The sequence below is a fragment of the Alosa sapidissima genome, chromosome 6, assembly GCF_018492685.1.
Source record: "Alosa sapidissima isolate fAloSap1 chromosome 6, fAloSap1.pri, whole genome shotgun sequence".
NCBI lineage: Eukaryota > Metazoa > Chordata > Actinopteri > Clupeiformes > Clupeidae > Alosa > Alosa sapidissima.
The window spans coordinates 33,167,577-33,311,755 of NC_055962.1; the positions used below are offsets into that span (position 1 = coordinate 33,167,577).

The window sequence follows — 144,179 nt, forward strand, 5'->3', positions numbered from 1 at the left end:
TGCATACACATTGATTGGCTTTAACCCTAGCAACCATGTCATTTAGCATAGCAACCACCAATACCCTAGCAACACCCTAGCAACCATCTTAATTTCCTTAGCAATAACCTAGCAACCACCTCTATAATGTCAACCTAGCAACCACCATAGCAACCAACATGATTACCCTAGCAACTGTGTTATTTTGCATAGCAACCACCATATGTACCCTAGCAACGCCCTAGCAACCATCTTAATTACCCTAGCAACAACCTAGCAACCACCTCTATAATGTCAACCTGGCAACCACCATAACAACCAAAATGATTACCCTAGTAACCACCATAGCAACCACATTATTTTGCTTAGCAACCACCATTTTTATCCTAGCAATGCCCTAGCAACCATCCTAATTACCCTAGCAACACCCTAGCAACCATCCTAATGAACCTAACAACAACCTAGTAACCACCACTATAATGTGACCCTAACACCATAGCAACCAGCATGATTACCCTAGCAACCAGCATAGCAACTGCATTATTTATGCGTTTTGGCTTATTGGATGTTGCGTTAATGCAGATAACTTTTGATCCATGCGCCCGATAAAAAAAAAAATGAGGTACTGTTGCAATCCTTTTGGCAAACTGCACCTGATCAAACCCACTCTTGAAGTTCCTCGGAAATGCAATTCTAGTTTACGAACTGTCACTTGTTTATTACATAGTGGACAGGAATTTTTTGCTGCACTTTTATCAGAAATGGTTCTATCAGAGGAGGCTCTGTTCCCCTCAGGTATTGTGACTCGGTGCCCACTGATGCTGAGGTTGAGGAAGGTCATGGGATTGTCAGAGTGGAAGGGCACCGTCTCCTACAAAAATGAGACTAAAGACATCAAAGACCCCGCTAAGGTTGGGGATTATGTCGTCAAAGGTAAGGTGAAAAGTTGAAGAGTAACATTGGGGCCCTCTTAACATGGCTGGGGACACTTGTAGACAAGATGTTTTGCTTGATGTGTCCATCAGCCCAGAATGAGCTGGCTGGAAATGGTGTTGGGATTTGTGACGAGCTGATCAGTCTGGAGATCATGTCTCCTGAGGTGTGTGACCTCACTTTGATTGATTTACCCGGTATTGCCCGGGTGCCTGTTAAAGGACAACCTCATGACATTGGAGACCAGGTGAGGAGTAACAATTAATTTCCATATATTTTATGTCTTGTCATGTCTTTATAAAATGTTAAATATTTTCTGAAATCTGATTTTTGTTGTTAAATCTGTGAATGTAGATGTTGGTATCATGTGGTTACAGAAGACTAGGATATAGAAGTCAAATATGTATATGAATATCATGTATGTTGTTTTTGCTGGAAAGTTTAGTGTGTTACGATACAGCATTTTGCAGCACTTATCTTAAAGGCATAGTCAGGGATTTTGCAGGACGTCGCTTGTTTGTGTTTGTTTATATTTACATTTATTAGCAGACGTTTGTGAAAAAAAAACATACATTATATTTTAACCAAATGAAACATATCAGAAATGTAGCTCACCCCTACCTTCAGTATTCCCAGAGAAATTGTATGCACATTGTATGTTTTGTTTTTGTTTGGGGGCAGGCTGCCCCCCACTTTGTTTCTTTCCAGTTTTCGGAGCCTGGGCTGCCTACAGACAGTTTACGACAGTGTTTGTAAAATATGACTGATCATGCAGAAAACCTTACTTATTTAGGTAGTGGTAATTTCTTATCATATGGTAGATAAGAGTATAGAATAGATAGAATTTGCCCTTTTTCAATAATACTGATAAATCACACAGAAGGCCCTGATCTATATCCTTGCATGTTTGGCCTGATATTGTATTTGTCTCTATGAATTGAACCATAAATGAAATAATATTAACCCCTCTTAATTTTGTTTGTTTAAGATTAAAAGGCTCATTCACAGGTTCATTGCAAATGAAGAAACCATCAACTTGGTGGTGGTCCCATGCAATGTTGACATAGCAACAACTGAAGCTCTAAGAATGGCTCAGGAAGTTGATCCAGATGGGAAAAGAACTTTGGGTAATACATTTCTACATTGGTTATTAATATTCCGTTCAAATGAATGCATCCTATAATGTGAATGTTTTCATTGATGTGTGTTTACAGCTATTTTGACTAAGCCAGACCTTGTAGATTGTGGCACAGAAAAGAACATTTTGGATATTGTTGATAATCGGGTCATTCCGCTGAGCAAAGGCTACATAGTTGTGAAATGCCGTGGTCAGCAACAAATTCAGGATGGGATTCCTCTAGCCGAGGCCACCAGGATGGAGAGAGATTTCTTCAGCCAACACAAGTACTTCAGGTAAATGGTGACCTCGGGCCTACACTTCAAATATTCACACCATGTCCTTCCCATGGACTGCATCATGTTGGACCAATGGGATTGAATCAGATTGTACTTGTCGATGTGCCTGTCGAAGATGCAAGCTGATGCTAAATCTTGAATTTCCCCTTGGGGATCAATAAAGTATCTATCTATCTATCTATCTATGTAGAATAAATAATATAATGATGGGTATACAGTCCATCAGGTCTGCTTGCCAGTAAAAGTATTTCTGTTGCATTTTTTGTAAAATTATTTTTGCATGACTGCCTCATAGGCGTCTTCTTGATGAAGGAAAAGCCACAACCCAGTGCCTTACCATCAAACTGACCCAAGACCTGGTGGGCTGCATCAAAGTAAGTCTGTCTATCTGAATGGTTGAGCCGTTTTCAACTTCAGACTGTAACACTCTTTTATGCAGTTTTATGTAGGTCATCAGAATAGTTCTATGACTTTTTACAAAACAAATGCAGCCACACGGTTTTGTTTTAACTGAGTGCAGCCCATAGCCTGCGCTTCATGTCAATAGGAAATTACATGGTCGCAATGTCGAGAATAGAGTGGGCTTGTCAACCGGACACTATCAGTCTATATTTCAGTTCAGTGCTAACATGAGAGCTTTAGTTTAGAACCACTGCACCTTAAAGGAGAGATCCGGCCGATTTTTAAAATGGATCTTGATCGCTAGACGTTGCCAAGTACTGTCGTTAGGGAAAACGACCAAAATCGGTGCTACCGAACTGGAGTAGCTGCAGCTAATGGCCAGTACTCCCAGTCAGCTACAATGCTAGGTCTGGGGCATCATCTAAACATTCCCTTTGTGCCTCTTACCAGACTCAAAATATCATTAAAAGGTCTGTACTATATGAACAGAGTCCTTACGTGACAAAACAATGCATTTTCTACTCATTAGCTGTGAAGAAACTGTCTAAATTCAAAGTTTGTACTGTCACATCTGCACACTACTCTGTTTGCCTTTTCCTGCAACAACTGAATTCCCACGATACTTCAGCGGGAAAATAGAGCTAGCTTTCAGTAACGTGCAGGCTTAGGCGTAATTTGGACCGTTTCTATGTAGTTACATAGTCATTATATGGTCATAACCATTAATTGCTCAATTAAGTTTTCATTGCGAAGCCGGCATAGCTCGACAACAGACTTTCTTGGGCTTTCCTGGAAGCGACTGATGGAAACTGAGGTATGTGACAGTACAAACTTTGACTTCAAACTGTTTCTTCACAATTAATGAGTTGAAAACGCATCGTTTGTCACACAAGGGCCCTGTTCATGTTGCACAGAACTTTTAATGACATTTTGAGTCTGTTAAGAGGTAAAAAATGCACGTTAAGATGATGCCCCCAGACCTAGCATTGTAGCTGACTGGGAGTATTGGCCAATAGCTGCAGCTACTCCAGTTCAGTAGCACCAATTTTAGTCATTGTTTTTCCTATCGACAGTACTCGGTGACATCTAGCAATCAAGATCCATGTAAAATCAGCCTGATTTCTCCTTTAACAACACTTCTAATGCCATCTAGTGGTTATGAGATGGTAAAGAGGAGATGGCCTGTGATGTGAAATGCTTTTATTCAACAAAAGCTATAGCTATAGATTACTGTATAGCTACATTACTTATCTCAAGTTTTTACTGAATTTAATTATTTTTCATTAGCCTCACGAGCCAGACCCACATCAAGATGTAGGGTCTGGGGACTCACCATTCACAGTACTCAGTCCGAGGGGGGGGATATACTGTTGACTTTCAAATTCCCTCTGCACGCAATAGGATAGCGCTACAACTCATGAGTCCCATGCATTTTCCCACCAGCGGAGCTAGTTGGCTAAAAGTTAAAACTTTTGCCAACTTAAAAAAAAAGCTTAACTTGTGTCACGCTGTTCGCCAACAGCAACATCCATCTTCTTTGTTTTCAAGTAGCAGGGAATTCACGCCGAACCGTCGCAACTCTGCCATCATTATGTTAAGCCCGCCTACCGACTATACACGATGTGATTGGCCTGATCGAAGTTTAATTTTTACAGCTCACAAGCCAACGGAGAGTTGCTATACTACCCTGGCAGCAAATTACATTTGCTGCCGCTAGGGTGCGTCTAGATTTCTAGGCTAGTTCTAGCTAGGCGAGTTTTAATTGAATTAGATTCTGTTCTTTTGTGTGTGTATGGGGGGGTTGTGTCTGTGTGTGTGTTGTGTATGTGTGTTTTGTAGAACTTTCTGCCAACACTGTCGGAGCAAATTAAAAAGGAGCTGTGCAACTTAAGGGAACTGTTGAGTCAGTATCCAGTGGGTCCTCCCATTGATGCCCAAAAAAGAAGACTCTTCCTTACTCGTGTGAGTTTAACACCTAACAGTAGGCACATAACTTGTGATAGTATATGAGATAACCTCTCCATAGCAAGATTATGACTGTTAATGCATGATTTTTAAAACTATCCTCCCAAATGGCATTGATTTGCCTCAAACAACAGAAGTTAATGTCTCTTCACAGCTGCTGATTGAGTTCAACAACAAGATCAACCGATTAATAGAGGGTAAAGTTGTCACTAAGGAAAACCTTTTTGCGCTTCTTCGGAAGCATTATCAGAAATGGAAACATGAACTTGAGCGCAGTAAAACTCCATGTGAGTGCTACTAGCAAAAGAATATCAAACAAAGACACATCTACATTTACATCTACTAATTTGTTAGCATTGTACTGTACTTCTGTTTATTGTGGTACTTCTCATATCATGAAGTATTGTTTTTATGCTATGCATGAATGCTACTTTGGTCTGCTTTACAAAAAACAGTTTGTGAAAAGGTACAGAATGTGGTGAAGGAATATGACCTGAAGCACAGGGGAAAAGAGCTGCCTGGTTTCAGTAACTATGATGTGTTTGAAACGGTCACACAGGATGCGGTGGCGAAACTACAGAATGATGCACTACAAACTTTGAGAGAAATCAGAGGTGTGCATTTTTATCTAAATGATCCACAATGCCTTTTGAATAGTCTTCAACTACAGTATGAGTGACAAAGGGCAATTCCATGGAAAATTATGTTTTTTGTAACATCCATAACGCCAATAAAATGTGATGGTATGGTATGATTTGAATGATTACATGAAATTTGAGCATTTGCTATTTTTGGCTGAAGAATGTACATGAGAAAAAATGCACAAAAAATGAATTATCATTCACATCATACAAATGCCAAGGCATTTCACTGGCGTGGATGTGACAAAAAGTCAATTTTCTGTGGAATTGCCCCAAACAAACCAGTTTAATTGGTCAGTGTATTAGAGGAGTGTTGACATAGCTCATATGACAGGTATCATGCTTTCTTCAGGAATAGTTGAGAAGCAATTCAATGAGGTCTCCAAATCCTGCTTCAGAAACTACCCTTTCCTGGAGTGTATCACAACAGTAAGTTTGGAATCAAAATGAAATAATGAAATTATATTTTGTCACTCTTACTAAATAATTTCATCCTTATCATATAGTTTTACTATATCATTGGCATGAATTTATTTTATTCCCTACTGTTATTTTTTAAATATGTTCAAGTCTATGAAATAAATAATTTCACTGGATTTTGTGTGCATTCTCAGAACAAAATAAACAAAATCCAGTCGAAACAGGAGGCCAAAATGGAGAAAAGAATCCAGGAGCAGTTTGAGATGGAGAAACTGATCTATACTCAGGATGGCAACTTCTTCAAGACCATCAAGACTATAGATGATTTTGTACCGCCACCTTCACCTCAACAGAATGTTAGTGTTGAAGAAAATCTCAGCAAAACACCACAAACTCCATCCAAAAGAGGCAGATCCCCGTGCCGCAAGTCTGCTAAGCGCCCTCGACACTCTGACCAGGACAAGCCAGTGGTGGATCTACCAAGCATGACTGACATGGATGCTAACCCAATTAGCCTGGTGAGCAGCAATCCAGAAATGTTGATGATCCTGTAGTTTAGCTCTTACAGATGGTTACACATACCCACTTTCTGGTGGCAAGGTAGTCTAATTGTACTCATTCCAGCTGTCCTTGACTGGCATCCCACTTACAATACTGTTCTAACACAGTTTATTTGTATATAGTAGGGCTTTTTTTTTTTTAATTTCATCCTTATTGATTATACCTCTGGCTGGTGGGTGTGCATAGTCCCTGAGGGGCACATAAAAACTCTAATTGGTGAGCTTTACAGTCGGCCGTGGGTGCCGTACTTCTTGTGCACTGGCCGTGCACACCAATCAGGTGTGGCAGAAGAGACATTTGGAATATTTAAATGAATCAATTCATTGACATTTAAATATTATCAAGCACAAAGAAGAGAAGTGGCACCATAAACTGGGTGGAATAAAGAAATACAGAAGAAAAAACTTTTGTTGTTGTCTTTTAACCTCTGTTTATATGTTATCTCTACTGTTATATATATATATATATGTAAGGGATAATGTATAGAACGCCGGTCATTACTGTGAAAATAAGTCCCGACAGGGCGAACCGGACCCCGACGCGCAGCGGAGGGGTCTTGTTCCGCCCTGAAGGGACTTATTTTCACAGTAATGACCGGCGTTCTATACATTATCCCGCTTATTATACGGCTACTTGCCAAAACGAAATAATAAACTCCCCACGATATGACTTTAGCCTACATAACCTAGCCTATTTGTTACCGTTCATCGTGGCATTTGCTGAGAAACAAATAGTTCGCAACAACACACGCTGCTGAACTTGAATCAAACATTCTTTAGAACACAGCTGATCAATCGTCTGCTTTAAAATGAACGAAGTTCCAGTCCTTGCGTAGTGATATGAAAGACGTATCAGAAGCACAAAACCCGTACCCATTGACAGTGGTAATTACATGTTTGCAGCGGTAATTACATGAATTTATTTACCGCTAGAACTTTGGGAAATCCCATTCAAGTCAAGTGAACGTTCTACTAGCATTGTGAAGAGCCGTATAATAAATATATATATATATATATATATATAGAACATTTTAATTAGTGTTGCCATGTTATGCATCAGTTGTATTTTTTTATCAAATATTAGGTTACACTTTATCTGAAGGTATCTACTGTACATAAGAGTGACATGACACTCTCACGAACGTGTCATGAACATTATAAACAAGTCATGAATGTTTATGACATAACGCTTCTGTCATTAAGTGTCATTCGGTTTTTGTCCTGACAAGTTAGGGTTAGAGGTTAGGGTTCATGTGTCATGACAGTGTCATGTCACTCTTAGGTCGATACCTTCAAGTAAAGTGTTACTAAATATCATTATTATATTAAATTTGAAGCACATTGAGGTTGTATGAAATGTACTATACATAAATTTCACTTGACCTTTTTTGACCTTGCCTTGACTGTGATTATGTTTCCCTGAAGCAGGCCACAATCTCTCTGGAGGCATCTGCTATTAGTTCTGAAGCCATGAGCATGTACCCTAAAATGTTACATTCATACTATGAGGTACAAGATGCACTTGAATACTTGAAGTGGAACTTTTTAAATATTACATTGCATAACAATATGGTATTTTAATATTATGTTTATCTGCTATGTGAAAACAGCTGTGGAAGATAGGCACCTCAACTAACCTTACTTGGTACTACTCTCTCTCTATCTCCCAATCAGATAATGATTCAGCGTCAGGCGGACCAGATCCCCATGCTGATCCAGTACTTCCTTTTGAAGAAGTCAGCGGAGATGTTGTGCACTGAGATGTTAAGTCTCACTGATGGGGTGGACGTGGACAAAGCCTTGTCCGAGGTCTCGGACAGCAGCCGCCGCCGCAGCGACTTGCAGGGCCGCGTTGAACGTCTCAGCGAGGCGCAGGACAAACTCAGCCATTTCCTCTAACCCCTCATTTCCACTGAACCCGTCTTCTTTATCGTGTTCCATCAGCTTCATGTTTTTGTCCTAAAAATACAGCTAGCTTATTTTGATACTCACTGCCAGCTGAAAACTGATACAGCAGTCATATAAAGCTCCTCTTCGAGATTGTTATGTTGAAACAAGTGGTGATTGACTGTCATGGTGCCACTTGAAAATAGATCAGTGTAACCATGTTCGGTTACACTTTACTTGACAGTATCAACATGAGTGACATGACACTGTCACGAATGTGTCATAAACAAGTCATAAACGTTTATGACATAACGCTTCTGTTATTAAGTGACATTCAGTTTTTGCCATAACAAGTTAGGGTTAAGATTAGGGTTAGGGTTCATGTGTCATGACAGTGTCATATGTTCATGACAGTGTCATGTCACTCTTATGTCGATACTGTCAAGTAAAGTGTAACCCTATATTATGAATATCAGCCATTGTAACTGTATTTAAATGTACTATCTACCTAAATATACTATTTAGTACTGTTTTTAAGTACAGTTACTCATATTTTGTATTTTAAAATATGTCATCCCGTTACATGTATTCTGTCACTTCCCAACACTGTTGGCCATCGAGTTGTTAACAGTGGCATCTGTAGAAAATAGACTTTGGGCTCTATTTTGCACACCAGCGCAATTGACTTTGTATACTAGCGCTTTTGTCTTATTTTGCAGTCAGCGCATATTGGAATTTTCCCTCCACAACCCACGGGGGCGTTTCAGCGAAAAGAGGGGGCGTGTTCCGGCGCAAACAGTCCCTGTTGATATTTTGCAGTTTCAGAAAACAATTCCACCACAGACCAGGAACCTCCTGGTCTAAAGTCAGTGGCGCGAATTCAGATGCTATTTTAAGGGCGCATGCATGGCCACAGGCCTGCAGAAATTAATGCTATGCACACCGATCTACAGACACCCTGTGCACAGATGGAAACATTCATATTATCAAGCCTTGATAATATTTGTCAGTTTCCCGGCTTTGTTGGTGCATTGGCCAACTAAAAGTGTAGTAGCCTATATAGTACATCTACATGCAATATCTTTACAACAACAATGCCTAATTACGACCTATTAATTTGGAAAACCTTATACAGCCCTATAAAGGCTAAAGTTACCTTTAGTTTTGTTCCAATTTACCGTTGTGTATGGCTTTAAACAACGTGTGCACTTTAACATCAGCCTATAAGCATTACTCCAGCTGCGCTAAGGTTTTGACAAGCACCACAAATTTGCCTACCTTTTAGCCCATCTGAAATAACTCCAAAACTTTGCTATGTTCCCTCCATCCTTTCGTTGTCTTCAAAAAACGTTTTATATCCATGATGGCCTTGAAGTCTTGAGTTTGTGAATTCGCTTAAATAAGCTTATTATGTGCTGTTAACCAGCAACCATAGACAGTAAAAGAAAGCAGCAAGTAGCCTTCGCTACAATTTCTGTAGTTGCTACATCCATTCATTGTTATTCTCTCTCCTGCTCAAACAAAAGTTGTGCGTGCATTAAGTTGATGATAATGTGTTTACAAACTCTACTTTACATAAAATAAATATTGTAAATAGCCCACTGTCATGCAGTTAATGGGATACTGTGCAGAGTTGGAAAGTTAGGTCAACTTGGAAAGTGTTTCTAGTTGCCTGTTGGTAAGGTACAGCCGTAGCTTACACCTGCAGGAGCGCTTGCTTGGGCGCCTGTGTTGCGAACACATTTCCACGAATCACGGATGTGTTGATGACATAAATTAGGAAATATTAGAGGACTTAATGAGACGAACTGCATGTCGATTCCATTTAACCCAAATGCCCCAGCAGCAGCTCGGGAGAGGAGAGCTTATCTGACAGATCTGCATTGTCTACAGTGAGCTAATGTTAGATTACATTGCAAAAATATCACCATGCATTCATAAGCTCGTGATTCAGTGAGAGTGATCCCAAAACATCGGAAAGTGACATTTCTGTGTTACATTTTGTCAAGAGGAAAAATCAATAGCAAACTGTTCACAACTGACTATAGCACTGTGAACCGTTCCTGGTTGCGCCTGCAAATCTGCCATCATAATAGCAATCCGCTATGGAACAAGCATGCCTGTTGTTAAAGGGAATGTGAGATGACGCTCTGATTGGTTTATTGCACGTTACGCCCAAACCACACCCATGAATAATGTAGCTGCTACAGACCACCCCATTTTAGATTTGCGTCGGGCGCAACAGTCAATATTCCGCAGGTAAAATAGAGACAACCCCCAAGATCCGCCCACAAATTTGCGCAAAGTCAATTTAAAGTGTTAAAGTGCGTGTGTGTGCAAGATAAAGCCCATGGTGTGTATTTGAAGGGTGTATTAGATACTCTCTTAGATTGTTGTTTTACTTTTCTCTCTTTTTCCAATATTTTGGTTATAGTCCTTAGATAGTTACATTCGTTTAGACTGCCTCTCCTTTAGGCCTATATTATGGAAACTATATGACATATTAGGCCTAAAGTGTGTTAACTTGTGCGCATTTACGTGATAGTCTATGATGTCATGTGCAGGTGCGGTGGATCGCGTACAAACCAGGTTGTCGGAATGGTATATGTTTATACTTCTCATCCAACCACAATCAAATTCACTCTATCCGGATGGCATGATTTATCTTTATCTAGTTTTTTTTTTTTGCTGAAATGAAATAGGAATAACGAGGCTATTTTTAAATATAAATTTGAGCTGGCTAGGATAATCTATACCTGGAGCAGATTTGTTTGCATTGATGGTATATTCCAACAATAAGTCACCCTCTGTCAGTGTCAGGATACACATAGACTCAGGTCAACAGGATCCGTTCAAAGCATCAAAGTTATCTTTATTAGCAGAATTAGAGTCTCAGTCAAACTCACCGAAGATCACTCCAAAATGAACAGGGTATAAATGAGAGGCATCCAAAACACACAGAAGATCCAGAAGCAGCATAAAAGGAAATCCAAGAGTCCTTAACGTGAGTTCAAAAGCACAGAGGATACTGACTTAACTGAAGGAGCAAGAAAGTCCAGGATCAAGGGCAGAGTGTACTGGTGTGGCAGCCAAGGGCACCGAACTGAGTCTCTGGTGCAACAGCGACGAGGACAGACAGGCAGCACAGGTCTCAGCTGCTTAAAAGAGTTTGAGTAATCAGTATTCAGGGGAGAATGATACGACACAACTTTATTTGTCAGTTTGTGCTGAAATTCTTTTTGTATCTCTGGGCACCTCATTTAAGTATAGGAGGACAGCATACAAAGGACAGAAACAATACATGCATGTAGATATACATGTAGGACATAAAGCATCAACAGACAAACATGAAACAAAGGCACAAACGATAGTATCAAGCATGACAGAAGACAATATATTACAAAGATGCTACATCAATACATCCAAACTTTCAACATTGCATCCATGGATAGATCTTAATGTTGCTGGTTTAACAAAAGGATTGATTAATGTATAAGAGTATCTGAGTCTGTTGCGCTTGAAAGAAGTAACTCTAAAGCCCCCGCTCCAGACTCTCCACCCTGGGTGGCAGGTCCTTCAGTGTCTTGGCCCCCAAACTCTGGAACTCCCTCCCCCAACCTCTTTGTGCCTGTCGTCCTCTTCCTTTCTTCAAAGCACATCTCAAGACCTTTCTGTTTAATGATCACTTCTCCACACCCAACACATAGTTCCATACAGATAACTTGTCTTTGTTGTATTGTTTTGTTTGTTTGTTATTGTGTTTCCCTGCCTTTGTCTCTGTTGTATTGTTTTGTTTGTTTGCTATTGTGTTTCCCTGCCTTCCTACTATGTAAAGCGACCTTGGGTTTGAGAAAGGCGCTAAATAAAATAAACATATTATTATTATTATTATTATTATAAAGCGCCTGTTTGAGGGCAGTAGCTGATATTCTCTGTGTAGAACATGTGAAGTGTCCGTGGAAATATATCTAGCCAGCCTGAGCATGCTCTTGTTGTGGGCTTCCTGGAAGAGGTGTGCTACAGATAGCCCAATGATCTTTGAACAGATTTTAATTTGATGGTATAGTGTTGCTTTATCTTTGACTAAAAGGCTACTCAGCCAAACTGTGCTACAACTAGATGTACCACAGAGCGGTACAAAATATGACCGCCGCCCAGCACATTTTTTCCACAAAAATAAGTCACGCTTGTCAAATTGTGTTCATTTCCTACTTTATTCGTTTTATGTGTGTTTGTAATTGAGTGTGTGCAGAGTGTGTGGTTGTTTTTGTGTACATTTGTTGTGTGTGTGTGTTTTTTTTTGTGTGTGTGTACGTGTGTATGTGTGTTTGTGTATGTAGGTGTGTTTGTACTGTATGTGTGGGTGCATGTGTGTGAGGGTGTGTGTGTATGTGTGTTTATGTGTTTGTGCGTGTCGTGTGTGTGCGTTTCGGTCCCTAAATTCACCTAAAAATCCAAACTAAACTAAACTAAGGCTGAAGTCTTGATAATAATCTTAGCCTACTGTATATGAGAATTTGTATTTTGAAGTGTGCTCGTTTTGATGCAGAGCAGAGGTTTATCTTGAGGTAGGGTAGGCATACTGAGACATATGCCACTTCCTTACCTTGTGGACTACGATATTATCAACAAATAATAGGCACCTTGGATCGGAAGTCGAGCGTGAATCGGGCTAAAAACCCAGGCTACTAGCTTTCATGCCAGCAGCACATCGGGGAGTGCCAAAACCCAGGCTACTAGCTTTCATGCCAGCAGCACATCGGGGAGTGCCAAAACCCAGGCTACTAGCTTTCATGCCAGCAGCACATCGGGGGTTTACCAACATTCCACATACAACTAACTTGACATCAAGCTAAACTGGCATCCATTACACTCACCCTCCTAAACCTCACTCCCAATCCAGGTCACTGCCCCAATGTAACCTGCATTGTGTTGAACCTGCGCGGTTCAGCCCTGCACACGCCCGGAATCAAACCTGCGACAGCAGCAAACAGCAGCACCTCGGATCGAGCGCGCTGACAATGGAGCTAAAAGCCCACGTTAGCTTTCACACCAGCAGTACTCTTGAGTGTCTCTTGAGGCGTCTGGGAGTGAGGTCTACAATCCCCCCCCCCCCCCCCCACACACACAGTTCTTTATTTTTTATTTACCGTAGTATGTGCAGGACTGAGTGGTGGTCATATTTTGTACATCTCATGTAATGGTGTTGCAAAACAATGGAATGGTACTTCCTGCATCCCATTGCCACACGCACACAAGAGAAACCACAGTGCAGAACTGACAACCAAAACATGAGAACTAGAACAGCTGAAAAAGGAAGTGGGCGAAATGGAGGCGAATAGTGAGAGGAGCAAGGGGGGCTGGTATCGCCATCTCACCTTACATTGTTCATTTGAGTGATTTTTCTCACTCGGCGCTGCCCATTCTAGAGGATGCATTTTGTGAAAATCTGGAAACTACCTCAGAACTGGAAACGGGAAGACATGATTCCTTTGACAGGAGTTCTGAAATGAAAAGGCAGTTAATTTGACGTGATCTGACATGTGAAATATGACATTAGGAAAAACCAAGCAAGTCAGAAGTGAATATCAGAGGAAGGGTCAGAGTAAATCAGCTAAGCCGACCACGTGGGTTACACAGGTGACTTCTGTTCTGGGAACTATCGAAGCTCACAGTGGGATAGAATGGTAAGCATCATAGTAACACCAAAAAAAATGGACCTTTCACAAATTCCACTCAATTTGATTCTATGTTATAGATCAGTGGTCGCCAACCCGTCGATCGACCGGTAGATCTTGAAGACTTGCCCTGTAGATCCCGAGAATAACAGGTGAACAGGCGATCAGGAACTGTCAGGAATTTGTTCTCCATTTGAAGAATGCAATGGATTATGTACGTGCACAGACAGCTACAGACACGGAGCGCATTTTAGGCCTTAGCCACATTACGGTTACTTTCACTTCCTAGAGTGCGCATGCATTACGTGAAAGATGCTTCATACCAAAACATTATCAAACATTATCAAATTTATCATGACGTGTTGTCACAAACACTTACTCCAATTAGAAAATCAAAACTAAAATCATATAAATAAAGACTATATTAAGTGTTGTTATCTCATTGATGCCTATAAGGGGGTGGAGGATGTGATAAGCTATTTTTGACCTGATACATTTGCCTAAATGAAAGGCCTTACATTGGAAGTATTTTAGCTTTGATTCTCTTTTGATGCTTCATGATAGATCTTGTCTTTGTTCAGGGCGAGGTCAGGGATCTTGACCACTGTGTGTTCTCTGCGTGCTGAGTGTTTCGCTAATTAACAGATTGGGATAAAAGCAGAGACCACAAAATGGTCGAGGTTCGAACCGGCAACCCTCCGGTTACAAGTACGAAGCGCTAACCAGTAGGCCACGGCTGGCCCCCCAAAAAATCAATCCATACAGTAAAGTATACACATAAAGTATTTTCCATAATTCTGAAATCAAAACATATTTTGGAATCCACAGTGACACACCTACACAGGCCAAAATCCCTTCTGAGAGAAAGTTTCTTCCAGTAGCAGCAACTGGAATCCATGCATTTCCACTGAATTATTTTTGGAATCTGATCCCTTATCATACCTGTTCATTCTTACTCGTTGCTCGTCTTATCTTGACTAAATTCAAAATGGCTGCAAACGCTAAACTTCGTGAAGGTACTGTCTGTATAAATCGTCTTGTAAGTAAACTACCAGTGCTTTTTCAAAGTTCTCAATGTCTCGTTTTAAATGTCAGGGCCCTCGGAAGTCTACCAATGAAGTGTGGAGATACATTGAGCCTCGTAAATGGGTGTAAAACAGTGATTTATTTGCATGGCTAGCCCGATGCCGAAGCACCACTATTGAAAAAGCTGTTGGTAGCATCGGCTAACTAGCGCCAGATTTTGGAGTGCAGGGGACACTTTAGGTCAATATCACACCGGAATTCTCCTTTAACATGGATGCCAGTTGCAATGTACAGTATTTAGTCGGCTCTTCCACGTGACAGAACAACTATATCGGTTAGGGATGTCACGCATGAAACAATGCTGCAGAAACACGAAAATACGACTTTGAGTTAGGCTATCATTTCAGTTCCTGTTTATCTATTGCACGATGGGTAATAATTTAAAGGAATCTAGTTGCAGTCTTGTAAATAGGGACTCTGCAAGATCCCTAGTCATTGCAAAATCATAGTCAGTGACTTAAAACTCTACTACTTGTCTTTAGATGTGAGAGGGTCTGAGACTGTAGTCTTTCAAAAATCTTTTCCAAATCTTTCCAAAGTCTGTCAGTGTAAGGAGGGCTTAAGGCAAATCAATCTTACTTTCCCACGACAGTTTAGAACCTTCTAGAAGATGCAGGAACATTCCCACGATGCAGGGATATTAAGGTTTTGCACCTACGTCATAATGTCATGTAACCGTTTGTTTACAACTAGAGTGGTAGGCAAGAATGGTAGGCAAGGCACTGCAGAGAGTGGTAGGCAAGTCGGGTTGCATAGGCTACACATAGTTACAAATAGCTTCAAAATTGAAATTTTAATATCAAATATTGACCGGGATGCCGACCACTTGTGTAGGCCCTTACAGTTGGTTTTACAATAAGAAGCAAAAAGGCGACGAACGACCGTTTAGCCTACCTATCCTCCTGGTTGTGGAGGATGATCGTTAGCAGCTGTGAAGTCTTTTATTCTCAAGATAGCCTAATGGTGTAGCCTACTGTCTACGAAGACGTAGGCTAAAATACAACTATCTACAGTCATCCAAAAATGAATTGCCAGAGACAGGCTATGAAGGGAAAAAGTGCAGCATTTTAAACATGGCAAGATTATTTTTACCGGAACAGTTTGTTCTAATTTGTCTCGTGAAATTCATGCTTGTGGACATCAATCACCTATCTTCTGTCCTTCTATTTCAAGTTATCATGTGTGTCATTTGATTATATAATCACAACAAATGCTAATAAATGAAAACAGAATAGGCTTTTGTGCTATAGGCTAACGTTACAGGTCACTTAGGCTAACTCCCGTATGTCAAAATAAACTGATTTGATCCTAATAGTTTAGCGATCACACACAACAACTTAACACAGCAACCTCAAACACCACTGTTGAACCTAGGCTACTGCTTCAGTCATGTAAGAAATAAGCAGTTTATGAATTATCTTTACCCGTTTAATCAAGTCCACATGACCAAAATAACAACATATTTAAAGGCTGAGCTAGCATAACAGCCTAATATAGGCGATGCTGCAATGGATAACTAATAAAAAGTTTCACACAATTAATGAACTTTATCACTCACATTCTGAGTTTTTCTGGGTGGTTATATATCCATGCAGATCGTCTTGGAATAAGCCATCGCTGTTATATGATATAATATGTTACAGGATTCATGACTAACGCCATTAATGTTATGATGCTGACTGACGCTGGCTATAACAGTAGCTTCTAGGCTACCGTTTTAAAGTCTGCTGAGTCTACTACCTACCAAAACCTGTCGCTGTTCAGTTGAAGTTAAATGATCAAATATTGTTTGATTTTGTGTCAGCTTTCAGAAGGAAGACATGTTCCTTTCTGGTCAAATTTCACAGCTTCTAAGAAAGGCTATCGTCTTCGTGTAAACCGAGTTTTGAACAGAGAAAAAAAGTTAGGCTACCATTAGGCTACATGCAGGTTCTCCGATACAGATCAATGCACCAAATCAGGGCGATTTTAGCGAAACAACGTTCCTGTGACAGGCTATCAAATATTGAACAATGGGATAACGTTTCATCATCACCTTTATTGATGCCTGAAATGTTGACATTGCTGAAATACAGAGATGTAGCCTACTGAGAGGCAGCTGCAGACAACGATGTTCAATGGGTTCAACTTGTCCCTTGCCTACCAGCTGGATGTAAACAAAGCTATAGAACCTAGAATACACATGAAAAACGTTAATTCCCAGATAGATAATAGTCTACATTCTAGAAGTCACAGATCTTAACCAACAATTTGAAAAGACACACGTTACTTCTCCGGGTTACATTTCGAAGATGCTAACATTACATTCAGCACTGTAGGTTTACAGAATAGTTTCAGAAGTTACACAAACAGTTTACATTTAACAACAATTATAACAATTATAATTAATTAATTACAGGGTAGGAATTTCACGACGGCCATGGCCGTCGTAGCCCCTTGCGTTGGCCGTGATGCCCCTTTGAAAATCAGAGGTTTACAGGCCACGGTGGCCTTGGTGCCCCCTTCTTTCAATATTCTGTTTTGCGTCCTACTAATAGCGATATCAGCTTTTAAAAGATGTTAGCCGATAATTGCTGTGTTGAACGGTTCGCGAGAAAAGTAAATAATATAATTCAATTTAATCATACATTCTACTGAAGGTTTTGCGTCCATGATCTCCCTACCCATTCATCTCTTATACTTCATGAACCCTTCTTTTAACACATGACAAACACTATCTCAGAATAAACAGCAGACCTTACCAAACACAAAGGTGTAAAGCAGTCCCCTGTACAGTTAGCCGTTCCAGAGTAATCCAGTTTTGAATTTGCAGTAAATTTCGACATGCATGGATGTCTCCAAATTTGGGATTTAAGTTTTACAATGTGGTTAAATTGTTCCACATGATTTCATAACGGGCCAAATACAAAATAAATGTTACAAATATCTCCTAGATATTGGTAAATCAGAGGACAGCTGACTAAAGGCCTATTCACACCAAGAACGATAACTATAACCATAACGATAAAAGCGTTCACACTGAACAACGATAAACAAAGTCTCTCCTTGTGTTAATAAATGTGACGGTTAAAATTCAATGGGTTCTGATTGGCTATTAGTTTTTTATCGCTCTGAAAGTGATTCCCAACGATATCGTTCTTCATGTCGTTATCGTTATAGTTTATGTGTGAACGTCGTCATTCATATTAACGAGAACGATATTTATTTATAGCTATCATTATCGTTATCGTTCTTGGTGTAAAGGCCTATTCACACCAAGAACGATAACGATAACTATAACTATAACCATAACGATAAAAGCGTTCACACTGAACAACGATAAACAAAGTCTCTCATTGTGTTAATAAATGTGAGGGCTAAAATTCGATGGGTTCTGATTGGCTATTAGCATTTTATCGTTGTGAAAATCGCTCTGAAAGTGATCCCCAGCGATATCGTTCTTCATGTCGTTATCTTTATAGTTTATGTGTGAACGTTGTCATTCATATTAACGAGAACGATATTTATTTATAGTTATCGTTATCGTTTTTGGTGTGAATGGGCCTTAAATGGGCCTTTAGAGTTTGTGAAAGTATCCTTAATGATCACAGCATCTAGGCTATTTGAGTTTCTTAAAGCTGAGCTGTGCTTAAATTGTTCAATACATGATTTCATAGCAGGCCAAATATAAAATAAATGTTATATAGCCTAGATATCTGTAATTATTAGATGATCAGATGATTACATTACATTACATTACATTTAGCAGACACTTCTTGACCAAAGTGACTTACATATGTCAGCTATATTACAAGGGATCACATTGTCCCCGGAGCAACTTGGGGTTAAGTGCCTTGCTCAAGGGCACAACGGTGGAAGCCGGGAATTGAACTGACAACTTTCAGGCTACTGCACGCTAGCCCAGCTCCTTAACCACTACACTACCACCGCCCCAGATGATTTACAGTTCTATGTAATGTCATGTTTCATGTTTTTGTAATGTTTCATACAGTGATGCAGGTCTACTGCAGTGAATAGGCTAAATACAACTTTGATCATTTTTATATGCTACTACTGTATAGTTAACTTTGGCCTTGGTGCCCTGACATGTGGCCTTTGTGCCCCCCACCAAATATGCCCAACTGAAGGCCAAGTGGCCTTGCCCCCAGAATGGTGAAATTCCAAGCCTGAATGTGAGACATTACATTTAACAACGCACACTTTTACAGTCATCAAGAGAGATCGGTTGCATTTTAACAGGTTACAAACATTTATTACATTAACCCTTATCTCACAATGTAATATGGATACAATCATTTAAACAGTTTAAGGCACCTTACACATTTCACAGAATTAAGACATAGGCTACAGTTAAGTCTACATAATTCCCTAAACTTTACCAAGTTACTACTAAAGTACTTGATACATTTCATTCATCACACATTACTATTTGTTATAAGGTCATTGTTTGCAGTTATGGCTCATTTTCCATTCTTTTATTCACATTCAATAATCATCAAGTATTTCTGAGGTCAGGGCCCTGCAATCTGGCCAAGTAATCCAGCACATTGTTCATCATCTGTTACAGCACATTCATCCACTTCCACACTTTCAGGTGAACTTAATTCAAGAGTAGGTTGCAAGGCCACTGGTTTAACATTACGATTCAATTCCTGATCAGTTTCTTTCCTAATTTGTCTAGTCATATTTTCTAGGTCAAACAGATTACCTTGATAGCTAGCGCTGAATCTAGCCTTTCTGCGTTTTCGCCTTGTAAGACGTATCGGTTTTGTGCTACCGCTCTGTGGTCCATACGGATGGTGTTCAGGCCAGAGTGCGAATTACCCCACCATAATTGGGGGGTACTGCTCCTTCACTTCTTCTATGACCATCATGGTCCACTACCATATCAATCCCCATCATGATCGCCAAGTGCAACATGTGTTGTGCAACACACAAACAAGGTCTAAACATGCGACAAACTGACAATTAGTAGGCTACAGAATATCTCATTGTTACTATCCAAAAGAGAACTGTTTTGATCCACTCTCAGAAGCTAGAAGTTAAGTGCACTGAAATACCATTCTAATTACTAGTAAAAGTAATACCTTTACAAGAAGCCTATTGCCTATTTCATGAAATATTGATTTGGTTTATTTTTAGATTTCATAAGACCTGGAGGTAAGACCCAACCCTCTTGTATAAACATAACCAAGTTTCCATTATAGTCTATGGTAGTCAGTGTCAAATCAACACAATTGCTTAGAGATATGTGAAACCTGAGCAATCGAGCATACTATGAAAAAACATACTACCACAGAAGAACTACAGAGCGGTAACCTACCAGAACAAGCTAGGTATCATCAACACTACAGTAGGCCTGTACAAATGAGTCACATGCACACATACACTTTTCCTCATAGTGTCTCAAATCCTAGTTTCATTAAGATAGTATCAGGGTTCTCAGATGAAACTACATTTATTGAACTAAAAATATGAAATAATAGAATGTAAAAACAATACTAACCAATTAAAAACAAATTCAAATACTAGCCTAGGCTATTGGCTCTTTTTATGTTTCCACAGGTTTCACCAATGTTAGGCCATCCTTAAAAATATTTTTGTTTGCAGTAACAGCCAAAAAAAATTAAAAATGGGTCGGTAGGTAGGTCAATATTTTTTTTTTCAAGATTCAAAGTAAAAAAAAAAGTACAATTTTGGTCATGGTGATTACGTAGGAATGAATTTACACAAATGTGCATATCGTGACGTAACTGACTGGGTCTTCAACCCGTGCCTTCAGGCGCACCATTGCAAACCTCATTCTGATGCAGGTTATATAGACCAGCCTTTCTCAAACTTCTTTGACCTGAGGCCCGGTCATGGCAGACTTTTGGGTCATAGGGCTCATCTACATGTACCCAGAAAGAAGGCTACAATAGATCTTGGCCACGTTATATTGAAATTTGACTATACAATACTCAATGCTATACAGTGTATTATACAGTCTCTGTTCTGTTTCTAAGGAAGTTCCAAAAAACAACGTCGTTCTATTAAGTTTCGTTAAATAAATAAATAGCCTTCCAACAGGTTTAAGCGGAGCTTTGATACCAACGTTATCGATTAGTTTCAGTTTCTCTCGCGCAGACGCGCATTGAATGAATGCTCATACCACCACTTAATTGTAGGGCTCCATGTTTAATGACATCGATAGCAGAAACGTTTGTTTTCTTTTTTCGTCGATCCGCGGTTTCTTGATCAACTGCGCAGCAAATTATCAGATGAAGCACCGGGCCTAATTTCACTCCACGACTCCGCGGACCAGCAGTCTCCATGTTGCGGACCCATATTTTGAGAAATGCTGAATAGACCACAACCAATTTCAATACTCCGACACGGTCACCGTTAGACTAGGGCGAGAAGGGATGAGAAAAGATCTGGCCACAGTTCTTCCAGAACTTCGTGCCAAGTAAAAGCGTCATCAGTTTGTGTGAATGAAACGAAGCGTAGGCCATGTGACATGCGTAAAACCAATGGTGTAGAGATGACGCCACAGGTTTTTTTTTTTAAGTGAGCCACGTTTGCATGTAGGCAATTTATATTCACAATACTTGGGCCTACTAAAAGAAATATTATTTTATTGCATTTGTATTGGTTGTTTAGAGTAAAAAAAAAACAATCGGTCGGTATTAACGCAAGTTTACAACCGGCAAGTCGGTCGGACTAAAAGGGGGAAAAAATAAATATTTGGGTCGGTTCTAAATTGACAGGGTCGGTCGGGTTACGGCAAACGAAAATATTTTTAAGGATGGCCTTATGTAGGCCTATAGGCTTAGCTATATACACAAGTTATTGAGCCGTTTCCGCTCTACATCCTGAACTTCTTCCGTCGAATGCAATCCACTTCCGTTCTGGCGGGCTGGGTTTGTTTTGCTAGCTTGCTCCTTTGTGCCGACGAAGCACTGATATCGCTGTGACAAAGAGGATATAACCATTAGCTGCTACAACATGAAGAAAAGTGGTTCGGGAACGACGTGTGCTGTAGTTGGTTGTAAAAACTCGAGAAAGCACCTGAACGAGTGGTTAGATAGAGAGTGCTACGACCACAAACCAGCTACGAAGAGGCAATGTCCATGCGCTCCATTGTTCACATTTTTTCGCAAGCCTGATAGCGACTTGGAATCAAGGACCTGGCTGAAGGCATTGAATGTAAAGAAACCACCACGCAACGTTTTTGTTTGTTCCCATCACTTTGTGGACAAAAAACCAACCAAGGATAATCCTTTCCCAGAGTTGTGGTTGGGATACAATCGCACTACCCAGCCAAAGAGGCGTCAACTCACCCAGCGGACAACTGCCTCCCCCCAGATAAAGAAACGCAGACTTGAATCTGAGGGTAAGTTCAGCAACTTTAGCTATGAAGCTGAAAATACTGTTAATTATGAAGAACATTGCTACCGGTATTTTGCTAAGGCAGTTGATTGTTTTGGAGATGGGACAAATAATGCACACGATACATCATTAATTGTGTGTAATATGTGTGCGTGCATGTCTTTTACATCATAAATACAATGCAAGGTGGCAGGCTGTTGTGATGATGATTGTGTGTGTGCGTGTGAGTGCAATGTTGTAGTACAAATTTTGTCATTGTGATTATTAGAGAGAGGACTATGTCTGCATTAATTTGGCTCCATCCATGTTTTCTGGTCCCCTTATTAGATGCTCCTGAAACCTGTCAGCCTGCCTGTGAGGCCGAGCCTGCTACACCAAAATTTCGAGATGCCCAGACCCAATGGGAGGATCCGTCACATGTTGACCACACCTACTGTTCAACAACACCGTCCGTTAAAGTAGACAAGGCCACACAGTGCGAGGCAGAAATGGGTCCTACTGTGACTAGCACCACGGTCATTGATGATGCTAGGTCCCGGCTGTATACAGGAGTGCGTATGGTTCAATTTTTCACCCTAGTGACGGTGTTGTTGCCTTTCAGTAAGCCATCAATTACCCTTCCTGTTGTTGACCAAATCCTAATGACCTTGATTAAGTTAAAACTAAACCTAATATTAGGAGATATTGCTCACCGCTTCAATGTGTCTACATCCATGGCAAGCATTGTGATTAGTCACTGGATTGACGTGATGGGTGAACAGTTCAAAGTCCTGATCCCATGGCTTCCAAGAGAGACCATTCGTGCCACCATGCCCTTGTCGTTTCAGAGGAACTACCCTCGAACCACCTGCATCATTGACTGTGCCGAAAGTGCCATGCAGAGAGCCACAAACCATGACTCAAGGAGTGACACTTTCAGCCAATACAAATCACGCAACACTGTGAAATATCTCGTCGCTGTGGCCCCTAATGGGCTTATCATGTTTATATCTGACGCCTATGCTGGCAGAAGCAGCGATAAGTTTATCACCATGGACAGTGGGTTTCTAGACTATCTGAGGGCTGGTGATGAGGTCATGGCGGACCGTGGGTTCACCATTCGAGACTTGCTTGATGAGAGAAGGGTCAGTTTGAACATCCCTGCATTCACCTACAGGCGCAATCAGTTGACAAATGAGGAGACGACACGCACCAGGCGAGTAGCCAATGTCCGCATACACGTGGAAAGAGCAATCCAGAGACTGAAGGTCTTTAAGATTTTATCCCAGACCGTTCCCATCAGCATGGCACCGAAACTGGACAACATCTTAACCATCTGTGCTGGCCTAGTTAACCTGAAGAGTCCACTGATTAGAGTGCCTCGTGAGGTTTAGAATCTTGCCTTATGTCCCAGTCTACCAACACCCAGCCATGTTGTTCATTAAATACAGATAAACACAATAAATACTGCATGCATTGTATTTTTTTAATATTATATATGAATATTTTTATAGTGATGTAATTGTGTGGGCTTTTGTATTTTACTTTTGAAATACCTGTTAGAATTAAACATGTGATCTTTCTTGTTGAAGCCATTTCTTTAGTTTCCTCAAAACAATGAATTAATCCAGTGTTATTTATGTACAGTATGAGCTTACTATGAATGATAAACTGTGTTAACAGAAATTGTAGCCCTCTAAGGAACCTAAGGCCTATCATTCATGATCGTAGTTCAGTGCAATAATGAAATGAAATGAAATTACATCAAACTTTATTTTACTCAAACAGTACAGGCACATTGATATATTGCACAGCACAAAGAGATCATGTAAATTGTGCATTATGTAAATAACGGACATCTGTTGGCTCCTGTGGGCAGTTTTATATTATTTTTAAAATGCTGCGATATTTACTGCAGAACTGTAACCTTCCCTCAACAAAATCATCAACAATTTTCGGGAGCATGTGGGCAAAGTAGAATGTGCGCAGCCTTATGATATGGCCCTGGACAAATTCTTGGTCGTAGGGTACTTCGATTTCTAGGTGCTCAGTTTTGTTCCAGATCACCAACTTGGAGTGCTGAAGCCCTGTGCAGTGCATCCCAATTTGTACCTGCATGTAGTAGCCTTTTGGACCATTGCAGGCAATATGGTAATCTACCCTATCTCCGTTTGCCACAGTTGTGATTTCGCAGTTCTTTGTTGCCAAAAATTCTGCTAGTGACTTGTTTCCCATCACAGGTGATTTGATCTCCAACAGAATGTCTTTGTTTATCACTCCATCGGGAGATGCTGCAAGCCACGGTTCCTTTTCGCACACCACTAAGCCTTTGGTTTCAATGCTGTTGCCCAGAGTTTCCAAATAGTCCCTTGCAAGTTCCTCCCCCTCCGCTCCTTGACGGGTTGCGGCATTGCCACGGAAGGATGGGTGTAAGTGTTCTGACAAAAACTTGTCAGGCGCCGTGGTTGAGCGAATGGGCACCTTTCTAGCCGTGCTCGCTGTGATGCGCACTCTCCGCGCATCATGCCAGACCTGTTCTTTGCTCTGTGCTTTTGTAACCTTCTCAATCTCCTCAAGCTGGGCTGTGGACATGTTAATGTATTCATCATAGAAGATTCTACATTTTACACAAGTCAGTGGTGTGTGGTGCTCATCATGGGTTAGGAGATGGAGGCGTGGACATGGTGTTGGCTCGGTGATGGAGGAGGTATTAGCATTAAAGCAGAGCTGCAGGAGGCTACTCCCAGGGCAATTGAAAAGTTCTGCCATTGGTGAGGCAAGTGCGTTCTTCCTCCACTCTTCATGATTCCTAAAGAGTGTCACCTTCTGTGCCGGTTCTGGAGTGGTAGAGGATGGCTGTGAAGTTGGTGGCGGCTGGTAGAGATCCTTCCTGTTGTGTCGTTTGAAGCGCACATACTTCATCTTCCTCTGACCAGCATTTCTTTTAGACCCAGCATTCCACTGGTTCTGTCTGTCTGTGCAGGCAAGCCCGGTTTTCCCCTGTCTCACAGCATTTTCTACCTAGAGAGATATAGTAAAAACAGTGCATAGATATTGTAATGAGTTCACTGCAAACATGTCATATGATATAATATATTGCACACATAGCCTACAATGAATATACAGAACATTGGGTTTGCAGAAATGCACTTTATGAAGAAAATGCATTATTATCATCATCATGGCACAAACACACTTTGCACTCTAGCCAAGTAGCCTATGATGTAGTTCGGATACCAACAATAAACAAGACAAGACCTAGGCTACAATGGTCAAATAATCTAGTTACCTTCCACAGGATCGCAGCTGAGTGGGAACAAGATCTCCCTGGTCCAGCAACACACGTACATCCCGCAGTTTTGACTTCTCCAGCTTCAGTTACCAGCACCCAAGCATTATGCCACGCATTGTTCAAACACTGGCTAGGCTCTACATTTGCTTTCAGATAAACAAAACGATCATGTTTGTATGACATGACACAACCGACTTTGTTGCTGTGCAGGTATTGATATGCCTCGGAGGCTTTCAGATTGTCCATTGCTTTTCCATCTATTGCTAAGGATTGCACGAAGTAGGAGCAAATCTTGCTGTACGTTATGCTGGGCCACGTCGTCATGTTATCCTCCCAGTTCTGCACTGAATTCGGGTGGGGGAGAATAACGCCATCTCCAGTCAAAGTGGTAGAACTGTGATCCCAAGCTAGCATGGAAATCGCTGTGTTTACACCGGCAGACGCTGCGCAAACCACTTCCGGCGGAAATGAAATGCATTTGGTAGCGTTATGGCGGCACCCGGGGTTTCGCGCGTGAACCAAGCATAGACAGTAAAAGAAATGGACGAACAGACTCCGTCGTTTTCAATGGGAGGGCACTGAGTCAAATAGAACGATTTTTCAGTTGGTCCCCCCAGTACTGCGCAGACTCACACTTAACTTCGTGACGTTAGCCATCGAACTGAATCTTGTAACTCATATGATAGATACACAGAAATTCTTCTCACACTTCCTTCGCCTTCAAAGTCATCAAAGTTAAACATTTATTTATGTATTATTATTAATATCATTCTCAATAAGTCGTGTTAATGTTGAAGCTACCATACATGATCATCTTCAAAAACAGTCATGCTAAAACAAAACAAAAAAGTTATAGCCTTGAAGCTAATCTTCTTTCCACTTTTCCGACCTACGGTCAATCCATCGAAAACCTCTGAAATGATTAGTGCCGTTTTTTAAAAAAAATAGGTTTACTTTTTTATTATTATTATTAGGTTGCCTCTGTGTAATGCTTTACCTTAACATACGGTCGTGTATGCTAGGTTTTGCTCATCCTAGAGAGAATTGGGGCCCCCCCCCCCCAATTCTCTCCAATAAATGATGATAAGTACATTAAAGATGAGAGTGAGTGTTAGGTGTGTTAATACTTAATGTGAATTCATGTAAGATGCAAGCAAGAACGAGCAAACGACTCTTTAAATTTAGAGAGAGGAGTTCGACCTGGGCGGATGCCACTAGGAGAAATCACAACGTCTCCCATGTGGTCAATGATGCACATATCATGCCCAGATAGCAAAATTAGTATGGCTCAGATTTGGCCCAAAACTGGCTTGCCATTTTGGTAAAGCTCTGGGTGGATGTATGGGCCCTAAATGGCCCAAATTTGGCATGCCAAAATCTACCAAAAGTAGGCCAAAACTCACCCAAAGCTCACCCAAAACCAATTTTGGATTTCCAAACTATAGCCTTAAAAGTCCCAAAAAGAATCCTAAATCCCCATAATCCAGCCAAAATGTAGCCATAACTGACCCTAAATGATACCATAATTGTGCCACATGTTTGCTTTTACATAAAAATGATGCATATTATTTATTTATTTAACTTATTCAGCTGTCTGTATGACTTTATTGCTGGTAATTATGACTTTATTGCTGGTAATTTAATGGTTATAGTCTAGGTTCACTATATACTTAATACTTAATACACTATATACTTCAATTATGTGTATGTATCTGTAAAAAAAACACAGGAAAATGAAATACATTTCATTATGCTTTATTATATGTTTTGGGTGCTGGATGGCTGGGCGGCTGGGAAGGGTGGCTGGGAAGCTGGATGGCTGGGTGCCTTGTGGCTGGGTTGCTGAGCGGCTGGGTGATGGGGTGTTGGATGGCTGGGTGCCTTGTGGCTGGGTAGCTGGGCGCTGGATGGCTGGGTAGCTGTGCAACTGGGTGGCTGGGTAGCTGGATGGCTGGGTGCCTAGTGGCTGGGTAGCTGGGCAGCTGGGTGCTGGGCGGTCGGGTGCTGGGTGGCTGGGGTGGCTGGGTGGCTGGGATGCTGGATGGCTGGGTAGCTGGGCGGTTGGGGGGCTGGGTAGCTGGATGGCTGGGTGCCTTGTGGCTGGGCAGCTGGGTGCTGGGCGGTCGGATGCTGGGTGGCTGGGGTGCCTTGTGGCTGGGCGGCTGGGATGCTGGATGGCTGGGTGCCTTGTGGCTGGGTAGCTGGGCGGTTGGGGGGCTGGGTAGCTGGATGGCTGGGTGCCTTGTGGCTGGGTAGCTGGGCAGTTGGGGGGCTGGGTAGCTGGATGGCTGGGTGCCTTGTGGCTGGGTGGTCGGGTGCTGGGTGGCTGGGGTGCCTTGTGGCTGGGATGCTGGATGGCTGAGTGCCTTGTGGCTGGGTAGCTGGGCGGTTGGGGGGCTGGGTAGCTGGATGGCTGGGTGCCTTGTGGCTGGGTAGTTGGGGGGCTGGGTAGCTGGATGGCTGGGTGCCTTGTGGCTGGGTAGCTGGGCGGTTGGGGGGCTGGGTAGCTGGATGGCTGGGTGCCTTGTGGCTGGGTAGCTGGGCGGTTGGGGGGCTGGGTGCTGGATGGCTGGGTAGCTGTGCAACTGGGTAGCTGGATGGCTGGGTGCCTTGTAGCTGGGTGCTGGGCGGTCGGGTGCTGGGTGGCTGGGGTGCCTTGTGGCTGGGGGGCTGGGATGCTGGATGCCTTGTGGCTGAGTAGCTGGGCGGTTGGGGGGCTGGGTAGCTGGATGGCTGGGTAGCTGGGCGGTTGGGGGGCTGGGTAGCTGGATGGCTGGACAGCTGTGCAACTGGGTGCCTTGTCGCTGGGTGGCTGGAGGGCTGGGTAGCTGGGCGGTTGGGTGCTGGATGGCTGGGTGCCTTGTGGCTAGGGTGCTAAGCGGCTGGATGGCTGGACGGGTGTTGGGTAGCTGGGTGGCTGGAGGGCTGATAGGCTGGGTGAGCAGCTGGGCAGATGGTGGTTGGGTAGCTGGCAGCTGGGCGGCTAGGTAGCCCGGTGCTGGGTGGCTGGGTAGCTGGGTGCTGGATGGCTGTGTAGCTGTACAACTGGGTAGCTGGTGGCTGGGTAGCTGGGTGCTGGGTAGCTGGTGGCTGGGTAGCTGGGTGCTGGATGGCTGGGTAGCTGTGCAGCTGGGTGCTGGGTAGCTGGGTGCTGGGCAGCTGGTGGCTGGGTAGCTAGGTAGCCCGGTGCTGGGTGGCTGGGTAGCTGGGTGCTGGATGGCTGGGTAGCTGTGCAACTGGGTAGCTGGGCAGCTGGTGGCTGGGTAGCTGGGCAACTGAGTAGCTGGTGGATGTGTATCTGGGTGCCTTGTGTCTGGGTGGCTGGGTTGCTGGGTGAGTGAAGGCGCCTCTTCCTGCCTCCATTTCTATCCCCAGCCCAGTAAAACCACTTTTTAATAGTAGTTTCAATTTCAGCCTCAGTAGCAACAGAGCACACAGGGTTTCTCCTTACTGCATCTAATAGTAAAGCATGAACAAAGACAAAACAAACAAACAGAATTACTAAATGCAGAAGTAACCTTGGAAGCGTAAATACAACAACTTTTGTAATAGAGGATTAGGCAAGAGAGAAAAAAAGTAATGAAATGGTCAAACCAACCTATTACTATGGTTTTCAGAAGTTGTTTTTCAAAGGCCACCTTTCCACTCAACCCCCTCCAGGTGACCTTCTGAGAAAATTCATTGGTGAAGACCCTTTGTAAAACCCTCCAAACAGTTTCTCTTAAAGATGAACTGAACTGGAATTTGAAGTAAAGGTAATATAACAGATGTATTTTATTTCTTCTCATTGGTACAATGATTAAAATGGCTGAATTTATTAAAAGGGATAAAATTGTACGTTGAAAGTGTTGTTGTTGTTACATGGGCGCCGCCATGTTGGATTTCAACAATCGGCTACGTCACTGGCATGGTAAGCTACTCTGCACTAGCACTAGCAGCCATAGCAGATAATGAGTCTGAGGCTAGCTGACATGGCTGAGGAAATTAACATTAGGCCTAGCTGAGTTACATATTGGCCATAAGCTGTTTATCGTAGGCTAGCCTAAATCTCATAAAAAATCAAAACCAAACTAGTGAAACAAAGGCGAACACTTTAACAGGGGAAATTAATTGGGCATGAATCATACTGAACGCAATTTTGTCAATGAGCAGAAACACACACGACATTCAAACTATTGATAAGATGTGCATTATGGAAACTGGTCTGTAACGTTGGACGAATAAATGCCATTGACCCGACATATCCTGACTTAAAAAACCCTTTTCTTGCTTACTTTATCGCAAACTCGGTGGGGCAGCTTGTAGTCTTTTTCAATTCGTAGAAGGGCGAGCCCACTGTCTATGTGCCATAGAGCCTAAGTTTCAACTTCGGCTTCGTTCACCCAATGCAGTCACTGGTCGCAATTACAAAGTCCAGGGAAGGTTCGTTCAATCTTTTAAAGTTTTAAGTGCAGTAGCCTATCTGTCCCCTTTGGAATAATATCTCGAAGTAGCCTCAGATGAGGTCCAGTGTTAGGCTACCATACGATCCAACCTAGGAAAGGGCTAGCAGCTAAACACCTTTGAAACACTCTTATGTCAAACTCCACAAGCTAGCACTCCGACCATAGAGAGTATAAACCATGACTCCGACGATATCACAGATCAATAATAATGCGTTTACTAGCTGGTGACTAAACCACAGCGGGTCTGTAAACAGAATCCAATGTCCATTTCTACTCACCCTGAAGCCAGTTGTTCACCGTCTCAGGGCAGATTGTTGATGCGAGGGAGTTTAACTCGCAGTGCTGCTATCCAAGAGACTCGTGCAATATCAACATCCACAAGGTAAAAATCTGCAAACTCTCCACTAACGTTAGCCTAAAATAAACGGCAAACTCGTGTATCCTCCGTGTGTCTGGGGTCAACTTGGGGTGACGAAGTTTTTAACAGTTTTAAGGGAGGGAGGGAGAGCCTGTGTGAGTTGCTGTTACGAGTGCCAGTAGTCCAGACTGCGTTAGCCTACATTGCCGTGACAATGCGTGTTATATAGCTTATTTGTATGCACCGTAGCTTCGCATAGGCCTAATGTAGTGGTGGTGAGTGAGTATGCAGTTGTGTGGAGGATGTACAGTAGGCAATGTGTGTGTGTGAGGGATGGAGGGAGACAGAGAGACAGCGTGCGTGTTGCTGTCTCAAGCGCCCCTCGTCCAGTTTTCTACATGACCTGTAGGCTAGGCCTACAGTAGCCTATGTTGTGCCGCACAAAATGTATCTATGTTATACATTGCACAAAATGTATACGCCCCGAAATAAACACATACATAAATAAACATATTTTCCCCGTCACTTTGGCTTCCTCGAACATTTTCCCTACGTTTCGCCACTGCTTTGCAACAGATAGATTCCAGTGTCCATGCTCCGGCAGCGCCCACAGTCATTTTCACCCAAATGATCCTACTGAAGGTTGAGCTGGAGCCTGAAACCGATCGTCCCCCATCTAGTGGTAGTCAAGACACTACAGGCCTGTCCCTCACGGGCTCAAATGTGTAACCCATGCCATTAAAATGACTAATTTTCGTGTATACATAATATGCTGCAGCTGTTGTTTATAGAACTTCTCAGGTCCTACCATGCCAATGACGTCATTGAAACGGGCAGCGTTCTAATACTAACAAACGCAATTTTGGTGTTGCTTAAAAAAGGCTACGTATTGATTTTTTTAATTACATTTTTAGTGCCATTTATTTTTAATTGTCATAATCAACACATTATCAATGTTGATTATTTCAGTTCAGTTCATCTTTAAGGTGGCACCCCCTGCTAGTCCAAGCAAAAGAGTCTGAAAGTAGAGAATTATCCACATTGATTTTCAAATCAACTACAATTACATTAACCTGTCTTACTCTGTCTCTATGAAATATAACAACTCACTAAATCCTTCTTCAGTTCCAGAACAGACTGAAGGTCTCTTTCCAGAACCATTAAATCATCTGGGCCCTTTAATGGAAAATAAGCACTGTGCCTGTACACTGTCCCCTGTGTAACATTGGAGCCGTCGGTAGCAGAGGCAAAGGCATCATGTAGATCCTGCACCATTCTCACTATATTTTTCTGCTGCTCTATTATTATTTCCTGCTTCACCAGCATGTCATGCAGCAAAGCTGTAAAGCATTTTCAACAAGAAAGCAGAAAATTAGTGTATCTATCTATCTATCTATCTATCGAAGCCTCCAATAATTCAACAATACAGCAGAAAATTAGTGTCTCTATCTATCTATCGAAGCCTCCAATAATTCAACAATACAATGCAATACAATAATTCTTACATCCACATAATTGTCCACAGACAGATGAATTTTTCAGGCGTTGTCTTGGGGCCTCTGGAGCTGCTTGAACCTCCCTAATCTGGCCCTGGTTTAAAGCTGGCCCTGTGTCAACTTCACCATTGGGTACCTCAGTTAAATTAACTGCATCAATGGCCTGGCGCAATGTTGACCCAAGGGTTGTTACATGCTAGAAATGGGTAAAAAAATATTCACTTAACAGTAATGCTTTGAATCTTTACATTTAACTAATTTAAACATCCAACATTTATTTCTCATTAAACCTAGGTCTAAATGTACTTATAATATCAAGAACTGAAACTGAGTGAACATTTATTACATGGTTATTTGAGATCTCGTTGTTTCCAATCTCCGAGAACCCCACTTGGTCCGATTGTGGGCTGATAATGTATCGCCGGAAACGTGATGGTGATGGTATCTGAGGGGGCTTTGGTAGCATGCTCCTCTTGGGTGCCACCTCTTCATCGTCACTCTCATATACATCGAAGTGCCGATTCCGCCTTTGGAGACAAATACACAAGAAAAACACCACAATAATAGACAAAGTGGATATGTGACCCTGCAAGGCGAAACCAGTCGCTTTGCGCACAGTGCTATTTTGAGAAAATCCACGATAAACAAACATACAGGTTAAAATGTCGAATTTCACTTTTTCGCATAATTCCACAGTATACAGTCTACACTTTCATATTGTGAACAAATTTCATGGATAAACATACGTTTTTTGACTGTTAAACACTGACTTTATTTAGGTGAAGATTCAACACATTAGCAGTCATTCCCTTTGTCCACGGCGCTATAAGGTTTTACGGTAGAGCTAAAATTTACTCATTACTCTTTACTCGTTACTCCATGTGTCAGCTCTCTATCGTTCGTGGCAGATGTAACCGAATATGAATGTGAAAGACTTGCCTTTCAGGGCACGAACGGTCAAAAGCACGAACTTTTAGAAATATCCTGGCGTCATTTTACGGACCAGGAGAAGTTTTCCATTGACGTCGCGCATTTTAAAAGTAGGCCTATACACAATCTGTGTACACAGAACTTCCTTCCCCCGAAATACATTAATTATATTCTATAGTGACACCTTATGACCATCACAGGTATTAACTAGGGGGCAGAAAAAGACACTCACTCGGTTGATGTAACTGGACATAGTCAGTAATCCGCTTCAAAGTCACGCTACCGTAAGGCTAATAATAGCTGTGCCCTCACACTATCGCACATGACAATTTACTTGAAAAGGTGATTTTCTCCTCTTCTGGACTTAATTTTGTAAATTTTACCAAAGCGTCTGGTTTCGCCTTGCAGGGTCACATATTTGTTTTGGCATAGTATTCACCAGTCAACAATTTAAAAAATAGAAACTATTGTCATAATAAAATATAATATAATTAAAAAATAATGTAATAAAGGGGAGACAATTTGCAAAAAAACAAAAGCACTTTAGTTTTGTGAACTTCTTACTTGATTGTTCTTTTTTGGGGTCGTCCAGCATCAATCTCTGCCTCTGACTGAAGATCAGTCTGTTGCTCTGCGAGTGGCAACCTTTTCCTCGCTTCGTGATAATTATCTGTTTAAAACAGAACTCAATTTTAACATTATGTCACTGATCTTTTAATAGTTATCAGTTTATAACTTATTCACTCACTCACCTGTGTATAGCACACGGACATTATACAGGGCCCAGGTGTTGTCTGGCTCCTGAAAGTTCTTTATGGCCCTCTGCAACCCTTCTCCTTTATAAGGGGGCCACCGACAGACTCCCCCATTGACCCAGGTCGCTGGCACCACCTCAACCTCATCAAAATCATCAAAGCTGACAATGTGATACATAGTTTCCTGTAATGACGGAAAAAACATTTTATGATTTCTATAGGAAGTAAATAACATCACAACAATTAACACCAACCTAATGTGTAAAATGTATACTAACATAACGTGGTGGGACCAAGTCTTGCACATTGACAACTTCTTGAAGAGACTCAGGAGGCTTTGACTGATCAAAATCCTACCACTGCACTTTGGAGAGTTTGCTGACAAGCTACATCTTTATCAACTATGGAAACTGTTCACTCAGTGAGGCTCAGACAGCAATAAGAGTAGCAGCCACAGAAAACAATAATTTACAACCACCTCTCAGCATTTCAGGGCCTCTATCAACAAACAAAGCTTTTTGGCATGTCTTTTTAGGTAAAACCGTGTAATCATGTAACTGAACTATGTAAACCACGTAACTGAAACTGTAACTTTATTTTTTATATAGATAGATAGAAAAGATAGATAGAATTTAACAGATCATTCAAGATGTAAAAGAGGGAAAACAACAAAGTTGTCCTCAACCTCACGTGGAAGCCTGACATATTTTTTTACATTTCTGTCCAGCCTTGCACATTGAAGGTCTGGTGACAGATTTGAAACAACTAGGATGCCCAATTCAGAGGAATTTAGTGGATAAGTAAAGAAAAACTCATTTTTGCTGTATGCCCAATACACTACATAATAGACCTCTTCAAATAAAAGTATATTTTGAACTAAGACAATGTCATTGTTGATCCTGAAGCAGTTGTCACCATGTGACGTTTTCATCACAACACCATCATACAAAACATGTTTAAATTGCTTTGCAGTAGGGTATAGAAGCACAGGCCCCTCTTGGTGTTCCCCCCTTGCTGTAAATGTATGCTTCTCTAATGTCTCAGCACTGATGCTGGTCATTTCCGACACACGTCTAATTACCTGGGCCAAAGGACTGTGAGGTTTCCTGACCATTTTCTTCAATTTACCCAAGTAATTTTCAAAAGGAAACCCAGATATGAGGTCTAAATGACCATGAATCTTCACGTCTTCATTGAGATGGACTAAGCCATGAATGTTGTAGACAACAAACTCGGCACCATATAATTTTTGGAAATGCTCCACAAATGCGCACAGTAAAGATCCGGCAAAGTCATTCATTACATGACATAACAAGGGGCTTGCCAAAATATGTATGGCAACTGACAACAGCATGAAATTTTCATACACCTCCGCAGCTAAAACATTCTTTAAAACAACTGGACCCGTGTACAGTAAAAACTGCCTGAGTTCAGTTGCTTTCCACCTTAATCTTTCTTTTAGTTCCCTTGGCTTTCTTGCAAACTCTGCAGACACATAAGGCTTCAAACTGAGCAGTTTCTCTGAGATAAGACTGGACTGTCTAGCGGAAATGCGGCAGCGTAGAGGTCCAGCAGTCCCCATCCACAAGTCAAACAGCTTACGAACCACACCGAGACAAACCAAATGCATGTAGTCGTGGGGGAAACCACTGACCATGCCAAAGTCCAATTCTGTGAGGGGTGAGTGTCCTACATGATGGTCCTCATCACTACCAGCCTTGAAAAGCTCATCAGTCCTACGGGCAGCATACATCAGGGAAAGTCATGCGATGACTGATGTAAATACCTGACTGAGTGCATTTATCGCACCCGGAATACCCTGTGTGAGACTTGATGGCTTTAACGTAAGCTCTGGCTGGAGCATCACACATAACTGAACCGACTTTAAGAAAACACTTCTTCCCACCTATTACAAATCCATCTGCCAACATCCTCAGCTCATTTATAAGAGCACCCAGGTACTCAGTCAAGGACATTGGTTTGGAATTCCCACAGAACAAAGCAATCAAAACAGGTCTTCTCATTGGGTCTAACTGTAACATACCCAAGATGGGCCAAAACTGCAAAGAGGAGCTTTTGAAAAGTGGCAGGCCATCGATGTTCAGTTGTATTTTAAATAGATGTGAGTCATGGACTTTGCTTGACAATTTCTCCAAAGTTTTACTAAGTGCATTCATGATTCCAAAATAGTAGAAAGAGCCACCTGCTAAATTTTCCACCATGTAATGTACCTTCGTTTTCAACAAAGATCGACCATCCTTTGGTAGACAAGGGTGGTAAACCCTTAGAATGGACAGAAGTGCCGATAGAGCAACTAAAGAAACGGCATACTGAACAGCCCAGTCTGACAACACCTTTGTCAGACTGGGCTGTTCAGACTGGGAAACGCTATCATGATCATCATCATCACCATCAGAACTGTCATCAGTTTCCATTTCAAAATCCTCCCTTGGCATGTCTAGAGCACACAACTGAGAACTATCAGCTACATCATCATCACTGTTTATAGCAAACTCAATTTCAGAGTCGCTGAGCATTTCATGCTCAAAGGAATTAAGCAGGACATCCACTTTTTTAAGAGCCTTCTTCCGTATATTACTCCACTGACTGTATGCCATTATGCACTAAGAACAAAACAGAAAACAACCGGAAACCATGATTAGTTTAACTGCAGTAAGGGGGGGGGGGGGGTTACAAAAACGACGTTTTAGGGGCATGATCTAGAGCAGTGGTCCCCAAACCCTCATTTTGGGTGGCCCCCCAAAACATATATGACATTGCCAAACTATAACCTCCGTAATTTCCCCCATTCATTCTCTATGGCGAGTCTTAACAGTACACGTGTAATACTATTTTTGTCCACTGGTGGTTGTTTTGGCGCTGTTTCGCGTTTACCATTGAAAACGGAATGAAATGTAGGCTTACCTGCAAACAATGTAAAGAGGCCTATGCTGACTGCATCAGTGCTCAAAGTATTCTAAAAGTTTATCAATTAATTGTTAATAACTAACTAACTTCTATTCAAGTCATATTTCTGGGACTTCCCGGGATAATCATTTCTATTTTTTATTCACTTGTTCAAATGTTCATCCAAATTCACACTTCAAAGTTCTCATCAGGTGAGTGGAAGTTAGAATGGTGGTCATTTCAGATGTTTTTGCCAGCACTTCATAAAACTCTCATAGTTTGATTATTAAATTATTTGTAGGATATTGCTTGTCCAACTTCAGCTGTGTATGCAAAGACACAGAGTTCAGAGTTCACACATTTTAGATAAAATATACTTTTGGGACTCCCTGCTAATACTTTTGGGAATGCTAAAGTCTTTTTTATTAGTATTATTTCATTTGAGCTACATTTTACATGGCGTGATGGCAATATAAACACAGCTAACAATGGTATTAAATTCCAGTAGCCTATGATTAAATGTAATGGAATATTCAACTAAGGTGGACTGTTGTTGTTCACAGCACTAAGCTATTTTAAGGTTACTGATATACTCCGAGTCTCTGGCCCTTTCTTAGAGCCAGGCATAGTGAGCTGGCCCTCGGAAGAAAAAGTTTGGGGACCACTGATCTAGAGTGTCTTTTGTGCCTCTTAACAGACACAAAATGCAATTAAAATTTCTGTGCAACATGAACAGGGCCTTACGTGATAACAAGATGCGTTTTTAACTCATACATTGCGGGGAAATAAACTGCAAGTTTAGTCGCGAAGTTGCTATGACCTCCGTGATCAAGTCTTCTAGGCTTTTGGTAAAGCGACCGATGGGAAATTGGGAAAATAGGTTGGTGACAGTACAATCTTTGAATTTAAATGATTTCTTCGCAATGTATGAGATGAAAACGCATCTTGTTGTCACATAATGGCCAATTTGAATTGCATTTTGTGTCTGTTAAGAGGCACAAATGCACACCCCACAAAACTGGCAAGATGGCTAACTTAACTGGGAGCTCCCCGTTAATATCGGCTCAATTAACGTTACCTCGTTAAACCACAACATGTTTCGTATTAGGCAGGTATTTGCTAATTCTTGTTCTTATTATCTAATCCTTATTAACCATAACAGCCTACCAGAACTGCAGGAATACCGTCGCGGGAACTAGCATCTTAACGTTAACAGTATCATGGGAACTAACGTTAGCAGCTAGCTTCTAACTGTCTCACATTAAAGGGTACAATCACAGCAAATCCAATGTTACTACGAGTAAATCAATAACGCGTAAATATGTTTAACATGTTTAAAAGCTGTACAATTGCTAGACAAAGGTTATTGAATACACTTCCCTGAATATAAAACTTAAAAGATTAATGGAGACATACATACCTCAACTGTGATTGCTCGCTGGTCGAACTGGGCGGCTGGGTCTTGTTCGAGTAGAAAGTTTGAAAATTCCATGGAAAATTCCCGGTCTTTTGCTGAGTCTTTTGGTTAGCCAGAAACATGCCAGAACTCACCCACATACGGGTAGACTCTGTCCCGCTCTTCGCCCATCTTCTGGCTGTCCATAAACATGCCAAACAGCCTGTATGCGTCATCAGATGCTGTCCCCGCTCTTGATCTAACGCTACGGTTGACCAGATATATGCCATAATTCAGCCATACACTACTGGCGCCTTCTTATCTGTTATGGCTGCCCATAATCATGCCACATTGAAGCCAAAAGTTTTGGTCTGCCATATCAAAGCCCAAAATCGCCAGATGTATGCCAAAGTGCTGCCAGAAAGTCTGCTATCTGGGTGGTAAGATACAGCTGTCCAGTTGATCTTTGAATGTACAATATATCTGAGTGCATTCCAAAAATATATGATTTAGGCTACTTAGCTAGGGGAGATTTGGTGGTTGCTATGCTAAATAAAGTGGTTGCTATGCTGGTTGCTAGGGTAATCATTTTGGTTGAGAATAGGGTTGTGGTTGCTAGTTTGTTGATGCAACTTTGCACGCTCCATGAGGGTCATGTGCAGAAGGTCTGACTTGAATTTCAGTCAGACTTCAGTCATGCTACCACCCAAAACTCCACCTCTGAAGTGGGAGTGGTCAACTTTTTAAAAGTTTTTCCTTCAAAGTTTTTTGTGTGGGTGTCTCAGAGATCCCACCTTTGGAACAGTTGTCAGGGGCCTCAAGCCAGTGCCGTGCGTCTTGGTCCCATCCCTCTAGCTCCTAGCGTTACCGCGCCAGAAATGGGAAACCTTGTACGCTTTGAACCATTTATCTCCTTCCGGGAATAATCCACCGACTCAAAACTGAACCTGGATTGTTTGTGATGTCCCGTTGTTCAACATATTCTAATTTCATACTGATCGGACCAACATAAGTGAGTTTTTTTTTGGCTAAAAATGTAAAAATGGCTAAACATTAGCAATTCCACTGCTTTGTTATTTTGCATAGCAACCACCATATGTACCCTAGCAACACCCAAGCAACCACCTTAATTACGATAGCAACACCCTAGCAACCATCTTAATTACCCTAGCAACCACTTGTATAATGTCAAGCTAGCAACCACCATAGCAACCAACATGCTTACCCTAACAACCACCATAGCAACCGTGTTATTTTAATAGCAACCACCATATCTACCCTAGCAACACCATAGCAAGCATTCAAATTACCCTAGCAACAACCACAATATGACCATAGTTAATTAAGTTGAATTGGGACATCAGGAAAACGTTATTACTGTATTCACAAAACATTATTAATTACATGTAGTTGTATTAACTCTGTAACAGATTGCATAAAGCTAGCTCAAATACAAAAGCACTTCTTGACTAAGGTTATTATATTATGCGCATTCATCTGAGGATTACATTCGATTGCACATGCCTGTTTTGGACAAGCATGCTATCTAATAGCCTTACCATGGCTATTGCTAACAAAGTTAAAATTACAACACCTTAACCTACCACCTATAATGGCACTTTATTAGGATATGTATACAATCTATAGATTAGCCTATATAGATCATGCTATTCAACAACTTCAACATTACTAATTATGTGTGTTGTAGGGTAACGTTAGGTTATTTGCAAGCAAGCATAGGCTAACGGTTAACGTTTCCTAACTTTAGCTGATACACCAAACAATGAATAGAGGCTAACCAAACCTAACGATCTTACAATTTTGCAAAATTATGGGGGAGAGAAAATGGAAATATGATGTAATATAGGCTAGTACAATGTAATTGTAATCATTACAACCGATTGACGTCTTACCTTGAAATGTCCCTCCAAGCTGGATGGAAGCTGGGTTGATATCTTTTTACTAGTTCGTCAAATGACACGCCGTAACAGGCTGTCATTGATCCACAATGGGCGTGAAAAGACACGCTAAAAGACTGAAAGGCGTTACATGACACGCTAAATTGCTTTAAAAGTGGCGTGCTATTTTACGCCATCTCGTGAGATCACGTTGTAACACTGGGGCTATGTAGGTCTAGCCTACCTACCGAAGCCATGACATGGCGTAAGGCAGCAGTTACCTAACTTTGTGCGATGACGCAGCAATACCGTTATAATCAGGCGGTGTGATGTTCTAGGATCTACGGTAGTGAATAGATAGAATTTTAGACCTATCTTGAGTCATTTGATTGGAAAAAACCCGCACTGAAATAGGCTACACGCATTTAATTGGCTGCTGTAGTCCACAATGGCGTGGCGTGGGGAACTTTTCCGAGGAAGCCGACAACATATGTAGGCTAACAGTAAGGATTGATCCTGTAATGGAGGCTCACCTCTGTAGAGGTTGACTGTTTGCAAACATATCACAGTCGGTGCCACCCTCCTGCCGCTGGACAACGGACTAGCAGCATCACTCTTCCCTGAAAAGCGCGACTACCGTAACACGCTGCTGAACAGCTGATTATAGTGCGTTCAGGCCATAGACTGTATATATAGAACTGGACAGTGTGCCGTCTGTTAAGAGTGATGCGAGCGTTAGTCCAGAGCCCCCTGGTGGCTGGCTGCAGTACAATGTGTAACTCCGCCCATCCCCATGTATTTCAATGGCCAAGTAGCCAACTTTCCGTGTCACTTTTCTCATCTAAAACTATTTTTGTATCAACAACTTTTTATTCGAAAAAATAGTTTTCAAGATGCTTCAATACACACAATTTTTCTTTTCTCGCTGAAATTATTTTTTTTAATGTTATATTAACAAATCTAAAAGGGCGTGTTTACACCTATGATTGACAGCTGGCTGGCTGCAGACACGACGCTTTGTCCATTACGTTTTACCGTCTAGGCTGCAGACACTACCGCGTCATCGCTCACTTATTTTAACAACACCTGATTTCGACACATAATCTAACCTAAGTAAGTGTTGCTGTTATTATCATTAGGCTATATCTTATCACAGTCTGACTAAATACATATTGATAGTCATACATTGTGTAGTTCTGGTAAGAGACATCGTTGTTAGTTGTGACAGATTCTTTGTGAAAAAAGATATGTTCTGTTCTTTCGTAGATGCTAAGTATATTAGCTCATAGCATGCTACATCTTGCTAGCATTAGCCAGTTGATAGGTAAAGTAAAAGGGCTCTGCTATATTGATCCGAAGTGACGTATCCAGTGATTGCCGCCATCATTGTTGCAACTTCATTTGAATATACTTTGTCACTGGAGAAGGCGATGTAAAGTTTCATTAACGTTAACTCTTGCTTAGTTTTGCGAATGGCAAAAAAACGCCACCTAGCCTGCTAGGTCGACAACCTCGGTATGCCCATTTATGAATCAGCCCGACAAATAACGTTACTTGTGTTTTAGTGAACACATTATTGGGCCATAGCTTAACGTGAGGGATTCAAAGTTACAAATGGCCAATTTGCTTAGTATGCTCAGAACAGCGGTATCTGAAAATGCGTTAAGGTATCGTTGTTACCTGCGATTGCACTGCTGGAGAAGCATTTTGCATTAGTATGATTTGATCAGGTCTTGCCAGTGATGTGTAAATCCTCCCGTAGACGTACATCATTTCAAAATAATACGTCTAAATTGAAAACTGTGACAACTCATTGATAGGCTCTCTCAATATGTCTGAAATCGTATGCCTCTACCACAGGCTTGCTAGTCTTTCACCAGAGGGTGCTCCATTATATATCAAAAATGTAATACTGCAGCCTTCATGTCAGCTGTAAAAATATGAGAACATGGACCTACTACATCAGGACAGGATACTCTGTAAACATTTTACACATAATCAGGAAGCTACTTTGCTGTTCAGTGTGTGATGTGTTTAAAGTGGTACTACGTTTAAAGAAACATTTTTATTCTTTGTTTCAAGTGCATAAGAAAATACCACATTATGATGATGATGGTTATGGTTACCCTTAACAAATACAAAACAATATAATACTTAAAACAGGGATCAATCAATAGCCTAATGAAATAAACAATGAGGGGGGAAAGCAATAATAAATAATAATGCCCATTCAATCAATAATATAATAACAATAACATGGTAAGACTACATTAAGGAGAATATCAATAATAAACAATGTCAAATTAATCAACAGCCTATAATGAAAATAAAACAGTACTACTGCATACAAACCATAATGTATAAGAAGTGCTTAAAAGACCAAAAACTATCACAAGAACGAAGAGCACTGGGCAACTCATTCCACCAACATGGAACCACTGAGGAAAATTGAATTTGAATAGGTCTTGAATTTGACCTAGCGTTTAAGATTGGTCGACACAACAGAAGCTCATCAGAAGACCACAGTGGGCGGTTGGGGATGTATATCTTGATCATTGAATTAAAATAACAAGGAGCAGATCCAGTCAGTGTCCTATAGGCCAAAGTGAGAGATTTCAATTTAATTCTGTCTACTGTAGGGAGCCAATGGAGAGTAACTAGGAGAGGAGTTACGATGTGTCCTCTTTGGCTGATTGAAGACCAGTCATGTTGCAGCATTCTGAATGATAGATCACACAAAAGAAAAAAAAAAAAACATTCAATATTGATTTAGTATCAACCAATAATTATTCTGATATTAATATTCTTGTAACATCTACATCTTTGTGTAGGCTACAGTTAAATACTAAGCAATGGCCTCTGACTTAAATACCAAGGCAGTTAAATGACCGTGGTATAGTCTACGTGATACACAGGACTACACAGTAAACTACACAGTAAACCCATTTAAAATAGGCAAGGATATGTATTTAATAACATTTGGGGTTGCTCACAGTATACCCACCACTACAACTAACTAACTCGACTAAACCACTAGTTAAATGGCGCATTGCAATTTACAATTTGTGCGAGTTCAGGGGCATACAGAAAGTTGAAGTTTGGGTGACATCAATAAAGAAAATAGAAACAAAGGGATGTGTACAGCCTCAAGTATAAATGATGTCACATTAACAGAAGGTTCAGAGCAGAGGCAGACCTTTCTTGGTGCCATGCAAGTTATTGAAAGTCATGTGTTTTCAGAACGTAGTGGTGCTGTGCCATGTCCCATGTATAAGGGGCTTCAGGTTGATCCAGTGACGGTGGGTGATGTCAGGGAGATGGATGTCAGGGTACTTGGAGAAAGGGGGAGGACATGCCACCTCAGACCACCCCAGCCAAACATCTTCACGTAGGCATTCCCTTGCTTGCAGACTAATGTAGACCATGGAGACCACCTTGCTGCCACCTCCAGTACATTCAGCCATCACCCATATCTTACCTGCAAAAAGGAAAGTTACAATAAAGTTAGTCAGACAATTTTACAACATTACAAAGCATCTAATCAGGCACTCAACACCACTAGTAATACCAATTAATTAAATATAATGTGTGCAATAAACTTCACAGCCTACCTATAATGTTAACTACACATTTAAATATGCGGTGTGAATGTTATTAACTTGCGTCAGCTTGAAAAATAACGTTATCAGTATGACTGATCATGGACGTTAGATGACAAACTACGGTCTTTCTCAAATGTTCACCGATATCCCTGGGAAGTGACTGGTTCTTGGCGTAGCAGCTAGTGTTTAATGCAGGCGTTTCATTTATCGATCATTCACTTATGCGGTCTACAACTATTGGTCCGTGTAACGCTTTGCAGTGCTTTGTTCTATTTGTTCCATCCATCTGGTCCAAATAAAAAATGTGTTCGATAATCCAATTTTCAATTTGTTTTAACTGGTCAGCAAATAGATAATTGCTGCTATTTTCTAAATGTGTCATTAGTCACGCAAGATAAAGAAAACAGAAACTGGATTGGAAACAAAAGTAAAATTCAGTTAATATTGGATTTTGGCCCCTTTTTTTACTGTTTTTGTTGGGCTGAACCACGCGTAGGGGTGGGTGACCTGATAGATATTGGCGCGCGATGTTGGTGATCACATTTTATCAGCGGATGTAGAGCATAGACTGTAAAAAATAGATGTAGAGATGGAAGGCTATCAAACACAGTTCCGCTTGCATCAAGGTGCCAAGCGATTGATAATGTCAGCTCGAGATCAGAACTTCAGATGCAGAGGGAGACATTGCTGCGTCCTGACACTTATGAGTAGGCCTACGTGAGCCCCAGTAGCCTACAGGCCAATGTAGGCTATTTGCTGTTGAAATTAATAAATGGATAAACGGATAAATTAGGCTCACCGTTGTGTCTTCGTTTAGCCTAATGAAACCTAGTCTAGCGTAAAGCGTTAAATAAGCAAAAATACCATGTCAAACAGTGCTCGGGGTAGCCTGTATAGCCCGGTATAGCCAAGACTGACGTCGATGGCAAAGCATTCTGCTTTGGGGAATTATTTGCTATGGCATGGCCATGGTATTCAAATATAGGCTACTGTAGATATGTTCAACATAGGCTGAAAGTTATGTTTAACGTGCCTTCTCCCAAAAAGTTTGTCATTAATCTCTAAAGTAATGAGTCAAAATCACAAACAACTTCAGGCGGCGCTCCCTTCCACCATCTAGCCTGGCCCAGCTAGATGGTGTTCTCCCCCCAGTGTTCGTGGTTCAGTCCAACCACAAGGGCAAAAAAGGAAAATTAGAAAATTGACGCATCATTTCAATTTTTAACTTCTGAACAGAAAACCGTAACTGTGCTCAATTGAAAATCAAAATAAGCAACAATAACACATTTACTGTGCCGTCCTAAAGAATGGATAACGGATTTTTAAGCCTATTTTTATATTTTTTCATGTGAATTCTGCAAATAGAACATAGCACTGCAAAGCGTTACACGGACCACTATTGACCTACCGATCTATTTTTTACAGTCTATGCTACCGACCTACCATCACAGAAGTAGCTCTAACAGAGGTGTCTGTCGTTAACGTTAGAAAAAACGCAAAGCTGGCAAACTGGCTAGTAGTTACATTAACATGAGGTTGATGAGGTCCATGCTTCACATTACGTTAACGTTAACTTGCGTTGCTTTATCACATCATACCGTTGCTTTATCACATCATATACTGTACTGACAGTCTAGTGTTATTAATCCCCATGTACAGTCAATGGTTACTCCATGTTGAGATGGTATACATGATATTTGAAAACAGCAAAAACTAATAAAACCAAGTATATCATGCATCGACTGTTAAGGGAGCTGTGTGCTAATCTTCACTTAAACGACTAACTTAGCCTCCCGGTAACGTTAATGTAGCTGCTAACGTTAGCATGTAATTCGCTGTCCGTATTTCTGTTGTTAGCTCATTAGTATTCACCATACTAAATTGTCACAGTCTATAATCAACATAATAAGCTCTCTTAGACGTATTTAAGAACACCAATAGACAAAAAAACTTTTCAGTTGATACGCAACACTTACCAGACAAGAACAAACCGATTGTTGTTTGTACTGTTTAGCTAACTCAGTCACAGCCGTAAAATTCATCCAGCCAGCTAGCCTTCGGCGCCGAGTCGACCTGCGTTGTGGAAAGGAGAAGGGGGCGGGTTTCACTTGACAAGGGGCGTGTTTAACTCGCTGAGTGGCAACTGAGTGGGCGTGCCTGACCGCGACTCCTCTTCACTGCGCATGCTTCAACCTTTGCTGCGCAGCCGCACTTCAAATTGGCTCCAAATTTTCCAAGATGGCGTCGCCTCGGTGGCTTCAATTCCATAGAACACTGTAGAATGCAGCCACACTGTCCAGTTCTATATATACAGTCTATGGTTCAGGCCATCTGGGAATACCAGGGACCGCCCCGTGATTACGTTTTTTTTCCTGCGAGTGTTCATGTGCTATGCCGTCGTAATGTGTGATAAACATGGATGCTGCAACAAAGGTTAAAACATACGCTCGCCAATCTTAAATAAACAACTGTATTGCTTAAAAGATATGGTGTAAGGCGCTTGTGAAAGAATATTATGCAGCTTTCAATAAACGGCAAATTGCCAAGTTCACATTATGACTAGGCTACAAATGAAGCACTTGTGGCGACAAGCCAACAACTGGGCAACTCCGTTAGCAGAATCTTCCCCCAGTTTTCCCACCTCTTATTCTCACATGAGGTGATGATGTTTCCTATGGGAAAAAGTAAAACCATAGACGGTAAACGGTATTGATAGCAGCGTGAACCTAGCGAAAATAGAATGTTCATGCCGGATGTATCTATTGCTAGCAAAGGCGGCTAAGAGTTAGCCATTTTTTCAAAATAAAAGTCCCGCTAACCACATTGGGTTTAATGGAGATCGTTCAGAATAATGAAACAAACTTTTGATTTGACTAACCCTATATCATAAACCTATGTGAAATAAATAATTTATTATTAATGTTCAAAAATACGTTTAGTTTATGAAGCTTCTTATGTGTTATATGATTTGTATAGTATTATTTATTGTTTATTAGGCTGTTAATTAATTAGACATTGTTGTCAAGTTGTTGAGCTAAGAAAACTAAGTCTTGTGCCCCCTCAACATGGGGGTGAAATGGCATCCTCACATCATCAGCTTTCAGAAAATATACAATTTATGCGGATTGAATCGCCCAGGCGGCCTACGGGCATCATCATGTGCCAACCGCGTCGTAAACAATGGTATGGTATAGTGACATTCAAGTTGTTGAGCTAAGAAAACTAAATATTGTGCCCCCTCAACATGGGGGTGAAATGGCATCCTCACATCATCAGCTTTCTGAAAATGTACAATTTATGTCGACTGAATCGCCCAGGCGGCGTAGGGCATCATCATGTGCCAACCGCGTCATAAACAATGGTATGGTATAGTGACATTCAAGTTGTTGAGCTGAGAAAACTAAGTCTTGTGCCCCCTCAACATGGGGGTGAAATGGCATCCTCACATCATCAGCTTTCTGAAAATGTACAATTTATGTCGACTGAATCGCCCGGGCGGCGTACAGGCATTTGTCCCGACTCCTGAGTAAAATATGTACCAATTTTTTTGTGACTCTGGGAACACTGAGTCGGTTATTGACGTTTGGCACTCGATTCTCCCGGCTCAGTGACACGAACCGGGTTATTTAACCGACACTTCGGTCAGTTCGTCAACACAAGAGCTGGTAAGTCCCGCCCATCCGCTAAACCCCCAGTGGACCTCTAGATTGAAAAATCGTCAATGCAAGTGAATGTGAGAAAATAATTATTTTCTGGTCCCGTTTGAATTGTGCCATGAAAGTGAACATATGTTGTCTGTGAATTTTTAATATAATTTGTCATGTTACGAGTTTGACAGTATATTATATGATTCTTCGGCTATCAGTTGTGGAAAAGACATAACGAGAAAAACGACATGTCACCTGTGACGTGAGCTAGCTCTAATCGCAACATAACATTAGCTGAGATGCTAGTTTTTGTAATGGCAGGAATAAACACACATGGTAACAAAAATATTCGAAACATGTCTAGCTTCACTCAACACATTAACACTATGATACAGTGTGATTGTAAAGTTGTATGGTTCCAAAGTGACTTACATATGTCAGCTATATTACAAGGGATTACATTGTCCCCGGAGCAACTTGGGGTTAAGTGCCTTGCTCAAGGGCACAACGGTGGAAGCTGGGAATTGAACCAACAACTTTCAGGCTACTGCACGCTAGCCCAGCTCCTAAACCACTACACTACCACCGCCCACAAAACCAATTTTGGATTTCCAAACTATAGCCTTAAATGTCCCAAAAAGAATCCTAAATCCCATAATCCAGCCAAAATGTAGTCATAACTGACCCTAAATGATACCATAATTGTGCTACATGTTTGCTTTTACATAGAAATTATGTATTTTTTTTTTTATTATTATTTATTTTAATTTATTCAGCTGTCTGTATGACTTTATTGCTGGTAATTGTGACTTAATTGCTGATCATTTAGAATAGAATAGAAACTTGAATTGCCACACAACAATGTTGGTGGTATTTTTTGTAGCTCAGTCCGTTTGGGGGGGGGGTTGGGTTAATAGCGGGAGGGGATAAATTAAATAAATATAAATAAATAACTAGAGTTGCAAATCTTCAGGAGTTCAGGAGTCTAATTGCTGAAGGGTAGAAGCTGTTGTTGAAGCGCGTCGTTCCTGTCTTCAGAGATCTATAGCGTCTTCCAGAGGGCAGACGTTGGAAGAGATCATGGCTCGGATGTGAGGCGTCCCTGATGATCTTGGTTGCTCGGTTCAAGCTGCGTTCAGCATACAGAGAGTGGACTGATGGAAGGTCACAGCCAGTGATGTTGGAGGCTTTGGTGACAACTCTCTCTAATTTCCTCTTGGTGCGACTGTCAGAGCTCCCATACCAGACGGTGATTGAAGATGTGTTTTGTGATTTAATGGTTAGTCTAGGTTCACTATATACTTAAATTATGTTGTACATATGCGTATGTATCTGTTAAAAAACACAGGAAAATTAAATACATTTCATTATGCTTTATTATATGTTTTGGTAGGGTGCTGGATGGCTGGGTATCTGGGTGCTGGATGACTGGGTAGCTGGGTGCTGGATGGCTGGGTGCCTGTGGCTGGACAGCTGGGTATCTGGGTGCTGGATGACTGGGTAGCTGGGTGCTGGATGGCTGGGTGCCTGTGGCTGGACAGCTGGGTAGCTGGCTGGTAGGGGTGGGCGATATGGACAAAAAATAATATCTCGATATTTTTTGTGATTTTGACGATAACGATAATTAGTCGATATCCTTTAAAACATTTTTTTGTTAAAGTCTGAGTTACTTTACCGCTAATTATTTATGAATAGCATCATTACAATAATAACCAATAACCTAACCTGTGACTTTTTAACCAAATCAACCAATGCCACTCTATGACACATTTCCAATTCTGCCCCCACTTGAGTGTGTGGCAATGACATGGTCTAGCCAGCTACATTAGAGAAGATGAATAGGCCTAACAGTTTCCCAAGAGAAAGTCTGAGGCTGAAGTTCCTTTCAAACCTTTACATAGGATTCACTGTAAAACTAAGCAGACCAACAGAGTAGGCTACATATCATTTATTTCCTTCTGTTTTGTTTAAGAGCACTAGCCTTCCAAGAGGCTACTATTCCAAGTTACAGAATAGAAACTAATGCGTTAGCTTATGGCTAATGTATATGAGAAATCCCATAGAGATGCTAACGTTAGCATAATCGGTAAACGTAGATATTTACAGCGAACTTCGAAGTCCATTTACAAAAGAGTTACTTGAGAATAGTTCTTTGTTTACAACTGACTATTAAAATACTCAAAGGCTAATGTTTTCTCTCCATATAGTACCGTGTAGGAAAAAACGTGACTGTCTCATCAATGCTACTTGAACAGATACTTGTCAAAAGTAGGCTACTCTCGCTGCACAAAATAAACATTAGGCGTGCGTGGGACAACGTTGTGACCCACTAGTGATCACGTGACACTTGCTCTGCTGCAGCCAGGGGCTTCTCCCGCATACACCTCCTGGGAATGTATGAGTCTTCAATGCGTGATTTCGAGTGTTTTCCCCCATAAGTAATTTAAATACTCGATATTGCACATTGTTAAAACAACAATCACGATATTATCGCAGACGATATATATCGCCCACCCCTACTGGCTGGGTAGCTGGGTGCTGGGCTAGCTGGGTGCTGGATGGCTGGGTGGCTGGGTAGCTGGGCAGATGGTGGCTGGGTAGCTGGCGGCTGGCTGGGTAGCTGGGTGCCTGTGGCTGGACAGCTGGCTGGGTAGCTGGGTGCTGGGCTGGCTGGGTAGCTGGGTGCTGGATGGCTGGGTAGCTGGGTGCTGAATGGCTGGGTAGCTGGTGGCAGGGTAGCTGGGCAGATGGTGGCTGGGTAGCTGGCGGCTGGCTGGGTAGCTGGGTGCTGGACAGCTGGGTGGCTGGGTAGCTGGGTGCTATGCCATTATGCACTAAGAACAAAACAGAAAACAACCGGAAACCATGATTAGTTTAACTGCAGTGAAAGGGGGGTTCAAAAATGACGTTTTAGGGGCATGATCTGGAGAGTGTCTTTGTGCCTCTTAACAGACACAAAATGCAATTAAAATTTCTGTGCAACATGAACAGGGCCTTACGTGACAACAAGATGCGTTTTTAACTCATGAATACATTGCGAAGAAACATTTAACTCAATGAATACATTGCGAAGAAACCATAGGTCGGTGACAGTACAAACTTTGAATTTAAACGATTTCTTCGCAATGTATGAGATGAAAATAGATAGATAGATAGATACTTGATCCCTAGGGGCTCAACGTTAAATGCATCTTCTTGTTCATGTTGCACCGAAATTTCAATTGCATTTTGTGTCTGTAAGTGGCCCACAAAACTGGCAATATAGCTAACTGGGAGCTTTGTCGTGGAAAAACTATCCACTTTCCCGAACCTCCAATCCAACTAGCACTTTGATGTCAAAGACCCGAAGGAGAACACCAAGACGAGAGATGCTGAAGACTGTTGCTCCTTTATTCACCGTATTGCAGTGAGAATACAATCCAAACAGCGTCAGGACTGGACCGTCAGGCAATAGAGTGATGAGTGGCAGCTGCTACCCCGATGAGATCTGATCTGAATGTGCCTGAGCTCTTTCTTTTATGCTCTCAGGGGCCCGAGGGGCGTTCCTATCACCAGGAACGTCACCGGGCCCCTTTTAGCCAATCAGAACGTTTTGGGACTTGAGATATTGGTGGAAAACCTTTCCCATTTAAACATTAAAAAATGTGTGTTGCTAGGCAGAATACATGTGACCAGGTCCTATGTGTAATCTGTTGCCAGGCAGAGTATGCGTTTGTTTTGGTTCTATGTGTGCTTTCACTTTTGGTTCTGCCTCCTTTTCTTGTAAACCCAGTGTTTCCCCTACAATGTATTTAACAGCGGCGCAGCGCCGCCGCTGGATTTTCAGCGCCGCTGCAACATAATATCACGAGATTCACTTAACACACTGTAAAAGCACAATGACCAAAGTCATCTCGAAATTGTTTTCTGAAAGTCTTGAGTAAGTTAAGTGCATCAAATCTGCACTTAGCCTCTCATTATTCAGGACATATATGCGGCATGATGTGTCAGGTGATTACAAGCCCAAAGACAAGTCTGCAGCCCATATGGCTAACCTACGTTCTGAACACGGTTACATTGTTTAGCTATCCGACTGATGGGGTCTTGCTCCGCCACAGTGTAGCCTATGGGGTCATCGTTCACTTGTAGGTTACACAATAAATAGCCTACTTATAGGCCTGGTGACAATAAAAAAATTATATTAGTTATATTTCATCACGAAGCTGTTTGTATGCCGTGAATTCGCTTGTAGCCTATGCCATATGTTAAGCTTGAGCAATTCCTCTGATCCAAAGCCTGCTTTGACACATTGACACTAATGTGAAACATGCATCCTCCTCTCCTAGCCCACATCAAATAAAAGAAACCAATTCATGATTACCGAAATGAATTTAACATGGGGGGAAAAAAGTTTGTTGCGATTTAGCCTACTGTTGTGATGCGGTTCTTTCTGCTGATTGGATTTACCCCCGTGTCGTCAACTCTGAGAACTCTTGCTCCGGCTGACAATTTTATCCAGAGAGCCGATTTCCCAAAGATGAGCCTCCATCAACATTCAACGACAAATTATTAAAACGTAAGTAATGCAATAGAGTAAACCAATGTGCTACAAGGTGTATGGTCTTAACGTTAATTGTAGCCTAGACTTGTAACGTTAGCGTAGGGCTATATGTAATGTTTGCCAGTGGTGGAATGTAACGAAGTACAAATACTTCGTTACTGTACTTAACCCTCTAGGCGCCACTGTCGAGTTTACTCGACAAGATGCGGTACTGAATAAAACGGCCGATTTAGTCAAATAGAGTGTCATATTTCGTTCGACATCCACTCCACTAGGTGGCAGACATACGTCATCCCCGAGTCCGAAAAAGGTCAGGTTTAAACAAAACTTTTGAGCTACAGCACATTGAATCAGTGCGTGCAATACCGGAGCTAGTGTGCGTGTGACCCACTTAGTCAGAGCGATAGTGTCAACGTTAGCGAGTATTTGCATTAGATTATCGTCTAATGGCATCAAAAAAGTTTACCTGAAATGAAGTGTTGGGTCTTCTATTCGCGGACCCTGATTCTGAAGGGGAATATCTGCCTTCAGGAAATGACGGTGATTCGTTTAGTGAGGCTTCAGATGCGTCCCTGCCTTCAATGATGCAGCTGGACAAAGTGAGAGTTTACTCCATAGTTTAGCTTACACCAAGCACAAACGTTGAATCGTTTGCCCAATGTCACTGGTGGGAATAATGTTTCACGGGTTCGGAGTGTTCATCGGGAAGTTAGCAGGGTGTTAGTGGTGTGGCGAACAAGGCTGGAGGTAGCCTAATAGCGCTAGCTTCTGTCTTTTGCCTCTCCACAATCGCGGCGACAGTAACGTGGTGGAGCCTTTGTCTAATGCGACTGGGTATGTTAGACGAGGTCGAAGTGCTCATAGGAGAGTTAGGGGGAAACGTAGTGGCAGTGTGGGGAGTCGCAATGAGAATGACAGTAGGCCTAGTCCGAGCTGCGCAAATTCTCTCCACTCGGCGCGCGCGAGGCAGATCTGGCCATGCTGCTCGCATGGTGGAGGTGGTGACACGCTCTCTCCCTCTCCCTCTCCCACACACACACACACACACACACATTAGGTCATGCATAGTCTATCACAAGATGATGGGAATGCCGGCCCTGTATGGATAGGGATAGGGAGTCATTATCTCTACAGCAAAAGGCCTGCTACAAAAAAAAAAAAAATGTCAGCCATTTATTAGTAATGATTTACACTGTTGATTTGCTATCTATTTCCCTGATCATTTAGGACATACACTATGTGTTCCTTTTTGTGTGTTCATGTCCTTGTGATGTGTGTGTCTTTGTCAGCTAAGAAAAAAAACATCAACAAAAACAACAAAAAGAAAAAAAATACTAACATTGTCTCTTGTCTTGTCTCGTCATCTCACTCCTGATCTGTGCCTTGCCGTGGCAAATGAGCTTTTGAACTAAACAGGTCTTGTCTACTTGTGTTTGTGTGTCATCTGAATAATCTATATGTGCCCCATACATGGAATCAGAGTGCCTACTGTATGTAGTAAATGGAAAATCTCTACAGCAAAAGGCCAGTCTACCGCTACATGCATTTGGTTTGTTTTGGCCATTTATTAGTAATGATTTACACAGTTTGTTCACTACTTACTATTTACCTGAGCATTCAGTATTGTGCAATATAGCATACAGAAGGTGAGGGACATTTTTGGGGGAAAGAAGTGGTGCATTTTATCATTCAAACATGCGACTTTTCATGAAAATTCTATAATCCAAGATGGCCGCCACCATATGACGTCATAATATGCAAATTAGATATAAACATTTAATCTCTACATAAACTTTGGGTCATCCTTAATATTTCTCTAATTTACAGAAAGTCTCTATCTCTTATCCCTTTTAAGATATAGCCTTTTGAAATGAAGATGTCAAAATTGATCGTTTCGGAAAAAAACCTCTGGCGCCTAAAGGGTTAAGTAAATTTTCCACGTATTTGTACTTTACTTAAGTAAAATTTATAGTGCATACTTTTGACTTTTACTTCGTTACATTTTACAGCAATTATCTGTACTTTTACTCCGCTACATTTCTACAACACCATCGTTCCTTTTTACGATACATTTTATGATACATTTTATGATCAGTTTTTTTTTTCTCTCTGACAAACACGTTTTCAGAGACGTTTCCGAGGGGTTGCTACCAAAGATTCTGGAGCGCTACGTGCATTCTTAGAAACATAAGCTTCTAGGCTAGACCAGGCAAAGCGTGAGCTTGTAGCCATCTGCATTCGGTAGGCTATATTCACCAGACCCATGGCTACACTGTACATGCAACTGTGTTCTGTGCCTTTCTCTGTCTGTTATCTGCAGCGTTAGGGCCTCCTCTCCGATGAGATTGCTATCCGTGGATCAGCGAAGTTACAGGCTATGCCCATGCTTCTGTCACACGTCTGATCATTTGCGGCAAATGAATGGTAGACTATTAATGAACCGGTGGCCGGAAAAAACGTAACATTTTCCAGATTAGGAAATATTCCTTAATTGTGTGTGATTAAATAAAGATGCATAGCCTACAATTGGGGGGTAGTCACGTGAGCGCTCATTCAATGTCTATGCGTCTGCGCAAGTGAAACTGAACTTAATCATAAAGACACCTTTCTCAGCAACTTTTCTGTTCAATCAGCATAATTGGCATTACGATCCACCCGACGTTTCCCTTGTCTACCCCGTTAAACTTCAGGCTCTCGTGTTTTGCTGAATGATATTACTCAGCAGATCACCCTAGTAGATAACCAGAATTACAGTCTCTAGAATTGTAGGTCAGAATGTAAACTGGGCCACAGATGGTAAGCACAATTGCATTAACTTAAAACTATCTAGTCGAGTATAACCTAAAACTAGCTTAATTAAAATGCCACAGCCCATACTGATTTTTCCTTTTAGAATATAGATATTAAGAGAATAAATCATTATGCAAATACTTTTACTTTTAATACTTAAAGTACATTTAAAAGCAGGTACTTTTTACTTTTACTTAAGTAGGGTTGTCATTGTGGTACTTTTACTTTTACTAAAGTAAATATTTCTCTGTGTATTTGTACTTTTACTTAAGTACTGAGGTTCAGTACTTCCTCCACCACTGATGTTTGCATGGGAAAGCTAGGCGAACACAGTCTAGGCCTGTTTAAACTGTCTGATAGTTAAAGGAAATATGAGCATATGTTGGCATATACGTATAGCCTAAATTCTGTCCACTTAGCTATAATAGGCTATCACAAACAGACCTTTTCTACGTTTACGGCATTAGACATATAGGAGCCTACATTCTCTTATCAGAAAGACATGTTCTCATAACTTCAGCGTTCTCTTGACGGTGAGACGAACGGTCGCACTTCAATCAAGTAGCCTAGGTCTTTTTCGAGTTAATTGTGAGTGAGTTGTATGGTAACTGTGGGAGTGATGTAGAAGAAAAGTGAGTATTTACTTTTTTATACGTGGGTTTGTTGTTTTGGGACTGAGAATTAGACTACAAGGAGAGCATCTGGCTACGTGCATGCGTGTCAGCATTAATGGCCCCCCCACAATTCAATTCAATTCAAAGCCCAGAAAAATTAAGTGCTCGCAGATTGGGTGTGGCCTTTGCCATTAAGACAAATTTAAATAAATTGTAAATAATCTTTTTCTGGGTTGTGCCATTTAATTTTTCTTCTATCATTTTTAACCAATAATGTAAAAGAAACGTTCACAATTAAGTGACTTTAAGAAACCGGAAGTTTTCCGAGAGTGGCAGTTCTCCCCTTATTAGACATTCTCTGGTTAACGGTATCATGGGAACGGCTAACGTTAGCTTCTAACTGTCTCACAACAATAACAGCAAATCCAATGTTACTACAAGTAAATTAATAACATGTAAATGTGTTTAACATGTTTAAAAGTAGGCTGTACAGTTGCTTGACCAAGGTTATTGAATACACTTTCCTGAATGTAAAAGTTAAAAGATGAATGCAACCAGCACAAACACAATAATTGACCATTATGACTTCTTTAAAACTCTTATCTAAAACTTTCTCTATCTCTCGCTATGTCTCTCACTACTGCTCTAACTACATCTACATCCACAATGAGAGAGCTGAACGTGAGCTCTTATTTGCCTCGGCCTACGTCATATAGTCCTTATCCTAGCTTAAAATAAGCACATTTTCATCAAAATTTCTATCTTAGGTTTTGTGTTACATAGTAATGTCTACACATGTGTTTTTAAAAGACCTCTTCAGACAAGATTAAGCATTAATTCAGTTATAAATTCAACCTGCAAACTGCTCTTTAACGATTTTTCAATCTAGAGGTCCAGCGGGGATAGCGGAAAGGGAGCGGGACTTACCAGCTCTATAGCCTACACCAGGGGTCTCAAACACCCGGCCCGCGGGCCAATTCCGGCCCGCGACGTATGTCAAAATAATAACGTAATCTGGCCCTTGAGACTTTTTAATTGCGACAAACAACGATACTGATTAAAATAGACAATAGTTCCAAGTACGGTGACAAATCTCATTTGTACTCTGCTCTGCTCCACTATGTGCTAGACATCCAGAGCTTCATTCAAACCCAAAATCGCTGCGCAAAGTTTTCAGGAAATACTTGTAGCCTATTACACGTGAGAAACACAAAGACGTGCATTTGTAATGACGCGGAAGCGATGCAGGCCATAGTGTTGCATAAATTGAAGCAGAAATAGGCCTACACCAAATGTTGAAAAACGTTTACGTGTGATGAAGTCTTAGGTAGGCTATGTTATTCACCTATTCTAAATCTGAAGGAGAATATCCTTTTGGAGATTATGATCGATCGTCTATTGAATGGAGGTGCGTCTGCGTGTATACGACGGTGTCCACTAAGCATATATAAGGTATACCATGCTTATTTCGACCCTCTGCCCAACATAGCTTGGAGGTTGCAGTGGTAATCGTGATGATAGTGTCCGTAATGGACGTGGTACAGACAGCAGGGCTAGTAGAAATAGGGCTCTAAACTACAAAGTCACCCGCAATATGATGCAAACTTCTGGGTACTCAGATTACCCGCGATAGGAACTGATTTGACCAGAATACTTTATTGTAGGCCTTGTGGTTTAGAAACCATACATCTTAGGTGTTGGTATACATCTTAGGTGTTTTCCTGTTAATTTGTTATGTGGGTAATATGAAAAAAGGAAAGTAAACCTGCTCAAATATGTTCATCCAGTAGCCTATTTACTGAAAGGTGCATAATTTGAGGTGCTTGCCATCCAGTAGCAAATTAGATGGGTAAATTTACCCCCCTTCATAAACTTTTGTTTTACTCAAAGATTTTTACATTTACAGTAGGACTTTATCTCTGACCACTTTCAAGCCATGGCCTTTTGAAATTTTGATATAAAAATCCAATGGTGTTGCTTTCTTAACCCTGACGCCTATAGTTTGCCAGGTTTAAAAAAGTTATGAGAGGAAAATATTTGTATTTGGTGTGAAACACACACATACCTGTTTTTATGCTTTTCATTTGTTTTATGATTTGTATTAATATTTATTATTTTATATTCATTATTTTATTTATAAGCTAAGGTTGCTAGCAGGTGTCTAAAACTAGATAAAAACACTTGCACTTTCTGTTTGCAGTTTTGTGTGGTATTTGAAAAAAAGAACATTGCATTTTCAGAAATAGCCGGCCCTCCAATCAGATGATGTTGGCAGAATTGGCCCCCAGCTCATTTGAGTTTGAGACCCCTGGCCTACACACAACCAGACCCCTCTGACACAACACAGAGCGAGCGCGGAATGAACAGCATCCTTACATGAGCCATTGGTATCATTGTGAAGGTTGGTGATTTTGAACTTAAATGAACATTGTCAACTTTAGCTTTAAACTTTGTTTGTTTACTAGGGTTTAACCAAAATGCTTACAATATCGAGTTAACCGTTAACTAACTTTACCTTGGCATTCTAACTGATGTTAACGTTAACGTTAAAGGAGAATTCCGGTGTGATATTGACCTAAAGTGTATTGAAACATGATACCGAGTGTATACCGATACCAAAAATAATTCAGTGGAAATGCATGGATTCCAGTTTCTTCCAGTAGCAGCAACTGGAATCCATGCATTTCCACTGAATTATTTTTGGAATCTGATCCCTTATCATAGCTGTTCATTCTTACTAGTTGCTCGACTTATCGTGACTAAATTCAAGATGGCTGCAAACGCTAAACTTTGTGAAGATACTGTCTGTATAAATCGTCTTGTAAGTAAACTACCAGTGCTTTTTCAAAGTTCTCAATGTCTCGTTTTAAATGTCAGGGCCCTCGGAAGTCTACCAATGAAGTGTGGAGATGCATTGAGCCTCGTAAATGGGTGTAAAACAGATATTTATTTGCATGGCTAGCCCGATGCCGAAGCACCACTATTGAAAAAGCTGTTGGTAGCATCGGCTAACTAGCGCCAGATTTTGGAGTGCAGGGGACAAGCCGAGATGGGCTATGAGACATACGTTCACACTCGGTATCATGTTTCAATACACTTTAGGTCAATATCACACCGGAATTCTCCTTTAAGTTAATCGTCCTATGTCACCTGTTCCTAATTTAGAGAAATCATACCACGGTGTTAGCTTCCCAGACAGCAAGGTGACATTGAAAATATATCGATTTTCCATCAAAACCATCAGAATGGTTGACATTGAAATCTCAACACTAAATATATGTTGAATCACCATTGCAATACTGATGAAAACCTGACAAATGTAATGTTGATTACAGTGGCATTGGAAAATACTGCAGTGTATTTATAGTTTGTCCACGTTCACTTCTAGACCAAACCCAATCTATCAAAATTTGGATGACTCTGAGGAAGATCAACCTCGGAGTAAATATCCCCGAGCTCCAAAAATTTTGTTCCCAGGTACAGTATAGTAGGTGTTACGGTTGTGTTCACTGTGTTGTCTGTTCTCCTCCCATTCTCTACCTCTGCTCAGGTGCACTGCATCTGAGGACCTTGATTAGCAGCACCTGACCAGCTGATTGAGTTAAAGGCTCCAGTATCCTGTTCCTGACGAGATGCCTTTGGTGTGGGGACTGCTGGCTGTCTTGCTGCTTCTCAGCCTGTGATTTTGTCTGATCTTGATTTGGACTTTGTCACGTATTGATCTTGATTTGGACTTTGTCACGTATTAGTTTAGTGTCTTGATCTTAATAAATCCCACTGGTTGGGTGATTTTAAAAGGTGTTATTATTAGGAATTTGGGTCAATAGTGGGTTTTTGTTTGCCCCTAAAGGGCTGTCTAAGGGTGGGGTGTAACATAGGCCACATTGTAGTTTGTGTAACAAAGTAAGCAGAGAAGCTAATTCAGCGTAATAACCTGTAACGTCTTTTATACCACCCCCCCCCTCTTTGTCATACACACCAACAGCCTCCGGCCCTCTGCAGTCTCCCTCTCCATCCTCCCAACTCCAACTCCAACCTCTAGCCCCAGTGGATTACCAGACGCTTACCACTCTGCAGTCTCCCTCTCCATCCTCCCAACTCCAACCTCTAGCCCCAGTGGATTACCAGACCACTTTTAGCAACCCAACCAGCTACCAGACTCTGCCCACCCCAGCCAGCTGCCAGTCTCCGCTGCCCTACCCCAACAGCCAACCCATTACCTTCTCTGCTGAAGATTTTCAGTTGCTCCTCCAGTCATTCGTGCCAGTGGCTTCTGCCGGTACTCCTCGGTGTGCACCCAATTTCTCTCCAGAAGGTATGTTTTAGAAAAGAGAGTTTCATGTTATTCCAAATACCTATACCCAGTCATATAGATACAAAAATGTTTCTTCCATATTTGTCACAGACTCAAGAGACTCCGCCAGGCAGCTTTTAAAAGGCAAGTGCAAAACTGTTGTGCCTTGGGATTATCATAGGATTCCATTTATATATGAACGGAATAGCCCTGTGCATTGAAATACCTAAAAATTACAGTGGTTTGCATTCTCTATCAGAAGATAGAGACAGTTAAAAACTAACTGTGCATTAAATATTGTGATTGGTTGCTGGGGTGAATCCCCTACCTATAGCATTTAACATCCCTTGTGTATATTTGAAATTAGATTGACCATTTGAAGAGTTTGGTTCCAAAACGCTATATCCACCATTTTCATTCATTTTCATAAATCATTTTACATTTTGTTTTGCAAGTAATTTCAGTAGAACTGTAATTGGGTATTATTTGATTTTTCGTTACTCAATCAAAACAACAAAACAGCAATTTGATTGATATTACCTTAACTACACAATTACAGAACGTGAGCTTTTAATGTTTTTTAAAATGGAGATATAGCGTTTTGGAACCAAACTCTTAATTTCTTTATTTTACGCTTCTTTACATTGCAAAATAAAGGAATGCTTGCACTCAACCCAAAACTATTTGTTATTCCTGTCAATAGATGTAACCTTGCAGAAACTGCTCACCACGGTCACAGAGTTGACTAAGGAGGTGAGGGACCTGCGGCAGGACTTCAGAGAGTTCCGCCAGTCCTGTAGGTGTGGCCAAAGTGCTGGGGTGGTGGGCTTGACTGAAGAGCCACTGCAACTGCCTCTACACTGTATGGAGGAGCTGGAGAACGCAGAGGTGATACTTCAGTCCCAGGAGGCTAGAAAGGCAATGGTAATTATTTAATGATTAAATAGTGGTCACATTATTTTTCTGATTGAACTTACCTCAGTGTTTCCCATACATTGACTTATTTGTGGCGGCCCACCACAATATCAACATTGACCACCACACAATGATTTTCCAGGTTGCACTAAATTGTGCTTACATCTGATTAGCATCATAACCACGCTGTGCTAATTTGTTAAAAACTGTTCTATTCAAGTTAATTCTGCAAAACAACCACCACAAATGGAATTCAATTCTCTGGGAAACACTGTACCTGACTGCACAATTTTGTTAAACTGTTTAACAAATCTGTTAAACTATCTGTGTTTAAGCTCATCCCAGACGAGGATACAAACAAATCACCCTTTAATACACCCCATTCAAAAATGTCTGTTTTGGCACATCTTTATCAATCTCAGTTAAATTTAGACTTGACAATTGACAAACCTACATAGAGCAACATTACATCATCTTTGAAAAAGAGCCTTTTTAAATTGTTTACTTTTTAAACTGAATAGTTACTTTTTTTATTTTGATAGGTGGCCCACTTCACAGTTATTGGGGGGACCACCCTGGAGATCAGGGTCCGGCGCATGCTGGCATACAGCATGACCAATGAGCTGGCCTCAGGCCTAAACTGGGCTGGCAAGAAGAACAAGGATGTGGCCAAACAGAAGCGGCCCTTTAAAGAAATGGCTCTCTGCAAATGCATGTTTGGTAAGTTATTCTCCTTAAGTATGAATGCAGTGCAGTAAAACAATATGCCCTCAATTGAGTAAATAAACTCAAGCTTCACACTTCTGCCCCATCCTATTCAATTTACAACCAATTGGACTATGCAACAGGGAATTTTTTATTTATTTAGTTGATCATTTTTTCATTTTGTCTTGTCTATTGGTGTAACGGGTACGCTGGCAATTACGCCGCTCATTTATGCATCTCTTGTCTTGTGTGTCGTTACCACTCCGCACACCAGTGTCGCACTTTGCCGCTGCCGTCGTGTATAGCCTACTATTTAGCTCTATTTTGTCGGCGGCGCTCCATAAAATACATTGTTGCCAGTTAAAAACTTCGGCGCAGATGTGCGTGCCTAATGACCGCGCACTCACGTGGGCACCAGCATCCACAGTGGCACACTTGCCACGCACATCAGCGCAGACGTTTTTTAACTGGCAAACACTGGAAAATAATGGATTTTAAATAGCAGCGCCAAATAAATAGAACTGATTCGTAATCTAATCGGTGGCGGCAAGGTGCGACTGGTAGCACAACTTGACAAGTAGCCCAGTTTGACTGAACCGATGTGCGTTGGCCTTTAAACGAAAATGGGAATGAGTGAAGCCTGCTCCTAATTCGGCCAATTCGCTTTTCTGTAGTTCGTCTGAAGAAAGGGCTAACCTGAGGCCGAATCACATCTGGCAGGCGAATCTCTACCTCAGCTAGGCTATTTCTCTAAATTGGGTAACACTGGATAGACACACAACCTACAGAAGAAATTAAAAGATTGTTCCTCTGGTGAGAAGTGAGAAGCACTCCACACAAATTGGAGCCTTAGATCATAACACTGGTAGCCTAACCTAGGCTACGTGTTTGTCAAATAATTTCATCCTAAGCTAGGCCTATTTGACAGACTTTTCCAAAATTGATGTTAAAAACGGCTACATTCACATATTAAACGTTGCCTTTGTTCTGATAAGACTTACCAGTTAATGTTTCCAGATGCGAAGTTTGTTGTGGTGTCCCTTCTGCCACAAATTATCTCAGTGACTCTTCAGACCAGAGTGGAAAAATATCGAACCAGCATCATCCAGCACACACATGTGACAGTTAAATTTCGCGCCAATCAAAGAGTGATCACACCATGGATCACACATGTAACATGTGATTTAGAGAAGAGAGTGGCGCGTGGGCCTGTGGTGACGTCATTTGTCCAGCTGAAGGGCATGAGTGGAAAGCATGGGCTCGCTCAAATGAAATTAGGCTATTAGGAACAAAGTCCTTTTATGCAGAAATGCGCGTACATAATGCTTCACAACACCAATCTTGCAGCGGCGAGATCACAACACATGATTGGCACGATATCTTCACAGCACCACATTATTGGCTCAATGTATTCACAATACAGCACATGATTGGCTCAATGTAGGCTATTCACATGTCGACTTTTGCCGCGGAAGGGGTGTGATATGTGTGCCATATTGCGTTACAAACTAACACCATATGCATTTCTATTAGTACAAACTAACACCATACATTTCTATTAGTTTCTATTCCAGAAAGTCTCTGGGATAGCTGTGCCACAGCCACAGACACATGGCCTAGGTTATCAAGTGTAGCCTATATCATTCACAGGCATAGTAATGTTAAACTGAAATGTAATTTTGCTTGTGTTCTATTTTAGATGCACTGACTCAACGACTGAGTACGGCAAATACTTATGAATTCGCACAAGCTGTGCAGAAGTGGCTGCGCTACGCCCCAGACCGAGCTGGAGGAGCTGGACGACCGACGCAGAGTTAGCGTTAAAAGAAAAAAAAAAGAAACAATACAATAAAAACTATTGTTTATTTTAAAAAAAATGCGTGGGGTGTCATAATTGTGCTAGTCTAGGCTAAAGCCTTAAGATCTGCTATAGTTTCTCTGTTCTATATGTTGCTAGCCCATATCCTGGCTGTCGATAAAGCAGGATTAAAATAGCCTAATAATATTTGTAATATATTAATTTAGACCTTCAGATTAAACCTATACTAAAATAGCCTACCATTGAAGTTTCGTTGATATGCTGGGATTTCAACATTGTTTCAATATCCATTGTAATCGAAATACCATTGAAATCCTGTTGATCTCTAGGTATGATTTCGTTGCTTCAATGATAATAGAGCAGGGGTCTCAAACTCAAATGAGCTGGGGGCCAATTCTGCCAACGTCATCTGATTGGAGGGCCGGCTATTTCTGAAAATGCAATGTTCTTTTTTTCAAATACCACACAAAACTGCAAACAGAAAGTGCAAGTGTTTTTATCTAGTTTTAGACACCTGTGCTAGCAACCTTAGCTTATAAATAAAATAATGATAAAATAAATATTAATACAAATTAAAAAATAAATGAAAAACATAAAAACAGGTGTGTGTGTGTTTCACACCAAATAAAAATATTTCCTCTCATAACTTTTTTAAACCTGGCAAACTAGGCATCAGGGTTAAGAAAGCAACACCATTGGATTTTTATATCAAAATTTCAAAAGGCCATGGCTTGAAAGTGGTCAGAGATGAAGTCCTACTGTAAATGTAAAAATCTTTGAGTAAAACAAAAGTTTATGAAGGGGGTAAATTTACCCATGTAATTTGTCACTGGATGGCAAGCACCTCAAATTATGCACCTTTCAGTAAATACTGGATGAAGATATTTAAGCAGGTTTACTTTCCTTTTTTCATATTACCCACATAACAAATTAACAGGAAAACACCTAAGATGTATACCAACACCTAATATGTTGTGGTTTAGTAATAGATTACTACAATATAGGCCTACAATAAAGTATTCTGGTCAAACAGTTCCTATCGCGGGTAATCTGCAGTACCCAGAAGTTCGCATCATATTGCGGTTGACTTTGTAGTTCTTTAGAGCCCTATTTCTACTAGCCCTGCTGTCTGTACCACATCCATTACGGACACTCATCACGATTACCACTGCAACCTCCAAGCTATGTTGGGCAGAGGGTCGAAACAAGCATGGTATGCTTAGTGGACACCGTTGTATACACGCACCTCCATTCACAGACGCACCGTGACTATCACGGTCATAGACGATCGATCATAATCTCCAAAAGGATATTCTCCTTCAGAATTAGAATAGGTGAATAACATAGCTTCATCGCACGTGAACGTTTTTCAACATTTGGTGTAGGCCTATTTCTGCTTAATTTCTGCTTCAATTTCTGCAACACTATGGCCTGCATCGCTTCCGCGTCATTACATATGCACGTCTTTGTGTTTCTCGCGTGTAATACAAGTATTTCCTGAAAACTTTGCGCAGCGATTTTGGGTTTGAATCAAGCTATGGATGTCTTGCACATAGTGGAGCAGAGTAGGCCTATAAATGAGATTTGTCACCGTACCTGGATCTATCGTCTATTTTAATCAGTATCGTTGTTTGTCGCAATTAATAGCCTCAAGGGCCGGATTACATTATTATTTTGTCATACGTCGCGGGCCGGAATTGGGCAGGACGCGGGCCGGATTTGGCCCGCGGGCCGGGTGTTTGAGACCCCTGTAATAGAGGGTGCAACATGATGAAGAATCAACATCAGAGTTCGACGTTGATTCAATGACTTTATCGTTGACAGCAGGATGTTGATTTAACATCGTTTCAATTACTATTTGCTATCTGGGTCATACTATCATACTTTGAGTAGAGGAGTTCGTATACATTTTTTTGCCATTTTTTTTCCTCACAAGTTAAAGTTAGTAGATAATTGAGCAGAGTAACGTTAACTTACATTAGAGTTTTCAACTGAAACTTTCCTCTCCTGCGCGGGTTTAGAATGCTAACTTACGGTTAGCTAATGTTGAGGTCAAGGAATCGCAATCTACGGCTACGTAATTTATTGCGCGCCTTTTAATCGCCGAGGTAAGTCGCAGTCTTTTGTCATTGCAATTTAGAAACTGTAATATTAAGAGAAAATACCACATTGACCGGCAAGTACTCATTTTCCGTTGTGTAAACACAGTGCACTCTTAAGGTTGCATGTTTATGTCAGTCATAAAACGAATAGTTTGACAGCAACGAGGTCTTGTTTTAAAGTTCTTCAGCAGACTACAATGAAGCTTGCATTGTCTGGGATCCGGGGGACTGAACATTTTTGTCGGTTTATCGAGTTATTACGCAGTCTTGGTTAACTTTTACATGCATTTTTACATTGATTCTTTAAATGTTGCTTCCCCCCCCCTCCAGATTTGCCTGATTGATCACTGCCTAGCGTCATCTTTATACAACACTTTGCACACACATTCCACCAATCCCCTCCACACACACACACACTGAAAGAAAGAAGCAAAAACAGCTCTTTTAAGAGCTACTTTCTCTCTCTCTCTCTCTCTCTCTCTCTCTCTCTCTCTCTCGTTGTGTTTTTGTACCGTTTTGCCAGGTAGGTTCATTGAAATGTATAAAAAATATTGTCAAGTTATTATGACAGATTTGAAATCAAGGCATGTACACACAATAACTAATGCACTGTATTTGTGTGTGTTTCTACCCCAAAGTATGGCTGAGAATACTGAAGGTAATTCATAAATCTGTTGTCTTTCTGAGTAAGATGTGATTGGTATGGTCACCTGTCTGTTTCTTCAATACAGTGGCTTCATTTCATTTCAAAACCAAAGTGATCAAAACAAATGAAAGAAAATTAATTTAATTCCTCCTTAACTCTTCCTCCATATCTATTTACCCGCAGCTATTTGTATTGACCCTGTGTAGATGTGACTTTATGTACTACAACCTCAATGCCTTCCCAAAGCTAAAGCGCAAGCAATCTGTAAGTGTCTTATATTCTATTTACAGAAATATGTGTTACAATATTGGTGAACATACTGGATCAGTACATCCCTTGTACAATACGTTATGGTGATGTGATGGTCTGTTGTTCAGATAATAGATATGTACAATTTAATTGATTATTTTAATGATCTTGTTTATGACAAGGATCACAGAAAGAGGTCAGAACAGGAGGGGGGCTCTATACCAGCCACACCACAGGCACACCACGGGCACACCTCAGCTACTCATCCACACCAGGGGAGTGATCCTCTGGATGGGGTGTCAGGAGGGAGTGATGAGGAGGGAGGGGGTGATGAGCTTCCTGAGGAAAACCCTGAGGAGGAAAATGTGGTAAAGAAAACAGTACATTTCAATAAGCAACAACAGTTTATTTAGTCCAAATACACACACACACACACTCCCCACGCCACCCCGTCCCACCAAGGGGAAACACTAGATGTTGTATTAACAGTATACACTTTTGCTATTATGAAGATTACTTCATAAGATAAAATTAACTACATGCAACTTAAACTCCTGTGTATGGTTTTACAGGTACCATTCGCAGACATTGATTTCTATCAATGTTTACTGCTGGAGACCGAGCGAGTGTTGGTGATTGGTGGTGGGACCATATTTGTCCTCAACCACTTCAACACGGTGACAAAGTGTTTGGATGTAAATAGTTAATCATATTTTTTTCATGTCCACTTTGATATTGTTGTTTAGCGTAGTTAATAATATGTATTTTATATCTCCATAAAATACCTATATTCTTTTTGTTAAATAAATGTACACTGACTCATTTGGATGTGCTCCTTTGCATTGCAATCTTAACATTTTCAACACCTCCAAATCTGCAAAATGTGATAATTGATTGCTTAATGCTTTTCTTAACTAGAACGAGAAATTGATGGTCGTGGAAAGGAAGGCTGTTGTGTTTGAAGGGAGCAGCTCCTATATTTATAAATGCTCCTGCGACTTCCACCATGGGAGGCTTGTGGAAGCTCTCTCTGACCACTTGGAGCAGTCCTTTCATGGTATTCATTTATATCCTGTTTGACATTTAAGTGTAATTTGTAGTAATTAGATGGATTCATTATAATTCATAATATGATTGTTAATGTATTAATATGGTACTATTGTGTAGCAGCTGTTGAAATGTGTCTTTGGATACTCATTTAGAGACCAGCTGCATCCATGTCAAGGCCCTGACACGAGTCCTACACAATTTAAATGTGCCCGAGGTGCCTATGAATCAGGAAGATGGTAATGTACTGGTTATTTTTTATTGTGTAGTTGTTGGCCTAATTTTCTAAGACTCGAATACAAGAAATCTTATACTAAGCTCCTTTGTTTATTTAGAATTTTACAAAATTTAATGTGTTATTTTATACACCCTTCATATAGTATAACTAACTATGACAGAGAAAAAATAAGACTGCTTTTTAATGGTGAGCATGCAATTCCATTTATAATCTAATTCATTCAACTCCAGTAACTGCTCCTCAGTTAAAAAAAATGAAGCTGTACTGAATCTATCACGCCTTACTTCAGAAGTATTGATATACAATATAACTGATAGAATCGCTTAAAGTTCATAGGTGCTTTGCTGGTGCTTAGATTAGAAAATAAATGATTACGCCATTACTCAATAGGCACAACTATGTTTGCATTAAGCCTTGTCTATCCCACACATCCCGCATGATATATTCTCTAACAGTTAAGTAAAATAACAAAGCAAGTAACACAATAGAAATGCATGATATAATTCTTATTAATTTAAACTAAATGCATGTCATTTTAAATAATTCTAAGTAATTCCAATTACAACCAATTATTTCCAATTAATTTCACTTTACTCTTGTTTTGTTCTTCCTTCCTTGAAATACAACTTACATCATGTTAACTGCTACTTGCTGCTTTTTTACTGTCCCCTTTGTCCAAGATATTTTCCAGGCTGTTTCCAAGTTCTCAAAGGACTGTTTTGGGTGTGTGAGAGAATGGGTTTGTGACTTTGTCTGTGTGTATGTTAATTCATCAATTTCAAGTATTTACAAGAAACGTTCCTTTTCTTCAGGCCTAGTCCTTCACTAAGCAACCTTGGATATACAGAATGGCCACTGTTCGAGTTCCATATGTTGTTGTTGTGGTAGTGTTTGTTGGTGTTGGTGTTGTTGTTGTTGTTGTTGGTTTCGGTGTTGGTGTCGGTGTTGGTGTTGGTGTCGGTGTTGGTGGTGTTGTTGTTGTTGGTGGTGGTGGTGGTAGTAGGATTTTTTTTCCTGTAGGGTTGGAACTAAACGCTTGACTTCTTAGTTCCCTTTATCTTTATACTGTCCTAATATTAACAAGATTTCAGGACTTAACCGCCTCGCTTTTGTGTCCAAGATGTTTTCCAGGGTGTTCAGAGGACTGCTGTGTGATTGTTATTCTGTGTGTATGTATAATCATGAATTTCTTCCTTTATATACTTTAGAAGGACCCCCACCCCTTTGACCCCATAACCTCCACACACACACACACACACACCAAATCCCCCCACACACACAATATATACCTTTTTAATTAGTACTTTTAATTTATCATCTGCGACTCGAACCAGCCATCTTACGATTGCCAGCCTAACCCCTTAGACCACTGAGCCACACACTCTGCATATAAGGTGGAAAGCATATTTGCACATTTCCAATGCATGGAGGCTTTTATATTACTGAATCAGTATTAAACCATTGTTTTTGAGAACTGCTGCGTACCTGTGTAGTAAGTAGCCCAACTAACTTCTGGCACTTGTAAACAAGTGTTTCAGCCCAAGATGAACCATATTCATACCACTTTCCTGTGGGTTTTCTTGGGGTTTTGCTTTATTTACAGCATTTTCAATGTCACCCCTACAATTTTCAAGGGAGTTAAGGTTAGAAGATTAAGCTGGCCATAGCCTCAAACATTTTTGTTTTCAGCGAAGATGTCACTTGCTTGCAACTTGCATTGCAAACTTTATGGGAATGTTCTTTTTTTCGGGGCTAATGGTGATTAACATCAAGTCAGGTGAAGCCTCACTACCAAATTTAGGCCATAGTACAATTTGAAGACAGAAGCATGGCAGTGTAAGAATTCTTTGTATGGGAATGTTTTTCAAGTCAGGGTATTTGGACTATATTTACTATGTCAGGGATCATGGATCAGTCAGTATGTACGTTGTACATCAGTATGTTGATGTATTCTATGTAACCGTATTCTATGTTGCTGCATGCCAAAAAGAATCATCAATATAATTCTCAGAGTTTACCGTGTGAAATGTAGCCAAGATACTGTAAGCCACACTCTGCCAGTGTTGTGTACTGTGTTTTTTCCGACAATGTATTATTGCTGCATACCAAATTTCCATATGGAACAACATTGAAGTCGACCTTGAAAAGATTCACTGAGGAACTTTCATCATTATCCTGTGTTTACTGCTGCCCTATCATTTCCTGTCTCTCTTCCTTCTACTAGTTGCATTTGTCTAGCAATTATGTTTAGTACAATTTATTACTTAAATGTTTATGATTACATTGAAAATTAATTGAAATACATTTAAAATATCTTTTCGCATTAAGAGCAAAACAATGGTAATTTTGTACAATGTTTTGTGCAGAAATCAGATTAAATACCTTAACTGCATCCAATAAACTGTCACAGGTGTTGATCTTCGTTATGTTATGTTTATTTTCACATTGTTTACTGTTTTCAAGTGAACTTGCATAAAATAAACCATTCAGAGCTTGGTAGACTTGTATGTGTCTTTACAGTGTCTCTACTGAATGCACACTTCTATCTCTGAACTTCAATTTAGTTCAACAAATATGACAAGAATACATATAACAATTGATCTGATTATTTGTATACTTCATCATTGAAGAAAAAAATAGTCTGTGAATAACAGTTGCTTTGCTAAATTAATAGTGTAATTATTGAAGTATTGAAATATGTGCTTTGACAACAAATACAACTCCTCACTTCAAAACTTCCTCAAACATTCCTACTCATACTTAAATCTTTATAACTTGGTGTGTTTGGTCTAAATGCCTACACAACATCCATACCAACAGGCTAGTAAGAAGATGACTATTATTTTTGTTGTCAATATATTTGAAAGGTAATAAAACACTAATTTTACCTTGTCTACAGATCACAATTATGCATGCTCTCTTTACAATGAGGTAGGAAGTCAATTGTACACACAACAAATAGCTCTTATATTATCATCTGTAAGTATACCTTATTTTTTATTATGATTTCCACAATCCATTCAGTCAATGGTTCTGCAGATCCCTTTTGCACCTTCACACTTTGTGGTGCTTAAGACCAAAGCGCATGGTATAGTAAAGGCACATGCTGGCACTATGAAGTGCCAGACGTGCAACAGAGGCAACACACAATGTGGCCATGTGCGAGTCCTGCAGGACTGTTTAAAAGCAACAGGTGCTGAGGGGAGTGCCGTGAGAGCAGCTCTGAGAGGAGGAGGGCCCTATCAGGATGTCCGGAAGCTGGCAGTGTCCTCAAAGCCCATCCCCTTTGACCTCCCCATCGACAAGAGGGTATCTGCATTAATGACATAATGAAAACTTACCTTTATATAGAAAAGAAATGAGTCACCTCTATGAAATAAATGTAAAAAAAACTCAAATAAAAGTTATAATGGCATGTCAGACAAATACAGAGTGCACAAAAGGTATCGAGAGAGGTCGATGAATGACAAGTTGCATGAACAAACTTAAGACTTCTTAATGACTACAGCCGTTTTGATGTCACACAGGAGTGCATCAATTCTTAAAAAAGAAACTACTGACCTAGGAAAATGTTACCTTTTCTTGTATTCATATCTAATTATGTTTAATACAGATACATTACAGCCGTTCTTTTGTAATGCTGGAGAGGAACTTAGAGGGGGTGATACTCCTCCAAAGCAATGTTGGGAGGTGTGATTGTGGCCATTCCATGTCTGCCACACCTAAAGACGTGTATATTTACAGTCAGTCCACGGTGGCAAAAGCGATACGTATGTATAGCAGTATCATTTCCTTTTTATCTTATTTTCAGCTGCACTGAAAATGCATCACATGCATTCATGTTCCTCAACACAATTAAAAGGTGTTTTCTCCAAATTCAATACAAAATGGCCTCTCATTATGACCACTGCATTTTTGTTTACACAATGAATAGGGCATGTAATGTTACTAGAAATATTATGGATAATAGATCAGATAGATAATAGATCAGTGAAGTGCATGGAAATACTGGGAGAAAGCAAAAAACAAATATAATAGTAAAAATAATAGTAAAACTGAAATAACTTTGGCAGTAGTCTTTTGAAGTGGCACTTTGGTATTTGATATTGCATTGGGGGGAACCACTTGTTATTTTACTTATTAAAACTACTTCCCTCTCACAAAGTTTATCAACAGGCATGTGAGTCATGTGGACACCAACAGCATTTTGATGGGGGAGACGAGTTCCTCCTGAACATGGGCACATATGTAGTGCACCATGAAGTCCTTAGGGACTATTTTTACCACTTCCTGAATTCAAGGTTGGTATGACATTACATGCAATCATTATCTGGACATGCCGACCAGCAATGTTCAAAGCACTTATGGTACACCTCTCTTTCATCTCCAGCTCCACAATGTACAACTACTTGGAAGTGTACAACACCAACATGTTGGACAGGGCAGTTCCCGAGAGCATCCAAATAACATACAGGAAGTTCCGAGATGCTGTCCTGTCCTTCATGGATCTGATGACGGCAGACTTTGCAGACGGGTTTAAATGCCCTGTCTGCAAAGACAAGTACACGTATGTTCAATCTTACACACACACACACACACACACACACACAGTGGTTATACCTTACATGGTCTTTACAACTCAATATACAAATTAGATTTTGTCTTCTCAGAGCTGTGGTCATGGATGGCACATCCCTGGGCTACCAGCAGAAATATGCCCTGAAAAGGGATGGGCAGTATGGTACCCGAGTGGCAAATTCTGGAAGATGAGTATTCTTTAAGAGTTTGGTCATTACCCATTCTCTTCATGACCTGTTAATCAGTGTTACAATATTTTTATGTTTAGTTTATGGGTTTTAATTTATCTTCTCCATGTAGAGTAACATTTTTGTCGTTGCTTTATTCACCAGTCATCCTGAAAGGGTGCTGGTGAGCAGTGCACCCCTCCGCAAGCTGCTCACCAAATTTGTAGATGACGGCCTGACGCCTGCAGAGGCTATTGAAATGGAGGGCCTAGCAGAGCGGCACTCTGCATTCTTGCTGCCTCTGCTCCAGGCCTGCTTGGAGGTGGGGATGACCTGTGTTGGACCATGTCGCCGCATAGTCCAGGAGGTGGCCAAGAACTCCCCTGCCTGCGCTCTGCTCCACCCTAGTGAACGGGTGGAAGCTATGGTTCAGGACCTTGAAGCCATGGGCTACACGGGAGTGGAGGGGCACCCACAACTTCTAAAGACCCTAGCTGAGGAGTGCCCCTTGTTCTTTCAAATGGTTGGGGCGGAGGGAGCATTCCCCGAGGTAGCTGTGCCCATTTTCCGGGCGCTCCACCAGAAGGCAAGGGGCGCTCTGATGAAGCCAGCCCTGGACACTCCTCTCACAACTATGGAGAGGGATGGAGATTTTTTCCCTTGTCTCCCCCTTGTCCGGGACCGGGGTTTATTTGATGCAGATGGCGAGAGGGAGCAGGGCCGTTTGACAGACTGCAGGAAGGTGGGGAGCAGGCACCCAAGCCTAATTCCTGGCATATTCACACTGTTCTGCAAACATGGTACGTTCATTTTTCATTTTCATTTGTCCTGATTGTCTATCTGCTTTGTGAAAGCATTGTCTTTACACATGGTAATAAGCAATGTTGTATTAACATCATAAACTTGGCATGTGACCTGTCTATCTATTGTGTCTGTGGTTTCTGTACAGGAGTATGTCTTGGCTTCTCCATCATGGAGCAGGTGGAGTCGGTGAACGTGCCATTCTCCATTTTACGGAGCAGATTCACCAAATGTAAGGATTCTGCATACCTTTCTTGTGTGACATTACCAGGTCATTTGTTGTTTTTGCTTTGGTTGGTTTTATAGGTTCAGAAATACTGTTCTCATCAAAAAATCACATTTCACTTCTGTTGTATTGTAGGTCCGGAGGTAGTCATTTATGATAATGCCTGTCAGCTCCACACTTACGCCATTAGGAGGGACCCCCAATTTTTTAATAAAACCTGGTTTTTGGTTAATCGCCTCCATTGGAGGAATCATTCAGGTATTGGATGACACAGCACTCACACTATTCTATACACTATTTTTAAAACTATGTAACCTACATAAAATAATTCCTTTTTGTTTTTAATGTTATTACAGGCTGCAACGCTGGATACCAGCTGGATGATTACCCCCAGCACCAGGATATAAATTCTCAGTTGGCCGAACAAAGCAATTCATTGCTGAAAAAACTGAAAAGCCAACTGTCTTATATGAACAGAGACAATTTCATAGGCCACCTGAGGCTCTTCTTATGGCACAAGTCTCGAAAAATTATAAATAACATGAGGTAAGGACGCTGGGTTACAGTGCCTCTCACACCACACACACACACACCCTGTGAGGTAAGGACGCTGGGTTACAGTGCCTCTCACACCACACATACACACACACACACACACCCTGTGAGGTAAGGACGCTGGGTTACAGTGCCTCTCACACCACACACACACACACACCCTGTGAGGTAAGGACGCTGGGTTACAGTGCCTCTCACACCACACACACACACACACACACACCCTGTGAGGTAAGGACGTTGGGTTACAGTGCCTCTCACACCACACACACACACACACACACACACCCTGTGAGGTAAGGACGCTGGGTTACAGTGCCTCTCACACCACACACACACACACACCCTGTGAGGTAAGGACGCTGGGTTACAGTGCCTCTCACACCACACACACACACACACACACACACCCTGTGAGGTAAGGACGCTGGGTTACAGTGCCTCTCACACCACACACACACACACACACACACACCCTGTGAGGTAAGGACGCTGGGTTACAGTGCCTCTCACACCACACACACACACACACCCTGTGAGGTAAGGACGCTGGGTTACAGTGCCTCTCACACCACACACACACACACACACACACACCCTGTGAGGTAAGGACGCTGGGTTACAGTGCCTCTCACACCACACACACACACACACCCTGTGAGGTAAGGACGCTGGGTTACAGTGCCTCTCACACCACACACACACACACACACACACACCCTGTGAGGTAAGGACGCTGGGTTACAGTGCCTCTCACACCACACACACACACACACCCTGTGAGGTAAGGACGCTGGGTTACAGCACCACCACCAGCAGCAGCACCACCACCAGCAGCAGCAGCACCACCAGCACCATCACCACCACCACCACCAGCAGCAGCAGCACCACCAGCACCATCACCACCAGCAGCAGCAGCAGCACCACCAGCACCATCACCACCAGCACCATCACCACCACCACCACCAGCAGCAGCAGCACCACCAGCACCATCACCACCACCACCAGCAGCAGCTGGAATGCTTGCAGTGTGTAGGTGTGATTTAAGCTATAATAAGCTATATTGCACCCTTCTGTGTGCTTAACAAAACCATGTGCCAGGATGAAATCACGGTTCAGAGTGACGCATTATTTTGAGCGCGGGTACTTTTTAGGGTATTGTAGAAGGATAGATGTATGAAGGTGGCCTAAATTATATATTTTTGGAATGCTTGCAGTGTGTAGGTGTGATCTAAGCTATAATAAGCTATATTGCACCCTTCTGTGTGCTTAATAAAACCACGTGCCAGGATGAAATCACGGTTCAGAGTGACGCATTATTTTGAGCGCGGGTACTTTTTAGGGTATTGTAGAAGGATAGATGTATGAAGGTGGCCTAAATGATATATTTTTGGAATGCTTGCAGTGTGTAGGTGTGATCTAAGCTATAATAAGCTATATTGCACCCTTCTGTGTGCTTAATAAAACCATGTGCCAGGATGAAATCACGGTTCAGAGTAACGCATTATTTTGAGCGCGGGTACTTTTTAGGGTATTGTAAAAGGATAGATGTATGAAGGTGGCCTAAATGATATATTTTTGGAATGCTTGCAGTGTGTAGGTGTGATCTAAGCTATAATAAGCTATATTGCACCCTTCTGTGTGCTTAATAAAACCATGTGCCAGGATGAAATCACGGTTCAGAGTGACGCATTATTTTGAGCGCGGGTACTTTTTAGGGTATTGTAGAAGGATAGATGTATGAAGGTGGCCTAAATTATATATTTTTGGAATGCTTGCAGTGTGTAGGTGTGATCTAAGCTATAATAAGCTATATTGCACCCTTCTGTGTGCTTAATAAAACCATGTGCCAGGATGAAATCACGGTTCAGAGTGACGCATTATTTTGAGCGCGGGTACTTTTTAGGGTATTGTAGAAGGATAGATGTATGAAGGTGGCCTAAATTATATATTTTTGGAATGCTTGCAGTGTGTAGGTGTGATCTAAGCTATAATAAGCTATATTGCACCCTTCTGTGTGCTTAATATGGATTGGATGAAATCACAATCAAATGTTAAAAGATAAAAACGCTTTTTTTTTTAATTCCATCACATTGTCTTACAACCTTTTGCCATGTGGCAGTGTCCGTTTCAGTCAACAAACTATATTGGTCAAGAGAAAAATCAACATTAAATCAATATTTGCCAGGGGTATGAATAATTTTGTTCTAACTATCTACTAACCCTCTTTTGTACTTTGAGACTTCGTGCTCCTCTTCTTCAGGGCCAGGCTCCACAGATTGTGTTTTAGCTGGATGAAGCACAATTACGGTGTAACAGTGTGTAAATATTCAAATATTACAATACAAAAAATATAAAACCAACTGTCAACACTGCAGTTTTGGAAGAATATGTGCAGTTCAAATGCAGGAAAATACAGTACTTTGGACAAGGAAAAAACGTCATTGCACTACGTAGTAATGCAATATTTACTGAAATGTTAGTGTACTGCATTCTACTTCAGAAGAATGGCAGTAGTCGTTTTTGTCCTTTGAATGCAGATATTTTTTTGTACAGGAAGACCCAAAATATTTAAACAAATAGGCTAGCAATATGACTGATGTAATGCCAAACATGACACATAACTGTAAAAGTCAAACATAACACATAGCATAACATAAAAGGTTTAGCTGGAATCGTGGAATCGTACGATTTAGCTGGAATCGTAGCACACTTTTGACAATTAAACCATAACGTGCACAATAATGTATTAAGCTAATTAGGATAGGCTACCACATAGTGTTGTTGGTAGCCTACTTAAACTTACTTGCAGGCTAATTTCGCTTTCAATTGGGTTGAAATTGCACAAAAATCGGCCTATCTAGGCTTTGAACTCATGAATAAAGGGTATTAATCAATATGAGCATATTTTAATCGAAAAAAAAACTCGAACTATTATTTTATTTGGCGGGCGACAAAGTTGACTTTCCCTACCTTTCTCCACATGCAGGTGCGGCGTGTTTACGTTTCTGCTCAATTATGGGCCAATCACAATGTATTTCACGTAGACGTAGGCACGTAAAATCCACGTTGCTTCCGTGTTCTGAGTGTGGTTGTCATAGACATAATATACATAGACGCCGCATCGACCGCTGCTCCCTACTAGCGCTGACGAGATTTGGAGCCGCCATCTTGGACCGGTCATCCACTCCACTCAGTGTAATCTGTTTGGCCGGTGCAATGAGCTGTCAGCACACTTAATTAATCATATCTCACTGAATACCGAACAGATTTTCACGCGGTATTTTTTGCTGCAAAGGTCATACATGTAGCTATGATACAGGCCACATTGTTCGAAAATACAAAATACAACCAATAGTACGGTAATGTTAAATCTTACTTGTGAAAGGTAAATCACCCGAGTATGGTCCGCCGATTTGAGCAGGAACATGCTGCACAGTGCTGTCATCTTGTGTTTTCTGCTGCAACGCAATGAGGAGTATGACCGGTCCAAGATGGCGGCCGCATTTCTTGTTTCCAGCAGCCAATGCGGCGTCTATGTATATTATGTCTATGGTGGTTGTGGCCCAGTAACCAGGACTGCGTTATACCTCATGTTGACGCTAGTTTTCTGAGGAGAAAGTGCAAATTGATGCTAGCAGTTGTAGAGCTACTGTAAGGTTCGTGAAATGCTGCCTAGTGCTCTGTCAAAGGAAGTGTCCATAGGATATTCATAGAAAAGAAATTATGACAATATGAAGTAACAGTCAAAGTCTCGTAAGTACAGTAATATTTGAACACATAACATTATTTTGCATTATACTGTTTTAAAGAGCAGGGTTCCCAGTGTTTTTGCTTCCAAGGACCCCTTTTGTTGGAGAACTTTTTTGAGGACCCCCTCATAGCCATAACAATTAAACATGCTATTTGTATTCTCTGAAGTTGTGGCCAGGTCCACTATCCCATGTTTTTTGTCTGATGTATAACTTGGTCTTTTGTTAATTTTGGATTTTGCATCACTGACTTGACCTGACTCAAACATTTCATCACAGCTAGCTGGCTAACAAATAAGCCAAGATAAGCAGTAACATTATGGTTCTTTATGACCTAAGAGAAGTTAAATGTTAATGTGGGTAGGAACAAATAAACCTCTACTTTATAATTTCAAGCAAATTATTTTGTGGACCCCTTGGCTATGGGTCACCACTTTGAGAACCATTAGAGAGAACATTTGATAAAGTTGAAGGAAACTTTGACAGCATTTGTGGCTCAATAGTTTTAAGTGTGAAGTTATTCTTAAAATGTATTTTATTATATAACCTTTACTTTTGTGCTATAATTGTAACCTACGTACTATTTAAAGTGTTGTTTTTTTTCTCACCAGCTTTTTACCTGTGACAGCAAAGTCTGAGAAACACATCCAACCATGAGTTCATCTGATGAGGTAAATTAAGTATTGAAGTAGTAGGTTTAACACTGCTATAACTTACCAAACTTACCAAACTGCTATAACTTACCAAATTGCTATAGCAAGTTTCACTATCTCTTTCTGCAGTCATGCACTCACAGTCACTCTCTCACACACTCAAATGCAGTCACTGCTGCATTACTGTATATCTGTGAGTCATACTGTATGTGGTCCCATCCTAGGAGAGTTTTGATGAGCTCAGAGTGTACTTCACCCAGACGGAGTGGGCTCAGCTGGCCAAATGCGAGAAGGTGCGCTTCAGGAACATGAAGAGGAACCACCTGGTCATGCTGGCCATACAGTAGGTAGTGATTACACCACAGTATCAATTTTAAACCAGAGCTGTACTGAGCCTTTAAAGGCCCCCAAAAGAGTTTTGTAGAGTTTTGTTTGCCTTAACATAGCATTTCCAAAATCATTTTGAGAGCACATAAACTCGGGGCGAACTAGGGCCAACGCCACTTCTGCCACACTCTGAGCAGGTCGCATTGCCTCTAATATAGACTAAGCAAGTTGCTGTGCCGGGTCGGTACACATCTGGTGTTTTGTGAATAGAAAAATAACAGCATAAAGTAACCAAATTCTGTAACCTGAGGTCTGTGGTAGGGATGTCACGATTAGAGAGTTTGGTGGTACGATAATTGTCTGAAGAATAATTACAATTTTACAATTATTACGATTATTTTGCGTGAATATTTTTCACAACAATACTAATGAATAAAATCACGCAAACACATTCTTTAGAGGTTTTGATCTTTAAAGGTTATTTATTGCTGTTTTTTTCACAGTAAGAGACTGCATAGTAGTAATAATAAAATAATCACTCTGCTTTGTAAACTATATCTGCATTTCCCTTTTGGAAAAAGTCAAAGGCTGTAGTCTCTCTCCTGATAATTTAACACACCATTAGAAAGTGTTCTAGTATTTCCAGTTTGTGCATTCTATCCACATTTGTTTTGGAGGTAGATAATGGAAACATGGAATAGGCTAGATAGAAATTGAATTGAGAACATCTATAGAACATCCTAAATTCTGCTCCACCCTCCACACACACACACACATACACACAGAAGATTATGGCTAAATGTCATGCTTCAATTTCATATATTTTGGAATTCATATAAAGATTATATATTTTGTTAATGATTCATAGTAACTTATTATGTAATTACTAGTAGGTAAGACCAGTGTTTCTCAAACTTTTTCAGACCAAGGACCACTTAACCAGCTTGCTAATTGTCTTTGCACCTTACTTATTGTGTCAGAGGATTCATATGATTTAAGTTGGCATATCTTACATAGGCAGTGTTGCAGAATTGTTTGGATTTACATACAAGTTGGTTCAATATTGCAAACAACTCATCTATATTATTTTTTACCTCGTTACCTTTTTTACCTACTGTACGTCTGCTCGCGGACCACTTGGGATAGCTTGCGGACCACCAGTGGTCCCCAGACCACACTTTGAGAAACACTGGGTAAGACTATTTAGTAATTTGAATACTTCATATTAATTTTGAATCTATTACACTTAGGCATATCATTAATGTGATGTGTACAGTGGGCAGTGCTTCGACTTGGCCAGCTTCCCTCGTGGTCCGCGCGGGGGATCACGCGGCATCACGCGACTTTAATTTGTATTTTTCCAGTGACGCTGCAACGACGCTGCAACAACCGGCAGAAGTCTCAAGTGAGCAGGGTGTCTCGTAAAAAGAAATGGAGCTGGAAAACCCTACACAGACTTCACTATACAGACTTTTAGCAGACTGGTTTAGAAATAATTTAATAGCCAGAAATATGCCTGCCCTGCCCTAATAAAGAAATAGTTGGTTAACGGCAGGTGAATCCCGTTTGCAGCCGTAGAAGAAACGCAGGACAAATTAAACATTCTGGTTTTCTCCGAGTGCAACGATGATAGACAGACATCATTTGGACAAAATATAGAGCATATTAACCTCCGTTGCTCAGCCAAATGCCTTCCTGTTACGTCCTGTTATCACGGAGTTACAGGCGATAAACGATTTTTGATGGTCACAAGTTTACTTCATTAGCGTTTATTTTTTTGACTATTAAAGAGTGTTTTTCATTTAAAGGCTTGACTTCGTGCTTATTCAGAAGAGCATTTAGTGCTCTCCCCAATCCCAGACGTTCACATTGCATGTTTGTTTGTAATGGATGCAACCACGAGATACGCTTGTCATAGGCGCCGATACCGTGGGTGCTCCGTCTCTCGGGCACCCACTGAAAACATCGAGCACCCACGTGTGCCAGCTTAAATTACATTAAGGCCAGGCTAAATTTACATTAATTTAAAATCAAACATCGCAGTTTATGTTAAATTCAGCATCTCTCATAATGTGATTGGATATGTTGCTGTCAATTCCCTGGCCTACTCCATATACTAACCACCAATGAGAGCGTCTCTCGTATGAAAATTCCTGACACTTCCCACCTGAAAAATTAACGCAAGGCTTTGTCGGGTCTTCAGCCCCGAATGTTTAAAATGTATATAGCCCTGAATATCATTTTAAAAGTAGTCTGACAAAGTTTGTTGTTTTGTGACACAGCTCCTACTGGTTTCCTTGCGCGTGCATGCGCTGCAGCAGTTGTCAGACATTCACAAACAAGTTGTTTTAGGCGGTTTGAAGTCGCTTTTCATACACCATGAGCGCTCGGCTACATTACAGCCACTCGGACAAAAGGCATGTAAAAAAATATATGTTTTAGTGTATTTTTCAAGTCAATAAAAATTCTTAATTTTCGAATGTCTTTTCAGATGTCAGGGAACATCTGACTTTTAAAAACCATAGGCCTGGAAGCCGCTCAGACAAGGAGTTATAAGATAAAGGCAATAATATTTGTGTCACCTAATGCAAGATACCATCAGAAGCCAACAATCATAAAGCACAGTGCGCGCACTCTCTTCCCTGCACATGAAGCTGTCTGCGTGTTGTAGGCTAGATTTGCGTGAGTTCTTTCTATCTGCTTTCCTTTTGTGAGTTGCGACCACCTAGGCTATGTTATAGACGTTCTATGAGGTACCAGTGTTTAGCACACAACACCGGAGAGCACGATTCATTGGCGCTTGCATGTTGCATGCATGCAAGGACAGATGTATGTTGCTAGTGACAAAATATTAACTTTCAGTGTTTTACGATGTCTTTGTCATGGGGAAGTGTTTTCCCCCATGCATTTATTCTAGGCTACTGTCAGTGACTGCCGCGAGAGAAGCGGGTTCTTTGTTTCGTTCATTTCAGTGACTGACGCGAGAGAAGCGGGGTCTGTGTTGTGTTGCGTTGCTTTGGGTTGCGTTAATTTATTTTCATTGGGCATGCCCTGCCGTAACGTCCACAGCTCTTCAGTTTCGACAAAGCCGAAATTACACCTTTTGAAACAATAAGTGCCTGATGCATGCAATTATGCATGATTTATTTTGTTATTGAATTCATAGGCTGGGATTACTCTCGGCAACAATTATGTTTAATGGTAGATCCTGGGGCGGCAGGCAGAGCGATGTCCAGTGGCAGAGCGACGCACAGTGGCTGAAAGTGGTACTAAAGCTTCACGCAGCTTCACGCCTCGTAATGCGCGAATGAAGTGGTCATTTGAAAGTAAATGGCAGTTTATTTCAGTCCCTGTAATTCCCCCCATAATTCATCTGAAAAACACCAAGCAGTGTCTGGTGTGTCCAGGTTCATCCCCTTGCCCATTTATCTTCCCAGTGAACCCAACGTGTACCCTTGCAGGTGTAACACCCCCCCCCCCCCCCACACACACACACACACACACACACACGCACGCACGCGCACACACACGTACAAGCACAAACATGAACGCACACACACACACTACAAGCACAAGCATGAACGTGCGCGCACACACACACACACACAAACACACACACACACACACACACACACACACGTACAAGCACAAGCATGAACGCGCGCGCACACACACACACATAGGCTTGGGAATTGGTTCCAGTTTCCGGTTTGGAACCGGTTCCAAACGTTCCGATCCATCGGAATCGTACACGTACACACGTTAACGATTCCACTAACGATTCCGAACATCCATTCCCACGTCGCGGCATTCAACTTCTGCAGTGTTTCCCCTACAATGTAGGCTAGTCAGCAGCGCCACTCCTTTCAAGCGCTGCAATTCAAGCGCTGCAAAAAATTGCCTAATTAAAAAAACGCACGCAAGTGAACTTACAGTAGGGAACAGCTGCCGTTTGTTCAGGTTCGATGTCAACAAATAATAGTAGGCTAACGTTGAAGGCGCAGTCAGGGATGCCACAGGAGATCACGTTTGTTTGTGTTTATGTTTTAACTTTATTAGCAGACTCAATTTTGTGCAAAAAAACGTAGCCTTATTATGTTAACCAAGGAACCAAAACACGCCAGCGAGGTAGCTCGCCCCTACCTTCAGTAGCCTATTCCCAGATAAATTCCACGCATTGTTTCGCATTTTTGTTTGTTATACAGTCAATGCTTTCAAGCCCTGTGTGGCTAACATACCTAGGCTGTGAAACTAAGGTCTAGCCTATTGGTGGGTTTAATTGAATTTTGGTAATAGTATATGCAACCATTTACATCTGGAGATAGTTTGTAATTTCCTGTAGAGCTCACCAAAATCATAGAAATGATACAAAACACTTATCTGCTATAATCCAAGATAGATTTGCTTCGAGTTGTTAGGCTTTTGAGCATTTATTTTACCAAATGACATGGAAAACACAATTCATTTCATCCATATATCCTTATGCACCATGCACAACAACGCTACTAAGTTAGCGGCCTTAAAGTGACAGGCACTCAATTTGACCTGCGCCGCACCAATACATTGTAATGACATGAAAGAGAAGTCTATATAGTTTATACAGTGCTGTGCAAAAGTTAAGACACCATGCTAAAATTGACTAAAAGGAGGAATACAAATAATCTTTTGGAAATTGATCTTAATGGCTTAATTTAAAAAAAGGAAAAATCAAGCCTTTAAGGACATCATTTTTTGTGAATGTATCATGTATTGTAAATAAATAAATGTTATTATATAAATAAATGTCTTAACTTGTGCACAGCACTGTACATTCTAAATAGTAATAGTTTGTACAGTAGCCTGTGATTAAGCTTTATTTTTTGTCATAATTTGTAACTCAATCTGTCAATTTCTTTCGACAAAATCCACCAGAAGTCATCATTTAAGGAGTCATTTTTTCAAAATCTTCTGGGGGGGGCTTCCTACAATCAACAGCACCGCTGCTGGAAAAATGTTTAGGGGAAACACTGTTCTGTATTGATATTGCAGCCTTGGTATTCATTTTCTAAAACCACTTTAAATTAGACATTCAAAGCCAACAACTCTCAAAGCCATCCTATAAGTGTTCAGCAAATGGTATCGCATCGATAAGCAGGTTCGACAATGGCATCGATATCGATAATTTCTTAACGATGCCCATCCCTACACAAACACAAACACACACACACACAAACACACACACACACGTACAAGCACAAGCATGAACACGCGCACACACACACACACACACACACACACACACACACACACGTACAAGCACAAGCATGAACGCGTGCACACACACACACGCGCACGCACACACACATACACACACACACACACACACACGTACAAGCACAAGCATGAACGCGCGCACACATACACGCGCACACACACACACATATACACACACACACACACACACACACACACACACACACACACACGTACACAAGCACAAGCATGACCGCGCACACGTATGTAGCGAAAGAGCAGTGACGCCACCCAGTCTTGAAGCTTGGCCACTAAACCTGCGATGCCAAAGAGCCAGGCCCGTTGCTATGGAGATCAGAGCACATACTCACAACTGTAGTGATGGCACTCAGTCATACACACACACACATGCTTGGAAACACTTATACCTACCCATATAAAAACACACACATGCACACACACACACACACACACACACACATACACAATATCCCTGTACACATGAGCCAAATGAAGTCTTCAGATCATATTTCTAATATACAGCACGCCTGCGTATGCAATATAGAATAGAGATCCTTCTGCCCGTAAAAAAGAATGAACTCAGCAGAAACACACATGATTGACGGATCAGTCTCACAGAAGGGGAGGGGGGGGGCTGCTTCCTCTCCTCTGCTGTAAAGCTGTCGACACAAATTCACAGAGCTCTCTTCTGTGTGCACTTAACACACACACACACACCGTCACACAGGCATCAGGCCTAACCGAATACACTCGCACGCACAGACAAGAAACACACTCATCACACAAGACACTTAACACACACACACACACACACACACCGTCACACAGGCATCAGGCCCAGCCGAATACACTCGCACGCACAGACAAGAAACACACTCATCACACAAGACACTTAACACACACACACCATCACACAGGCATCAGGCCTAACCGAATACACTCGGCACAGAGAAGAAACACACACACACCATCACACACACACACACACACTCATCATCACACAGGGCATTCAACTCACTGTACCATAGTGTGTATGTATGTACAGCCTGTTAACGTAGTGCTTTTCTCTATACTTGAAATAAACACATTTTTGAATTATTTGATTACATATTATGATTACGTATCTTATACTTTAGGCAAGCACTACGTTATCAGATGCATGTTGCACAACAAAGGGGGTAATATTTCATGTTGTGCATCAAAGCACATCTTCAGCAGCCAAAAAACGATACCACGGTTCAGGCGTCTTCTTAATAAGCATGTTGACTCTTATGTGAAGTGAAAGAGGACAGTAATTAACCAAGATTTACGGATACTCCAGTCTAATGCATTAAACGTGTTGGCAAGACATCCAGGCATAATAAATTTGTCAGATATAATTTCAGATGATGGGGAGAACTGAGGCCAAACGTGAAGTTAACAGACTGTCTCTCTCTCTCTTTCTCTCTCTGTCTCTCTTCTCTTCTTTTCATTCATTTCTCCCTCTATTTCTAGATCTCTTCTGTCACTATACTTTAACTCCGGTGAAACTCTCACACACACACACACACATATTTCTCCTCTCTCACCCTTGTTAACCCTTGTTGACAGAAAAAATCACAACTACTACACAGATTGAGATCTGCAGTAGTATCTTCCCTACAGTAATACATACACACCACACACACACACACAAATACCACACACAAACACACACACCCACGATGGCATCACTCATTACCACAGAGCCTCCAGCCGTTTGAAGAGATGATCTCTCTCCTGGTGGAGACCAGAGGTCTAATTCTGGAAACTGCACTACGCTACACCCACACATCCCCTCCATCTGTCAATGGCCTCACGCTGTTTGAAGACTAGGGTCCACGATTTAGTGGGTTTTGGGGGGTTTGGAAGTCACTTTCCATTGAAATTACGCCTATTCGTTTGATTTTTGAATTTGCTATAGTCGATTTATTTGGTTTGGCCTACGTCATGGCTTCTCAAATTGTTACTGATTTTGTGCAGGCTCCGTCCATGGCTCTTCTTAACACAATGAACAAAGACCACCTGTTAGAGGTTGCGGAGAGTTATGATATCGTGGTAACGTTAATGCAAAAGTGCCGTCGTTGCTGGTTTGGTGGAACAGCAGATACTGCCAGGGTCTGCAGTGTCTGTTGAGCCACCACCGTCTAGCTGAGCTGAAGAGGCTGAGTCTAGTAGGCAAAATTTGGAAAAGGTGCGCTTAGACATTGAACAGCAGCGCCTCAATCTCATTAGAGAGGGGAAGATGCCAGGCCAGCACCACCCTCCTGCTGAATCGAAAGTGGCAAAACATCTGCGTTTAGTCCCGCTGTTTAATGAGTCTGATATTGATGCCTTTTTCCAGCTTTTTGAACGAGTCGCCGATGCCCATCTTGGTCAGACATTGAGAGAATTTTGCTCCTTCAATGTGTTCTGACCGGCCGAGCACAGCGCGCATATTCCGCCTTGTCTGCTGACGACAGTCAGATTTATGAGAAAGTAAAATATGCTGTACTGAAGTCTTATGAGCTAGTACCGGAGGCGTATCGACATCGTTTTCGTTCTAAGCGGAGAAAACCTGGTCAGTCTCATATGGAGTTTGTGCGGGACTTAACATTACAATTTGGTCGGTGGGCAGACACTCCCTGAACATATTATAACTTTTATGATGGAGCGCGATGTTCAGACCGCTCCTCAGGCTGCTGTGCTGGCTGACGAGTGGGAGATTGAGCATCGTTCTCGCCCGGCTACTGTGAAGGGCGAACCTTTTTGTCCGCGTCCTAGCATTTTACCATCAGGCTCAGTTCACTACCGACGTCCCACTCAGTACTTGCCGCCTCTGCGTGATTTGACGTGTAATTATTGTATGGGGCGAGGGCACTGGAAGACTGATTGTCCGGTGTTGAAGGCTAAAAGTAAACTGCGAGCCTCCGTCGGTCCTGGCTGTTAATGTGCCTGCAACCCCGGCTTCGGTGACGCCTACTGACCGGCCTGCGTCTACATCTCTGTGTGCGGCAGAAGGTGATGAGACGTTCGAGCCATTTATTTCCGAGGGCTTTGTGTCACTTACTGGTAGTGATGACAAAGTCCCTGTGAGAATTTTGCGAGATACCGGAGCAAGCAGCTCTTTTATTCTCGAGTCTGCGCTGCCATTCTCCTCAAAAACCTACACGGGTAACTCGTTACTGATTTGTGGCATAGGCCTGAATACGTTATCTGTGCCGCTGCATACAGTGCGCCTGGAGTGCGAACTTGTGCAGGGCGAAGTGGAGTTGGCTGTTAGGCCTGCTCTACCAGTTAATAACATTTCATTGGTCTTGGGCAATAATCTTGTGGGGAAACGAATTTGGTCTGAATTGGTGGTTAGTGAAAAGCCTCTCTCTATAGGAGACTCAGATGAGAGTGTGGAACATTTTCCCGAAGTATTCCCTGCGTGTGTTGTGACCCGCGCTGCCAGCCAACAGAGTGCTGGTAGAGCAGAGTCAGTTAAACCCGATAATACATTTTCACTGGCTGATTACCCTTGTTTGGTCAGTCGTGAAGAAATGTCATTGGAACAGCAGAACGACGAGACTCTTAGCCCGCTTTTCAAACTGCTAAACGGCGACGAAATTCGGAGTAAAGCCACGGGTTATTATGTTAAAGACAGAGTGTTACTGAGAAAGTGATCTCCGCATGACCATCTCCTCGTTGGTGATCCGATCGTCCAGGTTGTTGTGCCTGTAAAATTCCGTGCACTTGTGCTGCAGACCGCACACACAAACAAACTGGCCGGACACGCGGGTGTCAAAAAAACATATGATCGGGTTCTGAGATACTTTTACTGGCCGCGCATCAAGCGTGATGTGGCCAGTTTTGTGAAGACGTGTAATACACTCCCCGAGCGCTGCTGTAGCAGGCAGCTCACTGCGTCGGGATTAGTGTGTGCTTCACGTGTCAATTGACGAGCAAGCCCAATTTGGTCCTAAAACCGGCCCCTCTGCGCCCAATACCCTAAAAGTAGCACCTAAGTCTGGGACAGCTTAAAGAAGTCAAGAGGACTCCTAACTCACTAAGACCTATTCATAAACAGCTTTTTGTGGCATTTCACATTGCGATGTTTTGAAATGCGTAGCCTATGCGGCAACAGGAGCTTCCAATCGCGAGGGAACAATTTTGCATTCATAAAAGGGATGCAATAACACCACCAACAACAACCAAAACTACTCATTGTACTTCTCGCATTGTGTGCGCACTTCATTTTAAAGTGTTGACTACAAGGTATCCTCCCACCTGCCCGCACAGACATGCTTTCTCAGTCACCTCAGTCAGTTTGACCTTTATATCCCTTTAAAGGGCCCTTCACACTAGGAACGTTAAAGATAACTGCACCATAATGTTATGAGCTTCCACACTTACCAACGATAAAGAAGGTCTCTCCTCACATTGATAAATATGACGTCTAAAATGTCAATGGATTCTGACTGACTATCAGCTTTCTATAGTTCTCAAACTGACTCTGAAAGTGATCCTCGACAATAACGTTCTCCGAGTTGTTCTCAAACTGACTCTGAAAGTGATCCTCGACGATAACGTTCTTCGCGTCGTTATCGCCGTAGTATGTGGTGTGGACGTTGTCCTTCATATTAGCTGGAGCGGACTGTTGTTTTTGCCATTATTTTTATAGTTATCATTCCTGGTGTGAACAGCCTTCAAGACTGACCCCTCCCTCTCTCATCCACTAGGCTGGGTGGCTAGCCAAATCAGCGCACGTGACACATGCAGGCCCCACTGTCGGGGACGCTGCCAACTGGCCTTTAAGTGACATGTTGGCACTGCCCACCACTCAGAGGGAAGCCAGGGAGAGGAGGAGGGGTGATTATGGCACGGCATTAAAGGATAGGCCGGTCAATGCCAGGCTGCCTCCCTGGGTGTCCTGTCAGTCTTCATCCCTGTCAGGGCCCTCCGAGCAGTCTTCATCATCAGCATCTTCACTTCGGAGAAAACAAAATGGGGTTTGCATTTGTAAGCAGGGAGAAGGAAAAGGGGGCAGGCTCAGAACACACACACAAACACACATGCGCACACACACACACGCACACTCGTACATCGATATCTCATTAATTGTCTCAGTGACAATTTTCACAGTCTCCCACAGCTAAAGCTGTCACCTCTGCCACTCAAGAATTGGCTGTATCCAGCAACGACAAATCCCCCCCAATCACCCCCCCCCCCACACACATATACACAAGTATACACATATATACACACACACACATAAACACACTCCGTTCTGCATTGACGTCCAAAGTCCCAACCATCAATCATTGCTGATGGGGACACTCACTGTTGCTGCGACTGCGGCTGAGGGTGGAGGGGGGAGAGAGTTCAGCATCCTAACAGCCTTGTGTATGAAGCTGTTGGTGAGTCTGGTGGTGCGGGAGCGCAGGCTTCTGTACCTCTTCCCAGAGGGCAGTAGATCAAACAGATCGTGAGGGGGGTGACTTGCATCACTCACAATTTTGGTCGCCTTGCGGGTGAGGTGGGTGGTGTAAATATCCTTAGAATAGAAAAACCGCACTCTCAAGTATATTCTCTTTACTTATTTATTAATGCTATGTCCACAGACACGTTTAGGCCTGAGCCATTGTCAGTGTGTGATTTTGGTCGCCTTGCGGGTGAGGTGGGTGGTGTAAATGTCCTTCAGGGAGGGGAGTGAAGCACCAATAATCCTTCCAGCTGTGTTCACTATGTGCTGCAGGGCTTTCCTGTTGTATTCAGTGCAGCTTCCGCCCCACACAGCGATACAGCTGGAGAGGATGCTCTCAATGGTCCCTCGGTAGAATGTGGTCATGATGGCTGGTGGAGCACTTGCTCGCCTGAGTTTCCGTATTGTTGTGTTTACAGTGTGTGTGTGTGTGCGGGTGAAGGGTCATGGTGTCCGAGCAAACATGCCCTGCCGAAAGCTCCAGCAACAGACAGGCGCTGTTCTTTTACTGTGACACGTAGGAAAACAAAGTATTAACTTGTAAATGAAGGAATTAATTGCAAAGGAAACAAATAATTTCCTTGGCACCAGTTAATCACTTTTGCTGTAGGCCTGGCCAGAATTATTAGCCCTCCCAAGAGACAGCGAGCCCAGCCTTGTCTTCCAACCCGAGCACTTACGTAAATGAAGACCATGTTTATGTGGTTGATGGTTGTGGTGAATGGGAGTGGGGGCTTGGGCGAGGGGGTGGGGGGGGTGAAAAAGGCTACAGATTAAATAAATACATCAATCATTCATTGGTCACATATTGTCTTGTGAAGCTGGGACCATCATCACCACCACCCCCCACCACCCCTTCTCTCAGAAAACACTCCCAGATTAATTATCGTAATGAGGGTAATTACCACCGCACCCACCCATTCCACCCCCTAAATGAGGCGCAAGTTATCAGCCATGGCCAGCCAACCAATGGGAGCAACCTGGGGGCACACTGTCATGTTCCAGCGATTTATTACATGCCATTACCATAGTGTTGGGGGGGGGACACACACACACACACACACACACACCCGGGGGAACCCGGAGAAGCCTGCGGCTGATATAAAGCCAGTCTTTCTCTCGGGGCGCATCCTGACAACAAGAACTGATGCAAGCGAGTCAAAACGCCTTTGACATGTGGCTGCCCCTGCTCCTACTTTTGCCCCTGGGTATTGCCCCTATTAGCACCACACCCCTGGAAGACAGCGAGGACCGCAACTTAAAGCCTTCCAGACAGGATGTGGTTCAGAAGCCCAGGACGGATCACCCCGGGCCAGAGCAGTCTATATCTGCTGCTCTCCGCGAGCATGTGGGGCTTTTGGGAGCTGGGATGCTGAGAAGAGAAGCTGATGATGCCCATGGTCAGGGAGGAACTAGAGGTGTGTCGTCTGCATTTTTTTGGCTGCATTTTCCATGTATATGGTATGTGTCGATCAGCCATATTGTGATTTGTAGATGAGACTGTTATTAGATCGTATTTCTGTATGTTTATTAGAGTATTTTTGTGGTTACATTTTTTTGTATTGTTTTCACATTTTTTATGTAATGGTCTAGATTTACGACAACTCCATATTGTCAAATTCGTTACTCAATTAGCGAGAAATGCATTATGGTCATTATTTTGCCTTCAAGGAAATCAGGAGGTGGATGTCCTGAAATCCAACCTCGGCAAGGATGATGCACAGAAAGGAGAGGAATTGCTCACGCAGCCTCCAGTGATCAACATAAAGCCCTTCCTTTCCCTGCACAGTGGGGAGTCTGAGGAAGCACCATGTTTTGCCATGGCTGGAGGTTTAGGTAACGGACTGAAAGAAGCCCTGTCTGCCTTGCAAGATGGCTGGAGCAGGGAGAGTGAGTTGGGTAGAGACACCCTGACTCGGTTTGGGATTTGCACTGGGAGTGATGGGTCAGCTGAGGCAGGGCTCTCGGCTCTGGCCACACTGATTGCAGACAGAGATGGTGACAGTGTGGGCCCTTGGACATCCAATCTGGATAAAGGTACATGTGTTATCGTGGTACTTATTTCACATTTAGTTGTGGATGTTGTGGATGTTCAAAAGAAATTCATTGTCAAGACTTGTCAAGTCCTGTCAAAGCTACCTCACAAAAAAGTCAATGTGTACCTTTTTAAGGAGAGTACTTTTAGAGTTGAACTCTAAACCTTAAACATGGTCTTTGTTCATTTTGTTTTGAAAGGGCATTTTCAAAACAGCTGTGTGGTATGAATAGCTGCAATGCTGTAAGAGTATTGATATTGCTTACTTTGGGTTTGTGTTATGTCAGAACTCTGGGTTCCTGGAGAGGAAGCAGGAAGTGTTTCTTTGACCTTTATAGTTCCTCCGGCCTTTGAAGTGAGGACACACCTCAGTACAGTGGCTCCCACGATGCTGTTGTTCTTTGTTGCCTCCAAAAGAACAGAGATCCTTGAAGTTACTTTCAGCAGCGATGTGCTCTTTCCCAACAAACAGGTTAACCTCTGAGAACTTTTTTGTTTGTTTGTTTTCTTGTTCATGGTGTAGCAACTATGTATGTGTGCTGTGTTTTTAAATCACATTCAGTATATTGCATTCTGACATTTACAACCGAGTTTTACCCAAGCAAGACCGAATTTAGGCTCGATGGTGTTTTAAGCCCCCAACGTCGTCCTCAGGGCAGTGCTGCAACCGTCGACTTAAAGACACCTAATCCTAACCATAACCCTGACCATAACCTTAACCCATGCCTAACCCTAGCGCCTTCCAGACAGCGCTGCCTTGAAGACCAGAAACCAGACCTGAACCAGAAATCAAAATTAATTACGAAATGTCAATGACACTAAACTTCCAGGCACTAAAACCACAACTAGTGGTTTTAGTGCCTGGACAACTAGTCACCATCTGCTTGTGAAAATAGCATTAACTTGTTGATTTCTGGATCTCCCGGTTGCATAAAACCCCTCAGAAATACAGTATGTCTGCCTCTGCTGCTTCCTGTGTTGTTAGCTCCCCTACCAGCATTAGAGATGCAAATGCCAGATATCCTCCATTCGCAAACTAAATGTCAGCCAGACAGCCACTCCACCCCAAAAAAGCAAAAAAACTTCATCAAGGGAAATGTCTCAGTGAATAGAGAATGTCAGCTACTGCAGAATCTGTATACTACCCCATATGCCGTGTCTGACCAAGTGTCATGGTCCTTCTCCCAGACAGCATGCCTTTCAGTAGAAACTCAGTTCATCGTGCTGACCAGGAGAGTGCCTGAAACAGGAAGTCCTAGACTGCAGACCATACGAATCACTGTTGAGTTGAAGCAACCAAACAGGGGTGTGTACCTGTCTTTTCTTGTTTGGAGTTTGACATATGTGAAAATGGATATTAATTCTCTATATGTGATTGAAATGATTGTAGGGCCAAATCTGTCTTTGTCTGAAGTTCAAAACTTGTTAATGAGACGTGGTAAAGAAGAAGTTGCCCTGAAGAGACCTCTGCTGGTCTTTTTTCCAAACAAGTCACGACATGAGGATAAGCCTGGGGGCATTACCTCCACTGATCACAGGTACGGCCTTATGTGTTAAGTGAAACTTGCAAAATGAAACTTGATTGTCGCTGAAGTGTGACTGGAGTAATGGATGTTTGAATTTTGTTTCCTCCTTGTTTAAACAGTACCCCATCTCCAGTGCTGCCACCTTCCAGAACGTACCAGTTCTTGTGTGAGCTCCAGAGGTTCCTTAGTGATGTTCTCCCCCAGAAGAAGGCGTTGTCTTCACCTGACGGACATGCCGTGGCTCTCCCGTTGGCCTCGCTGAGCTCTATGCCACCCCTGACCCTGGGTGAGTCGTCCAGCGAGAGCCTCCTGCTGGGGTTACTGAACTCCTCAACGCCGACCCTTTTCTCCTTCCCCCAACGGGGCTCTGGGCTGCTCAGCCACCGAGTGGCGCTCTCTCTCCAGCCACCGCTGCTGTCCATGCTTCGGCAGGGGCTGGACGACGCACTGGCCCAGTTTCGGCACGAGGAGGTGGGAGGTGGGCATTTGACTGACAGACTAAAGAGGCTAAGTGATCTTAGTGCCTTGCCAGCTGAAGGGATGGATCAATCAGGTGGTGAGAGAAGTTTCTCATTATGTTCAGGACTAGGCTAATCCATGAAACAAGATGCATGACTTCTATCCCAGTTTTTTTTCTCTGTTTAATCCAAACATACCAGAACTTATTCTACTTGTCTATTTAATCTACCTAAACACATGCTCACACATAAACTCACAACTCTTAATGAATTAGGATGAAATTGCCATTTCCAGCAATGCCAGAATTGTCCTGACATTAGCATGTGTCTGCAGGTGATGGGGATTCCGGTGAGGTCCAGTACTGTGCCCTGCTGTTGCTCAAGGCCTTGCAGACTGTCCTGGGGACCTGGGAGGCCGAGCGATCGCAGAGGTCAACCCGCGGAGGGGGCGAGGAGAGTCAAGGAAATCACAACCCCTGTCGCCTGCAGAGCTTGACCATCTCCCTCGAGGCCTTAATTCTGGAGCCTTCCGTGGCCACCATCAACAACTGTGAGGGCGAGTGTAGCTTCCCTTTGCCCAAGGGCAACAACCATGCCATCCTGATTAACAGCATGGTGCAAAAGGGGGGCTGGACTGGCCGCGCCCCCTGCTGCGTGCCCACAGAGTATGGAGACCTGCTGGTCGTGGAGCTGGACAAAGATGGCACCACCTTCTCTGCCAAGACAAACATGGTGGCCAAGGAATGTGGCTGCCGCTGAATTCAGACTGATGTTTGTGTTTCTGACCACAGCCCACTAACATGACAGTGCACAAATATATATGGACTTGTGCATGTTTTTTTTTCTTTTTGATTCTCACTACCATCATGTAATTGTATTATAATTACGCTGTACATACACTGATACATCACAACTGTATTTATTTCCCTATCTACATATTTTCACAATTGTGCTTTAACTGACACATTCCTTAAGACAGTAAAGGTATTTTTATGTGCGTAGGGACTCACAGAACAGATGTTATTTCAGTAGAAAACATTAAAACCACTTCAGTTAAGGTGAAAGGCTGTCTGGAGGATTTGTAATTTTGCGTACAAATTGAAGATCATGTGACTACGCACAAGTATTGACTGACTTGCCCCAAGTAGCTTCTGAATAAAATACTATAGGAAGTGATGGTAATGTTGATACCATAGATTTAATAGAGACTCAGTCAGACCAATAGTATGAAAAATCAGGAACAGAGTTTATTTACAATGATGCGCATCAAGGGAGAGACAGCATGACTTCACCTAAAGATCCATCAGCTGCTCTAACTAGACAAGGAAATAGTTAGGGTTTAAGTATCCTCCCAGGCTGACGGGAGATGGCGTTGGTCATCCCATCTCACGTGGACTGCACTGAATCAGACTCTGATTAGTGGCAATCCGGAGCAGATAGCTACTGACGCAGCCATGCAGAACAGTGAAACACTGCAAAGTCATTATTGGGTTGATAGCAGGCTTCTGATGGTAAGTAGACCACTGATGTAGACTTCTCAGATGAATTCTGTCTCTAAGAATGGTCAGTGAGCTAATTTTGCCGACACTTTACATACATTGTACATTACAGCCCCTCCCACTTTACCTAGGGTGTGTGGGTGTGTCGACAGGATATGAATCATAAAAGCGATAAGTACAGTGAAACTCAGTTCATCAGTCCATTATCACCTCTCTCAGTATGTAAATAGGTCTGTCCCAGACCTATGTCAGTCATATTTAAATAGGTCTGTCCCTGTCTGTAAATATGTATGTATCTCTGTGCTTAAATTCTCAAATGAGTAAGTTTTGGCTGGAATTATTGGAAAGAGCATAGGACAAGCTTTATTTTGTAGTGTAACATATAAAAAAAAAAAAAATCTCCAGCTCATAACCTTTACAAGGCCGAGGTCAGCACAGGGGAACTAATGAACAGGCAGTTCAGTTTTTTTGTTTATAATTTTACTTAATGTTTGTTGTTTTGTTATTACCTGTGAACCATACATGGGTGTGGCTAACCTGTGAAAAGAAGCATAAAAAGAAGCATGTCACTTATGTAATTCCTATTACTCTATCAAACTTTGAGAGAGAACACTGCTATTGAAGATTTTCATTGCTACTGATTTTTCATCTATTGCTTTCTTCCTTCCCTGCCAAAAAAGCATTTATAAATGCTAAACTGAGAAGCAAATATTCCATAGGCTTTCACCTGAAGCATTTTTCTCTTATTCATTTTGCTTTGGGTTTCACCTGAAGCAATTCTGCATTTTCACTGATTCTTCTTTTTGTTTTTCTTTTGCATTTTTGATTTTTCCTTATTCTCTAAGGTTTTTACCTGAAGATTTTGCTTCACTCAATCCTGAGAAATGGCTTCAGAGATGCCGAAGATGAAGCACAGACATGCTCTGCTCTGCCCATTTTGCAGTAAAACCTACGACAGCCTGTCTGTCCACCTGCGCAGAACCTGCATGAAAGGGCGACCTGAAGAAGCCATTTCGGAAGTCATTGAGACGGCCATGTTGAACAGTATGGAAGTCCTGAATACTGGAATACGTTTCTGCACTAGAGACCTTAAGAGAATCATCAAAGATCCAGAAACTTTCAAAAGGTTGGTGTGCTGTGTGTCTTACCTATTAGTAATTAGAGAAATGCATGTAGGAATGTATCTCAGTTAATTGCCATGTCAGCGGAGACTCTACATTTACTGGGGCAAGAAACAGTTTGAAAAGCGTGTAGAACATGCCCGCGGTGAGCATTTTCTGACCATAATGAAATTATTTACCTGTAAAAATGATTGCAGATTTGTTTCATTTTATGCAATATTGTTGTATGATTGCATCCATGATTAACACAACTTTTGTTATTCATTTTGACAGCATATTTCAGTCGGCGTCGGACAACAAAACACCGGGTGGATGCTTGGATAGCCCAGCAGGGATGGAAGGTGAAGACTGCTGGCATCAGTGAGGAAGTCCTCAGAAACTGGGCACCATCTAGATCTGAGGACCGAATTATGGAGAGCAAGCAGATCCAGGAACTTGTTCGGACCCAGCAGTGGAGAGGCCTTCATGTCAAGAACTTTGAACACAAGGGCAGAGGGATCGTCACAACCCGCACATTTGAGGCTGGCGAGGTGGTGTGTCACTACCATGGGAAGGTCGTCACATTCAAAGAGGGATAGAGAATCCACAAGAGCACCAGTGAAGAGGAGACAGGATATGCCTTCTTTTTCAGAAACTCAAAGGGGGAATCCATGTGCATTGACGCACACTCAGGCACATGTGAATGCCACCCTAAAATGCAGACTGTCGGCAGGCTCATAAACCATTCTAAAAAGAAGGCCAACATCAAGCCCAAACACCTCCGTATGGTGGTAAAAGGAGAGGAAAGGGATGTGATCCTTTTCATTGCCACCAGGGCTTTGAAGGTGGATGAGGAAATCCTGTTTGATTACGGAGTCAATAAAAAATCTTTTGGTGGAGAGGGTGGACAGCTAGAGTGGATCCATCACTAGTCTTCCGGGCCTTGGCCTTCAGACATTCAGTTATTCGTCCCAGATCGGTGAAGTGTAATTGAATTGTCTTGGCCAGCCCTGACCATCTTCACATCCAAAGACAATAAACTGGGTATATCTTCTCTGCTCCTCTGACAAGAAGCCTGCAGGACATCAGCCAGACATTCTGTTTCTCGTCCCAGATCGGTGAAGTGTAATTGAATTGTCTTGGCCAGGCCTGACCATCTTCACATCCAAAGACAATAAACTGGGTATATCTTCTCTGCTCCTCTGACAAGAAGCCTGCAGGACATCAGCCAGACATTCTGTTTCTCGTTCCAGATCGGTGAAGTGTAATTGAATTGTCTTGGCCAGGCCTGACCATCTTCACATCCAAAGACAATAAACTGGGTATATCTTCTCTCTGCCTCTCTGACAAGAAGCCTGCAAGACATCACAACCCTGAAGGCATCCATCATCACATCTAAATAAACAAGGCAAGTATTGATATTGTTTGACATTATGATATCAGGAGTCAGGCCCTCTCTCTATTTGGATTTGTTTAAAATGTTTTTCCCTCTGTCACACATGTCCTGCTGCCTACAACCTCCCTGATCTGAATCTCCAATCATCTGTCTCTCATGGCTGAGCAACATGTAACCAGCATCCAGCCAGGTCATGATATTCTTTGACAATATTAACATGCCATTGTTCTGTGTATTATTCCTGATATCAGGACTCTCCTCTCCGAGAGCCTAAAGCACATACTTAACACTTGTCTTATTTCTACCAGACATTAATTATCCAGCCATTCTCATTAATTTGTATTGCTTACTCTAACAACATGTGTCTTTTATTTTTTCTATTCCACAAGACCTGCTGCTTAAGGCAGCCATGGCCTACTGGTTAGCACTTCGGATCTGTAACCGGAGGGTTGCCGGTTTGAACCCCGACCAGTAGGCACGGCTGATGTGGCCTTGAGCAAGGCGCCTAACCCCTCACTGCTCCCCGAGCACCGCTGTTGATGCAGGCAGCTCACTGCGCCGGGATTAGTGTGTGCTTCACCTCACTGTGTGTACACTGTGTGCTGTGTGTGTTTCACTAATTCACAAAATCAAAAGAGTATATATACTATACTATACTATACTATACTGTATGCAAAGTCTTATATTGTTTTCTACTGCAAGGGCTGTTTATATTGTCCCTTTTTTATTTGCTTTCACCCGCATCATCTGCCTATGTACATGTTCCCTGCAAAATAACATTACATATTGTCACTGTACTTTTTAAATATGTCTGCTATTAAAGTTTGTCTATGATAGTAAAGTGTGGTTGTGCTAATGCATACATCTGTCTCCTGTGTTTCATGTACTCTGCATTTTAAAAATGACAATGGATGGAATTATTAGAAATAGGTCAAACACTTAGCTAATAATTCTTTCAAAAACACTTTAATAACAAAACAACAAACATTAAGTAAACTTATAAACAAAAAAACTGAACTGCCTGTTCATTAGTTCCCCTGTGCCCCCTGTCCCCCCTGACCTCGGCCTTGTAAAGCTTATGAGCTGGAGAAGATTTTTTTTAAATATGTTACACTGCAAAATAAAGCTTGTCCTATGCTCTTTCCAATAATTCCAGCCAAAACTTACTCATTTGAAAATTTAAGCACAGAGATATAAACATACACATACAGTACATGTGTGGGGCAGACCTTCTTACATATGACTGCCATGCAACCCATAGAATCATACTTTTAGTATCAAAGTGACCCACTAATGAGAAATGCAGAACATTAAACCACATATTGGAATATTGGACATAATGTTCTATTCCACTTTCTCTCAGAAGCAATAGCATTACATTTACATATGGACAAAATATTTGAACCAAGAGATGTAATTTATTAACAGCGACAAAAGTAATGTTACAAATACCGATTTATCAAAGCAAACATTGCTTCTCTTTCTCTGTTGTCCAATCTCTAATGGCTTAACCCTTAGAACCCTAAGCTGCTTTTAGGGCATTTTCACTACCTTTATTCATAAGGATTTATTCTGGTCATTGTAAGTGCCACACACACATATTATATATTGTTTTTTTCAGCAGAGTCTAGGCTATCCATATCTGCCATCATTTCATGTATTAGTACTAACATTGATTTTATTTTGATTTCTAAAGAATTAAAATATAAAAATCATATTATAAAAATTCTTATATTTTGACCTGTCTGTCCTACACACACATGAAATGCATGTAGAGCTATGAGCTTGCTGTGGTGAGATACTGTCCTGAAACAGGCAATATAATTGCCATGTTGGAGGGATACTCTGGGGCTGAGCAATTTACAGAAATATGTGGTGTGTGATTTACGGAAATAAATGCCATTTTTTTATTTAGCGATGAAAAATGACCATTCTGCGCTCCGTATCTGTGACACAAACTGATCTGACCTGACTTGACCCAAGTTTGCCTGTTAGCATGTGTGAATATGGTGTATGCACACATGATGATTCTCAACTTTTTACTGCATTGCCATGAACAAAGTAAAGGCAAAAAAGGTGTTTCTTTGTTGAACAAATTGGGATGCAATGTGAGCCTTGAATTGGATGCCATACAGGAATTTGCTAGGATCTCATAACCGGATTATGAACATGTTTTGCCATAGAGAAACACACGATAGCGTTGGATTATAAACATGCTTTGCCACAAAAACAGACAAAAACGTGGGGTAAGTCCAGCTATATGAAGTTATTATTTTGCTGTCACTTCGTCTGTTTTATAACCCAGAAGGATGTATTTGGTATCAAATGAGAGCTCTGTGCAATTTTATTTAATTTCATGATTTTTTTAAATATTCATACTTGATCGTACAGACAAGTGCGTAGTCTCTTTGGAAAGCCCTTCTTCTCTGTCATGCAATAAAGGTTTTATCTCGTTGCGATGAACAGTTGCGGAGCAATGTAACAGAGAAGAAAGGGTGTGTTTTTTGACGCACTTTGCGTCAATCGGGTTCTAAGGGTTAAGTAATGCTAGTGCTGAAAAAAGTGTGAAATCTTGGGGTAGATCAATCTGCCCTCATGGCATGAGTCATAGTAACATCCTATCATTGGCTTTGTTGAGCTTATTGAGTCATGCAACTATCTGATGATTCATAACCACATTCATAATCTCATCTAAAAAACAAACAAGCACAAGGCACATTTTTGACACAGAGACAGGACAGAACAGAGGAGAGAGAGACAGAGCGAGAGAGGGAGAGAGGACAGACAGAGATCGCAGACAGCCAACTGGCCCTTAATCATCCATCTGGGAGGGACTCCAAGAGAGAAGGGGTTTGTGGGGTGGGGGGTCAGTCACAGGACTGGCCCCTACACTGCTCAGAGTCCCCCCCCCCCCCCAAGAAAGGGTCAAAGGGTTGAACTCTCCCCAGCTGGCAACGAGTGGCGTGTCCAGCAGACGCCACATGGACAAAGACAGACAGACTGACGCACTGTAACAGAAAAGATATAGGGTTTTTAAAAAGGAAGGAGAGAGAGAGGGAGGAAGGGAAGGAGGGATAGAGCAAGAGACAGAAGAGCAATAGTAGGAGGTTGACACTCCAGACTACATTTCAGCAGTCACAGCTGGCTGGCAGTACAAACAAGTTCCTTTAATTTAGCCCAAAAAAGGGGCCAATTCAAGCAGGCTTTGCATTCCGAATCCATTCGCCGTTGCTATGCTCCAGCGTGCGTGCACACATCACAGACAAGCTAATCAGAAGCAACACTCTTTAATATCACAGGTATGTGAGTGTCCCAAACCCAAGAAGAGTAAGATGCGAAAGGATGTAGCTGAGGACATTTTGAGTAAGATGAAGACAGCTATTGCAGATGTGGATAAAGTTTATGAATCTGTACAAGACTTGTTTGATACTTTAGGCATTATCCAAGAAAGTTATGAGATGGATTGTGTTGAAAAGACAGCCAGCTGATGTATGGGTCAATCAGTACAGCAAGCCTCTTCTGAAATGTTGGAATGCAAATATGGATATTCAATATGTTGTCGATGCATATGCTTGCATTGTCTACATTATTTCATACATTTCCAAGGCAGAAAGAGAAATGGGACTACTTCTAAGTAATGCACAAAAAGAAGCATCTAAAGAACAAAATCTTGATGCTAAAGGTGCTTTGAAAAAATTAGGCAGTGTGTATTTGCACAATCGAGATGTGTGTGCACAGGAAGCAGTCTATAGATTGAAAAGCATGCACTTAAAAGAGTGTTCGCAGAAAGTGGTGTTTATACCTACAGGTGATAACATTGTAAAAATGAGCCTGCCATTGTCTGTCCTTAGAGGGCAGGCTGAAAGCCAAGATCTGTCCACAGATGACATGTGGATGGTCAATACTGTTGACAGGTATAAGAACAGACCAGATGAAGATGTGTTTAATGAGATGTGTTTGACCACTTTTGCGTCTGAGTTCCGCATCCTTTCAGGTTTCTGTTTTTTCCGCAACAAAAAGCCCAGAGAATTTCTACCATAGCATGTTGCAATCATAGACAGTAAAAGAAATGGACGAACAGACTCTGTCGTTTTCAATGGGAGGGCACTGAGTCAAATAGAACGATTTTTCAGTTGGTCCCCCCAGTACTGCGCAGCCTCACACTTAACTTCGTGACGATAGCCATAGAACTGAATCTTGTAACTCATATGATAGATACACAGAAATTCTTCTCACATTTCCTTCGCCTTCAAAGTCATCAAAGTTAAACATTTATTTATGTATTATTATTAATATCATCCTCACCAAGTCGTGTTAATGTTGAAGCTACCATACATGATCATCTTCAAAAACAGTCATGCTAAAACAAAACAAAAAAGTTATAGCCTTGAAGCTATTTTCTTTCCACTTTTCCGACCTACGGTCAATCCATCGAAAACCTCTGAAATGATTACTGCCGTTTTTGTTTTTTTTAATTAGGCTGTGTAATGCTTTACCTTAACATACTTACAACCGGACCCGCGTCGCACAGAGCAGGTTGTTTGCGCCATGCCCCTTTTGAGGGGAAAACATTCCCTCAGAACAAGCCAGAGTGAACCGGTAGACATGTACCAACCACACATCTAAGAACCCCTCCCTGAGTTTCTTTTGCCTACCATGTCCTCAAAAAAAATCCTGACAGAAGAAAATTATGGCTACAAGCCATAAGAAGAGAAGACCGTATGACACTTCTGGTCACTGAGTGGGGTTGTTGCACCACTTCGTAGCCTACTCGGGAGACTGAAGGGACATGTTTTTATATTAATTGAATTAAGCTTTTGTAGGTATCTTTCACGGTCAACGACCGGCAAAGTGGTTATGTATTGAGTGGTCATATTGATTTGTGGTATTTTTTGTTATTATTTACTCCTGCGATTTCTGTACGAATTACGTTTATTGACCCTAATTTGCGTTGGAGTTAATGAGAGGGGTTGTTTGTTTTCCCCCCGAAAGGGGCGGGAACGTTTGTCACGAGTCAAGTTCCCGGATGTGCCGGTCTAACGTATACGGTCGTGTATGCTAGGTTTTGCTTACGAGTTACCGTCATAGACAGTAAGGTGGACTGAGCTTCTTATCCAAACAATACGGTGATCTCCCTACGGCGCGAAAGAGAGATTATGTCAAAGCTAGCTTCCCTCCAACCGAACAAGCTAACCATTCTTCTTACGGGTAACCAACGTTACGGACGAGGTAGTGGAGTCTGTTTTGCCTTTGTAGTGTTTATGTTGATTACACAAAAGCTACAATATCAGCACAGGATATATGTTATATGAAGTTATGGTATTTCAAAAAAATCCTAGAATGATTGGACTTCTATGGGAGTTAGCAGAGAGGTGGTCCCTCCAGCCTACGTCGATTCTTCTACTTCCGGGAATTCGCCGGCCCCCTTGGCTTTAACCATAGACTGTAAAAAATATTTATTACAGTCTATGGTTAAAGCCAAGGGGGCCGGCGAATTCACACAGTTAGCCATTTTTTCAAAATAAAAGTCCCGCTAACCACATTGGGTTTAATGGAGATCGTTCAGAATAATAAAACAAACTTTTGATTTGACTAACCCTATAACATGTGAATGTGAAATAAATAATTATAAATATTATAAATGTGAAATAAATAATTTATTAGGAAAAAACTGGTTAAATGTTCAAAAATACGTTTAGTTTATGAAGCTTCTTATGTGTTATGATTTGTATAGTATTATTTATTGTTTATTAGGCTGTTAATTAATTAGACATTGTTGTCAAGTTGTTGAGCTAAGAAAACTAAGTCTTGTGCCCCCTCAACATGGGGGTGAAATGGCATCCTCACATCATCAGCTTTCAGAAAATGTACAATTTATGCGGATTGAATCGCCCGGGCGGCCTACGGGCATCATCATGTGCCAACCGCATCATAAACAATGGTATGGTATAGTGACATTCAAGTTGTTGAGCTAAGAAAACTAAGTCTTGTGCCCCCTCAACATGGGGGTGAAATGGCATCCTCACATCATCAGCTTTCAGAAAATATACAATTTATGCGGATTGAATCGCCCAGGCGGCCTACGGGCATCATCATGTGCCAACCGCGTCGTAAACAATGGTATGGTATAGTGACATTCAAGTTGTTGAGCTAAGAAAACTAAGTCTTGTGCCCCCTTAACATGGGGGTGAAATGACATCCCCACATCATCAGCTTTCTGAAAATGTACAATTTATGTCGACTGAATCGCCCGGGCGGCGTACGGGCATCGTCATGTGCCAACCGCGTCAAAAACAATGGTATGGTATAGTGACATTCAAGTTGTTGAGCTAAGAAAACTAAGTCTTGTGCCACCTCAACATGGGGGTGAAATGACATCCCCACATCATCAGCTTTCTAAAAATGTACAATTTATGTCGACTGAATCGCCCGGGCGGCGTACGGGCATCATCATGTGCCAACCGCGTCGTAAGCAATGGTATGGTATAGTGACATTCAAGTTGTTGAGCTAAGAAAACTAAGTCTTGTGCCCCCTCAACATGGGGGTGAAATGACATCCTCACATCATCAGCTTTCTGAAAATGTACAATTTATGTCGACTGAATCGCCCGGGCGGCGTACGGGCATCATCATGTGACAACCGCGTCGTAAACAATGGTATGGTATAGTGACATTCAAGTTGTTGAGCTAAGAAAACTAAGTCTTGTGCCCCCTCAACATGGGGGTGAAATGACATCCTCACATCATCAGCTTTCTGAAAATGTACAATTTATGTCGACTGAATCGCCCGGGCGGCGTACGGGCATCATCATGTGACAACCGCGTCGTAAACAATGGTATGGTATAGTGACATTCAAGTTGTTGAGCTAAGAAAACTAAGTCTTGTGCCCCCTCAACATGGGGGTGAAATGGCATCCTCACATCATCAGCTTTCAGAAAATATACAATTTATGCGGATTGAATCGCCCAGGCGGCCTACGGGCATCATCATGTGCCAACCGCGTCGTAAACAATGGTATGGTATAGTGACATTCAAGTTGTTGAGCTAAGAAAACTAAGTCTTGTGCCCCCTCAACATGGGGGTGAAATGACATCCTCACATCATCAGCTTTCTGAAAATGTACAATTTATGTCGACTGAATCGCCCGGGCGGCCTACGGGCATCATCATGTGCCAACCGCATCACAATCAATGGTATGGTATAGTGACATTCAAGTTGTTGAGCTAAGAAAACTAAGTCTTGTGCCCCCTCAACATGGGGGTGAAATGACATCCTCACATCATCAGCTTTCTGAAAATGTAAAATTTATGTCGACTGAATCGCCCGGGCGGCCTACGGGCATCATCATGTGCCAACCGCGTCGTAAGCAATGGTATGGTATAGTGACATTCAAGTTGTTGAGCTAAGAAAACTAAGTCTTGTGCCCCCTCAACATGGGGGTGAAATGACATCCTCACATCATCAGCTTTCTGAAAATGTAAAATTTATGTCGACTGAATCGCCCGGGCGGCCTACGGGCATCATCATGTGCCAACCGCGTCGTAAGCAATGGTATGGTATAGTGACATTCAAGTTGTTGAGCTAAGAAAACTAAGTCTTGTGCCCCCTCAATATGGGGGTGAAATGACATCCTCACATCATCAGCTTTCTGAAAATGTACAATTTATGTCGACTGAATCGCCCGGGCGGCCTACGGGCATCATCATGTGCCAACCGCGTCGTAAGCAATGGTATGGTATAGTGACATTCAAGTTGTTGAGCTAAGAAAACTAAGTCTTGTGCCCCCTCAACATGGGGGTGAAATGGCATCCTCACATCATCAGCTTTCTGAAAATGTACAATTTATGTTGACTGAATCGCCCGGGCGGCCTACGGGCATCATCATGTGCCAACCGTGTCGTAAACAATGGTATGGTATAGTGACATTCAAGTTGTTGAGCTAAGAAAACTAAGTCTTGTGCCACCTCAACATGGGGGTGAAATGACATCCCCACATCATCAGCTTTCTAAAAATGTACAATTTATGTCGACTGAATCGCCCGGGCGGCGTACGGGCATCATCATGTGCCAACCGCGTCGTAAGCAATGGTATGGTATAGTGACATTCAAGTTGTTGAGCTAAGAAAACTAAGTCTTGTGCCCCCTCAACATGGGGGTGAAATGACATCCTCAAATCATCAGCTTTCTGAAAATGTACAATTTATGTCGACTGAATCGCCCGGGCGGCCTACGGGCATCATCATGTGCCAACCGCATCACAATCAATGGTATGGTATAGTGACATTCAAGTTGTTGAGCTAAGAAAACTAAGTCTTGTGCCCCCTCAACATGGGGGTGAAATGACATCCTCACATCATCAGCTTTCTGAAAATGTACAATTTATGTCGACTGAATCGCCCGGGCGGCGTACGGGCATCGTCATGTGCCAACCGCGTCAAAAACAATGGTATGGTATAGTGACATTCAAGTTGTTGAGCTAAGAAAACTAAGTCTTGTGCCACCTCAACATGGGGGTGAAATGACATCCCCACATCATCAGCTTTCTAAAAATGTACAATTTATGTCGACTGAATCGCCCGGGCGGCGTACGGGCATCATCATGTGCCAACCGCGTCGTAAGCAATGGTATGGTATAGTGACATTCAAGTTGTTGAGCTAAGAAAACTAAGTCTTGTGCCCCCTCAACATGGGGGTGAAATGACATCCTCACATCATCAGCTTTCTGAAAATGTACAATTTATGTCGACTGAATCGCCCGGGCGGCGTACGGGCATCATCATGTGACAACCGCGTCGTAAACAATGGTATGGTATAGTGACATTCAAGTTGTTGAGCTAAGAAAACTAAGTCTTGTGCCCCCTCAACATGGGGGTGAAATGACATCCTCACATCATCAGCTTTCTGAAAATGTACAATTTATGTCGACTGAATCGCCCGGGCGGCGTACGGGCATCATCATGTGACAACCGCGTCGTAAACAATGGTATGGTATAGTGACATTCAAGTTGTTGAGCTAAGAAAACTAAGTCTTGTGCCCCCTCAACATGGGGGTGAAATGGCATCCTCACATCATCAGCTTTCAGAAAATATACAATTTATGCGGATTGAATCGCCCAGGCGGCCTACGGGCATCATCATGTGCCAACCGCGTCGTAAACAATGGTATGGTATAGTGACATTCAAGTTGTTGAGCTAAGAAAACTAAGTCTTGTGCCCCCTCAACATGGGGGTGAAATGACATCCTCACATCATCAGCTTTCTGAAAATGTACAATTTATGTCGACTGAATCGCCCGGGCGGCCTACGGGCATCATCATGTGCCAACCGCATCACAATCAATGGTATGGTATAGTGACATTCAAGTTGTTGAGCTAAGAAAACTAAGTCTTGTGCCCCCTCAACATGGGGGTGAAATGACATCCTCACATCATCAGCTTTCTGAAAATGTAAAATTTATGTCGACTGAATCGCCCGGGCGGCCTACGGGCATCATCATGTGCCAACCGCGTCGTAAGCAATGGTATGGTATAGTGACATTCAAGTTGTTGAGCTAAGAAAACTAAGTCTTGTGCCCCCTCAACATGGGGGTGAAATGACATCCTCACATCATCAGCTTTCTGAAAATGTAAAATTTATGTCGACTGAATCGCCCGGGCGGCCTACGGGCATCATCATGTGCCAACCGCGTCGTAAGCAATGGTATGGTATAGTGACATTCAAGTTGTTGAGCTAAGAAAACTAAGTCTTGTGCCCCCTCAATATGGGGGTGAAATGACATCCTCACATCATCAGCTTTCTGAAAATGTACAATTTATGTCGACTGAATCGCCCGGGCGGCCTACGGGCATCATCATGTGCCAACCGCGTCGTAAGCAATGGTATGGTATAGTGACATTCAAGTTGTTGAGCTAAGAAAACTAAGTCTTGTGCCCCCTCAACATGGGGGTGAAATGGCATCCTCACATCATCAGCTTTCTGAAAATGTACAATTTATGTTGACTGAATCGCCCGGGCGGCCTACGGGCATCATCATGTGCCAACCGTGTCGTAAACAATGGTATGGTATAGTGACATTCAAGTTGTTGAGCTAAGAAAACTAAGTCTTGTGCCACCTCAACATGGGGGTGAAATGACATCCCCACATCATCAGCTTTCTAAAAATGTACAATTTATGTCGACTGAATCGCCCGGGCGGCGTACGGGCATCATCATGTGCCAACCGCGTCGTAAGCAATGGTATGGTATAGTGACATTCAAGTTGTTGAGCTAAGAAAACTAAGTCTTGTGCCCCCTCAACATGGGGGTGAAATGACATCCTCAAATCATCAGCTTTCTGAAAATGTACAATTTATGTCGACTGAATCGCCCGGGCGGCCTACGGGCATCATCATGTGCCAACCGCATCACAATCAATGGTATGGTATAGTGACATTCAAGTTGTTGAGCTAAGAAAACTAAGTCTTGTGCCCCCTCAACATGGGGGTGAAATGACATCCTCACATCATCAGCTTTCTGAAAATGTAAAATTTATGTCGACTGAATCGCCCGGGCGGCCTACGGGCATCATCATGTGCCAACCGCATCGTAAACAATGGTATGGTAGAGTGACATTCAAGTTGTTGAGCTAAGAAAACTAAGTCTTGTGCCCCCTCAACATGGGGGTGAAATGACATCCTCACATCATCAGCTTTCTGAAAATGTACAATTTATGTCGACTGAATCGCCCGGGCGGCGTACGGGCACCATCATGTGCCAACCGCGTCATAAACAATGGTATGGTATAGTGACATTCAAGTTGTTGAGCTAAGAAAACTAAGTCTTGTACCCCCTTAACATGGGGGTGAAATAACATCCCCACATCATCAGCTTTCTGAAAATGTACAATTTATGTCGACTGAATCGCCCGGGTGGCCTACGGGCATCATCATGTGCCAACCGCGTTGTAAACAATGGTATGGTATAGTGACATTCAACTTGTTGAGCTGAGAAAACTAAGTCTTGTGCCCCCTCAACACAGAGTGGCCACGCCTTGGAGTGAGGTATAGGTCAATCAATGAGCAACTCCCTCTCCATGAAACAGAACTATGGTGTAGGGACGGTGTCCACTTGAGTGATGACAGAGGCATGCTTGTGTTGGTGGACCTTCTGTGGTGTGCTTCGTACCAGCTCCTGAACCCCCCAACACCACCTCCATCAACTGTACCCATTTGTTGAAACATTCTAACAGGTCACATGAAAAGGTAGCTGATGTTGATATCGATAAAAACTTTTTTTGGTAGCATATTCAGTGGAATACTGATAAAACAACTTGTTTGGTAGCATGTGCGACATATGTCACACTGTACATCCTTACTGTTAGATGTGGTGGTGTGCTTGTTGGTTTGCCTAGTGGACCTGCTGGTGGTTTCTAATAATGTTTTTCAGAGGCAGGCATTCGTTTGTGGCATGAATTGACGCGTAAAAATCCAGCTTTTTGGGATGCAACACGTGGCATTGTTAGATCAGCCAACACTAGCAAACGTGTTTAGCTCGGTTCTGCGCAGGGTAAAACACGAACATAAATATAACCTTCTCCTAGACCAAGACGAAATAGTTGCGTAAACTTAAAGCGAAATTGGAGGAGGAGGATAATGCTTCCAAAATAAGTAAAGTTTTCATACAAGTGATACAGGCCGTTCCACTCAGAATAATATGTTTTTCAGAGGCAGGCATTCGTTTGTGGCATGAATTGACGCGTAAAAATCCAGGTTTTTGGGATGCAACATGTGGCTTTGTTAGATCAGCCAACACTAGCAAACGTGTTTTATATTACGAAATATCGGTAGGTTTAAGTAGTCCCAATTCGGTTCCAATTGCAATGATAACAGAAGAGCACACGCATGTTCTCGAGGCATGTAAATCCCCTTATTGTGTTGTTGCAGGCATCAATGCAAGTTTTTAATAATGACAGCATGGAGAAGTATTTATGTAGGTGCTGGCAAATAGTAACGGGATGGGCTCAGACAGATGATTTAGAATTTACAGTAATTAGAGCATGCAAGAGCCACTTAATGAAGCAGGCTTCTGACATATTTGTCAGAATATGGTGGTAAGGGACAGCAGTATCAATTAGGCATGTATGTTTAGTGTTTTGGTGAACTGTTTTTCTTTAGAAGAGTTTGCCGATGTTTTACACAAGTTTTGCATAATTTTGATTAATTTAAGAACCTCGTTTCAGACTTTCTTACCAACATTACCCATTTGGTCAAACATTCTAATAGGTCACATGAAAAGGTATAAACTTGATAAGGTAGTTGATGTTGATATCGATAAAACACCTTCATTTTACGAGGTGACATTTAAAAACACAAAAACATTGTACCTAAACAATGAAAAAATGAGAGAAGACGAGTGTATCGACAAATTTGCTACGTTATATAAGGCCCGAGAAAGGGAGTTTTGTGATAAAGTTAGGTTAAAGATGAAAACAGAACAAATAGAGCCAGGCTATTGGCGGAGCGCTTCGCAAATTGTCGCCTGCATGATTGCGGCACAGTCTTCCCATCGGTTGCGGTAGGCTACAACTTAGGCTGAAGAGTTGAGCTAATTACGATCAGCTGGTTTAGTTAATGGATTTTACTTAGAAAATGCATGGAGTAATAATGATATCTGTCAGTAATAGCCTACTTGTAATTCTTTCATCCTAGGTTTTTGTTTTGGACTTTCCACCGCGGCTGAATGAAGATACTGGCTATCAGGCACTTATGCGTGCTGAATTCCATAGAGTAGCCACACGCCTTGGAGTGAGGTATAGATCTATCAGTGAGCACCTCCCTCTCCTTGGGGCAGCTGTGGCCTACTGGTTAGCGCTTCGGACTTGTTACCGGAGGGTTGCCGGTTGGAACTCCGACCAGTAAGTGCCCCTGAGCAAGGCACCTAACCCCTCACTGCTCCCCGAGCGCCGCTGTTGTTGCAGGCAGCTCACTGCGCCGGGATTAGTGTGTGCTTCACCTCACTGTGTGCTGAGTGTGTTTCACTAATTCACGGATTGGGATTTGCAGAGACCTAATTTCCCTCATGGGATCAAAAGAGTATATATACTTATACTTATACCATAACACAGACCTATGGTGTTGGGACGGTGTCCACTTGAGTGATGACAGAGGCATGCTTGTGTTGGTGGACCTTCTGTGGTGTGCTTCGTACCTGTACCTGAACCCCCCAACACCGCCTCCAGCCATTGTATCAAGGCCAAGGTCCGTGTCAAGAGTAGCCCCCCCAGATTGTGGTCTAACAGGCCTTCTAAGTAATGTGTACTTTGCAGTTCCTGCTGGTGGTTTCTATTGTGTAGGTCTGGTGTCCTTTGGCATGGATGACATGTTGTTAGACCTTGTCCGAAGTGCTTTACACTGCTGGACAAGGGTAAGTACGCTTTAGGGTAGGCTAGACTGTGGTGTTTTCATGCTCCAAAAATATAATTGTAATTGTCAGGCTATGTGTGATGTGAAAAAGATTGCTGAATTCCTGTAGCGCAGCAGCTCTTTTGCGTTTCGAGGTCAAATTTTTATTTTGTAGCACTGTACATCCCTGCTGTTGGGTGTGGTGATACCTGTTGAAAGGTGGTGCAAGGCCATTTTAAAAGTAGATGTTGTCTAGCGATTAAAACCACACTCATCACAGAGCCGACATTTGCCTCAGAGTTATGTAAAACTCCTATGGTTTTGTGCTGAACAAAATAATACGATAGAACAATATTTTAGAGGGTGTTTCATCTATCCATCTAGGTAACCACAATGATCCAGCAGACCTTATGTACCCCATAAATTTAGGCCCGAGAAAGGCAGTTTTGTGATAAAGATGAAAACAGAACAAGTTGAGACAGAGCCAGAGGAAGGCTGGAGTAAAAAACCGAGTATTCCACAAAATTTAAAAAGGTCTTATCAGTCTCCACCGTCACCACAGACAAGAATGTGTGGGTTAAATGAGAAGCAAGCGCATATAAGGCTTAGTCGAAAAAGGAAACTTTGCCCCAAATCTGTCCAACTTGTAACAGATTTGAGAATCGTATGAATAATCGCTGGTTTAATGCTGTAACGCAAGCAATTTTAAATGTAGGTGTTGTTATCCAGCACCTTAGAGCGTACCCATCACAGAGCCGTCATTTGCCTCAGAGCTATTTAAATCTCCTACGGCTTTGTGCTCAACAAAATAATTGTACAATCAGCATGTCACACATAATGCCCGTGTTAGAGGACATTAGCAGGCTGTTCCCATCTATCGATCTAGGCAACCACAATGATCCGGCAGATCTCGTGTACCCCATAAATTTATGGTTTAGGGAGAGAGATTTGTGTATTTGTGTAGGTTAAACATGCATTTCAATGTGGTTGCAAGTAAAGACACCATACGTTTTACACACATTCCTGACATTTTAATTGTAATCATCCCCAGGGCAGGTAAGAAAACAGTAATTAGGAAATCCGTGTCATACATCCATAATGCAATATCAGTCAACTGATGTGACCTATGATCTTAAATCAATAATATATCACAGGGGAACACCAACACATGGACATTATTGGACCATTCTTTGCCATCGAGATCTGGGTATAAAGGCAGACGGTGTAAATAAAGAGATCATAACACGCAATAAACGTCATTATAAGGAAGGTGTCATTTCAATGAGAAGCAAGAAAGCTCAGTGTGTAGGCTTAGTCGAAAAAGGAGACTTTACGCCAAATCTGTCCTATCATTCAACCATATGAATAATTGCTGGTTTGATATTGTAACTCAAGCCATTGTAAATGCAAATGATGTTATCCAGCACTTGGTGTACCGTAACCCTGTGCTGTGGTCAGAGGTAGACTATCAGACTTCTTTTTTCATGTGCAGTTATACATAATACTTATGTCGACAATGGTGAGAATGTATGATCGCAAAGCCATACATGGTTAGTGTAACGGTCAGTGTTTTGTAAAGGTCAGCTGTGTGCGGTGTGAAAAAAAATTACAGCGCAGACAATTTGAGGTCAGTAGGGTGAGTAAAAATACAATGTAGGCTATGCAATGTTCTAACTTTTCAGCATGGCAAAGGAATTGTTTTTGTAGGGTTCGAATGGTGGCATTGTTTACCACCTCCTGGGTGTAGATGTGCTCCGCCATCCCTAAGCATTAACTGGGCAGAGAGAAGAAACCATAAGGAAAAAAAAGGCATAAGACCAGACAGTCAGGATAGGAAGATAACAGGTACTGTAGGAACAGTTGGAGGAAGGGCAAGTCATACATGGTTACAAGTGGTTTGTAATTGTCAGGCTATGTGTGGTGTGAAAAAGATTGCTGAATTCCTGTAGTGCAGCAGCTCTTTTGCGTTTCGATGTCAGACACCAACACATGGACATTATTGGACCATTCTTTGCCATCGAGATCTGGGTATAAAGGCAGACGATGTAAATAGAGATCATAACGTGATAAACGTCATGATAACAACGGTATCATTTCACCTATGATCTTAAATCAATAATATGTCACAGGGAAACAAATCCCAGAGCGTTAATGTGAACATAGAAGACATCCATGTCTGCCTGTTAAATGAAACCAGCATAAGCATAGGCTTAAATATTCTACAGACTTGTAAGGAAATATGCAACGTACCTGGCGATGTACAAGACTTGCGAAATGCAATGATAGCTGACTTTTGAATATTTCAAAGTAATAGACAAATAGGCCTAATTTGTAATCTAATGTAATGTATTATACTGTACTGAATGGATGGTTGCTATGGGCAGAAGCCAGTCGTTAGTACATATTTAGATTGTTTATTGCGCTTCTCAACCAGAAGAGGGACCCCGACAGCGAACACGTGTCATAGGTGTGCAAATAACCTATGTTCTAAAGAGCACATGACCATGGGAAATTCAACGAAGCAGTGGTATACTACACTACTATTACCTACCTTAATATGAATACTCTTTTTCTATCTGAATACTCTTCAATACTCTGGTTCAGTGTGAATTAGGCCTATGTGATGCAGACACTTGCCACAAGTTGTACAGAGTGTCATGAGTGGTAGCCTAGCACTCTCAGGTCACATATTTGTATTATTATTATTGCCTGAAAGTGTATAACTGCCTATTCCCTGCGTTAGCAGGTTAGACATGAAGCTTCTCTGGTCCTCCCAGCTGGTGAGACAAGGAATGGACTATGTAGTTTATTTAGACATAATTTCTGAAGTACATTGTATTTGTTTAGTGCCAGTTGTATGCACTGTAAGGTCCTTCAGCTCTCGGAATAATGTACTAGGCTATGTTGGTAGAAACCTGACTTTAAAGCTACCAAAGGGGTATGTTTAACTTGGTTAGTTAAACATTGGCAGGATAATGGCTTGTGGTTGGTTAGTTAAACATTGGCAGGATAATGGCATGTGGATGGTCGAAAGCAAAAGTGAAACAGTGTTTCTGAGAAATTCAGCTCTTTTCATGTAACAGTGGTAAACAAAGTCTGACTTGTGTGATGCAATGTCATGGCTGTTTATCTGTGTTATTACTGGTGAGGTAAAAGGGAGGGTTTGGGCAGTGTGAACTTGAACTTGTCATTGAACGATAGTTCATGAGCTCGTTCATATTTTATTTATTTCATATATTACGTGAACTGAACATACTGTATTACTGCCTGATGAACGTTTTTGTGAACTCGTTCATTCTGGTGTATGTGAAAGGCCCGCTCTCTCAGTTTAACTTCGTTCAATAGGGTGCCAGATTTCTATAGAGCCCTCCAGGCGAACACACCATAAACAAGCCTTAATATGTACCGGGAAAAACACCCATTCTGGCAACACCAGCCACCAGTGTCATACAGCCGCATGCATCATCAAAACAAAATGCAGTGTGGAAGCCACAGCAGCATGGAGGCGACAAAAGAGCAGTATGATCACTTAAAACAGTTTTATGATAAGGTGGTCGGTGAGGATGATGGGAACAATCTTACATTTCTCTGCAAACTTTGCCCGCCGGCTTTCAGTAAGAAAATCTGCACATAACATCCAAAGCAAATCTGAAACGGCATATCGCACTCGGCTAGCCTCTCAAGGTATGTGCAAGCAGCTAAAAAAACAAAAGACAGGACAGATCCTCGACCCAAATTCCAATAACTGCGTACAGTAGCGGCTCCGTTGTCATCTCCTAGCCGCAGCAGGACAACCTGGTATAATAATAATAATAATAATAATAATAATAATAATAATAAGCTTTATTTGTATAGCACCTTTCATACACAGAATGCAGCTCAAAGTGCTTTACATTTGAAGCATGTAACACAATAATATCATTATCACAAAGTCATTATCAATCACTTTTCTCCATTGCTGGGGCCGTTTATGATCCACTCAGCAACATATCAAAAATATAGAAAACTAGATGTACCGCATAGCGGTACAAAATATGACCGCCGCTCAGTCCTGTACATCCGTTCCGCGAAAATAAATCACACTTCAATTTGTCTCCATATTTTACTCCATCCCCCACTCTTGAAACTTTTGTGTATGCTTGTTTGGCATGCCTGAGTGTGTGTGTGTGCGGCTGCACAGAAAGTAGCCTACTGGTGCTGAAAAGGTGAATAGATTGTAGAATAGCCAAAGAAGATGTAGCTTGTTTGTTATAAAACCTTTAAAATCTCTAAACAATCACAAGTAGGGCAGTTCATCACAGTTCATCCATTGCAACTGGATTGATGAAAGGTCACTTACACCTGTAGGCTACATTGTATTTGGGAAAAGCAAAAGGTATCAGCATAATGTTATTTATTTATTTATTTATTTATTTATGTATTTTTAATCAAAAACATCTGTCAGTTCCATGCCGTTTTCAGCAGCTATCAAAAACAAAGGTCATTTTTGGATGGATGGATTTTTTGTGAATGTTTCTTCTTCTACATAAGATTTTAGTCATCTTTAGTTCATGTAATACTTTATTGTCAATGCACAAATTAAGTAACAGTAGGCCTAGTCTGAAACGTTATTGTTAATGCACAAATTAAGTAACAGTAGCCTAGTCTGAAACGAAATGCTGTTTTACATCTAACCAGTGGTGCAAATAACTGACATGTCCAAATGGGCCTTGATGAAATGCGTCGCTAGACTGTTCATACACACTTTAACGGGCCAAAGTTGAAGAGCTTTTGTCCGTTATTGTTAGTGAAAATATAGGCTGATTCATGTTCACTTGCATTGTTTAACTGAGGTCCATGGCTAGTCTGGCTTTCATCAGACCAAGCTCAATCTTTTAAGAAATCAAAAAATAAATAGCGGGCAGATCAGGCTGGGTTCACCCAGCCTAGTCCATAGGCACCCGATATTGTTTAATTTTCCGATTGAGATATACACGCTCTGGTTATTCTAAATGCAAAAATGCATCAGGGAGTTATGACAAAACGGTAAATAACAAACTAGATCCTAATAGAAAGCTAGCTTCCCTAAGCTACAGGTAGGATTATAAGGTAGGCCTATTTACAACATAAATTGCCAATTGGCTATGCTGGCGACACAAATAAAATCTCCTTTGGAAACCAATGGCTTACGCCTTACAGTATCAAGCGGACTTAAACTGTCATATCGTGGCGAAAAATTGTAATAACATTCAAGCAGCTCCATGAGTCAAGGAAAGCGCGAATGAAGTAGCCACTTCTAAATGGGACCCACTACACAGTAGCTTAAGGTGTGTTGCTAAAGCAGCCATAATGAAATGAAGGTGTCATTGTTTGGATACTTCACACACACGTGCTTTTTAATTTCACAAGACTACAACTACCAAGCTGTAATCAAAGCACATCGATTCCTCTCTCACACCATGCACGCACTTAAAACAAAATAAACAGGCGTCTCAGTCTCACGCATGTATAGGCAAAACTGTATCAGACCGGTGTAACGTTGGTAAATCTTCCATTGCACAGAATGATTTTGTAGCACGTGCAATTAATGACAGTCGAAAGATACAAACAGTGCTGCTATACATTTGCTTGGTATAACCGCATTTATAGTTTTCTACAAATGCAATAAATCAAATGCCTCCATCACTCAACCAACGCTAACGGTAACATTACCTAGGTCCTTATTGATATTACAAGATTAACGTACCTGCAGTAAAAACCAAGCATGTCCGATAAACATCCTGAGATTTATTTCGGCTTCAAGAAGAAATGGGAATTACACTTCATGTGAACATCGTCCTATCCTTATTAGATGTTCGCTGCGGTAAATTACAGTCCTTGTATGAAGCGTCCATTGTTTTTTTCCAACCCACTTTTAACGTCCAACAAAATTACGTCTCACTGCAACGATGCGCCATCTAGTGGACAAACGACTACTTCTCGCCAATACTGAAAATGCAGCCATGATGATGATGATGAATATTTATTTTGGCTTTCTTTTAATCCTACTGAACCCCGGGGACGAAATGAAAATTTTCCGTAAAAGTCTAGTGGGGCTACATACCCACCAAATTTCATGTACCCCGGTGGTTCGGTGTCCCGGGTATCAATGACCAAAAATTCAGGGAGTAGATGACGGGAAAAATTCTTGAATTGTGTGCATGTGTGCGTGTACAAATTTATGTTTATGTGTGTGGGTGTGGGTGTGTGTGTGTGTGTGTATGTGCGTGCTTGTGTGTTTGCCTGCGTATGTGTGTTTGTGCATGTGCATGCATGCGTACAAATGTCTACTGTGTGAGTATGTGTCATACGTATGATTACTGTAAATGTATGTGTGTGCGTGTGTATCTGTTTATGCACATGTGTGCACATGGAATGGGTTAACATGACCCCTGGAGGCAAACATACGGAAAAAATTGGTCATCCTAGGCCCTACAGTTCTCAAGATATTCACAGAGAACTGTGTCTGCCCTACCCTCCTTTCGGGGGGTCCAGTCCAGCGGAGGGGCTACAGATCAAAACGAAGAATGACGGTTCCATGCTATCCATGTGGGGGTACATGCCCACCAAGTTTTGTGTACCCCGGTCTTTCAGTGTCCCGGGAATCCTTGTTGGTGTACGTCACTAAATGTACACATAAATTATTTTATTGTAAGGCCCCCCATGAACGAAAGTACACAAAACTTGGCATGCATTCGGAGGGTGTCATAATGATCCTACACTTTTAATTTCGTGCAGTTTTGACCTTGTCAGCCAGAGATATTGTGATGAAAACACCTAATTTTTTGCTTTTTAATTTTTAACTAGGTGGCGCTATACATGAAATAAGTGGTAATGGGATGGGTTGACATGCCCCCTTAAGACCAACATACATAAAAAAGGTGGACCTCCTAGGCCCTACGGTTATCGAGATATTCACAGAAAACTGTCTCCGGCCACCTACAGGCCAGTTGGTGTATAGTAACATAAATTAATTTATTGTGTGGCCCCCCATGAACGGAATTCCACAAAACTTGGCGTGCATACAGAGGGTGTCATAATGATCCTACAATTCCAATTTCGTGCAGTTTTGACTATGTTAGGTCACAGATACCTTCAATTACAACACCTCATTTTTACTTTTTTGTGTTTAACTAGGTGGCGCTATACATGAAATGAGTGGTTATGGAATGGGTTGACATGGCCCCTTGAGATCAACATACAAAAAAAAAATGGTCCTCCTAAACCCTACAGTTTTCGAGATATTCACAGAAAACTGTGTTTGCCCTACCCTCCTTTCGGGGGGTCCAGTCCAGCGGGGGGGCTACAGATCAAAACGAAAAACGATGGTTCCATGCTATCCATGTGGGGTTACATGCCCACCAAGTTTCGTGTACCCCGGTCTTTCAGTGTCCCGGGAATCATTGACGGAAATTTGGGCATGCGAAAAAGAAAAAAAAAAAAAAAAAAAAAAAAGAAAAAAAAAAAGAAAAAAAAAAAAATCTTACTAAACCTATATGACCGCCGCTTCGCTGCGCGGCGGTCATAATTACTAGATCGAAGGTGTTGCCAAGGTTGTGGGTGGGTCCTGTAACATGCTGCTTTAGCTCTAAACTGTCCAACACATTAAGGAACTTACTGGCTTTAGCATCATTTGTCTTATTGACATGAATATTAAAGTCGCCATTTACAATTATCCGATCATAGCTAGTGATGATGAGCGACATAAGTTCAGAAAACTGGTCGAGAAAGCCAGTCCATAGTTTAGGAGGGCGGTATAATGTTAATAGAAGTACAGCTGGGTCAGCCTTCAGAGTGAGGGCAATATACTCAAAGGAAGCGAATTCGCCAAAGTTGACTCTAGTGCAGCTATATTTGTTTGAGAGAATGGATGCAATTCCACCCCCTCGTTTGCCTTGTCTAATTGAGTGGAAGAAATTATAATTTGGGGGACAGGTTTCAACAAGAACAGCTTCGCTGTCTGAAGTCAGCCAGGTTTCAACAAGAAACAGAAAATCCAATTTTTTTTTCACTAATAAAATCATTGATTGCCAAGGTTTTGGTAGTAAGTGCACCTATATTTAGCAAGCCCATGTTAGCTGAAAATGCCTCTGGCTTTTGAGGAATATGCAGAGGTACTGTATGGAAAGAATATTTGTTAGGTTTCTAGTTTTAAATTTGTCTTTTCTTTTTACTATACGTTGGGTAGAAATCAACGTTGAAATAGAACTATAAGCATAAGTCATGCTATTGCATGAAGCAGCTTGATGTATGGTAGTAGTATTGTATGTTACCCTGCAGAAAACATTCTCAGACCCATCCACATGTATAATGCCATTCAAATCAATACCTGGGGAGCGTGAATCTGTAATATTTTCTACAGAATGTCAATGCCTCAGTGTGGACGCTATGTTGTCAGAGAGTAGCCTGGCTCCATGTTGGTTTGGGTGGAGACAATCACGCTTCAGTATACTGGGCCTCTCCCAGAACAAGCCCCAGTTGTTGACATAGGGGATGCTTAGGGAAGCGCAGTAGCGTTTGAGCCAGGTGTGGAGATCGAACAGTCTGGACCATCTCTCAGCACCATTTCTGTAGGTAGGGAGAGGCCCAGAGATGACAAAGCGTTTTTCTGTGCCCATCTCATGACGGTGATGAGAGTTTTGTAGTTTTCCTACAGTGCTACTGACTGCTTATCTCTGATGTCGTTTGAGCCCACGTGTACGATGATGTTGTTGACCTTGGTGTGGCAGGCCAGGATGCTTGGGAGTTTCTGCTGGATGTCAAGGACCTTGGCACCAGGGAAGCAGTAGACCTTGGAGGGACCGCTACGTGATGGGGGAATGCAGAGGTCTCTAACCATGGAACTGCCGATGACCAGGGTGGAGGTTGATGAGGTCCGGGGAGGAGGGGGTCGGGGGGGCGCCGACTTTAAGGAGGGACCAGGATGGTTGTCTCGGGGCAGGAGGGGCTCCTCATCCTCGGTCAGAATGGCGTAGCGATTTTCCAGTCGTATAGGTTGGGCTGGGCCTGAGTGCCGTCCGGACCGTCTGCCGTGCTTGTGATGCTGGTGGTGCAGTTTATTGTCGGAGACCTGCAGCCTTTGAGTAAAGTGGAAAGCCCAGCGTTCATAAACTTAATTAAGGGATTGCAGCCATCCAGAAAGGTGCCATCCAGAAAACAAGTACAGACACTGTTAAATAAGAAATTTAAAGAAAACATATCTGAACTTAAAACTGAACTGTCTGAGATCGATTCTGTGTGCACAACAGCAGATTGCTGGTCAGCTGTGAACAAGGCATTTATAGGCATCACTATCCACTGGCCAAACAAAACTTATGTGTCTAAGAGATACTCTGCAGTACTGGCATGTTGGCAGATTAAAGGAGCAAATACACATGATGTGTTGGCAAGATTATTGTCAGATGTAAATAAAGAATTCAAAATCCATAACAAGGTTGTGTGTACAGTAACAGACAATGCTGCAAATTTTGTCAAAGCGTTCAACTGTTTTGGGATGGATGTTGCTATTGATACTGAAGTGCCAGAGACAGTTGTTCACTTTGATGAAACTGAAAGTGAAGATGACAATGAACCAGTGTCAGCCTTTGCTCCCGCCAATGAGAGCTCAGATGAAGATGACCAGATGGAGCCTGAGCCTCTCTCAGGTCTGGATTATCCCTCTCTCCCCCCTCACAGAAGGTGCATGGCCCACACCTTGAATCTAGTGACCAAAGATACGGAAAAAGTAACTGAAAAACGCTACAAAACAATGTCGAGGGCTGTTTTTGCAAAAGCATCTGCTCTTTGGAACCTGGTTAAGCGAAGTACAAAGGCTTCTGATGTTGTGGAGGAAAAGCTTGGGATTGGCTTTGTTGTGCCAAATGACACAAGATGGAATTCAGTATTTCTTGCCATGGAGCGACTCTCGCATAGCAACACTAACTACCAAGGCAGAAATGAACGTGGTGGAGGTCACCCCTGAAAATTATGCTGTCAATGCCACTCCCCTACATGACGAGCTGATTGATGATTTTGGCTTTTGCCGATTCTCTCTCTCAACCATCACCAGCATGGAGCATTTGGAACCTACCCTGGAAATCCAATGGAATTGTCTCTGTGAGACACTCTGGCAATGAGCAATGATGCACATTACTTTTTCCCCTTGCATTCCGGGGAACCAGCTAAACTGATGAAGACAGCACTGCAACGTTGGAGGACAGTACACATTGGTCATAGTGTTATCAGATTGCGTCGAAGTCCGAAATCATTCAGAGTAAACATGGTCTAGTGTTATCCAATTTCGTGCAGTGAGATTTTTAAATGCATGCTTGTTGCCGCCCCTCGAGTTGGGCCATTACATTGTTCGTGGCCAGACCCTTAATCTTTCTAGATTACCAGGGTCTGGATTTTCCAGGCTATTTGGAACCAGCTCTGTGCACGAATGTCCCTGTTGGGCTCCAGTCCATTGAGTGTCCTTTGGAGTAGGTAAGACTGTTTTTAGTGGCAGGCTAGCACATACCGTTGACTTGCGCTAGCCTAGCACCTGCGAACTCTGCAATTAGAACGACTGGATGAAACGTGTTGAAAACGGTCTCCACTGATAAATATCACACTTGCTTACTTGGAAATGAGGTCCTATGTCCAAAATCCTGAACCACCCCTTTAAGAGCCTATGTTGTACATGTAGAAATATGTCTTCTGAAGGCCTAAACAGAGCCCAAACAAAAAAACATTTTGATCAACTTTGAGGGACAGCTTTGAACATGCAGGATCCAGACCAAACGTGACGATTTTGCTACATACTATTCCTACAGTACATGGTTTAGTTCTTGCTCTATGGGCTTTGACAAAAAACAAAATCGAACGAAAGCCAAACAAAATCGACACCCCCCTCCCCCTGTAGAACTGGCTGTATCTTGGAAAGTATTGATCTTACATAAAAGTAATTTTACAGTGTGTCTCCGGGGTAACATAGGTACACCTGGTAATTTTTTCAGAATTTGTTTTGAGACCTAAGTGCGTGGGCCCTGGTTGAATTGACGTGGAATTACCTGTAGGTTAGGTGAGCTATAGATTCAATTTGGATATTAATAAATCAACATGTGTGTCTGTTTCTCTTTTTAATACAGACTATTCTTTATCAAGAACAATGGACAACTGGAGTGTAGTGCTTTATGACGAGGAAATATGTAAGCAAACTCCCTTAGCGACTGCTGAAGAGACACCAGAGGAGGAGTATGCATCATAACTGTTCCATTCAACACATCAGTGCACACATTGTAATTAACCCATATGTTTAAATAGTGTTGTGTTTCTTCCCTTTACATGTATCTCAGTAAAAAAATGGAGGGAGTACTCCATAGCCATTTCAGAGAGCAGGTTCATCCATATTTAGAGCTTATCGACTCCCTCCGTCTAATGGGCATCGATAAGGATCTGTCCCTGCCTGCAATAGCTGTGATTGGAGACCAGAGCTCAGGAAAGAGCTCTGTGTTGGAGGCGCTGTCTGGAGTGGCTCTCCCCAGAGGCAGCGGTGAGACTGTGTTGCCAGACTAAGAGAGGTTCTTATTCACCTTATTCCGCGAAACAGGGGGGGGGGGGCATCTTTGTCCACTTTGTGTTCAAACTCCCTGTTGAGCAGTACATCCATTGCGATACATTGAGTTAACAGAGTTCTATCGAGATGACTGGCATCAAATTTTATGGGTCATCCTAAAGTTAGGAACGTTTATTTAGAATTTTGGTGACTTAGGACATTTCTATTATACACCTTTGCTATCGGAAGTTAGGAGAACACTGACTTAGGAGCAGTTGTTTTGTAATGACTTTCTAAACATAGTTACCATGGTTACCAAACAGATAAGATTAGGAAGTTAGGACCTTTCTGTACTACGGCCCTGCAGTAAGTGTTTTGGTTTTAGCAGTTTAGACAGTAAGATAATGCATTGGGTATTCGGTAAAAATAAAGAAAGCACTTTATACAAATATATTATGAACTATGTATTGACATACTGTGCTGAGAATGGGCAGTCCGTCTCTAAAATATATCTCCATACGATACGGGAGGCTACCGCCGCATATAATCTACCCACTCTGTAGAGGTGAATAGCCTTGGGTGACGAAGTACATTTCCTCCCCAAGTTAGCCTCTCCATCCTCTTCTGTTATCCCAATGAAGCTAGCTGGAACTAGCCGAACAGAAGATTGAACACAAGAAGGAAGAAAATACATTTCTTAAAGGAACCGTATATAAGAAAAATATTTCAATTAATCATAAAATGGCCCTGATATGTCACTAGACATTAAGAAATCATGTTCATTTCAAATACTTATATCACTGACAACAGTAGTCCGGCCAGGATATTGTCATTTAAAAAGTGAAGTTGCAGCCCTCAACTGATGTTGATGTTGTGTTTTGTCATGTCATGTTGTGTTTTGGCCTGATGCGCCACCCTCCACCTATCTACTAATCACGAAGTCAGTAGTGTTTCGCCATCAGGGTTGGCAACCTCGAGTCAGGGGGGAGGGGGAGGGGATACATCGCTCTTCAGTATTTTGAAAGTGATTGCAGTACCAGTTTTGGCCACAATCTTACATATGGTTCCTTTAAATGGGCATGGTGGAATAAGGGGAATAAGCACAGCACAACAGTACTTTCTCAATTTTGGTTTTCATGTTTGCAATGTTTATCCCTGGTTTGTCTTGGTTTGGTAAAGGTTGCCATTTAAGGAATATTCCAAATCCAACTTAGAAACAAAAGTTGAATACATGTATTTTTATTAGTGGGTTAGTCGGAGCAAGCTAGAGTTTAGTTTATTATTATTATTCTGGTGGAATGCTCAGGATTTGAATTTTGATTATGACATCACAGCTCTAACTGCTAAAGCCTTGATTGCTTGCACCTGGCAGAGTTCTAAGCCTTCTGGCAGCTGCCTAATTATGAAGCTGGGCTGGGCTGTCTGTGGCTATGTTTACACGTGGCTGGCTATTTTTATAAACAGACATTTCACCGTCTCCATTTTCAAAAATAACATTGTGCACACCTGTCAGTTTTCAGAAAAGTTTTCATTTACATTGACCCGTGTATATGACTCACTCGTATGTCTGATTTTCAAAAATGAGGTACTGTACTTGAATGAAGCCCAGTTCAATGCCTAGCCAGCACCAGTTGTTTTAAAGCCAATCCATGTCAAATAAATCTTTGTAGATCTGCTGTAGACCATGTACATGACCTATATACACATGGATTGGCTTAGATTGGCTTTAAAAAATGATGTGACAGCACAGAGTGACATGCATACATTAAAGGCACACCAGGCAAGCCTGATGCTTTTTCTCTACGAAACTCCCCCTCGCTCAGTCTGAAGCTCTTTTCCTTTTCTTTGCGTCTTCCGTCAAGGGTTTTCGCTGCTTTCGCCGGCTCTGCCATTATACACACGTTTGCAACAATCTCTAGCGTTTCGTTAGCCTGCCTCTGTGCTGTAAACTGATCCTGCTTCGGTCGGCGGGTAGGATACACCGAACTTGCAAGTGGGATATTCTTCCTACAGGCAGTAGCGGCGGGCGAGAGAGCCTTCATTCGCCCCGTAATGAGTCATTTAACCATATACCGACTTACGAAGATGATTAATTAACACGAAAACGTTGCCTGGTGTCCCTTTAACTTGCATACACATTGATTGGCTTTAACCCTAGCAACCATGTCATTTAGCATAGCAACCACCAATACCCTAGCAACACCCTAGCAACCATCTTAATTTCCTTAGCAATAACCTAGCAACCACCTCTATAATGTCAACCTAGCAACCACCATAGCAACCAACATGATTACCCTAGCAACTGTGTTATTTTGCATAGCAACCACCATATGTACCCTAGCAACGCCCTAGCAACCATCTTAATTACCCTAGCAACAACCTAGCAACCACCTCTATAATGTCAACCTGGCAACCACCATAACAACCAAAATGATTACCCTAGTAACCACCATAGCAACCACATTATTTTGCTTAGCAACCACCATTTTTATCCTAGCAATGCCCTAGCAACCATCCTAATTACCCTAGCAACACCCTAGCAACCATCCTAATGAACCTAACAACAACCTAGTAACCACCACTATAATGTGACCCTAACACCATAGCAACCAGCATGATTACCCTAGCAACCAGCATAGCAACTGCATTATTTATGCGTTTTGGCTTATTGGATGTTGCGTTAATGCAGATAACTTTTGATCCATGCGCCCGATAAAAAAAAAAATGAGGTACTGTTGCAATCCTTTTGGCAAACTGCACCTGATCAAACCCACTCTTGAAGTTCCTCGGAAATGCAATTCTAGTTTACGAACTGTCACTTGTTTATTACATAGTGGACAGGAATTTTTTGCTGCACTTTTATCAGAAATGGTTCTATCAGAGGAGGCTCTGTTCCCCTCAGGTATTGTGACTCGGTGCCCACTGATGCTGAGGTTGAGGAAGGTCATGGGATTGTCAGAGTGGAAGGGCACCGTCTCCTACAAAAATGAGACTAAAGACATCAAAGACCCCGCTAAGGTTGGGGATTATGTCGTCAAAGGTAAGGTGAAAAGTTGAAGAGTAACATTGGGGCCCTCTTAACATGGCTGGGGACACTTGTAGACAAGATGTTTTGCTTGATGTGTCCATCAGCCCAGAATGAGCTGGCTGGAAATGGTGTTGGGATTTGTGACGAGCTGATCAGTCTGGAGATCATGTCTCCTGAGGTGTGTGACCTCACTTTGATTGATTTACCCGGTATTGCCCGGGTGCCTGTTAAAGGACAACCTCATGACATTGGAGACCAGGTGAGGAGTAACAATTAATTTCCATATATTTTATGTCTTGTCATGTCTTTATAAAATGTTAAATATTTTCTGAAATCTGATTTTTGTTGTTAAATCTGTGAATGTAGATGTTGGTATCATGTGGTTACAGAAGACTAGGATATAGAAGTCAAATATGTATATGAATATCATGTATGTTGTTTTTGCTGGAAAGTTTAGTGTGTTACGATACAGCATTTTGCAGCACTTATCTTAAAGGCATAGTCAGGGATTTTGCAGGACGTCGCTTGTTTGTGTTTGTTTATATTTACATTTATTAGCAGACGTTTGTGAAAAAAAAACATACATTATATTTTAACCAAATGAAACATATCAGAAATGTAGCTCACCCCTACCTTCAGTATTCCCAGAGAAATTGTATGCACATTGTATGTTTTGTTTTTGTTTGGGGGCAGGCTGCCCCCCACTTTGTTTCTTTCCAGTTTTCGGAGCCTGGGCTGCCTACAGACAGTTTACGACAGTGTTTGTAAAATATGACTGATCATGCAGAAAACCTTACTTATTTAGGTAGTGGTAATTTCTTATCATATGGTAGATAAGAGTATAGAATAGATAGAATTTGCCCTTTTTCAATAATACTGATAAATCACACAGAAGGCCCTGATCTATATCCTTGCATGTTTGGCCTGATATTGTATTTGTCTCTATGAATTGAACCATAAATGAAATAATATTAACCCCTCTTAATTTTGTTTGTTTAAGATTAAAAGGCTCATTCACAGGTTCATTGCAAATGAAGAAACCATCAACTTGGTGGTGGTCCCATGCAATGTTGACATAGCAACAACTGAAGCTCTAAGAATGGCTCAGGAAGTTGATCCAGATGGGAAAAGAACTTTGGGTAATACATTTCTACATTGGTTATTAATATTCCGTTCAAATGAATGCATCCTATAATGTGAATGTTTTCATTGATGTGTGTTTACAGCTATTTTGACTAAGCCAGACCTTGTAGATTGTGGCACAGAAAAGAACATTTTGGATATTGTTGATAATCGGGTCATTCCGCTGAGCAAAGGCTACATAGTTGTGAAATGCCGTGGTCAGCAACAAATTCAGGATGGGATTCCTCTAGCCGAGGCCACCAGGATGGAGAGAGATTTCTTCAGCCAACACAAGTACTTCAGGTAAATGGTGACCTCGGGCCTACACTTCAAATATTCACACCATGTCCTTCCCATGGACTGCATCATGTTGGACCAATGGGATTGAATCAGATTGTACTTGTCGATGTGCCTGTCGAAGATGCAAGCTGATGCTAAATCTTGAATTTCCCCTTGGGGATCAATAAAGTATCTATCTATCTATCTATCTATGTAGAATAAATAATATAATGATGGGTATACAGTCCATCAGGTCTGCTTGCCAGTAAAAGTATTTCTGTTGCATTTTTTGTAAAATTATTTTTGCATGACTGCCTCATAGGCGTCTTCTTGATGAAGGAAAAGCCACAACCCAGTGCCTTACCATCAAACTGACCCAAGACCTGGTGGGCTGCATCAAAGTAAGTCTGTCTATCTGAATGGTTGAGCCGTTTTCAACTTCAGACTGTAACACTCTTTTATGCAGTTTTATGTAGGTCATCAGAATAGTTCTATGACTTTTTACAAAACAAATGCAGCCACACGGTTTTGTTTTAACTGAGTGCAGCCCATAGCCTGCGCTTCATGTCAATAGGAAATTACATGGTCGCAATGTCGAGAATAGAGTGGGCTTGTCAACCGGACACTATCAGTCTATATTTCAGTTCAGTGCTAACATGAGAGCTTTAGTTTAGAACCACTGCACCTTAAAGGAGAGATCCGGCCGATTTTTAAAATGGATCTTGATCGCTAGACGTTGCCAAGTACTGTCGTTAGGGAAAACGACCAAAATCGGTGCTACCGAACTGGAGTAGCTGCAGCTAATGGCCAGTACTCCCAGTCAGCTACAATGCTAGGTCTGGGGCATCATCTAAACATTCCCTTTGTGCCTCTTACCAGACTCAAAATATCATTAAAAGGTCTGTACTATATGAACAGAGTCCTTACGTGACAAAACAATGCATTTTCTACTCATTAGCTGTGAAGAAACTGTCTAAATTCAAAGTTTGTACTGTCACATCTGCACACTACTCTGTTTGCCTTTTCCTGCAACAACTGAATTCCCACGATACTTCAGCGGGAAAATAGAGCTAGCTTTCAGTAACGTGCAGGCTTAGGCGTAATTTGGACCGTTTCTATGTAGTTACATAGTCATTATATGGTCATAACCATTAATTGCTCAATTAAGTTTTCATTGCGAAGCCGGCATAGCTCGACAACAGACTTTCTTGGGCTTTCCTGGAAGCGACTGATGGAAACTGAGGTATGTGACAGTACAAACTTTGACTTCAAACTGTTTCTTCACAATTAATGAGTTGAAAACGCATCGTTTGTCACACAAGGGCCCTGTTCATGTTGCACAGAACTTTTAATGACATTTTGAGTCTGTTAAGAGGTAAAAAATGCACGTTAAGATGATGCCCCCAGACCTAGCATTGTAGCTGACTGGGAGTATTGGCCAATAGCTGCAGCTACTCCAGTTCAGTAGCACCAATTTTAGTCATTGTTTTTCCTATCGACAGTACTCGGTGACATCTAGCAATCAAGATCCATGTAAAATCAGCCTGATTTCTCCTTTAACAACACTTCTAATGCCATCTAGTGGTTATGAGATGGTAAAGAGGAGATGGCCTGTGATGTGAAATGCTTTTATTCAACAAAAGCTATAGCTATAGATTACTGTATAGCTACATTACTTATCTCAAGTTTTTACTGAATTTAATTATTTTTCATTAGCCTCACGAGCCAGACCCACATCAAGATGTAGGGTCTGGGGACTCACCATTCACAGTACTCAGTCCGAGGGGGGGGATATACTGTTGACTTTCAAATTCCCTCTGCACGCAATAGGATAGCGCTACAACTCATGAGTCCCATGCATTTTCCCACCAGCGGAGCTAGTTGGCTAAAAGTTAAAACTTTTGCCAACTTAAAAAAAAAGCTTAACTTGTGTCACGCTGTTCGCCAACAGCAACATCCATCTTCTTTGTTTTCAAGTAGCAGGGAATTCACGCCGAACCGTCGCAACTCTGCCATCATTATGTTAAGCCCGCCTACCGACTATACACGATGTGATTGGCCTGATCGAAGTTTAATTTTTACAGCTCACAAGCCAACGGAGAGTTGCTATACTACCCTGGCAGCAAATTACATTTGCTGCCGCTAGGGTGCGTCTAGATTTCTAGGCTAGTTCTAGCTAGGCGAGTTTTAATTGAATTAGATTCTGTTCTTTTGTGTGTGTATGGGGGGGTTGTGTCTGTGTGTGTGTTGTGTATGTGTGTTTTGTAGAACTTTCTGCCAACACTGTCGGAGCAAATTAAAAAGGAGCTGTGCAACTTAAGGGAACTGTTGAGTCAGTATCCAGTGGGTCCTCCCATTGATGCCCAAAAAAGAAGACTCTTCCTTACTCGTGTGAGTTTAACACCTAACAGTAGGCACATAACTTGTGATAGTATATGAGATAACCTCTCCATAGCAAGATTATGACTGTTAATGCATGATTTTTAAAACTATCCTCCCAAATGGCATTGATTTGCCTCAAACAACAGAAGTTAATGTCTCTTCACAGCTGCTGATTGAGTTCAACAACAAGATCAACCGATTAATAGAGGGTAAAGTTGTCACTAAGGAAAACCTTTTTGCGCTTCTTCGGAAGCATTATCAGAAATGGAAACATGAACTTGAGCGCAGTAAAACTCCATGTGAGTGCTACTAGCAAAAGAATATCAAACAAAGACACATCTACATTTACATCTACTAATTTGTTAGCATTGTACTGTACTTCTGTTTATTGTGGTACTTCTCATATCATGAAGTATTGTTTTTATGCTATGCATGAATGCTACTTTGGTCTGCTTTACAAAAAACAGTTTGTGAAAAGGTACAGAATGTGGTGAAGGAATATGACCTGAAGCACAGGGGAAAAGAGCTGCCTGGTTTCAGTAACTATGATGTGTTTGAAACGGTCACACAGGATGCGGTGGCGAAACTACAGAATGATGCACTACAAACTTTGAGAGAAATCAGAGGTGTGCATTTTTATCTAAATGATCCACAATGCCTTTTGAATAGTCTTCAACTACAGTATGAGTGACAAAGGGCAATTCCATGGAAAATTATGTTTTTTGTAACATCCATAACGCCAATAAAATGTGATGGTATGGTATGATTTGAATGATTACATGAAATTTGAGCATTTGCTATTTTTGGCTGAAGAATGTACATGAGAAAAAATGCACAAAAAATGAATTATCATTCACATCATACAAATGCCAAGGCATTTCACTGGCGTGGATGTGACAAAAAGTCAATTTTCTGTGGAATTGCCCCAAACAAACCAGTTTAATTGGTCAGTGTATTAGAGGAGTGTTGACATAGCTCATATGACAGGTATCATGCTTTCTTCAGGAATAGTTGAGAAGCAATTCAATGAGGTCTCCAAATCCTGCTTCAGAAACTACCCTTTCCTGGAGTGTATCACAACAGTAAGTTTGGAATCAAAATGAAATAATGAAATTATATTTTGTCACTCTTACTAAATAATTTCATCCTTATCATATAGTTTTACTATATCATTGGCATGAATTTATTTTATTCCCTACTGTTATTTTTTAAATATGTTCAAGTCTATGAAATAAATAATTTCACTGGATTTTGTGTGCATTCTCAGAACAAAATAAACAAAATCCAGTCGAAACAGGAGGCCAAAATGGAGAAAAGAATCCAGGAGCAGTTTGAGATGGAGAAACTGATCTATACTCAGGATGGCAACTTCTTCAAGACCATCAAGACTATAGATGATTTTGTACCGCCACCTTCACCTCAACAGAATGTTAGTGTTGAAGAAAATCTCAGCAAAACACCACAAACTCCATCCAAAAGAGGCAGATCCCCGTGCCGCAAGTCTGCTAAGCGCCCTCGACACTCTGACCAGGACAAGCCAGTGGTGGATCTACCAAGCATGACTGACATGGATGCTAACCCAATTAGCCTGGTGAGCAGCAATCCAGAAATGTTGATGATCCTGTAGTTTAGCTCTTACAGATGGTTACACATACCCACTTTCTGGTGGCAAGGTAGTCTAATTGTACTCATTCCAGCTGTCCTTGACTGGCATCCCACTTACAATACTGTTCTAACACAGTTTATTTGTATATAGTAGGGCTTTTTTTTTTTTAATTTCATCCTTATTGATTATACCTCTGGCTGGTGGGTGTGCATAGTCCCTGAGGGGCACATAAAAACTCTAATTGGTGAGCTTTACAGTCGGCCGTGGGTGCCGTACTTCTTGTGCACTGGCCGTGCACACCAATCAGGTGTGGCAGAAGAGACATTTGGAATATTTAAATGAATCAATTCATTGACATTTAAATATTATCAAGCACAAAGAAGAGAAGTGGCACCATAAACTGGGTGGAATAAAGAAATACAGAAGAAAAAACTTTTGTTGTTGTCTTTTAACCTCTGTTTATATGTTATCTCTACTGTTATATATATATATATATGTAAGGGATAATGTATAGAACGCCGGTCATTACTGTGAAAATAAGTCCCGACAGGGCGAACCGGACCCCGACGCGCAGCGGAGGGGTCTTGTTCCGCCCTGAAGGGACTTATTTTCACAGTAATGACCGGCGTTCTATACATTATCCCGCTTATTATACGGCTACTTGCCAAAACGAAATAATAAACTCCCCACGATATGACTTTAGCCTACATAACCTAGCCTATTTGTTACCGTTCATCGTGGCATTTGCTGAGAAACAAATAGTTCGCAACAACACACGCTGCTGAACTTGAATCAAACATTCTTTAGAACACAGCTGATCAATCGTCTGCTTTAAAATGAACGAAGTTCCAGTCCTTGCGTAGTGATATGAAAGACGTATCAGAAGCACAAAACCCGTACCCATTGACAGTGGTAATTACATGTTTGCAGCGGTAATTACATGAATTTATTTACCGCTAGAACTTTGGGAAATCCCATTCAAGTCAAGTGAACGTTCTACTAGCATTGTGAAGAGCCGTATAATAAATATATATATATATATATATATATAGAACATTTTAATTAGTGTTGCCATGTTATGCATCAGTTGTATTTTTTTATCAAATATTAGGTTACACTTTATCTGAAGGTATCTACTGTACATAAGAGTGACATGACACTCTCACGAACGTGTCATGAACATTATAAACAAGTCATGAATGTTTATGACATAACGCTTCTGTCATTAAGTGTCATTCGGTTTTTGTCCTGACAAGTTAGGGTTAGAGGTTAGGGTTCATGTGTCATGACAGTGTCATGTCACTCTTAGGTCGATACCTTCAAGTAAAGTGTTACTAAATATCATTATTATATTAAATTTGAAGCACATTGAGGTTGTATGAAATGTACTATACATAAATTTCACTTGACCTTTTTTGACCTTGCCTTGACTGTGATTATGTTTCCCTGAAGCAGGCCACAATCTCTCTGGAGGCATCTGCTATTAGTTCTGAAGCCATGAGCATGTACCCTAAAATGTTACATTCATACTATGAGGTACAAGATGCACTTGAATACTTGAAGTGGAACTTTTTAAATATTACATTGCATAACAATATGGTATTTTAATATTATGTTTATCTGCTATGTGAAAACAGCTGTGGAAGATAGGCACCTCAACTAACCTTACTTGGTACTACTCTCTCTCTATCTCCCAATCAGATAATGATTCAGCGTCAGGCGGACCAGATCCCCATGCTGATCCAGTACTTCCTTTTGAAGAAGTCAGCGGAGATGTTGTGCACTGAGATGTTAAGTCTCACTGATGGGGTGGACGTGGACAAAGCCTTGTCCGAGGTCTCGGACAGCAGCCGCCGCCGCAGCGACTTGCAGGGCCGCGTTGAACGTCTCAGCGAGGCGCAGGACAAACTCAGCCATTTCCTCTAACCCCTCATTTCCACTGAACCCGTCTTCTTTATCGTGTTCCATCAGCTTCATGTTTTTGTCCTAAAAATACAGCTAGCTTATTTTGATACTCACTGCCAGCTGAAAACTGATACAGCAGTCATATAAAGCTCCTCTTCGAGATTGTTATGTTGAAACAAGTGGTGATTGACTGTCATGGTGCCACTTGAAAATAGATCAGTGTAACCATGTTCGGTTACACTTTACTTGACAGTATCAACATGAGTGACATGACACTGTCACGAATGTGTCATAAACAAGTCATAAACGTTTATGACATAACGCTTCTGTTATTAAGTGACATTCAGTTTTTGCCATAACAAGTTAGGGTTAAGATTAGGGTTAGGGTTCATGTGTCATGACAGTGTCATATGTTCATGACAGTGTCATGTCACTCTTATGTCGATACTGTCAAGTAAAGTGTAACCCTATATTATGAATATCAGCCATTGTAACTGTATTTAAATGTACTATCTACCTAAATATACTATTTAGTACTGTTTTTAAGTACAGTTACTCATATTTTGTATTTTAAAATATGTCATCCCGTTACATGTATTCTGTCACTTCCCAACACTGTTGGCCATCGAGTTGTTAACAGTGGCATCTGTAGAAAATAGACTTTGGGCTCTATTTTGCACACCAGCGCAATTGACTTTGTATACTAGCGCTTTTGTCTTATTTTGCAGTCAGCGCATATTGGAATTTTCCCTCCACAACCCACGGGGGCGTTTCAGCGAAAAGAGGGGGCGTGTTCCGGCGCAAACAGTCCCTGTTGATATTTTGCAGTTTCAGAAAACAATTCCACCACAGACCAGGAACCTCCTGGTCTAAAGTCAGTGGCGCGAATTCAGATGCTATTTTAAGGGCGCATGCATGGCCACAGGCCTGCAGAAATTAATGCTATGCACACCGATCTACAGACACCCTGTGCACAGATGGAAACATTCATATTATCAAGCCTTGATAATATTTGTCAGTTTCCCGGCTTTGTTGGTGCATTGGCCAACTAAAAGTGTAGTAGCCTATATAGTACATCTACATGCAATATCTTTACAACAACAATGCCTAATTACGACCTATTAATTTGGAAAACCTTATACAGCCCTATAAAGGCTAAAGTTACCTTTAGTTTTGTTCCAATTTACCGTTGTGTATGGCTTTAAACAACGTGTGCACTTTAACATCAGCCTATAAGCATTACTCCAGCTGCGCTAAGGTTTTGACAAGCACCACAAATTTGCCTACCTTTTAGCCCATCTGAAATAACTCCAAAACTTTGCTATGTTCCCTCCATCCTTTCGTTGTCTTCAAAAAACGTTTTATATCCATGATGGCCTTGAAGTCTTGAGTTTGTGAATTCGCTTAAATAAGCTTATTATGTGCTGTTAACCAGCAACCATAGACAGTAAAAGAAAGCAGCAAGTAGCCTTCGCTACAATTTCTGTAGTTGCTACATCCATTCATTGTTATTCTCTCTCCTGCTCAAACAAAAGTTGTGCGTGCATTAAGTTGATGATAATGTGTTTACAAACTCTACTTTACATAAAATAAATATTGTAAATAGCCCACTGTCATGCAGTTAATGGGATACTGTGCAGAGTTGGAAAGTTAGGTCAACTTGGAAAGTGTTTCTAGTTGCCTGTTGGTAAGGTACAGCCGTAGCTTACACCTGCAGGAGCGCTTGCTTGGGCGCCTGTGTTGCGAACACATTTCCACGAATCACGGATGTGTTGATGACATAAATTAGGAAATATTAGAGGACTTAATGAGACGAACTGCATGTCGATTCCATTTAACCCAAATGCCCCAGCAGCAGCTCGGGAGAGGAGAGCTTATCTGACAGATCTGCATTGTCTACAGTGAGCTAATGTTAGATTACATTGCAAAAATATCACCATGCATTCATAAGCTCGTGATTCAGTGAGAGTGATCCCAAAACATCGGAAAGTGACATTTCTGTGTTACATTTTGTCAAGAGGAAAAATCAATAGCAAACTGTTCACAACTGACTATAGCACTGTGAACCGTTCCTGGTTGCGCCTGCAAATCTGCCATCATAATAGCAATCCGCTATGGAACAAGCATGCCTGTTGTTAAAGGGAATGTGAGATGACGCTCTGATTGGTTTATTGCACGTTACGCCCAAACCACACCCATGAATAATGTAGCTGCTACAGACCACCCCATTTTAGATTTGCGTCGGGCGCAACAGTCAATATTCCGCAGGTAAAATAGAGACAACCCCCAAGATCCGCCCACAAATTTGCGCAAAGTCAATTTAAAGTGTTAAAGTGCGTGTGTGTGCAAGATAAAGCCCATGGTGTGTATTTGAAGGGTGTATTAGATACTCTCTTAGATTGTTGTTTTACTTTTCTCTCTTTTTCCAATATTTTGGTTATAGTCCTTAGATAGTTACATTCGTTTAGACTGCCTCTCCTTTAGGCCTATATTATGGAAACTATATGACATATTAGGCCTAAAGTGTGTTAACTTGTGCGCATTTACGTGATAGTCTATGATGTCATGTGCAGGTGCGGTGGATCGCGTACAAACCAGGTTGTCGGAATGGTATATGTTTATACTTCTCATCCAACCACAATCAAATTCACTCTATCCGGATGGCATGATTTATCTTTATCTAGTTTTTTTTTTTTGCTGAAATGAAATAGGAATAACGAGGCTATTTTTAAATATAAATTTGAGCTGGCTAGGATAATCTATACCTGGAGCAGATTTGTTTGCATTGATGGTATATTCCAACAATAAGTCACCCTCTGTCAGTGTCAGGATACACATAGACTCAGGTCAACAGGATCCGTTCAAAGCATCAAAGTTATCTTTATTAGCAGAATTAGAGTCTCAGTCAAACTCACCGAAGATCACTCCAAAATGAACAGGGTATAAATGAGAGGCATCCAAAACACACAGAAGATCCAGAAGCAGCATAAAAGGAAATCCAAGAGTCCTTAACGTGAGTTCAAAAGCACAGAGGATACTGACTTAACTGAAGGAGCAAGAAAGTCCAGGATCAAGGGCAGAGTGTACTGGTGTGGCAGCCAAGGGCACCGAACTGAGTCTCTGGTGCAACAGCGACGAGGACAGACAGGCAGCACAGGTCTCAGCTGCTTAAAAGAGTTTGAGTAATCAGTATTCAGGGGAGAATGATACGACACAACTTTATTTGTCAGTTTGTGCTGAAATTCTTTTTGTATCTCTGGGCACCTCATTTAAGTATAGGAGGACAGCATACAAAGGACAGAAACAATACATGCATGTAGATATACATGTAGGACATAAAGCATCAACAGACAAACATGAAACAAAGGCACAAACGATAGTATCAAGCATGACAGAAGACAATATATTACAAAGATGCTACATCAATACATCCAAACTTTCAACATTGCATCCATGGATAGATCTTAATGTTGCTGGTTTAACAAAAGGATTGATTAATGTATAAGAGTATCTGAGTCTGTTGCGCTTGAAAGAAGTAACTCTAAAGCCCCCGCTCCAGACTCTCCACCCTGGGTGGCAGGTCCTTCAGTGTCTTGGCCCCCAAACTCTGGAACTCCCTCCCCCAACCTCTTTGTGCCTGTCGTCCTCTTCCTTTCTTCAAAGCACATCTCAAGACCTTTCTGTTTAATGATCACTTCTCCACACCCAACACATAGTTCCATACAGATAACTTGTCTTTGTTGTATTGTTTTGTTTGTTTGTTATTGTGTTTCCCTGCCTTTGTCTCTGTTGTATTGTTTTGTTTGTTTGCTATTGTGTTTCCCTGCCTTCCTACTATGTAAAGCGACCTTGGGTTTGAGAAAGGCGCTAAATAAAATAAACATATTATTATTATTATTATTATTATAAAGCGCCTGTTTGAGGGCAGTAGCTGATATTCTCTGTGTAGAACATGTGAAGTGTCCGTGGAAATATATCTAGCCAGCCTGAGCATGCTCTTGTTGTGGGCTTCCTGGAAGAGGTGTGCTACAGATAGCCCAATGATCTTTGAACAGATTTTAATTTGATGGTATAGTGTTGCTTTATCTTTGACTAAAAGGCTACTCAGCCAAACTGTGCTACAACTAGATGTACCACAGAGCGGTACAAAATATGACCGCCGCCCAGCACATTTTTTCCACAAAAATAAGTCACGCTTGTCAAATTGTGTTCATTTCCTACTTTATTCGTTTTATGTGTGTTTGTAATTGAGTGTGTGCAGAGTGTGTGGTTGTTTTTGTGTACATTTGTTGTGTGTGTGTGTTTTTTTTTGTGTGTGTGTACGTGTGTATGTGTGTTTGTGTATGTAGGTGTGTTTGTACTGTATGTGTGGGTGCATGTGTGTGAGGGTGTGTGTGTATGTGTGTTTATGTGTTTGTGCGTGTCGTGTGTGTGCGTTTCGGTCCCTAAATTCACCTAAAAATCCAAACTAAACTAAACTAAGGCTGAAGTCTTGATAATAATCTTAGCCTACTGTATATGAGAATTTGTATTTTGAAGTGTGCTCGTTTTGATGCAGAGCAGAGGTTTATCTTGAGGTAGGGTAGGCATACTGAGACATATGCCACTTCCTTACCTTGTGGACTACGATATTATCAACAAATAATAGGCACCTTGGATCGGAAGTCGAGCGTGAATCGGGCTAAAAACCCAGGCTACTAGCTTTCATGCCAGCAGCACATCGGGGAGTGCCAAAACCCAGGCTACTAGCTTTCATGCCAGCAGCACATCGGGGAGTGCCAAAACCCAGGCTACTAGCTTTCATGCCAGCAGCACATCGGGGGTTTACCAACATTCCACATACAACTAACTTGACATCAAGCTAAACTGGCATCCATTACACTCACCCTCCTAAACCTCACTCCCAATCCAGGTCACTGCCCCAATGTAACCTGCATTGTGTTGAACCTGCGCGGTTCAGCCCTGCACACGCCCGGAATCAAACCTGCGACAGCAGCAAACAGCAGCACCTCGGATCGAGCGCGCTGACAATGGAGCTAAAAGCCCACGTTAGCTTTCACACCAGCAGTACTCTTGAGTGTCTCTTGAGGCGTCTGGGAGTGAGGTCTACAATCCCCCCCCCCCCCCCCCACACACACAGTTCTTTATTTTTTATTTACCGTAGTATGTGCAGGACTGAGTGGTGGTCATATTTTGTACATCTCATGTAATGGTGTTGCAAAACAATGGAATGGTACTTCCTGCATCCCATTGCCACACGCACACAAGAGAAACCACAGTGCAGAACTGACAACCAAAACATGAGAACTAGAACAGCTGAAAAAGGAAGTGGGCGAAATGGAGGCGAATAGTGAGAGGAGCAAGGGGGGCTGGTATCGCCATCTCACCTTACATTGTTCATTTGAGTGATTTTTCTCACTCGGCGCTGCCCATTCTAGAGGATGCATTTTGTGAAAATCTGGAAACTACCTCAGAACTGGAAACGGGAAGACATGATTCCTTTGACAGGAGTTCTGAAATGAAAAGGCAGTTAATTTGACGTGATCTGACATGTGAAATATGACATTAGGAAAAACCAAGCAAGTCAGAAGTGAATATCAGAGGAAGGGTCAGAGTAAATCAGCTAAGCCGACCACGTGGGTTACACAGGTGACTTCTGTTCTGGGAACTATCGAAGCTCACAGTGGGATAGAATGGTAAGCATCATAGTAACACCAAAAAAAATGGACCTTTCACAAATTCCACTCAATTTGATTCTATGTTATAGATCAGTGGTCGCCAACCCGTCGATCGACCGGTAGATCTTGAAGACTTGCCCTGTAGATCCCGAGAATAACAGGTGAACAGGCGATCAGGAACTGTCAGGAATTTGTTCTCCATTTGAAGAATGCAATGGATTATGTACGTGCACAGACAGCTACAGACACGGAGCGCATTTTAGGCCTTAGCCACATTACGGTTACTTTCACTTCCTAGAGTGCGCATGCATTACGTGAAAGATGCTTCATACCAAAACATTATCAAACATTATCAAATTTATCATGACGTGTTGTCACAAACACTTACTCCAATTAGAAAATCAAAACTAAAATCATATAAATAAAGACTATATTAAGTGTTGTTATCTCATTGATGCCTATAAGGGGGTGGAGGATGTGATAAGCTATTTTTGACCTGATACATTTGCCTAAATGAAAGGCCTTACATTGGAAGTATTTTAGCTTTGATTCTCTTTTGATGCTTCATGATAGATCTTGTCTTTGTTCAGGGCGAGGTCAGGGATCTTGACCACTGTGTGTTCTCTGCGTGCTGAGTGTTTCGCTAATTAACAGATTGGGATAAAAGCAGAGACCACAAAATGGTCGAGGTTCGAACCGGCAACCCTCCGGTTACAAGTACGAAGCGCTAACCAGTAGGCCACGGCTGGCCCCCCAAAAAATCAATCCATACAGTAAAGTATACACATAAAGTATTTTCCATAATTCTGAAATCAAAACATATTTTGGAATCCACAGTGACACACCTACACAGGCCAAAATCCCTTCTGAGAGAAAGTTTCTTCCAGTAGCAGCAACTGGAATCCATGCATTTCCACTGAATTATTTTTGGAATCTGATCCCTTATCATACCTGTTCATTCTTACTCGTTGCTCGTCTTATCTTGACTAAATTCAAAATGGCTGCAAACGCTAAACTTCGTGAAGGTACTGTCTGTATAAATCGTCTTGTAAGTAAACTACCAGTGCTTTTTCAAAGTTCTCAATGTCTCGTTTTAAATGTCAGGGCCCTCGGAAGTCTACCAATGAAGTGTGGAGATACATTGAGCCTCGTAAATGGGTGTAAAACAGTGATTTATTTGCATGGCTAGCCCGATGCCGAAGCACCACTATTGAAAAAGCTGTTGGTAGCATCGGCTAACTAGCGCCAGATTTTGGAGTGCAGGGGACACTTTAGGTCAATATCACACCGGAATTCTCCTTTAACATGGATGCCAGTTGCAATGTACAGTATTTAGTCGGCTCTTCCACGTGACAGAACAACTATATCGGTTAGGGATGTCACGCATGAAACAATGCTGCAGAAACACGAAAATACGACTTTGAGTTAGGCTATCATTTCAGTTCCTGTTTATCTATTGCACGATGGGTAATAATTTAAAGGAATCTAGTTGCAGTCTTGTAAATAGGGACTCTGCAAGATCCCTAGTCATTGCAAAATCATAGTCAGTGACTTAAAACTCTACTACTTGTCTTTAGATGTGAGAGGGTCTGAGACTGTAGTCTTTCAAAAATCTTTTCCAAATCTTTCCAAAGTCTGTCAGTGTAAGGAGGGCTTAAGGCAAATCAATCTTACTTTCCCACGACAGTTTAGAACCTTCTAGAAGATGCAGGAACATTCCCACGATGCAGGGATATTAAGGTTTTGCACCTACGTCATAATGTCATGTAACCGTTTGTTTACAACTAGAGTGGTAGGCAAGAATGGTAGGCAAGGCACTGCAGAGAGTGGTAGGCAAGTCGGGTTGCATAGGCTACACATAGTTACAAATAGCTTCAAAATTGAAATTTTAATATCAAATATTGACCGGGATGCCGACCACTTGTGTAGGCCCTTACAGTTGGTTTTACAATAAGAAGCAAAAAGGCGACGAACGACCGTTTAGCCTACCTATCCTCCTGGTTGTGGAGGATGATCGTTAGCAGCTGTGAAGTCTTTTATTCTCAAGATAGCCTAATGGTGTAGCCTACTGTCTACGAAGACGTAGGCTAAAATACAACTATCTACAGTCATCCAAAAATGAATTGCCAGAGACAGGCTATGAAGGGAAAAAGTGCAGCATTTTAAACATGGCAAGATTATTTTTACCGGAACAGTTTGTTCTAATTTGTCTCGTGAAATTCATGCTTGTGGACATCAATCACCTATCTTCTGTCCTTCTATTTCAAGTTATCATGTGTGTCATTTGATTATATAATCACAACAAATGCTAATAAATGAAAACAGAATAGGCTTTTGTGCTATAGGCTAACGTTACAGGTCACTTAGGCTAACTCCCGTATGTCAAAATAAACTGATTTGATCCTAATAGTTTAGCGATCACACACAACAACTTAACACAGCAACCTCAAACACCACTGTTGAACCTAGGCTACTGCTTCAGTCATGTAAGAAATAAGCAGTTTATGAATTATCTTTACCCGTTTAATCAAGTCCACATGACCAAAATAACAACATATTTAAAGGCTGAGCTAGCATAACAGCCTAATATAGGCGATGCTGCAATGGATAACTAATAAAAAGTTTCACACAATTAATGAACTTTATCACTCACATTCTGAGTTTTTCTGGGTGGTTATATATCCATGCAGATCGTCTTGGAATAAGCCATCGCTGTTATATGATATAATATGTTACAGGATTCATGACTAACGCCATTAATGTTATGATGCTGACTGACGCTGGCTATAACAGTAGCTTCTAGGCTACCGTTTTAAAGTCTGCTGAGTCTACTACCTACCAAAACCTGTCGCTGTTCAGTTGAAGTTAAATGATCAAATATTGTTTGATTTTGTGTCAGCTTTCAGAAGGAAGACATGTTCCTTTCTGGTCAAATTTCACAGCTTCTAAGAAAGGCTATCGTCTTCGTGTAAACCGAGTTTTGAACAGAGAAAAAAAGTTAGGCTACCATTAGGCTACATGCAGGTTCTCCGATACAGATCAATGCACCAAATCAGGGCGATTTTAGCGAAACAACGTTCCTGTGACAGGCTATCAAATATTGAACAATGGGATAACGTTTCATCATCACCTTTATTGATGCCTGAAATGTTGACATTGCTGAAATACAGAGATGTAGCCTACTGAGAGGCAGCTGCAGACAACGATGTTCAATGGGTTCAACTTGTCCCTTGCCTACCAGCTGGATGTAAACAAAGCTATAGAACCTAGAATACACATGAAAAACGTTAATTCCCAGATAGATAATAGTCTACATTCTAGAAGTCACAGATCTTAACCAACAATTTGAAAAGACACACGTTACTTCTCCGGGTTACATTTCGAAGATGCTAACATTACATTCAGCACTGTAGGTTTACAGAATAGTTTCAGAAGTTACACAAACAGTTTACATTTAACAACAATTATAACAATTATAATTAATTAATTACAGGGTAGGAATTTCACGACGGCCATGGCCGTCGTAGCCCCTTGCGTTGGCCGTGATGCCCCTTTGAAAATCAGAGGTTTACAGGCCACGGTGGCCTTGGTGCCCCCTTCTTTCAATATTCTGTTTTGCGTCCTACTAATAGCGATATCAGCTTTTAAAAGATGTTAGCCGATAATTGCTGTGTTGAACGGTTCGCGAGAAAAGTAAATAATATAATTCAATTTAATCATACATTCTACTGAAGGTTTTGCGTCCATGATCTCCCTACCCATTCATCTCTTATACTTCATGAACCCTTCTTTTAACACATGACAAACACTATCTCAGAATAAACAGCAGACCTTACCAAACACAAAGGTGTAAAGCAGTCCCCTGTACAGTTAGCCGTTCCAGAGTAATCCAGTTTTGAATTTGCAGTAAATTTCGACATGCATGGATGTCTCCAAATTTGGGATTTAAGTTTTACAATGTGGTTAAATTGTTCCACATGATTTCATAACGGGCCAAATACAAAATAAATGTTACAAATATCTCCTAGATATTGGTAAATCAGAGGACAGCTGACTAAAGGCCTATTCACACCAAGAACGATAACTATAACCATAACGATAAAAGCGTTCACACTGAACAACGATAAACAAAGTCTCTCCTTGTGTTAATAAATGTGACGGTTAAAATTCAATGGGTTCTGATTGGCTATTAGTTTTTTATCGCTCTGAAAGTGATTCCCAACGATATCGTTCTTCATGTCGTTATCGTTATAGTTTATGTGTGAACGTCGTCATTCATATTAACGAGAACGATATTTATTTATAGCTATCATTATCGTTATCGTTCTTGGTGTAAAGGCCTATTCACACCAAGAACGATAACGATAACTATAACTATAACCATAACGATAAAAGCGTTCACACTGAACAACGATAAACAAAGTCTCTCATTGTGTTAATAAATGTGAGGGCTAAAATTCGATGGGTTCTGATTGGCTATTAGCATTTTATCGTTGTGAAAATCGCTCTGAAAGTGATCCCCAGCGATATCGTTCTTCATGTCGTTATCTTTATAGTTTATGTGTGAACGTTGTCATTCATATTAACGAGAACGATATTTATTTATAGTTATCGTTATCGTTTTTGGTGTGAATGGGCCTTAAATGGGCCTTTAGAGTTTGTGAAAGTATCCTTAATGATCACAGCATCTAGGCTATTTGAGTTTCTTAAAGCTGAGCTGTGCTTAAATTGTTCAATACATGATTTCATAGCAGGCCAAATATAAAATAAATGTTATATAGCCTAGATATCTGTAATTATTAGATGATCAGATGATTACATTACATTACATTACATTTAGCAGACACTTCTTGACCAAAGTGACTTACATATGTCAGCTATATTACAAGGGATCACATTGTCCCCGGAGCAACTTGGGGTTAAGTGCCTTGCTCAAGGGCACAACGGTGGAAGCCGGGAATTGAACTGACAACTTTCAGGCTACTGCACGCTAGCCCAGCTCCTTAACCACTACACTACCACCGCCCCAGATGATTTACAGTTCTATGTAATGTCATGTTTCATGTTTTTGTAATGTTTCATACAGTGATGCAGGTCTACTGCAGTGAATAGGCTAAATACAACTTTGATCATTTTTATATGCTACTACTGTATAGTTAACTTTGGCCTTGGTGCCCTGACATGTGGCCTTTGTGCCCCCCACCAAATATGCCCAACTGAAGGCCAAGTGGCCTTGCCCCCAGAATGGTGAAATTCCAAGCCTGAATGTGAGACATTACATTTAACAACGCACACTTTTACAGTCATCAAGAGAGATCGGTTGCATTTTAACAGGTTACAAACATTTATTACATTAACCCTTATCTCACAATGTAATATGGATACAATCATTTAAACAGTTTAAGGCACCTTACACATTTCACAGAATTAAGACATAGGCTACAGTTAAGTCTACATAATTCCCTAAACTTTACCAAGTTACTACTAAAGTACTTGATACATTTCATTCATCACACATTACTATTTGTTATAAGGTCATTGTTTGCAGTTATGGCTCATTTTCCATTCTTTTATTCACATTCAATAATCATCAAGTATTTCTGAGGTCAGGGCCCTGCAATCTGGCCAAGTAATCCAGCACATTGTTCATCATCTGTTACAGCACATTCATCCACTTCCACACTTTCAGGTGAACTTAATTCAAGAGTAGGTTGCAAGGCCACTGGTTTAACATTACGATTCAATTCCTGATCAGTTTCTTTCCTAATTTGTCTAGTCATATTTTCTAGGTCAAACAGATTACCTTGATAGCTAGCGCTGAATCTAGCCTTTCTGCGTTTTCGCCTTGTAAGACGTATCGGTTTTGTGCTACCGCTCTGTGGTCCATACGGATGGTGTTCAGGCCAGAGTGCGAATTACCCCACCATAATTGGGGGGTACTGCTCCTTCACTTCTTCTATGACCATCATGGTCCACTACCATATCAATCCCCATCATGATCGCCAAGTGCAACATGTGTTGTGCAACACACAAACAAGGTCTAAACATGCGACAAACTGACAATTAGTAGGCTACAGAATATCTCATTGTTACTATCCAAAAGAGAACTGTTTTGATCCACTCTCAGAAGCTAGAAGTTAAGTGCACTGAAATACCATTCTAATTACTAGTAAAAGTAATACCTTTACAAGAAGCCTATTGCCTATTTCATGAAATATTGATTTGGTTTATTTTTAGATTTCATAAGACCTGGAGGTAAGACCCAACCCTCTTGTATAAACATAACCAAGTTTCCATTATAGTCTATGGTAGTCAGTGTCAAATCAACACAATTGCTTAGAGATATGTGAAACCTGAGCAATCGAGCATACTATGAAAAAACATACTACCACAGAAGAACTACAGAGCGGTAACCTACCAGAACAAGCTAGGTATCATCAACACTACAGTAGGCCTGTACAAATGAGTCACATG

General features: G+C 41.6%; 7 protein-coding genes across 22 annotated transcripts in view; 6 read left to right on the top strand and 1 right to left on the bottom strand.

Annotated features, from left to right (window-relative positions):
* Nucleotides 1–8,496, top strand: part of LOC121711272 (interferon-induced GTP-binding protein Mx1-like) — an 11,040-nt gene extending 2,544 nt beyond the window's left edge. For 4 of the 7 annotated variants that reach the window (XM_042094696.1, XM_042094702.1, XM_042094699.1 and 1 more), the window contains 12 exons: nt 775–912; nt 1,005–1,159; nt 1,901–2,039; nt 2,127–2,325; nt 2,624–2,702; nt 4,570–4,692; nt 4,850–4,982; nt 5,151–5,309; nt 5,689–5,765; nt 5,951–6,274; nt 7,742–7,825; nt 7,991–8,496. In XM_042094696.1, the coding sequence (XP_041950630.1) occupies nt 775–912; nt 1,005–1,159; nt 1,901–2,039; nt 2,127–2,325; nt 2,624–2,702; nt 4,570–4,692; nt 4,850–4,982; nt 5,151–5,309; nt 5,689–5,765; nt 5,951–6,274; nt 7,742–7,825; nt 7,991–8,215 (1,835 nt within the window). In that variant the 3' untranslated portion in view covers nt 8,216–8,496. Of the gene's footprint in view, nt 1–665; nt 913–1,004; nt 1,160–1,900; nt 2,040–2,126; nt 2,326–2,623; nt 2,703–4,569; nt 4,693–4,849; nt 4,983–5,150; nt 5,310–5,688; nt 5,766–5,950; nt 6,275–7,741; nt 7,826–7,990 lie in introns of those variants that run through there. The other 3 variants (XM_042094697.1, XM_042094698.1, XM_042094700.1) reach the window with 3 other exon arrangements.
* A 13,295-nt stretch (nt 8,497–21,791) lies between these two features.
* On the top strand, nt 21,792–23,838 carry LOC121711296. Its single transcript, XM_042094762.1, has 2 exons — nt 21,792–22,342; nt 22,666–23,838. Exons 1-2 carry the CDS (start codon nt 21,955–21,957, stop codon nt 23,709–23,711), a joined length of 1,434 nt encoding a protein of 477 aa, XP_041950696.1. The 5' UTR covers nt 21,792–21,954; the 3' UTR covers nt 23,712–23,838.
* A 4,264-nt stretch (nt 23,839–28,102) lies between these two features.
* Nucleotides 28,103–39,038, bottom strand: LOC121711289. Of its 3 annotated transcripts, none has more exons than XM_042094751.1 (9): nt 37,921–39,038; nt 33,591–33,777; nt 33,403–33,508; nt 32,300–32,435; nt 31,918–32,104; nt 31,523–31,752; nt 31,398–31,430; nt 29,208–29,334; nt 28,103–29,065 (listed from the first exon to the last, which is right to left on the bottom strand). In XM_042094751.1, exons 1-9 carry the CDS (start codon nt 37,990–37,992, stop codon nt 28,593–28,595), a joined length of 1,551 nt encoding a protein of 516 aa, XP_041950685.1. In that variant the 5' UTR covers nt 37,993–39,038; the 3' UTR covers nt 28,103–28,592. The 3 variants fall into 3 exon arrangements, with proteins under 3 accessions (XP_041950685.1, XP_041950684.1, XP_041950686.1); XM_042094750.1 differs by having other exon boundaries at nt 32,255–32,435; XM_042094752.1 differs by lacking the exons at nt 31,523–31,752; nt 31,918–32,104 and having other exon boundaries at nt 32,255–32,435.
* A 1,837-nt stretch (nt 39,039–40,875) lies between these two features.
* On the top strand, nt 40,876–93,861 carry LOC121711278 (muellerian-inhibiting factor-like). Of its 2 annotated transcripts, XM_042094722.1 has the most exons (11): nt 40,876–40,907; nt 57,228–57,388; nt 77,693–77,752; nt 77,959–78,077; nt 90,003–90,196; nt 90,450–90,815; nt 91,101–91,285; nt 92,002–92,119; nt 92,204–92,351; nt 92,459–92,895; nt 93,132–93,861. In XM_042094722.1, exons 3-11 carry the CDS (start codon nt 77,735–77,737, stop codon nt 93,554–93,556), a joined length of 2,010 nt encoding a protein of 669 aa, XP_041950656.1. In that variant the 5' UTR covers nt 40,876–40,907; nt 57,228–57,388; nt 77,693–77,734; the 3' UTR covers nt 93,557–93,861. The 2 variants fall into 2 exon arrangements, with proteins under 2 accessions (XP_041950656.1, XP_041950655.1); XM_042094721.1 differs by lacking the exons at nt 40,876–40,907; nt 57,228–57,388 and adding an exon at nt 76,956–77,085.
* LOC121711193 lies at nt 58,131–63,074 on the top strand. Its single transcript, XM_042094556.1, has 7 exons — nt 58,131–58,190; nt 58,344–58,464; nt 58,973–59,302; nt 59,393–59,425; nt 59,985–60,205; nt 60,739–60,916; nt 62,601–63,074. The coding sequence occupies exons 1-7, from the start codon at nt 58,131–58,133 to the stop codon at nt 62,717–62,719; spliced, it is 1,062 nt and encodes a 353-aa protein (XP_041950490.1). The 3' UTR covers nt 62,720–63,074.
* On the top strand, nt 64,592–73,043 carry LOC121711194. Its single transcript, XM_042094557.1, has 14 exons — nt 64,592–65,732; nt 65,900–66,085; nt 66,290–66,412; nt 66,636–66,774; nt 66,920–67,003; nt 69,902–69,933; nt 70,027–70,311; nt 70,616–70,772; nt 71,168–71,303; nt 71,393–71,569; nt 71,673–71,768; nt 71,910–72,547; nt 72,697–72,780; nt 72,910–73,043. The coding sequence occupies exons 1-14, from the start codon at nt 65,685–65,687 to the stop codon at nt 73,041–73,043; spliced, it is 2,319 nt and encodes a 772-aa protein (XP_041950491.1). The 5' UTR covers nt 64,592–65,684.
* A 27,428-nt stretch (nt 93,862–121,289) lies between the features above and the next one.
* Nucleotides 121,290–132,329, top strand: LOC121711273 (interferon-induced GTP-binding protein Mx1-like). 7 transcript variants are annotated; one of them, XM_042094704.1, is made up of 14 exons: nt 121,290–121,404; nt 121,506–121,702; nt 124,608–124,745; nt 124,838–124,992; nt 125,734–125,872; nt 125,960–126,158; nt 126,457–126,535; nt 128,403–128,525; nt 128,683–128,815; nt 128,984–129,142; nt 129,522–129,598; nt 129,784–130,107; nt 131,575–131,658; nt 131,824–132,329. In XM_042094704.1, the coding sequence occupies exons 1-14, from the start codon at nt 121,319–121,321 to the stop codon at nt 132,046–132,048; spliced, it is 2,118 nt and encodes a 705-aa protein (XP_041950638.1). In that variant the 5' UTR covers nt 121,290–121,318; the 3' UTR covers nt 132,049–132,329. The 7 variants fall into 7 exon arrangements, with proteins under 7 accessions (XP_041950638.1, XP_041950639.1, XP_041950640.1 ...); XM_042094705.1 differs by having other exon boundaries at nt 131,578–131,658; XM_042094706.1 differs by having other exon boundaries at nt 128,683–128,725.
* Nucleotides 132,330–144,179: the final 11,850 nt, after the last annotated feature.

Excerpts from the sequence above, each read along its gene's own strand:
- LOC121711273 (XM_042094704.1), top strand. The coding sequence starts at position 121,319 with ATGGACAACTGGAGTGTAGTGCTTTATGACGAGGAAATATGTAAGCAA. Across the intron at positions 124,746-124,837 it reads TGGGGATTATGTCGTCAAAG|CCCAGAATGAGCTGGCTGGA; the intron begins GTAAGGTGAAAA and ends TGTGTCCATCAG. Across the intron at positions 129,143-129,521 it reads AACTTTGAGAGAAATCAGAG|GAATAGTTGAGAAGCAATTC; the intron begins GTGTGCATTTTT and ends TGCTTTCTTCAG.
- LOC121711194 (XM_042094557.1), top strand. The coding sequence starts at position 65,685 with ATGTACTACAACCTCAATGCCTTCCCAAAGCTAAAGCGCAAGCAATCT. Across the intron at positions 65,733-65,899 it reads AGCTAAAGCGCAAGCAATCT|GATCACAGAAAGAGGTCAGA; the intron begins GTAAGTGTCTTA and ends GTTTATGACAAG. Across the intron at positions 66,775-66,919 it reads CTTGGAGCAGTCCTTTCATG|AGACCAGCTGCATCCATGTC; the intron begins GTATTCATTTAT and ends ATACTCATTTAG.
- LOC121711278 (XM_042094722.1), top strand. Across the intron at positions 78,078-90,002 it reads CTGGTCATGCTGGCCATACA|CACCACACCCCTGGAAGACA; the intron begins GTAGGTAGTGAT and ends TGCCCCTATTAG. Across the intron at positions 90,197-90,449 it reads TGGTCAGGGAGGAACTAGAG|GAAATCAGGAGGTGGATGTC; the intron begins GTGTGTCGTCTG and ends TTTGCCTTCAAG.
- LOC121711289 (XM_042094750.1), bottom strand. The coding sequence starts at position 37,992 with ATGGAATTTTCAAACTTTCTACTCGAACAAGACCCAGCCGCCCAGTTC. Across the intron at positions 31,753-31,917 it reads CTGTGGACAATTATGTGGAT|CTTTGCTGCATGACATGCTG; the intron begins GTAAGAATTATT and ends AATGCTTTACAG. Across the intron at positions 31,431-31,522 it reads TGGAACTGAAGAAGGATTTA|ACTCTTTTGCTTGGACTAGC; the intron begins GTGAGTTGTTAT and ends CTCTACTTTCAG.
- LOC121711193 (XM_042094556.1), top strand. The coding sequence starts at position 58,131 with ATGTCACCTGTTCCTAATTTAGAGAAATCATACCACGGTGTTAGCTTC. Across the intron at positions 58,191-58,343 it reads TTAGCTTCCCAGACAGCAAG|TGTATTTATAGTTTGTCCAC; the intron begins GTGACATTGAAA and ends AAAATACTGCAG. Across the intron at positions 58,465-58,972 it reads TCCAAAAATTTTGTTCCCAG|CCTCCGGCCCTCTGCAGTCT; the intron begins GTACAGTATAGT and ends ACACACCAACAG.
- LOC121711296 (XM_042094762.1), top strand. The coding sequence starts at position 21,955 with ATGAAGAAAAGTGGTTCGGGAACGACGTGTGCTGTAGTTGGTTGTAAA. Across the intron at positions 22,343-22,665 it reads ACGCAGACTTGAATCTGAGG|ATGCTCCTGAAACCTGTCAG; the intron begins GTAAGTTCAGCA and ends TCCCCTTATTAG.